This window comes from Phyllobates terribilis, unplaced genomic scaffold (assembly GCF_046119375.1).
Source record: "Phyllobates terribilis strain yellow unplaced genomic scaffold, ASM4611937v1 Scaffold_5__5_contigs__length_657084704, whole genome shotgun sequence".
Lineage (NCBI taxonomy): Eukaryota > Metazoa > Chordata > Amphibia > Anura > Dendrobatidae > Phyllobates > Phyllobates terribilis.
The window spans coordinates 189,572,168-189,705,363 of NW_027362765.1; the positions used below are offsets into that span (position 1 = coordinate 189,572,168).

General features: G+C 43.8%; 1 protein-coding gene across 2 annotated transcripts; it reads left to right on the forward strand.

Moving 5' to 3' along the window:
• The first annotated feature begins 58,278 nt into the window (after window positions 1-58,278).
• On the forward strand, window positions 58,279-121,535 carry VAT1 (vesicle amine transport 1). Of its 2 annotated transcripts, none has more exons than XM_073683621.1 (6): window positions 58,279-58,641; window positions 100,953-101,160; window positions 103,817-103,987; window positions 109,859-109,948; window positions 111,011-111,252; window positions 120,916-121,535. In XM_073683621.1, the coding sequence occupies exons 1-6, from the start codon at window positions 58,405-58,407 to the stop codon at window positions 121,015-121,017; spliced, it is 1,050 nt and encodes a 349-aa protein (XP_073539722.1). In that variant the 5' UTR covers window positions 58,279-58,404; the 3' UTR covers window positions 121,018-121,535. The 2 variants fall into 2 exon arrangements, with proteins under 2 accessions (XP_073539722.1, XP_073539721.1); XM_073683620.1 differs by having other exon boundaries at window positions 58,280-58,842.
• The last annotated feature ends 11,661 nt before the right edge of the window (window positions 121,536-133,196 follow it).

Here is a 133,196-nt window from a genome sequence, read left to right on the forward strand (position 1 = left end):
TCTTGAGTCTGTGACTCTTTGGAGCAGACCTATGATGACCATGGAATAGAATGTTTGAACAACTCTGCAGATTCGCCCATCTGTGGTTCAGTTGGGCGGTTGGAGAGTTGTGATGCGGGGGGAAACAAGGGTAATTAGGCTGCCATCTCTGAGGACTGTACTGTGTGTGATGTTAAGGTGGAGGAAGAGGAGGAGAGGCACTTGATGCAGCGCTTGCCATCCACTGGAGCACATGCTCTTTTAGGCCCTCATCTACAAGGCATACCTATGTGCGGCTGCCAAAAAAAGGGAGTGGAGTAGCCCGTTCAGTAACAGAAGTTGTCAGTTGTCTTTGGATAGGACGAGCCGGTGTTTGTTCAGTAGAGCTCCCAGTAACATTACTCCCTACGGCTTGTACACTTCAAACACCAAGCCTATTCCCCCTTCCACCACGACCTCGCTTTTTCCCACTCATGTTGGATGTACCATTCCCTTCTTTTAACCAGCTGTTTCGCAACCCTAATCCTAGACCTATCAGTCATCTGTTACTAAATTAACAATCGGTATTTATTTGCTGAGATAGTGTAGCTGGACCACAGAATTAGCAAAAAAGATTTATATGCTGAATGTGGACTGGTGTCTGGACCACAGAATTAGCACAAAGAATTTAGATGCTGAAATGTGGACTGGTGTCTGGACCACACAATTAGCACAAAAGATTTAGATGCTGAAATGTGGACTAGTGTCTGTGTTACGGGTCCGGGTGGTGGAACCTCTGTGCCGAGGTGCAAGGAGGGACCCAGAGGGGCGTAACTAAGTATCAACCCGAACCGACCCTGGTCGGACGGCGGCTAACGACTCCGTGACCAAGGAGGATCCGGGCAGAGGGACCAGGTGCTACTCTGGGGACGACCTTGTAAGAGAGCAGGTGGTTCCCACGGGTCAGATGGCTGGGACTGACCAGTATGACGGATGGACACAGAATGCAGGCAGAAGTCTCTGGTTAACTGACAGGTGGTCACGGTACGTGACAGCAGAGCAAGTAGTAGTCTCTAGGTTTACTAGGCAGGTGATCAAAGAAGTGACGGCAGAGCCTCCAGGTAGGCTAGCAGAAAACAGACGGGTGCTCCCAGGTGAGTGGGCTGACAGACACAGCAGGTAACAGGCGGGTGCTCCCAGGTGAGCGGGCTGACAGACACTGCAGGTAACAGGCAGCTGCTCCGAGGTGAGCGGACTGACAGCCAAGGCAGGTAACAGGCCGGTAACAGGTGAGCGCTCCAGGTGAGCAGGCTGGCAGGCTCGGCAGGTAACGGGCAGATAACAGGCTGGCAGGCAGGACGAGGAGTCAAGCTAGCAGTGGGACCTGAGGGCTGAAGCAGAGATAAGTAACAACTTTTGTTCGGGCACCTCCATTTTGGAGGAGGTGCCTTAAATATGGGAGGTCCTCCGGCTATTGGCCGGGGACTCCTTAGGACGGCGCGCGCAGCCCCTTTAAGAGAGAGCGCGCGCGCGCCCTAAGCACAGTGCCCGGGAAAGAACGCACGCCGGCCGCTGCAGGAAGAGGAGCGCAGGAGAACACCGCGCGGGGAGCGGAGAGGTGAGAGGGACGGCGTCTCTGCCTGGCAGGAGGCAGAGACGCCGATGCTACACTCTGGACCACACAATTAGCAAAAAAATGTAGATGTTTAAATGTGGACTGCTGGCTGGACCACACAATTAGCACAAAGGATTTAGATGCTGAAATGTGGACTGGTGTCTGGACTACACAATTAGCACAATGGATTTAGATACTAAAATGTGGACTGGTGTCTGGACCGCACAATTAGCATAAAGGATTTAGATGCTGAAATGTGTTCTGGTGTCTGGACCACACAATTCGTAAAAAAAATGTAGATGTTGAAATGTGGACTGGTGTCTGGACCACAGAATTAGCAGAAAGGATTTAGATGCTGAAATGTGGACTGGTGTCTGGACCACACAATTAGCACAAAGTATTTAGATGCTGAAATGTGGACTGGTGTCTGGAGCACACTATTAGCACAAAGGATTTAGATGCTGAAATGCGTTCTGGTGTCTGGACCACACAATTAGCAAAACAAATTTAGATTTTGAAATGTGGACTGCTGGCTGGACCACACAATTATCATAAAGGATTTAGGTGCTGAAATGTGTTCTGGTATCTGGACCACACAGTTAGCACAAAGGATTTAGATGTTGAAATGTGGACTTATGTCTTGACCACACAATTATCAAAAAAAATGTAGATGTTGAAATGTGGACTGCCGGCTGGACCACACAATTAGCACAAAAGATTTAGATGCTGAAATGTGGACTGCTGGCTGGACCACACAATTAGAACAAAGGATTTAGATGCTGAAAGGTGGACTGATGGCGGGACCACACAATTAGCACAAAATATTGATATGCTAGAAGTTCGATTTGACACAGGATCTTATCTATCTGAACTAGCTGACAATAAACCTCCTAACTAACTACCTGACTACTCGTAGCCGCAGCCTCACTACGCTGTTACACTGACAAAATGGTGCCGAAGCCACATGTCCGCTTTTTATATGGACAGGGACATGTGACTTCGGCAGCTAATGACACAAGCCCTTGCGTCAGGATGTTGTGGATGGTTTTTATGCCCTGATTGGTTGCTGGAATCTCCACAAATTAAGTTAATTAAAAAAAAAATGAATAACAGTCCTCCGCTGCTCTGACTTCTCCCCACCACCACCCCTTATCAAACACGTCCCCCCCGCTCATCATACAGCACTAGTGTTGAGCGAGTATGTTCTATTAACCCTTTCGCCGAGTATGCTCGGGCCGAGCTCTGAGTATTTACAGCTGCTCGGTGATAAGGTTAAATCGCTCCCTTGTGCATGATTTGCAACTGTTTGACAGCTTTATTACATGGGAGGAATGTCTATTTCTTACACATTCCTCACATGTAATAAAGCTGTCAAACAGTTGAAAATCATGCACACAGGAGTGATTTAACCTTATCACCGAGCAGCTGTAAATACTCGGAGCTCGGCCCGAGCATACTCGGACAGAACATACTCGCTCAACCCTATACAGCACCAATATCCTAGCCAATTTTGAGGAAAATGCTCAGGTATCCGAAAACGAATCCGAATGTGCAAAGTTCATGTGAATGTTTTCTGAACAAGTTCGCTCATCTCTACTTGTAGAGTAACCTTGAGATTGTTGATATTTCTCAACAATTTTTGTTCTCAAGTCCTCAGACAGTTTTCTTCTCCTCTTTCTGTTCTTTATGCTTAGTGTGAAACATGCAGACACACAATACAAAGATTGAGTCAACTTCTCCCCTTTTTATGTGGTTTCAGGTCTGATTTTCATATTGCCCACACCTGTTACTTGCCACAGATGAGTTTGAACGAGCATCACATGCTTGAAACAAAGTTGTTTACCCACAATTTTGGAAAGGTGCCAACAATTATGTCCAGCATATTTTTAGGGTTTTGTGTGAAATTATGTCTAATTTTCCGCTTTTCCCTGTGTTTTTTGTGTTGTTCCAATATACACAAAGGAAATAAACACATGTATAACGAAACGTGTAATTGCGATAATTTTCTGGGAGAAATACTTCATTTTCTGAATCAATTTCAAGGGTGCCAACACTTTCGGCTATGACTGTATTTATATTGCCTGAAGCAAATTAACTTTATTTCTATTGTTTATATGTTTGGAAAAGAGAAAACAATCAGGTGGGAAGATGCACTTAAATATTTGGCCACACCATGATGCACCGAGCGCCTCTACTTGGATTAGACAGTCGTCCTGTGCTGACATACTCCCTTTAGGTGAAATTAATCCTTAGAGGTATTCTGAACAAACATCTGACTTTGTTAGCCTGTGTACAGAACAAAGATTAACTACTATGTATGTTGTGAACATAACCTAAAAAATAAGTAATATATTACACACGAAAAATGACTGACTAACCTAAACTGAGAAACTTCTCTCTGCTTGATAGCTTTAATGACTGTAGTTTCCCTAAAGTAAAAGAAAGAACTTAGTGAAAGGTATTACAAAAGTCATGGTGGGGAAGTTAAAGGGACTTTATCATGTCTCTTTTACTTATAGCTGTGCTGCCATTATTTGTACCAAATTAATTAAAGTGTTACACACTGTTTGGTAAATTTTGCATAGCTTATGATATACACTTCTGTCTACAAATGTTACTCCACTTTCTACTCCACCCCCTTACTGAGGTGAATTTGCGAGTTAAAAGAAAAGTCGCAATTCTTAAATCTGGCTAAAACTTAATTCACCTAGCTAACGTCTCACACTTCTGAAAAGTGGTGAGTCTGGTGTGATAACGCCCCAAAAAAATCTGACATCAAAAAGCTTCTAACTTTGCGATATACCAATTTTGTACAAAATTTTTAAACTGTTTGATATCTGAAAATTGGCGCATAAACCTTGATACATGACCTTCATGCATTCGATTTGTTGAAGTAGTTGGATTTTGGACATGGCAGTGTTTCTCACCCCTGGTCCTCAAGTACCCCTCAAAGAGTCATTTGAGAATAACCCGTAAAGAAAACATCTGTGGTAATGCCTTATGCACTGACTATAATTATATAACCCATAAAATAAGATGGAAATCCTGAAAACCTGACGTTCATGAATCTGGAGTTGAGAAATACTGACTTAGGGAGGTTTCACAAGTCCTGATATTTCCAGTACAGGAAAAACCAGTACCGGAGATATCCTTGTCCGTGTGAACTTGTGTGGCACACGTGTGGCCTACGTGTGGCAACAGTTTGCAGCCCGTGTGCTGCATCAGGATCACACCCACCGGCGCTTGGAAATTAGCGCTACAGTTAGCACTGTTCCCAAGCGCCGGGTGCTAAACGCTGCCCTCATCAATGTCCCCTGCTTGCGCTGCGATCAGCACGAGCAAGGGACAATGATGAGAGTAGTAGTCTGCTCCCGCTGTGCCCTGGTGTAAAAATAAGAATAAAAAAAAATTCTTAATACTCACCTGTCCAAAGATGTCCCCCACTGTAATTCATCTGACTTCTCACGCCGAGGAGCTGGGGAGAATGACTTGCTACAGCGAGTGAGCCCCTGCTGTCACGGGTGTGTCAGAGGTGACAGACAGTTGCCCTGCAGTGGTTTGCAGGAGATCTCCACGTTTGGCAATGCAAACAGATGCCTAGATAGGAGGCTGTGTTTAGGACCCAGCGACTACCTCCCTTTAGGTGTACATATACCTGGTGTGTCTAGGTGGGCGTCGCCGGTTATACTCATTTCTCCATGGAACTTGGCTGAAGCAGCATCACTTCCTCTCTGGAGTCTTGAGGCCGTGTGCCCTGTTGGAGTTCTTCTAAAGCTGAGTTGTTGTTCCCTTGTGTTGTCTTCCCCTTTTGCCTTTAGAGTGCTAGCAGAGGTTGACTAATGCTCATCTCCTTCCAACCCCAGCTATAGCCTTACGCCAGGGATAGTAGGGCAAGGCACGTGATCCGCGACAGCTGTGGAGGCTGTACAGCGACTTTAGGGGAGACAGGGTGATGCTAGTCCAGATTAGGAGGTCACCTCTTCCCCCTTTCCCTAGTGTCTGGGCTCCCTTTTCCCTTTCCCCTCTGTGTTGCACTCACACCTGGCGTGACACCTGCTTTGTGCTGAGCTCAGTGAGTGACAGGACACCACTCACTGCAGCAAGTCATTCTTCCTGGCTCCTCGGCGTGAGTGGTCAGATGGGTTACAGCGGAGGACATCTTCAGACAGGTGAGTATAAGGATTTTTTATTTCATTCTTATTTTTACACCAGGACCCAGCGGGAGCAGACTACTTCTCTCATCCTTGTCCCTTGCTCGCGCTGATCACAGCGCAAGCAGGGGATAATGATGAGGGCAGCGTTCAGCACACGGTGCTTGGGAACAGCGCTAAATGTACCGCTCATTCCCAGGCACCGGTACGTGTCACGCTGATGACACACAGATGTCATCAGTGTGCATGTGTGTGGGACATTTTGCGGCCCGTGCAGCGCGAAAAAAAAACGGAAATGTGAACATGTTTTGCCACTGACACACGGTCTGTTGAAACACATTGACATGTGCGCAGACCCATTCTGGGTCTGTGTGTGTCAGTGTCTCCGGTAAGTGTGAAAACTGTCACCACACACACACTACTGGAAACACAGACGTGTGAAAGAGCTCTTAGGCCACGTTCACAAGTTTAGTATTTGGTCAGTATTTTACATCAGTATTTGTGAGCCAAAACCAGGAGTGGGTGATAAATACAGAAGTGGTGACGTGTTTCTATTATACTTTTCCTCTGATTGTTCCACTCCTGATTTTGGCTTATAAATACTGAGGTAAAATACTGACCAAATACTGAATGTGTGAACAAAGCCTTAGAGAACATCATGCTCAATACTTGTCCATTATGCCCATGGGGTTCAGGATTTATATCTAAATCCATACTTGGGGTTTCCTGAAAAACATTAGGCTAGACTGATGTGATCTCACACCCTACTGTGGGATTTTCTGAGATAACCATATTATATGACGACAAAGAACCATAGGAGAAATAAGGACATTTTGGCCCCAATTCATCAAAGTGTTTTGCTATGAATCATAAATACAAGGTTGCAGAAAACTTTTATCACTTTTGGCATTTTCAAGCCAGTTTTGCTCAACTCGGCTTAAATAGGCAGAGCAGTGGCGTACCTTATGACAGAAATTTTTCTCCAGTCCCTGACTAGAGTAAGATTTGTGACAAGGCGCACAGAGGTGCACGCCACTTTTCAGACGTTCCTGAGACATAAGGAGGCGTGCACCTCTTCATGAATCAGGGGCCTCTGACTCCAACATGCTCCCTCATCAAGACTGGTGTGAACAACGGCAGTCTTGATGAATTAGGGCCTTCAACTTTAGGGTCCATTCACATTACAAACTTTTGTCTGCAAAAATTTCAGTATCGATTTTTGGTGCAAATCTAAATGTGTGATAAAATCTCCATATAACACTTGAGACAGTGTGGTGTACTGTCTCCATACACTGCCTACTGCAGAACCTGTGAACATCTGAATAGGTCAATCTGATATTGAGTACCTGGACCATACCTTTAAAGAGATTGCTTGTTTTAGACCTTTCATTGATCAGCTGTAATCAGTAATCAACACTGAAAGTTAGTGTTAAAATTACCTGCAGCTCCATCACAGGAGAAATTAAATGGACATTTAAAGTGTAAGCGTCGTTTTAATTTTTATTTCATAAGTCAATAGTACACGTCAAAATAAGAAATAAGAAACTTTGTAATATATCTTATCAGAGAAATCTGCTTCTTTCTCTGCCAGAATTGATCAGTTATTATCAAAATTCTCAATTCTGATGTAAAATCTGTATTCATTGAAGACTGACTCTCCCATTACTGAGATAGGAGATGGCAGCTGCTACTGATGAGATTCTATGTAGATAGAAGGGAAAGGAGGAGAGAGGAGCTAGAGGCAGAGCTCCTCCCTCTTCCCATCTACATAAAATTGTGATATTATTTTACTCTGGGAACTTCATCATTTAAGGAGTTTTAGTAGGCAACCCCTTTAAACTAGTATTGGCAAAGCATTCAGCAGTTTTTCTCGGACTTGAAGAGGACCTGTCACGAGGTTAAAATTCTGCAGTTCACGTGATTATTCTATTATTTTATTTATTTTTAAAAATGAGCCATTCAGTCCCAGAGATGTGGGTATTTTATTTAGTGCAAAGTTTTATGATCTTTACCAACAAGGCGTGACTTACAGGGTAATAATGCAGAGCAGCCTATAGACACGCCCCCAGGAAATCTTGAGAGCCACGCCCCTTGTGAAGCCCAGAAAGTTTAACACTAAATAAAAAGGTTCATATCTCTGAACAATATAGTGGATTTAAAGAGAAAAACAATACTCAGTAGAGCAGCGAGCATAAAAAAAGAGCAAAACTGGCCCCTTTGGACTTGGTGACAGGTCTTCTTTAAGCAGTGATAAACACTATTGAACAATCTGAATCAGTTTTTCTGTAGAGTAGTTGACTACTGATCTTAATATTATCTACCAAATACATCATCATCCTGTTTTAAACATATCCAATAGCTTATACAATATGCTGATTGCCTTAGAACACATTGCAGGGAATTCTTGGATCGGGACAGATGCCATGATCTAACACAGGTTTGCAGTCGATGGCACTCTGGGCTTAGGTGAAATACAGTTTGTTATTTGGAAATAAACCAAAGATTCATCAGCATGGCATTACTTGCCTGCACAATAATTTATACCCCTGACAACTTTGTTTTTCTGTAAAGCAAGGTCATGGTAGAAAAGGAGTTTTCCACAGGCAGAAGCCAATCAATGACCATGTCCTGTACAAGTAACAGTCACCAAGGATGGAAAGAAGGACAAGGACAAAGGTCACTACTATTCATTTTATATGGATATATTCTGATATTCATACTCTGGGGTGACACAAGGTGAATCATCATGAATAAAATGGACCCTCTGAGAAGAGATTTTCTCTAGCTGAGTCTACAGGACAATTTTCAAGATCATGGTAAGAATAAAGCAGATGTGTATCTAGGTTTTCTGGCACATGGGGCAAGACTTCACTTTGGCACCCTCTAACCCTACCCAAAGCACACATGCGATTTGCACACTTAGTCACGTGCAGACGAGCTGTCCTCCCTAATTCTCTCAATTTTCAGTGAAAAACTGAGAGAAGCAGGAAGAGAAGCTCGTTGTTACATGAGACTAAGTATATTACACGCTGTTAGGATTGGCTACAAGACTTCATTTTAGAATTAAAGGGCTTGTCTAAGTTTGAGATGAAAGTCTGCAGTCACTGTATGTGTCTTCAGGCTTCTGAATTGTCACAGCGCATGCACTGCACACTTTTAGAATTCTCCCTTGCCGGTGGCAAAAGTGGACGGTCATGTCAGCATAAGTATGCGATTTGTATACTTCTGGCCACATTCTGACTAGATGTGTCCAACCTTGCTCAGTTCATTTTCATTGAGTGAGGCCACGCATGTCTAGTCAGCACATGACTGCATGTATGCAAATTGCCGACACCAGAGAATCCTGACAGCATGCAGTGCGCACTGTGAGAATTCACACAGAATGACTGCAGACACATCACAAACTTGGACAATCCATTTAATGCTCCTAACATAAATAAAAATCTGAGAATTAGTATCACAAAAAAAACATTTACATCCAGGTACCTTTTTAGATGAATGACTCCAGAGACAACGTCTCTTTCTTTTCATCTTCATCTTGTCCAGACTCCTTGATGACTTTTCTCATCCACAGCTCGTCTCTGCAGACTTCCATCTTCTCCGGTCTTCTGCAGCTCATCCCCACACGATGCCCTTAAAAATAGCAGTGTCATTATAATGCTCGTGAATGAAAATATCTGCTCTATACTGAGCCCCTGAATAAATAATTGCCCCTCACTATATTCCCTGCACAAATATGACCCACACATGCTCTCCACACTGCCCTCTCCTTTCCATACTGGGCCCCCTCTTCACTCTGTCCTCTCACACTTTCCCTCCTATAGCGCCCAGTTTCTATATTGTGTCCCTTCATTAAAATCTCCCTCCTTGGCTCACTGTCCCCTCCTGGCTGTGCCCTTACACTATCCCACCATGCTATTCCCTCTCACTACTCAGTCTTTATTCTGTGCCCATTCATACTTTTTTTCCCCCATACTGTCTCCTCACACTATTCCCTTCAATAGTCTCCTCACACGTTTCCCCATCTACTCCTCATGCTTGAAAAATGAGTCAAAAATATGTGTATTTTACACTGCATTTTTTTGACAACACTCTGGTTTCTGGTGCAGAAAAGTGTGCTGCAAATACTCAATGTGTGCACATACACTTAGTACACTCAGCCCATACTGTAGTGTGTTTTATTATGAACAAGGCTGAGTAACGCGAATTATGTAGAAGTCTACACTAATTCTACCATGCACAAATGTGAGAGCACTGCCCAGGAAAGAGAAAGGGAAATTAATACTGAGCCGACTCATCCAGAAATAAGACAGCATACTCACGGTGAAAGTACCTCCTGAATTTTGATAAGGGACTAAAGGTATTTCTTTTTCTCTTTAATTACACAGTAGTTTTAATTGAAGTAAATTTCAAAGTAGTTTTATTTGTAAACAGGGATTTTATTAAGGCCTTATACCACCCAATAGCTATATGGATTAGTTTGTTCTTTCTGTACTAATTGGTCAAGCGGAGGAGTATGCGGTTTGCGTGCTCATTCCATTAATGTAATCATTGCCAGCTCCGCATTTCTGCAATTAGACTGCACAAAACATCACTAATGAAATCATTCAGCCATACACAGAGCAATGGCACTTGACATAAAACACAGAGGACTCTTATGTGACAGATTTGTTCAATGGACAGCATACAGCAGAGCCAAGAAACCCTTGTATCCAGTCCCTCAGCATCGCCTTGCATAGACATCAGATGGTATGGGTCTGGCATACTCTGATTCCGGAACAAGACCTTTTTTTCTCCAAAATATTTGATGCAAAATGATGTTTGTATTGAGGTAACAGCAAATTAATCTGATCTAACGTTATTACAATGTTGTTATTGATGGGTTCACCTTAACAGGAAAGTTTAGACTCTTTTATGAAAAGCGCAAACTTCATGCCATGCAGGTACATATGATCCCTGGGAACTGTGCAACCAGAAAAGCACGGACTTCAAAAGTCAATGATCACTATTACTGCTCCTTTTATGGCACATACTTTATATCCAAACACCAATAATGGAGATATATTTTAAGGTATTCTTTCTTCCTGGGTTTTTGTGGAAGTTGCTTGTTAAAAATGACAGAAAATAACAACCCTTCAAGATTACAATGATAAAGGTCCAGACATTTTTTACAAAATAGCTTGACGCTCTTGCGCATGTTCCATTTTTCACGAAAATCAACAAATTATTGTAGCGCAGTAACATTATGACCACGGTAGAATTACTGTATACTCTACCCTACTCTACTAACCTTCCTATCACCCACTCTCTAACCCTACAAATAGGTTCTCCATGTACATTTGGGTTGAAGCATATATCTGCAGCACAATAAGCCCCTACAAGTCTACAAGTCTGTATGATATTTCTGTCTACCAGAGATCTTTATACTATTGTGTGGTGCCTCCATGTGAGGAAACATTATTGTATGACGTCTCATCCAACATGGCCCTGGGTAAAGTCAGTCCTGGATGCCATGGTAGAAGGAGTGTCCCTTTTTTCCTTCAGTCAGCGTGTTGACATGGTATTGGCAAAACCATGTGTCACCTACAAGGTGAGTGTAGATAAATAACCCTGTGCAAATAAATGAGAGGTCACATTCACAGTATAGAGTCCAGAAGTCTTAGGCGGGGGTAAGGCAAGCCTATGAATAATCATTGACATTTCATCCAGAAAACTTGAACAGAATGGCAATATATCTGTAAAAAGTGCATGCTACACAGATGATCTGTTTGAGATCCAATTTTTTTGCACATCCATAGACTTGTATAGGCAGTTCTCATCCAATACTTAAAAAATAATAGTGCATGCCACAATTTTTTTCACGCAGACACTCGGATAGTGTAAAAAAGTCATCTAAACAGCCCTATCGAATTACATCGATCAATGTGATGTCCGATTTTTATTCGGATAGCACACATCCAAACAATATGTTACGGATCCGGATGGTGGAACCTCTTTGCTGAGATGCAAGGAGGGACCAGAGGGGCGTAACTAAGTGCCAACCCGGACCGACCCTGGCCACACGGCGGCTTAGTCGACTCCGTGAACCAAGGAGGGACCGGGAAGGTGAACCAGGTGCCACTCTAGGACCGACCTTGTGTGAGAGCAGGCGACTCCCACTGGTCAGACAGCTGAAACTGACAGGTACAGCGGATGAGCACGGCAGGTGGTCTGACAGGTAATCTGGGTAGGCAAGCAGGCGGGCATGGCAGCTAGCCTGACAGGTGATCCGGGTAGGCAAGCAGGCGGGCACGGCAGGTAGCCTGACAGGTGATCCGGGGTAGGCAAGCCGGCAGGCACGGCAGGTAAACTGACAGGTGATGCAGGTAGGCAAGCTGGCGGGCACGGAAGGTAGACAGGCTGGCGGGCACAGCTGATAGACAGGTAGGCGGGCATGGCTGATAGACAGCCTGGCGGACACTGCTGATAGACAGGCAGGCGGGCACGGCTGATAGACAGGCTGGCGGGCACTGGAACCTGAGGGCTGAGGAGAGTGTTAGCACACAAACACCAACCTTGCACAGGCACCTCCATTTTGGAGGAGGTGCTTTAAATAGGAATGGTCCTCCGGCTATTGGCCGGGGACTCTTTGGGATGGTGCGTGTGGCCCCTTTAAGAGGGAGGGAGCGCGCGCGCGCCCTAAGCACAGTGCCCGGGAAGCTGCGCGCGGTGCGCATGTGGCGCCCCTGCGGGTTCAGTCGCCACAGAGTTACTGCATCTCACCCAGAGGTATGGTACCCCACTCTCAGGTAAGGAGGGAGTACTGCCCGGGACTCACCCACCTGCATCCAACACTACACCATTCCAGACCAGCAGGCGGGGCAAGATGTACTGGCTTATGCTGAGCCCTGTCCCTGGTTGGAAGTGGGTGGAAACGAGAAAGGGGGAACCATGTAGTGGGTGTGGGTGGAGGAAGCAGACAGGGGAGCACTATGAGTAGGAGTATAAAAAGGGGGAACCATCTTGGGAGATCTCAGTCAGAGAGTTCAGTCAGACAGAGGAGTTCAGTCTGAGAGGAGCAGGAGCTCTGTAGGAGCTCTGCTCAGAGGAGAGGGCCTGGACTGAGAGGCCCAGGAGGACAGACTGAGAGAGGACTGGAGCAGAGGGAAGGCTCTAGAGAGACAGAGGGGATCCCAGGGGCACGGGAAGTGCAGGAAGCCACCCGTGCGCCCGAATCTACACGGACGTGGAGGGATCAGGCCGCAAAGGGGACCGGCCCCTAACTAGTGGAGAACAACAAGACTCAGCTAGAAAACCGAAGGCTACTGTACTTTCAGAGTGCAGCTGCCCACTACCACAATTGTATCGCCGAAAAGGTGGCCGCATAGGATTCAGGGGACTGCACGTCGCCTGACAAGATCCGAGGCTGCTGGCTTGGGACACTGATTGTGAGGCGCAGGGCAGGAGGGTGAGAGCCAGCGCAGGAAGACGACCGAGGAAGGAACATAGAACGGGGTCCCGTTTAAGTACTCCTGAGATAATTGAAAGATTGCTGAACCCCTTCCTTGGTGAACGCAGAACGACGTGGGAGGTTACCCTGGCGCTGGTAACCTGGAGTCTGAACAACTGTGAGTAAACCTTGAAGACTGCACCCCACTGTGTCCTAGAATTATTGCTGCGCCATCACCAGCCCTGAACTACACAGCACCAACAACATCTACCTCATAACATCACTATTTCCTGCCCTGGAGCTAAGCTTTGCCTGTGGAGAGCTGAACCAACTCTGCTGCGTCACCATCAGCTCCAGAGAATCAGCACCGCAGCGTCGGTTCCATATAGCCGCATACCACAGGTGACGTCACGAACATCTACTATATAATCGCCTTATCCCGTCTGTCTGTCTGTCATCTCCCGGCTGCTCGCAGCAGAAGTACCCCGTCGGCGGCGCCGCTCCCCGATCCTCCCTTCACACTTGCCGTCGGGAGATCAGTGGCCCTAGCCGCTGATCTCCCGACGGTAGCCGCATGGAGGTCAGCGGCGATGCAGCCGGGACCAATCAGCGATATTGGTGCCAAATTTAAACACCGCTCTGCTGATTGGTCGTGGCGCCAAATTTAAACACGCTCTCCGGTCCTCACTAACACAGTTCGCCGACCAATCAGCGATATTGGTGCCAAATTTAAACACCGCTCTGCTGATTGCGCCCGGTCGGCCGCATACATATTCTAGAATACCCGATGCGTTAGAATCGGGTCACCATTTAGTTATATATAAAAACTTTATTCCTTTTATTTTATTCCCCTTTTATTGACTGCCCTGGCTCACGGACTGGGTCACTGCCACCGTGACATCCCCCAGCACCGACCGGCCCGGCTACCGAGTACCCCGCGGCCCAGGGGGCGTGTCACGCGCTCCCCGGGCAGCAGCAGGGGAGCTGGAGGACGCCGGACCAGGACCGCGGCGGTGAGGGGAACGGCAGGAGGCAGAGACTCCGACGCTACACAATATGCTCATCTGACCTGTGGCACTTAATCATCGATTGGATATATGTTTGGCGATCAGCGGTAGTTTACTGATGTGCTTAGAAGGGCCGACCTCACTTCCCCTGTGAATAGAATGATAGGTACAGATTATTCTCTGCGTATAGACTGTGATTTTTCTCGGCAGCAAGTGTGCTGTATACATAGGAAGATGAGGGTAACTTACAGATAAGGGTAGTATACGCAGTATAAACACATAAATATTAATGTTATCCATTTTTACTACTACCTACCTAGGACTAAACAAGATCATAATTTCACAGACAAGAAAGGGGAAGGCCTAAGGCCAAAAAATGATGATTCAAAACATGCAAAATTATAACCATACATTTGTATGTATTTTAAAAAATAAAGTTGCTTCATGGACATAGTTTTGCATGTTTTGAATCATCATTTTTTGGCTTTAGGCCTTCCCCTAAGATGTGTTTCCTAGAAGAATGATTTTTAAGCCAGTTTAAAAGCAATTTCACCTGAAGAACGAGCATTCGTTTGTACGTCAGGTGTTGGCAGCCAGTTTAGGTTATTGGACAGTAAGCGCAATAACAATATCGGCCAGTGTACATGCACCCTTAGGTGTGACTTGCTGAGGAACCACATTAGAAGCTGTCATCCATGTCCAGGTTGAGGGGCTGTGTCTGAAAAGGAACTGAAGCTAAACAAAGTGCTTCCTAGGGGTAAACCTGTTATTACCCTGTGCTGGGAGGGCATGGGCCATGTCATCTGACAACCATGAAATTGCCTTCACCAAGATGCTACCATCTGTTACTGAACTGCCAAGAATCAGTGCCCGTGAGAAATACAATAAGCATTGTACTTCTCTGATGAGGATCTGTTATACCCAATAAAGTAGGCTGCTGCATGCACGGTCTGGTGTCGTGGGACTTTCTGCCGCCTAGAAGCAGCACAGCGAATAGCTGTGAGTTACCCCGAGGGCCTCAGATGAACCATACATTCTGAATAAAGCCATCCTTGTACATAATATAATGGCTATGTAATGTTTGTAACCTGGGAGAACATGAAGGTAACTGACCACAAAATAAAACAAAATTCTACCTAATTGAAGAGCGTGTGTCACAGACGTACTTACAAGAAGCCAAGAAAGGGTTAACTTAGTATGTACAAAGATCACCCAATAATCATACACCCCCTGCAGAATTGCTGATGGACACGATTTTCCTCTGCTCGGCTGAATTAAATAGGATATAGTAGGCCCATAAATTATGGATCATGACTAAATACCTAGTGCCCAGGCCAATATCTGACATTTGTATAAAGTCACACGTGCGCATACAATTATATGGAATCTCAAATAGGAGTCAATTTACACAATATTACTCTGCCATTTAACAGCAATCTCCCAAATATAAAAGCAAACACCAAATGATTTATTTTCCGCTTCCACATTACACCTTACCCATTATCTGACTGATAAACTGCAGATAGACGGCACGGACATGGCAGAGGCTGCACAGCGGAGAGTTAAAATGCAAATTCAATTATATTTCATATTCTTAGGTGAGAAATGACATGATGCATGACTTTATCCGAAAACATGATCTACTCAGGTCACAGTGTACGGAGTGCAGGATAATAAAGGGGTTAAATAAGCTGGCCACTCATTATTTGCCATGACAGTAACATTGGGATGCGCCAGCTGTCTCCATGGAAACGTAGCATCGCAAGCAGGGACAACGCCTGCGGCCTTGATAGAGGAGGCTTCCAGAGGGGCACCGGCTCTGCTTGAAGCCGGCAGGAGACATTTGTCTGGGGCTAAACAGCAGGGAATCTGTCATCTCCCTCATGCCGCTGACACAAGGACAATGTACAAGAATATATAAGAAATGGGTGCATTGTAGAAAAAACGTCCCAGGCCTCTTTGAATAGCAACCAGCTGGCCCACTTAACCCTTTCAGTACCAGCTAATATATGATAGATAGATAGATAGATAGATAGATAGATAGATAGATAGATAGATAGATAGATAGATAGATAGATAGATAGATAGGAGGAAGAGAGACACAGACAGATTATAGCTGGAGCTTATAATGTGCAAGCAAAAAAGAGATGCTGTGTAAGGCCTATATAAAATGTCCGATTCACAGTCTGAGTACGAACCTCAATGTCAGACCAGCTGCGGGTCTCTTAACCTGAACTCAATAGCCTTATAGGTCAGTCTGACATCTAGGTTCGTTCCCAGACTGATTGTCAGACATGTGAAACCAGCCTAGGAGTGATACAGCATGCCCTATCTCGAGAGTGTCAAACTCAAACACCAAGAGGGCCAAAATTAAAAACTTGGACAACGTCACAGACCAACCATATACAGTATAATGGGCCCGGCATAGTCCTCCATACAGAATAATGGGCCCCACATAATCCTCCACACAGAATAATGGGCCCCACATAGGGGTGGTGTTTTTTTTTATCAAGGGCCAAATATAATCACCTTGCAGGCCACATTTGGCCCACAGGCCTGAGTTTGACATATACAGTACAGACCAAAAGTTTGGACACACCTTCTCATTTAAAGATTTTTCTGTATTTTTATGACTATGAAAATTGTACTTTCACACTGAAGGCATCAAAACTATTAATTAACATATGTGGAATAATATACTTAACAAAAAAGTGTGAAACAACTGAAAATATGTCTTATATTCTAGGTTCTTCAAAGTAGCCACCTTTTGCTTTGATGGCTGCTTTGCACACTCTTGGCATTCTCTTGATGAGCTTCAAGAGGCAGTCACTGGAAATGGTCTTCTAACAATCTTGAAGGAGTTCCCAGAGATGCTTAGCACTTGTTGGCCCTTTTGCCTTCACTCTGCGGTCCAGCTCACCCCAAACCATCTCGATTGGGTTCAGGTCTGGTGACTGTGGAGGCCAGGTCATCTGGCGTAGAACCCCATCTCTCTCCTTCTTGGTCAGATAGCCCTTACACAGCCTGGAGGTGTGTTTGGGGTCACTGTCCTGTTGAAAAATAAATGATGGTCCAACTAAACGCAAACCGGATGGAATAACATGCCGCTGCAAGATGCTGTGGTAGCCATGCTGGTTCAGTATGCCTTCAATTTTGAATAAATCCCCAACAGTGTCACCAGCAAAGCCCCCCCCCCCCCCACACCATCACACCTCCTCCTCCGTGCTTCACGGTGGGAACCAGGCATGTAGAATCCATCCGTTCACCTTTTCTGCGTCGCACAAAGACACGGTGGTTGGAACCAAAGATCTCAAATTTGGACTCATCAGACCAAAGCACAGATTTCCACTGGTCTAATGTCCATTCCTTGTGTTCTTTAGCCCAAACAAGTCTCTTCTGCTTGTTGCCTGTCCTTAGCAGTGGTTTCCTAGCAGCTATTTTACCATGAAGGCCTGCTGCACAAAGTCTCCTCTTAACAGTTGTTGTAGAGATGTGTCTGCTGCTAGAACTCTGTGTGGCATTGACCTGGTCTCTAATCTGAGCTGCTGTTAACCTGCGATTTCTGAGGCTGGTGACTCGGATAAACTTATCCTCAGAAGCAAAGGTGACTCTTGGTCTTCCTTTCCTGGGGCGGTCCTCATGTGAGCCAGTTTCTTTGTAGCACTTGATGGATTTTGCAACTGCACTTGGGGACACTTTCAAAGTTTGCCCAATTTTTCGGACTGACTGACCTTCATTTCTTAAAGTAATGATTGCCACTCGTTTTTCTTTACTTAGCTGCTTTTTTTCTTGCCATAATACAAATTCTAACAGTCTATTCAGTAGGAGTATCAGCTGTGTATCCACCAGACCTCTGCACAACACAACTGATGGTCCCAACCCCATTTATAAGGCAAGAAATCCCACTTATTAAACCTGACAGGGCACACCTGTGAAGTGAAAACCCTTTCCGGTGACTACCTCTTGAAGCTCATCAAGAGAATGCCAAGAGTGTGCAAAGCAGTCATCAAAGCAAAAGGTGGCTACTTTGAAGAACCTAGAATATAAGACATATTTTCAGTTGTTTCACACTTTTTTGTTAAGTATATAATTCCACATGTGTTAATTCATAGTTTTGATGCCTTCAGTGTGAATGTACAATTTTCAAAGTCATGAAAATACAGAAAAATCTTTAAATGAGAAGGTGTGTCCAAACTTTTGGCCTGTACTGTATGTCCTACCTAGTATCTAATAATACCGCCTGACATAGGCTTTTGATGTATATGCAGTAAGTGGCACACATCATTCATAGGCGAGGCATATGTTTTTCCTGATTGATGTATAGTTGAATACTCTTCCATTCCATGCAGCTGAAGAGGATATACCAACATATACCAGCCTGACAAATGCCAAGAGGGCATTTTTTGCTGCATCCATGGATGCGTTTGGCATATGCGATAGTTAATACATGCTTACTATAGAAAATAAAAACTTCAGAGCAGTCTTAAGAAATAGCCCCTCTGAGCTCTCGTTGCCATATTGCAGGGTAGCAGTGGCAAATTTTTACCTATTAAATCTACGTACTGATACAAATGTTCGCAAGTACAGAATAACATTGTTTGGTGTCGTGGAAACAGAAGTCAGTGGCATCAATATGAGATTAGACTACATATAAATCAAGTCTAGCTCTATATAATGGGCATAATAGATTATTTGAGGGGTTTATTCATTGACATTTATCATTTCCTAATGAAATTTTCCTTTATTACATTCTACAAACTAATTTCCATACTTTCCATAAATGTATAATAGTGGTGTCAGCAGCAAACACAATGCGGTTTTTGTCCTTGTATCAGAGACGAGGGTAAAGTTAAGGCTTCAGTCACACTATCAGTATTTGGTCAGTATTTTACATCAGTATTTGTAAGCCAAAACCAGGAGTGAGTGAAAAATGTAGAAGTGGTGACTTGTTTCTATTATATTGTTACACTCCTGGTTTTGGTTTACAAATACTGATGTAAAATACTGACCAAATACTGATAGTGTGACCGTAGCCTAAGGCTAATCTTCCTCTAGAACACAAAATATTAGTAATTTCCAATGAATTTAACAAGTGATTCTTATTACAGAATCTAAAGCTAATAAAGGCTCTCAAGACCCTGTTAAGTGTTGAGCATTGGGAAATAGTACAGTATTAAAAATCTAATCTAAACTTTCTTTCTCATTACATTTGATCTCCTATACATTTTTTAGGAATGGATTTTGACACAAAGAAGAAGAGAAACATCCCTTAAAGGGGTTGTCCACTTCTAGGACAACCCCTTCTTAAACTTAATGTTTGGCCCCGATAAAATAAAAAAAACTATACTCACCTCCTGTGCTGGCTCCGTTCCAATGGTGTCGGCACTCGCGGTCCTGGGGCTCTCGTGCGGTGGAATGACACATGGTGCCCGGCGCCTAATCAGCGCTGGTGTCACTGTCCCTGCCTTTGGATAAACTGAACATGAAGAGGAAGTCAGGGCTCCAGCTGATCCCAGACTTCTTCTTCATGTTCAGTTTGTCTGAAGGTGGGGACAGTGAGAGCGCTGTGATGTCAGCGCTGATTAGGCTCCGGGCATCACGTGTCATTCTACCGCATCACATTATTAAGGTGTCCCTGTTGTTTCAGGAGTCTTTTCAGAATAAGCTGCTATATGGGTGTACATTAGGAATATTTCTGGCAATTATTTGACTTGAATCCTGCATTTTTACAAGTCGAAGACTCTGCAGCCTTTATCTCAAATTTTCAGTTGTCTGTGAGCTAGTGGGTGGACACTAGCTGCTATGATACACAGTGCACAGAAAAATGAGTGATTCCTACTCCCCTATCACTCTGTACCACAACACCAAAAAGCAGCAGCAGCATGGAGAACATTATACTGCAGTACTTAGCACTGTAGCTGTGAATCCATCACTCTGATGAGATAAGCATTTACTAGAAAAAAGAAAAGCAGCACCATCTGTCTGCCTGTCATCAGTCTGCATCTCCCTCCTACTTTCCCCTCTGCTCTCCATAGACATGAATACGCTAAGCAGTTGTAATCTGATTCCTTAGTGAACTGGCAGTTTGTTTTATTTTGAATAGGATGGATTTTAGCAGTTTTTCAGAGTGATGATAACAGAACAGAAAAATGGAATTCAAGCGAGTCCCAGATCAGTCATAAGATGGACACAAACAGAAACTGACAAACACCATTGACTAGAGTGGGGTCTGTCAGGTTTCTGCCATGGAGTCCGTTTATTTGCCAAAAAGACTGCACAGCCTGTTGAGCTATTTTTCTGGGATGGAGGCTTCAACCGAGGTGGGAGTGAAGCCTGATTTGTATGCAGCAATCTCCCCCTAGTGGTGGCTGCAGCAGTCAGAATTTGCTACAATACAAACTAAGCTATAATCCCTACAAAATGTCATAGATCTCACATAATGTTGTGATTTTTATGATATATCAGATTGACTTTCAAAATCCTTATTTCAAGGTTTTATTTCCACATTATGTACTATTCCACTGCACAACAAAGACAGTATCTTTAAGGTATATCACACAAACAGGAAGGTCCAGTCTACATGTTCATATTCTCTTCAACATTAGCTACCATAGTGTGATAGTCGTCCTCATACACAACACTTCAATGACACAATCAAGTACACAATCTTTTTAACTTGGATGCCGATTCTTGCTGCAACATGTTTATGTGATACCGAAAAAAGGCTTAATTTTATAAAATATCATGAATATATAGCTGTCATATTTACAAATACCTTCTAAATATCTTGTAACTGCCTTATTAGAAATACTTGGATATCTGATTTATGAATGTAACATATAAAAAAATAAATAAATAATTGACTGGGATGGAAACATCTTCCAGAGAACTGATGCCAAGAATAAAGGAGGGACTGGTGTCAAGGGACCATTACATGAGCTTTGGGTGGATCAGGATTATATTGAGCTGAGTAAAAAGAAAGAGAGGAAGCAAGAAAAAGGCTGTGAAGTAGAATATGAAAAGGAGGAGGACGAAAGAGACAGTAAAATGTGTATATGTATAGGTTTTAAAAAGGGAAGGGCTAGTACTAGATTAATATGCTATTAACATGGCACATACAAATTATAAGGATGGGCAACTGTTAGTATAGGGAGAACGCAAAAGGGGTCAAAAACATAATTTTATCATTTATATTTTGATAACAATATTTTATAGAATGGCCTCCCAACTGTCAACTCTGTTGATGACACTCACAGTAAAGTCACAATACATGGATAATGTACACAGTCATGTCATAGCACACATTGTAGGGTTATAGGGATAATGTTTAAAGTGATATTGTAGTACAGAGTTAATTCACATAGTGATGTTGTAAAATTTGTATCATGCATGCAATTATATACAGTACAGACCAAAGGTTTGGACACACCTCATTTAAAGATTTTTCTGTATTTTCATGATTATGAAAATTGTACATTCACACTGAAGGCATCAAAACTATGAATTAACACATGTGGAATTATATACTTAACAAAAACGTGTGAAACAACTGAAAATATGTCTTATATTCTAGGTTCTTCAAAGTAGCCACCTTTTGCTTTGATGACTGCTTTGCACATTCTTGGCATTCTCTTGATGAGCTTCAAGAGGTAGTCACCGGAAATGGTCTTCCAACAATCTTGAAGGAGTTCCCAGAGATGCTTAGCACTTGTTGGCCCTTTTGCCTTCACTCTGCGGTCCAGCTCACCCCAAACCATCTCGATTGGGTTCAGGTCTGGTGACTGTGGAGGCCAGGTCATCTGGCGTAGCACCGCATCACTCTCCTTCTTGGTCAGATAGCCCTTACACAGCCTGGAGGTGTGTTTGGGGTCATTGTCCTGTTGAAAAATAAATGATGGTCCAACTAAACGCACACCGGATGGAATAGCATGCCGCTGCAAGATGCTGTGGTAGCCATGCTGGTTCAGTATGCCTTCAATTTTGAATAAATCCCCAACAGTGTCACCAGCAAAGCACCCCCACACCATCACACCTCCTCCTCCATGCTTCAAGGTGGGAACCAGGCATGTAGAGTCCATCCGTTCACCTTTTCTGCATCGCACAAAGACACGGTGGTTGGAACCAAAGATCTCAAATTTGGACTCATCAGACCAAAGCACAGATTTCCACTGGTCTAATGTCCATTCCTTGTGTTCTTTAGCCCAAACAAGTCTCTCTACTTGTTGCCTGTCCTTAGCAGTGGTTTCCTAGCAGCTATTTTATCATGAAGACCTGCTGCACAAAGTCTCCTCTTAACAGTTGTTGAAGAGATGTGTCTGCTGCTAGAACTCTGTGTGGCATTGACCTGGTCTCTAATCTGAGCTGCTGTTAACCTGCGATTTCTGAGGCTGGTGACTCGGATAAACTTATCCTCAGAAGCAGAGGTGACTCTTGGTCTTCCTTTCCTGGAGCGGTCCTCATGTGAGCCAGTTTCTTTGTAGCGCTTGATGGTTTTTGCAGCTGCACTTGTGGACACTTTCAAAGTTTGCCCAATTTTTTGGACTGACTGACCTTCATTTCTTAAAGTAATGATGGCCACTTGTTTTTCTTTACTTAGCTGCTTTTTTCTTGCCATAATACATATTCTAACAGTCTATTCAGTAGGACTATCAGCTGTGTATCCACCTGACTTCTGCACAACACAACTGATGGTCCCAACCCCATTTATAAGGCAAGAAATCCCACTTATTAAACCTGACAGGGCACACCTGTGAAGTGAAAACCATTTCCGGTGACTACCTCTTGAAGCTTATCAAGAGAATGCCAAGAGTGTGCAAAGCAGTCATCAAAGCAAAAGGTGGCTACTTTGAAGAACCTAGTATATAAGACATATTTTCAGTTGTTTCACACTTTTTTGTAAAGTATATAATTCCACATGTGTTACTTCATAGTTTTGATGCCTTCAGTGTGAATGTACAATTTTCATAGTCATGAAAATACAGAAAAATCTTTAAATGAGAAGGTGTGTCCAAACTTTTGGTCTGTACCATATGTATAGATTAGTTACTCGTTACTCCTGTTTTTTTTATTGTACAATCCAAAACAAAGGTTATAGTTCTGTAGCGTTTCAGTCCTACAACAATGGGCCTTCGTCAGACAAAAACAGATTGCAAAAGATACCTAGGCTGGTTAGGTCCAAAAAAAGGACCTATAGCGCCTGTGATATGCAACTCAGTCACTAGTGGGTCGCATATCACAGGCGCCATAGGTCTTTGTTCTACACCTATCCGGTCTAGGTATAGTTTGCAATTCGCTGTTGTCTGGCTAACATCCTTGTTGTAGGGCCAAAACATCACAGAATTATAACCTTTGTTTTGGATAGCGCAATAAAAATATGGATTTATCTAAAAAAACAGGAGTGCCGAGTTACTAATCTATAGTTATATGGAGTGGAATCGTACTCTGGCACCTGACCTCCGGAGTGCCGTATACTCTTCCATAAATGCATGCAGTCATGTCACAGTGAGGAATAAGAAACTCAGCAATGTAACAGAGGCATTATAATGCAGGGATAATGCACACAGTGATGTAAATATATAGAGTAGTGAGCAAAAGTTTTAGACAGGTGTGGAAAAATGCTGTAAAGTAAGAAAGAAAAGTGTTAATGATTTATTTTTATCAATTAACAAAATGTATGAGGAATGAACAAAAGAGAAATCTAAATTAAATCAATATTTGAGGTGACCACCCTTAGCCTTTAAAACAGCATCCAAACATAAATTCTTCTCAGTACACACAGTTTTCGAAGGAATTCAGCACGCAGTTTGTGCCAAACATATTGGAGAACTAACCACAGATCTTCCGTGGATGTATGCCTGCGCAAATCCTTCTGTCTCTTCAAGTAAACCCAGGCTATTATTTATTTTACTCACTTATACAGTGCCATTAGTTCCACATCGCTTTACAGACATTATCATCGCTGTCCCCATTGGGGCTCACAATCTAAATTCTCTATCACTGTCTTTGGAAAGTGGGTACCCAGAGTAAAACGCACGCAAACACAGGGAGAACATACAAACTCCTATCAGATAAAATTCAAGAGAAAAACAAAACAAGCAAATACCCAGCAGTAAATAAATAAATAGCAACAGTGCATGAAAATAATATATGGTACTTGGTTAACATATTTTTGATCAACAACACGTAAAAGCCATCCCACCACATCACGGTGACCCTATTTGGGATGGTACTAACCTCTAGTACCATATGTCTAATGACGTACGTGTGAATAAGCATTGAGAAGGACCGAGGCCCCGACTAATGGACACCCAGCTTTTTAAACGTAATGTCCAGCTCAAAGAAAAGGGAGGCCGTGCCTCTATCTGTACAGGGTGCAGAGACCAAAAGAGAAAGCAAAAGCGATGAACTAGAATGTAAGTTGGTGTACATGCAGCATGTAAGTGCATGTTCACACTGGCCATCAAACAGACAAAACCAAGAGAAAAACAAAATGAGCAAATACCCTGCAGTAAATAAATAAATAAATAGCAACAGTGCATGAAAATAATATAGGGTACTTGGTTAACATATGTTTGATCAAACACACATAAAAGCCATCCCACCACGTCCTCAACCTCCTTTAGATGTTGTCATTGGTGGAATTTGAACCTAGGACCCCAGCGCGGCAAAGCAACAGTGCTAACCACTGAGCCACCGTGCTGCCCAGACAATAATGTTAAAAGCATGGCTCTTCATCATCACTTCCAGGATTCCTTAATTTTGTAGATTTAATGACATTGGCTATATGTTTGAGGTTGTTGTCCTGCTTTAGAATAAATTTTGAGCCAACCAGACTCCTCACTGATGGTGTAGCATGATGGATAAGTATCTGCCTGTATTTCTCAACATTGAGGACACCATTAATCTTGACCTAATTCCCTACTCCACTTGCTGAGATGCAGCCCCAAACTTGCAAGGACCCTTCACCATGTTTCACTGTTGCCTGCAGACACTCATTACTGTACAGCTCTGCAGCCCTTTAGCTACAAACTGTCTTCTGAAACAGAAAAATATTTCAAATTTTGTCTCATAAGTGCAGAGATCCTGCTGACATTTTTTCTGCACCCTAGTTCCCATGGTTTCATGCATCGTTGAGTCAAATGGCTGTCTTTCAAGGTTGAAGGTATATAACAATATAGAAGAAAATTTGTTCTGATGGCGATGCCAATCCAGTGTCTTACCAATAAAGAAACCTTATCTACATTGTCTATTTTTTGGATGGTCATCTTCAAAGGTGCTGTGTCCTACAATTTCTTCTGTATTGTTGTACATTCTTATGTGTTGTTTGTTCATCATTACTCAGGAAAGAAGCAACAGTTGACAGACCATAACTCAACAAGCCTTGACCAGGGTTGTGCCTGCACTTGCACAACCCCAGAAGGTGTGCATATTGCCCACTAATCTTCCTATATCTCAACCTCATATTAGTTTATTGCACATTTTAGCTGCAATTCTTCCATGAAGAGCACTGACCAGATCAAACAGCGGATGAGTATAACTAGGTCCAACAAGTTGCTGCCAATTTAGAAGGGGAGGAAACATGATGTGTCTTTCATCTGCTGCATTATGTTTCCTTGACCGACCACTGCTTGTACAATTCTCAACTTTTCCCATTTCTTGTTGTTCTCAATGCTGATGTGTCACCCAGGTGGATATAGGGGGTCTCAGTACCCGGGCCTTTTACCTTGCTTAGGATGTCACGGCAGTCGGCTCCCGGGCCCGTACTCTGGGGTCTCTCTTGAAAAAGGGATTTTTAGTGTATGGTTTGTTTCGTGATGCCACCTGTGGCTTCTGGTAATAGATACCAGCGCTGCTTCAGACCTCTGGGGCGATTGGTAGGGAAGCTGAGTTGGAACGGCTCCCCACAGGTGGAGCAGGCCCCAGGGCAGTGTAGTATAGCTGATGGTGATGCTGGGGCTTGTGGTGCAGGAGAGATGGCGCAGTGGAAATAACTGACGGAGGCAGTGGAGTACAGTCATCCGAGTTTACTTGCAGTTCTGTTCAAGTTCCTCAGGTACACTGTACGGGTGTCAGCCTCCCACGTCGCACTGCGTCTACCAGATAAGGGGTCCAGCACTTTCTCAAGTGTATCAGGAGCGCTTGACGGAACCCCGCTTTCTTTATGTTCCTTACTAGACCGACTTCCCGCGCTGGGTCTTCTCCCTCCTGCCCTGCGCTTCCCCACACACAGTCCCGATCGGGTGCTCTGAAGTCCCTCTGGGCAACCTGGAGTTCCCGGACCTACTTGATGTCCTTCACAGTGACTAGGGTGAGGCTGTGGCAATTGCACCATGGAAGTGCAGAAGCCTCCGGTTTTCCAGCCGAAACCTGGAGTAACACGGCTGGTCCAGGGGCCGGTTCCCTTCTTGCAGCCTGATCCCTCTGACACTTGGCAGACTCGGGCGTACGGGTGCCGTCCTGGACTCACCGCACCCCCTGGGATCCCTTCTGTTCCCGGAGCATTCCTCCCTTGCTCCCCTCCTCTCTTGGGCCTCTACCACTAGGCCCACAATGGAGCAGAGCTCCTGAAGAGACTCTGCTCCCCTCCTCTCCTTGCTACTCACTCTCTGTCCTCTCACTACTCCTGCCACCCTTAGATGGCTTCCCTTTATATACACCTATAAAAGTGCTTCCCTAAACTGCTTCCTCCACCCACTCCCACTACTGGTTCCCCCTTTCTTTGGTTCCCCCCACTCCAGCCAGGGACAGGGCTCAGCAGAAACACAGTGCATCTTGCCCTTCCAGCCGGCCTGGAGCAATGTAGTGTTGAATGCGGGTGTTGGGGTTCCGGGCAGCACTCCCTCCTTACCTGAGAGAAGGGAGACACCACACGTCTGGGTGAGGTGCAGTACCTCTGTGGCGACTGAACCCTCAGGGGCGTCACACTGAGAAATGTAGGCAGATACTTAAGCATTATGCCTTACCATCAGAGAAGCATCTGAATGCTTCCAAATTTATTCTAAGTGCTAAGTGCTTTATTTTGCTAAGTAATCTGAGTCCAGCATTTTTTCCACATCTGCCTAACATTTTTGCACACTACTATAGGTGTAATGTTCAAATGGATATTACAGTACAGGAATAATGTACGCAATATAATTGTAATATTGAGATAATGTATACAGTAATATCACACAGGATCAACCATCCTAAGCTGTCTATATGAGCAAGTAGGTTATAGAGAGTTCAATAAAATGATACTTTGATGTTTGTGATCTGAAGTTTTGTCCCATAGTAATCCATATTTTTCTTAATATTTAAATGAGTTGTTAGGACATATGGGCCGGGCATAGATCTTCTTAAGAATCTACCTCCAGAGGTTATTTTAAATGAAAGGTCTCATTACCAGTGTGAGACATGTAGATCAAGAGAGCAGACTGTCAATCATTTCATGTCTCACACTAGTAACGCCCCCTTTCATTTAAAATAAGCTCTGGAGGCAGATTCTCAGGGCAATCTATGTATGGCCCATAGGTCTTAACAACGCATTTACATATTAAGAATAACACAGATTTCTTGGGATTAAGACATCAGATGGCAAATATCAAGATGTCATTTTATTAAATTTTCTATGACAGGCATGTCCATATAGACGGCTTAGGAGGGTTGATCCTACTGACAGATGCCCTTTAGTGTACTTGGTGATGACATAATATTAGCATTATGCACACTGTGATAGCAAAGTACAGGAATAAACTATAATGCTACACAATGCTGTCACAGCACAGAGATAATAAACACAGTGATATTACACTACAGGGCTAATTTACTTAGTGATGTTGCAGCACAGTTATTACATATATAGTTATGTCACATAACCAGGATAATGAACACAATGATTTCATAGCATGAAGAATAACACACACAAATGTTCATCATATTCCTTACAGAATAAAAAGAAAACATCATCATGTCACATGCAGGTATAATGCACACATGATGTCACAGATGATGTCACAGTACAGAAAAAATGTAGTGGTGTCACAGTACTTGAGAAATGCAAGGGAGAGCAGCAGAATAGGGATGATACATAAAGCAGAGATTACCATGTTGCTCTATAGCAAAATTTGTGTGCACAATTATTAAGCAATTTGTATTTTTGATGATTAATTTTATTATTCAACAACTTCAGTGCTGTCAGTCAACCCAAAAGGTTAATAAACCTGAATATTTAAAACAGTAAAAGTGAAGTTTTTGTCTATTTTAGGGCGCAGTCAGACGGCCGTATAAATCGGACAGAGATCGGACAGCAATGCATGGACTGGCCGACAGCTATCCCAACCCGAGCGTGACCGCTTCATATACAGTATTTATATGCAACTGTCACGCTCAGGTCAGGAGAGCCTTGGCCAATCCGAGCATTGTAGTCCGATCTCTGTCTGATTTATACAGCCATCTGACTGCACCCTTAGGAGAATATCTATGTGTGCAGAATTATTATGCAACTAAATGAAAAATGTTAATCTTCCCATCACAATTATTTATTTTCATCTGTTAACGTGAGAATAATAACCAAACAACTCAACTGTGCAAACATACATTTCAAAAAAAATATCAGTGACCAAGATAGCCACCCTTCGTTTCAATGACAGTCATAAGCCTTTATTCGACGGAGTCTATCAGTTTCTTAATCTGTTGATGATGAACTTTTTGGTCAGCACCAACCACAGCCTCCCAGACATTGTTCAGGGAGGTGACTTCCTTGACTGTAAATCTCCCATTTCAGAAGTGACCCCAAGTTCTCAGTTGGGTTTAGGTCAGATGAGGAAGGGGCCATGTCATTATGCTTTCATCTTTAAGGCCTTTACTGGCAGACAAGCAGTGGAGATTTCTATGCATGCAATGGAGCACTGTCTTGCATAAAAATCATGGTTTTCTTGAAAAAGGCAGACTTTTTCGGTAGCAGTGCTTGAAAAAAAGCATCTTCTAAAAACTGACAGTAGGTTTGTGTAACGGGTCTGGGAGGCGGAACCTCAGAGCTACTATACAAGGAGGCGGTCCTTGTAAGGGAGCGGGTGGCGACCAGGGAAGACGGGCTGGAAGTCTCAGCAGGTGAACGGGACAGTCTCTGAGTGAACGGGACAGTCTCTGAGTGAACGGGACAGTCTCTGAGTGAACAGGCTGGAGATCACGGCAAGTGACCGGGGCAGTCTCTAGGTATAGGGTTGGTACGACCTGTGGCGGCTGAAGATAGACGTGAGCTCCCAGGTGAGCAGGCGAGAGTCTCTGGATGAACGGGTGGTCACAGCATGTGACGGCGGAGCCTCCAGGAAGACCAGCGGACAGGCGACAGATGAGCGCTCCCAGGTGAGCGGGCAGAAGTCTCTGGACAGGCGGGTGGTCACAGCATGTGACGGCAGAGCCTCCGGGTAGGCAAACAGACAGGTAGCAGAAGAGCGCTCCCAGGTGAGCGGGCAGGAGTCACAGGACAGGCAGGTGGTCACAGCACGTGACGGCGGAGCCTCCAGGTAGGCTAGCAGGCAGATAGCAGATGTGCGCTCCCAGGTGAGCAGGCAAGCTGGTCCATAGACAGACTGACAGGAGTTGGAAGGCAGACCGTCGGACCTCAGGCAGGCAGGCAGGTAGCTGATGTGCGCTCCCAGGTGAGCGGGCAGGCTGGTCCTTAGACAGACTGACAGGATTAGTAAGGCAGACCGTCGGACCTCAGACAAGCTGGCAGGTATCAGATGTGCGCTCCCAGGTGAGCGGGCAGGCTGGTCCTTAGACAGACTGACAGGATTAGTAAGGCAGACCGTCGGACCTCAGACTAGCAGGCAGGTAGCAAGTAATCAGGCAGGAATCTGGCAGGTAACTGGCAACGGGACCTGAGGGCTGAAGCACAGGTGAGACACAGGTGCAAACAACATTGCTCGGGCACCTCCATTTTGGAGGAGGTGCCTTATATACGGTAAAGTCCTCCGGCCATTGGCCGGGGACTCCTTAGGACGGCGCGCGCGGCCCCTTTAAGAGGGAGGGAGGGCGCGCGCGCGCGCCCTAAGCACAGTGGCCGGGAAGGAGCGCGCGCTGCCAGCAGAGCGGGAGAGGGACGCCGGGCTCGGAGCAGAGCGGTGAGGGGAACAGCGTCCCTGCCTAGCAGAGGGCAGGGACGCCGGCACTACAGTACCCCCCCCTTTAGGCCCCCCCTTTTTTAGGCCAGATAGAAATTTAGCTAGGATGAGAGGGGCATGGATGTTCTCCCGGGGCTCCCACGTTCTCTCCTCAGGACCAAACCCCTTCCAATCTACCAGAAAAAAGGTCTTTCCTCTTACCCTTTTGGTGGCAAGAATGTTCTCTACCTCAAACTCGTCCTCAGCAGAAACCGGAGCAGGAGGCGTACCTGTAGACTTGGAAAAAGAGTTAAGCACCACGGGTTTGAGGAGAGATACATGGAAGGAGTTGGGGATCCGTAAGTTGGCCGGGAGTTTCAATTTATAGGCCACCGGGTTGATCTGACTGATGACCTCCAGAGGGCCGATGAACCGAGGCCCTAACTTGTAAGAAGGTATCTTGAGTCGAACATATTTAGATGAGAGCCAGACTTTATCTCCTGGACGAAATTGTGGAGGATCCAGGCGTTTTTTGTCAGCGTGTCTTTTCATACGCTCGGATGACAGAAGGAGTGCGGACCGGGTACTCTCCCATATGGAGGAAAATTTGCTAACGAGAGATTCCGCAGCCGGGTTGTCCACAGAGGTGGAGACAGGAAAAGGAATCCGAGGATGCTGACCAAAGACTACAAAAAACGGGGCTTTGGAGGAGGATTCGCTCTCGTGATTATTATAAGAGAACTCGGCCCATGGTAGGAGATCCACCCAGTCAGAATGGTGGGCATTAACGAAGTGCCGGAGGTAACTGGTCAGGTTCTGATTGATCCGCTCCACTTGACCATTGGACTGTGGGTGGTAAGCGGAAGAGAAGTCCAGGGTGACGTCTAGTAGTTTACAAGTGGCTCTCCAGAAACGTGAGGTGAACTGTACCCCACGATCTGACACGATGTGGAGGGCAGGCCATGAAGACGGAAGATGTGGCGGATAAAGTCTTTAGCCAGCTCGGGTGCAGACGGAAGGCCTGGCAGGGGAATAAAGTGAGCCATCTTGGAAAAGCGGTCAGCGACCACCCAAATGACCGTACAACCGGCAGAGACGGGGAGATCAGTTATAAAGTCCATTGCTATATGCTGCCAGGGGGCAGCAGGTACAGGAAGCGGAAGGAGGCGTCCGGCTGGCAGATGTCTCGGGACTTTGTTGCGAGCGCAGGACACACAGGCAGAAACAAAGTCTATTATGTCCTTGTGCAGGGTAGGCCACCAATAGTGCCGGGCAATAAGCTGGAGGGACTTTTTCTGACCGGCGTGGCCAGCTAGTTTAGACGAATGGCCCCAGTGTAGGATCTTCTCCCGATCAGGTACTGAAACAAACGTCTTACCGGGAGGGAGACGATTTAGACTCACGGGAGCCACCTGCATTACTCTGGCGGGATCGATGATATGTTTAGGTTCTTCCTCGAGATCGGACACCAGAAAGGATCGGGACAAGGCGTCTGCTTTGACGTTTTTGTCAGCCGGGCGAAAATGAAGAACAAAATCAAAACGAGCAAAAAACAAGGACCACCGGGCTTGGCGCGGGTTAAGTCTCTGGGCATGCTGGAGGTAAGCCAAGTTCTTGTGGTCAGTGTAAATTATTACCGGATGAAGAGCCCCATCGAGTAGGTAACGCCACTCCTCCAACGCCAGTTTGATGGCCAATAACTCTCGGTCTCCTATGGAATAGTTGCGCTCAGAAGAGGAGAAGAGTTTGGAGAAGAAGCCACAAGTTACCATTCTCCCGGAAGATGATTTTTGAGTAAGTACCGCTCCGGCTCCAGAGGAGGAGGCGTCAACTTCCAGGAAGAACTGCTTGTTGCCGTCCGGGCGATGCAGTACCGGGGCGGAAGAGAAGGCCTGTTTTAGGGAAAGAAAGGCCTCCTCTGCTTCGGGCGGCCACTCTTTGGGATTAGTACCCTTACGGGTGAGTGCGGAAATTGGGGCAGTCCGGGAAGAGAAGTGCGGGATGAAGAGGCGGTAATAGTTGGCGAAGCCCAGGAACCGTTGAATAGCCTTCAACCCCTCTGGTCGGGGCCATTTCTCGATGGCAGACAGTTTCTCAGGATCCATTTGTAGGCCGGTCTGAGAGATAATGTAGCCCAGAAACGGAAGCGAGGTCTGCTCAAAGAGGCACTTCTCATATTTAGCGTAGAGATGGTTCTGCCTGAGCCTGAGCAGGACCTGACGAACGTCCCTCCGGTGAGTCTGGAGATCCGGAGAGAAGACCAAGATGTCGTCCAGGTACACCACTACGCAGGAGTAGAGAAGGTCCCGGAAGATGTCATTGACCAACTCTTGAAAGACGGCAGGAGCGTTACAGAGACCAAAGGGCATTACTAGATATTCATAGTGGCCGTCCCGTGTGTTGAATGCCGTCTTCCATTCATCCCCCTGACGGATACGAACCAGGTTGTACGCCCCACGGAGGTCCAGTTTGGTGAAGATTCTAGCCCCCCTCAGACGATCAAATAACTCCGGAATGAGCGGAAGGGGGTACTTATTCTTCACCGTGATCTGGTTAAGGCCTCTATAGTCTATACAGGGACGGAGAGAGCCGTCCTTCTTTTTGACGAAAAAGAAGCCTGCTCCCGCCGGGGAGGTAGATTTCCAAATGAATCCCCTGGCCAGATTTTCCTCAATATATTCGGACATCGACCGGGTCTCAGCAGCGGATAATGGATAAATACGCCCACGGGGAGGAGAAGTACCAGGTAACAGGTCGATAGGACAGTCGTATGGTCTATGAGGGGGTAGTGTCTCTGCCTCCTTTTTATTAAAGACATCAGCATAAGACCAATAAGGAATCGGAAGTCCAGGTAGATTAGCTGGGGTAGGAGAAGGACGGACGGGATGAACGGGAACCAGACAGGTCTTATGGCAGCCCTGTCCCCAGCGAAGGACTTCTCCGGTCTGCCAGTCAAGAACGGGTGCATGTCTCTGGAGCCAAGGTAGGCCTAGCAAGAGGGCGTGAGAGAGTCCAGGCAGAACATGGAAGGAGATACTTTCAGAATGCAGCATTCCCACCTGCAGAGTAATGGATTCGGTGATGAGTTGGATGGGGCGTGGTAAGAGCCCCCCATCCACGGCAGCAACAGACAAGGGTACAGCCAGAGGTTTGGTGGGGATGCGGTATTTCTCTACCAGGGACTGTGAAATAAGATTCCCGGCTGCTCCAGAGTCCAGTTGGGCTAGTTCGAAATAACGGTTCTCCCCGTAGACGATTGAAACTGACAACAGCAGGGATGGAGAGGATTTATTCTTGTCTAGGTGGACCTCTCTGAGCGAACCTAGACACAGGCGTTTCCCGATCTCTCCGGGCAGGCACGGATCCGGTGCTCCTTACTGCCACAGTAGAAGCAGGTCCCCTCGGCACGACGTAAGTCCTGACGGGTCTTGACCATCTTGGTCTGGTCGACCTGCATAGGCTCAGGAGGGTGTACCTGGTTAGAGACAGAAGGAGTGACGGGTTTCTGAAAAGTAGGAGCTAGACGTGGTAACCTCCTCTCACGGGTGACCTCTCTGGCACGCTCCTGGAACCGTAGGTCAATCCGGGTGGCAAGAGTTATTAAGTCATCGAGAGTGGTAGGAATGTCCCGACCGGCAAGTTCATCTTTAATACGGCCGGACAGACCCTCCCAGAAGACGGAAACCAGAGCGTCGTTATCCCAGGCCAGCTCCGAGGCAAGGGTACGGAACCGTATGGCGTATTGGCCCACGGTGAGACTCTCCTGACGGAGGCGTAGCAACGATGATGCGGATGAGGTCTTCCGTCCGGGTTCGTCGAAGACTTTCCGGAAAGCCGTGAGAAAAGCAGGCAAGTTGGACACCAGGGGGTCTCTTCTCTCCCATAGAGGATTTAGCCAGGCCAGGGCCTCCCCGGTGAGATGGGACATGATGAATGCAATTTTGGCTCGGTCGGAGTTAAACTGGTGGGACAAAAGTTCAAAGTGCAGGGTGCACTGATTTATGAAGCCCCGAGCCTGGGCGGAGTCGCCTCCGAAGCGAGGAGGTGCAGAAAGCCGGGGTCCAGGGTAGGATACCATGGTATTAGTGGGCAGCGGAGCTGCCGGATTGCGAGACATGGCACTGGTGGAGGTTGCTGGTGGAGCAGTCAGAGTGTCCAGGCGAGTATTGACATTCCGCAGGTGACCCAGGATGGACTCCTGTTGGGACCTTTGACGGGACAGTTCATGACACAGGTCCGAGAGCGAGGGAGCTTGGGTGCCACCGGGTTCCATGGCCCGAGCAAACTGTAACGGGTCTGGGAGGCGGAACCTCAGAGCTACTATACAAGGCGGCGGTCCTTGTAAGGGAGCGGGTGGCGACCAGGGAAGACGGGCTGGAAGTCTCAGCAGGTGAACGGGACAGTCTCTGAGTGAACGGGACAGTCTCTGAGTGAACGGGACAGTCTCTGAGTGAACGGGCTGGAGATCACGGCAAGTGACCGGGGCAGTCTCTAGGTATAGGGTTGGTACGACCTGTGGCGGCTGAAGATAGACGTGAGCTCCCAGGTGAGCAGGCGAGAGTCTCTGGATGAACGGGTGGTCACAGCATGTGACGGCGGAGCCTCCAGGAAGACCAGCGGACAGGCGACAGAGGAGCGCTCCCAGGTGAGCGGGCAGAAGTCTCTGGACAGGCGGGTGGTCACAGCATGTGACGGCAGAGCCTCCGGGTAGGCAAACAGACAGGTAGCAGAAGAGCGCTCCCAGGTGAGCGGGCAGGAGTCACAGGACAGGCAGGTGGTCACAGCACGTGACGGCGGAGCCTCCAGGTAGGCTAGCAGGCAGATAGCAGATGTGCGCTCCCAGGTGAGCGGGCAAGCTGGTCCATAGACAGACTGACAGGAGTTGGAAGGCAGACCGTCGGACCTCAGGCAGGCAGGCAGGTAGCTGATGTGCGCTCCCAGGTGAGCGGGCAGGCTGGTCCTTAGACAGACTGACAGGATTAGTAAGGCAGACCGTCGGACCTCAGACAAGCTGGCAGGTATCAGATGTGCGCTCCCAGGTGAGCGGGCAGGCTGGTCCTTAGACAGACTGACAGGATTAGTAAGGCAGACCGTCGGACCTCAGACTAGCAGGCAGGTAGCAAGTAATCAGGCAGGAATCTGGCAGGTAACTGGCAGGTAACTGGCAACGGGACCTGAGGGCTGAAGCACAGGTGAGACACAGGTGCAAACAACATTGCTCGGGCACCTCCATTTTGGAGGAGGTGCCTTATATACGGTAAAGTCCTCCGGCCATTGGCCGGGGACTCCTTAGGACGGCGCGCGCGGCCCCTTTAAGAGGGAGGGAGGGCGCGCGCGCGTGCCCTAAGCACAGTGGCCGGGAAGGAGCGCGCGCTGCCAGCAGAGCGGGAGAGGGACGCCGGGCTCGGAGCAGAGCGGTGAGGGGAACAGCGTCCCTGCCTAGCAAAGGGCAGGGACGCCGGCACTACAGTTTGGAAGTTTGTTTTGAGTCCATCTCCAACCCGAAAAGGCTCAACTAGCTCATCTTTAATAATACCAGTCCATAGCAGTACTCAGGGGTGGATTAAGAGTAGCAAGGGCCCCGGGCAGTTTAGAAGGCGCGGGCCCCCCACCCCACACACACATACCTGATGTATCACGTGACATGTCACATGATCCCCTCTGATAGATCATGTGATAGTTCATGTGAAATTAATTTGGCACAATATTAATTATAATATTTTTTTTTAGGCTGTGTGCCCACTATGCGTTTTTTAAGCGTTTCCGCAGCGGCAATTCCGCTGCGGAAACGCTTAAAAAAACGCTTGGTAGAAGGTCTGCCATGTTCCCCAATGATAATCCGCATGTGCTGTGTACATGCTGCGGAAATTTCCGCTGCGGATTATAATTGCGGAAAAATCCGCTGCACTAACAATTATTTTGCGGAAGTGCGGCGCTTTCGCCGCCATTGACTTGCATTGGAACGCATGTAATCCGCATCACTGCATCTGTACATGCAGAATCCATGCGTTTCAATGTGCGGATGGTACCCGGGTTTGGAGAAGAGGAGACTCTCCTCCGGACCCGGGTACCACAGAACCTGTAAAAAAAAGAATAAAATAAAAAATAAATATTAGACTTACCTTCTGATGGCCCCCAGTGTCTTTATCCGATGCGTCCTGGCTTGCCGGCAGCTCGCGATGGTCTGAAAAGGACCTGCCGTGACGTCATTTAGTCATGTGACGGGTCATGCGACCGCTGACGTCGGCAGGCCATCAGAAGGTAAGTATATATTTATTTTTTACCATTCTTTAACGGTCACACTATATAAATCCATGTCGGTTGCATGGATTTATATAGTGTAACCAAGTTGTCAAGCACTTTCCAAGTGATGCTAAAATCGCTTGGAAAGCGCTTGTCAACCCGCATGCGGAAATGCATGTGAAGAACGCTTCACATCCGCATGTCCCTGGCAGGAAAAACGCATGTACAATCCGCATGTACAATCCGCATGCGTTTTTTCTGCCAGGGAGATGCAGAAACGCTCAAAAACATTCCGGAGCATTTCTGCATCGTGGGCACATAGCCTTACATTAACTGTATGACTCAATATTGAGCACACGTAGCCATCTATACACAACAGGAGGCCGCACGGAGCCATCTATACACGGCAGGAGGCCGCACGGAGCCATCTATACACGGCAGGAGGCCGCACGGTGCCATCTATACACAGCGGGAGGCCGCACGGAGCCATCTATACACAGCGGGAGGCCGCACGGAGCCATCTATACACAGCGGGAGGCCGCACGGAGCCATCTAGACACAGCGGGAGGCCGCACGGAGCCATCTATACACAGCAGGGAGCCCGCACGGAGCCATCTAGACACAGCGGGAGGCCACACTGTGCCATCTATACACAGCAGGGAGCCACACGGTGCCATCTATACACAGCGGGAGGCCGCACGGTGCCATCTATACACAGCGGGAGGCCGCACGGCCCTCCCTCCAGAGACAGCAGGAGGCCGCACGGCGCCATCTATACTCAGCAGGAGGCCGCACGCAGTCACGCACACAAACATATACAGACATATACATGCACGCATAAACACATTTAAAACACAAAAATACATATAAACAGACATCACACAATGATATCTGCCTGCACACACATACATACATACACATACACACACACACTCACTCTCACACATACACACTCTCTCTCTATCCCCCGGCTCGGCTCCAGTCCTCCTGGCTCCTGTTCCTCTCCGGTGGGAAGTAGCAGTGCAGGCCGGGCTCGCACTGCGTGACGTCACAGCTAGGAGACACGGCCGCGCACAGGGCCATGTCTCCTAGCAGTGACGCGGCCGGGCCAGCACACAAGGAAGTTAACTGCTGCAGTGTTGGCCCGGCCGAAGAAGCAGCGGCCGTGCACCGCTGCTGGGGGTGGTCCGCCCCCCCCGCCACTGTCTGCCGGTATGTGCCGCGGGGCCACACATATAATGAGGGCAATCCGGCCTTAGCCCCCCTGGAGACCCGAGGCCCCGGGCGGTAGCCCGGATTGCCCTCATTATAATCCGCCTATGGCAGTACTCCACTATTAAACGCACGCCACTAGGTTCAGATAGACGGGTTTCATGAATTCGTTGGAATCCTGGGGGGAACCGTTACCCAGGTCGACCATAGGCTGCAGCTTCTCTCAGGCACACAATAGATTCAATGGCTGACCAGAGAACATCTGAGAAGAGTCTTCATAAACAGTTGAACAGTGGAGTTTAATCAAGTACAGCCAATACCATTTAACTCTTTGAAGCAACAGGCTTCACCACAGTACAGTCTATTAACCCTCCGTCAGGGGCAACTGATCTGACAGGCGCAGCTCACTTAGTTTCATTTCTCTATTTTCAGTGGTTTGTCTGGTTAGTGTTACTTTTCTGGTTAGTAAACATTTTTTTTTCCACCTGATTATGTGTATTCTCATTTATTACATTCCTATTAAGGTAACTGATCACTTTTAGAGCATTGAAATTTAAAAAAAAGGAAAATATAGCCAATTTTCTAGCCTGTGCCCCTGACAGAGGGTTAAAGCAGGCACAGTAACGTCAGTCTCTTCAGTAGCATAATTCGGCACAGATTAGATCTCTTAGCAGCACATGTCTATGCATACACAACCACAGGTTTTTCCTTCACAAGGACACAATAGTGTACAGCATTCTTTATCCTGCATGGAGATGAAGGGGGGGAAGGTTTGATGCCCGATAATACTCTGCATTGCTAATTCAGGAAGTCTATCTGACCTGTGTTTAGCTTCCCTCCTGACCTGAATTCTGTTCACTTGCCTTCTGTGAGATACAGATCATACACCACCTTTCTCTTCGGCTTCAGCCAAACTAATAAACAAGTTTCCCACAATCCCCCTGGGGCTCTGCTAAACACTCCCTGTCTCCTGTGACTGTTTTAACCCCTCTAGTTGCTGGATGCTTCTGAAGCACAACACTCCCCGTCTCTTGTGACTGTGTTAATTCTTATAGTTGCTGGATGCTTTTGAAGCATCAGCACTACTTCTGCATGTCACACCACCTCCAGCTTGCTAGCGTCTGAGTCGAAGTTGAGGTCTGTAATCTGGTCTGTCAAGAGACACACTTATCTCATCAATCCATAAAACCTTTGAAAATTCTGTCCTCATATATTTCTTTGCTCAGTCTTAACGTTTCCAATTATGTGTCTTTTTCAGAGGTGGTCGGGTTTCAGCCTTCCTTACCTCAGCACTGAATACCTTGTACTTCTGAGCACTCCAAAGAGGTTGCAGATCTGAAATATGACAGCGCTGGAGGATAATGGCTTCTGGTCTCTTCACATTTGATTCTTTTCAAAGCTTTGGCAATTCATGTGCGTCTTTTTTTTTTTTCTCAACCCTGTTGACTATTCGTAACAAAACTTTTGATGGTTCTGTAATCACGTCCCAATATCTTAGTAATTTCAATAGTGCTGCATTCCTCTGTAAGACTTTTAATAATTTTTGACTTTTCTGAGTCAATAAATTTCTTTTTTTGGCCCATTTTACCTGAGGGAAACAAGCTGCCTAACAATTCTGCACACCTTGATAAAGGGTGTTGATATCTTTAAGCTGCACCCTCCCTGATTACACAAATACTCATCACCTGATCGGCTTCATCAAATAAGCATTCAAGTTTATACAGCCTGGAGTTGGAAAATCTGCTTAAAAATGATGATGCTGTAGAGTTCTCAGTTGCCTAATAATTCTGCACAGTGTTAGGAACGCGCTCACTTTTCCAAGGCACCTAACATTTCATCACTAACTTCACCTTAAATCTCAGTGAAAATACCCTAGAGCAGCAGCTTTTTGTTACTTATACCCACATTGTAAAGAGTTAAAAGTGAAATTCTGTTTTAACTCTGTATACACATTCCAATATATTAAACACAGAGCAGACACAAAAGAATAACAGTAGAAGTATCCAATCCAAGGTCAGGACAGGTGTCAATGTGCAAAATCCAGGGTCAATCCCAAAAGAAAAACAGAGTTCTACAAATGAAAAACACATGAAAAATCAGTGTCTTAATGAAACATAATGTTCAGTGTGTGGAATGATGGTTCTTGTTATCAAGAACAGGATGGTAACAGTTCATAGACACAAAACGATTCTCCATATCACATCCAGCAGATCTTATCAATAGGCTGCATCATTGAAGCTGAGTCCAGATATGGAAGAAGTCTTATACTGAACATGAAAATGACTAATTGTATAATGGATCAATGAAACTTTCACCATTGTGATGACCTTTGTTTACTATTAGTGAATAGAAATATTTATTGGAGATATGTTGAGCTCCTGTATATACCATATATACCAGTACACACATCACTCTCCAGTCCCAGTAGGTTACTACAATGTATAGAGTCCATGCAGTTTAGCTTACACAGGATTGCCAGCTGGATACTAGCCTTTTGTTAAGCACATTGAGCTCGATTTATCAAGACCAGCATTGTTCACGCCAGTCTTGATGAAGAGATGTTCTGTAGTCGGACAGTTCTGATTCATGAAGAGGGGCACATCTTGTCTCATTTTGTCTGACCGCTGTTCCATCCATACAGCTGCCGACTTGCTTCCTGGGGATCTTCCCTGCACTTCTAACACCAACTGTGGTAGATCGGCTCACTTGGCTGCACATAGAGGTAGACACAGGAACACTGTCTCTTTAAATCTTCCATTGTTTATTAAGAGTGCTGCATGAACCACGGTAATGTTAGCAAAATAAACATGACCTTCCCGGCCTAACAGGAAAACAAAATATGACGTATGGCGCAGTCCTTGTTGCTACAGGTAACCGCCCGCTTCAGGAACAAACAACCCAATGTTTAGCTTTCCCTCACATGACCATACAGCTCCATAGCTTGTGCCTCCAGACCCACCCCACATCAAATGCTCTAAAAGGATGGGAATTTATCCTCTGAACTCCTCCCTCGCTACAGGTGTTTAATCACCCTAGCACTAAACATGGCTGGTTAACCCCTCTCTACACTTTGTGTGCTGGAACATTTTTTCTATGTTTACATTACTGGAGCTAACAATCTCAGTGCTACATATCTCCCCTCCAGTACTTTGCCAGTGACTTTGCCACAGTATGTTCACACTGAGTTTTTATTATGAAGATTTAGAAATATATTCTGCTCCTAAACCCACATAAAAAATGTGTCAAATACTCTTTGAATAAGTTTCTGACTGATTTTTATGGGAAAAGCTCCTTTAGTGCACATAGTACTGTTTTTTCATGTTATTGTAAACATGTCCCACTAAAATTAATAGGAAGCTTATTCAAAGAGTATCTGAAGCATCTTTTATGTGGATTTGCAGTAATATCTGCTTCTAAAGCGGATACAAAAAACTTTGTGAATAGGCCCTAAATAGGAAGAAGTTATGCGTGTACATGCCACTCTGCAATAGGTTATTTTTTTTGCTTACAGCCTAATAATCCAGAACTCCCATAAACCACAGTGAGCCACAGACACGGAAGGCACCTTTCTGGAGTGCCAAAGAGGTAAAGAAACCTCATTCTCTTAATGTATGAAGCCTCCTGAGATGTCTACACAGTACATCCTTAGTACTTGCCAGACCCTGCTCCTCAGCTGTTGCCACTACTCTTTTGTGTGTGGCTGCTCACATATAGTTAACCTGTCAGACAAGCATTTTAATGTCCATATGGTTGGTACCGCACAGAACGGCATCGTAGGTTGGGCACCACTGGTCTAGAGCAGGGTTCCCCAACTATAGTCCTCAAGGCCCAAAAACAGGCCATGTTTTCAGGATTTCCTTAGTATTACTCAGGTGATAATTGCATCACCTGCACAGGCAATAATTCCATCACCTGTGTAATAGTAAGGAAATCCTGAAAACATGATCTGTTGGTGGGCCTTGAGGACTGGAGTTGGAAACACTGGTCTAGAGGATGGTTGATTGACACTATCGCATCATTCAACACCATCCATGTCATACTTTAGTTCTAGACTACTCTTTATGATATTATATACAGTATGTTGAAGTTCTGACCCATTATGATTGGAAAATAAATGTTTCTATGAATAACTGTTTATTATGTCATCCTGTTCAAAACCAAGGAAGCCTAATATTTACCAAGAGAGGAGGTTGTACACCATGACGTAACATTAATGAACACAAGCCAATAACTGTATCTGCTTTACATTTCATAGAAAGTAGAATTAAATAATTTGAAACCTTTGACTCTAATGTAGAAGATTTTAGTAAAGTCAGGCATGCATCCAGCTTTTTGCTTTGTATGGCTAGTGAACAAGTTCAAAGTTTCATTGTGGGTGCAATAGACTGAATGAGCTCTTACAACTAGTAGCATTCCTGATCAGCGTGCTCCAGGCATTACGCATCAGACTCCAACTACCTCCTTGGATACAATACTGTTAGAATGTACTGTATATTACAATGCTTTTACTTGTGTATAGCAGTGGTCCCCAACCTTTTTTGCACCAGGGACCGGCTTGAAGCAAGATCATTTTTCCATGGCCCAGCAAGGAGGGGGTGGGGTGGGCGGGGCTTTGGTCATATGGGGGCGGGGTAATGGATGGATTTGGAGTTTAGTGCATACTTATCATATAGTGTAGACCAGGTCCCCGCCAGGAGCTATGCCAGGAGCCCCACATAATGTGCTGTGCCAGGAGCCGCATCACTGAGGCCCCATCACGCCCTGCAGCAGGACAGGGCAGCTGTCCTGACAGCTGCTGTTCAGCTGCATTTACTTCATCCCAGGGGCGGACACAGACTGTAGTGGGCCCCTGTGCAAGAAATTTTTGGGGGCCCCCCCCGCCCTTCATAAGGCAACAAAGTTATGTAAACATAACCCCCCCATGTGCATCTCTCACCCCCCCATGTGCAGCTCACCCCCGTGCATCTCTCATCCCCCTCCGTGCATCTCTCATCCACCCCCCGTGCATCTCTCATCCCCTCCGTGCATCTCTCATCCCCCCCGTGCATCTCTCATCCCCCCCGTGCATCTCTCATCCCCCCTGTGCATCTCTCATCCACCCCCCGTGCATCTCTCATCCCCCCCGTGCATCTCTCACCCCCCCGTGCATCTCTCATCCACCCCCCGTGCATCTCTCACCCTCCCGTGCATCTCTCACCCCCCGTGCATCTCTCATCTCTCCCCTCCCTCCCATGTGCATCTCTCATCTCTCCCCTCCCCCCATGTGCATCTCTCATCTCTCCCCTCCCCCCATGTGCATCTCTCATCTCTCCCCTCCCCCCATGTGGATCTCTCATCTCTCCCCTCCCCCATGTGCATCTCTCATCTCTCCCCTCCCCCCCATGTGGATCTCTCATCTCTCCCCTCCCCCATGTGCATCTCTCATCTCTCCCCTCCCCCCCATGTGGATCTCTCATCTCTCCCCTCCCCCATGTGCATCTCTCATCTCTCCCCTCCCCCCATGTGCATCTCCCATTCCCCCCACTCCTAGTTAATTGTATTTAAAAAAAAATAAAACTTGTTATACTTACCCCCATGCGATCCCTGCAGAATCCTGGTGCTCGTCCAAATCGCTGACACCAGGTTCTCCTGACTTCCGGCCATGTGACGGCGCCGTCACATGACCGGAAGTCAGGGGAATCATGAAGGTGCTGCCGCAGCAGCGCAGCGCTAAGATGTCCCGGACCCGGCGCTTAGCATGCGGCCGGGGGCCCCATGAGGAGAGAGACGCACAAGAGGGGGGCTCCGAGGGGGCTCCTACCGGCCGGGCCCCATACTGGAGTCAGGGCAGTCATGCCCTGATGGCGGCCCTGCTGGAGGCTGGAGGGGCCCCCTCTCCCCGCGGACCGGCTGAAAAACCCCAACGGCCCGGTCCTGGTCCGCGGACCGGCGGTTGGGGACCTCTGGTGTATAGGATGCAACATTTGTACAGAGGCCATGATTACCTCTCTAGGAGTAGAGCATAAATTGATTCTCTTATACATAGGAGGACAGCTTAAAGGGAACATGTCACATTGTAAATATAGTCAAATCTGTGGAAAGTATGGTATAGAGAAGGATAAGCTAAGCAGAACTGGGTCTCAGTTAACAGTGGGGTACCACAGGAGTCAGTATTGGGCCCCCTTCTTTTTAACATATTTATTAATGACCTTGTAGGGGGCATACAGAGTAATAATTTCAATATTTGCAGATGACACTAAACTCTGCAGGGTAATCAATACAGAGGAGGACAATTTTATATTACAGGAGGATCTATGTAAACTAGAAGCTTGGGCAGATAAATGGCAAATGAGCTTTAATGGGGATAAATGTAAGGTAATGCACTTGGGCAGAGAAAATAAAATGTATAATTATATGCTTAATTGTAAAACACTGGGCAAAACTGTAACTGAAAAAGACCTGGGTGTATTGGTGGACGACAAGCTCACATTTAGTGGCCAGTGTCAGGCAGCTGCTGCAAAGGCAAATAAAATAATGGGATGCATTAAAAGAGGCATAGATGCTCATGAGGAAAACATAATTTTACCTCTATACAAGTCATTAGTGCGACCACACTTAGAATACTGTGTACAGTTCTGGTCTCCGGTGTATAAGAAAGACGTAGCTGAACTAGAGCGGGTGCAGAGAAGAGCGACCAAGGTTATTAGAGGACTGGGGGGGTCTGCAATACCAAGACAGGTTATTACACTTGGGGTTATTTAGTGTGGAAAAAAGAAGTCTTAGGGGTGATCTTATTACTATGTACAAGTATATGAGGGGACAGTACAAAGACCTTTCTACTGATCTTTTTACTCTGAGGCCAGAGACAGGGACAAGGGGGCATCTTCTACGTCTGGAGGAAAGAAGGTTTAATCATAATCACAGACGGGGATTCTTTACTGTAAGAGCAGTGAGAATATGGAACTCTCTGCCGCATGATGTTGTAATGCGTGATTCACTACTAAAATTTAAGAAGGGCATGGATGCCTTTCTTGAAAAGTATAATATTACAGGTTATATATACTAGATTCCTTGATAGGGCATTGATCCAGGGAACTCGTCTGATTGTCGTATGGAGTCGGGAAGGAATTTTTTTCCCCAATGTGAAGCTGTGTTTGCCACATGGGGTCTTTTGCCTTCCTCTGGATCAACATGTTAGGCTATGGGTTGAACTAGATGGACTTAGTCTTCCTTCAACCTTAAAAACGATGTTACTATGTAGGTTTGTTGGAAAAGATTCAGTATAACTTTTTCCTCTATTCATTGAAATCCCTGGTGTTTGGATGCATATGAGTCCAGTGAGGGGGGGGGGGGGTCCTACTCAGTGATCAAAGCTATCTCTGCATGCACAGTCATACATGAAAGACTGTCAACCACTGAGTTGGACCACCTAATGCTGGACTCATATGTATACAATCACCAGGGATTTCAATGAATAAAGTGCTAGTTTACTGGAACTTTTCCCACAAAATATAGATATCAATCAGATCCTCTTCTACTGCTCTAAAACATCCATCCTGCAGATCAGGTACCATTATCAACATGACAGTTTACCGTACTTAGGAGTGCTAATCGGTACAGATATATCAACGCTTAAAACTTTGAATATTGATACTTTTGTGTCACGCTGACTCAGCGTACAGGAGGTCAGGGGCCTGAGCTGACCCTAAACGGGGGCCCTGACTAATACCTCAACCTGGAGGTACTGTTAATGGTACAGAGGTCCAGGCCGTCAGCGTAACCCTAAACTCCTAAATATCCCTGAACCTCAGTAATCTAGTCCTGAGAAGGACCCCGATCACAACAATGGAGAACAGGATAGAAAATGCCCCAAACACAGTACAAGACAAACGAGACAGTACAAGGGGAAAACCAAAAACCACCTTGCATACAAAAACTCACATCACAATTACAGAGGGAACAACAACAGGTTAGGAGATAACTGATAAAGGGAGGAAGGGAAGAAACCGCACCGCATACTCTTCGCTCCGAACTCCACCAAACAACGATCCGCTCTGAAGGTCTGCAAGAAATGCTTTCACCGACAACTTCCCTATCAGACCAGCAGGTATTTGAAGGAATCCCAATACTGCAGCATTAACTCCCTCACTACCAAAAAACACAAAGCACCAAAAACTCAGCTGCGAGAAGTCAGGCTGTGTAGTCGCGACGATCTTCGTGGCGACACACCCATGACATTTTGAGGCTGATACAAAGCAGTGAATTAAATCAAGACAGCATTTGCCTTTGTCACTTAGTTTTTCAAAATAATCTATCTCCCCAAATTCACTCTTCTCTATTCACCATCCCTAAAATAATGTTATGCTTTCTGGAGAGCCCGATTCACTCCTTCTCTTGGTAGGAACAAGTGTCTAGATTTAGTTTAGTTACACTGCAAATGGCCAAGCGAATGGGCCCACTGGCAGCCCTTAATCTATATTATTATATATTATGCTCACTGTTGGATTGATATAGTTATGACTAATGTAGCAACATCATTATCAGCGTCGTTGAAAGGATCTTATTAAAACCTAACTAACTTACTGTATAGTCACGACTCAACCAGCTCAGCATTGCTTCCTCTAAAGACAGTATCTAGTGGTTTAAAAAATGGTGGGCAGTTCTGGTGGCAACGTGATTTCCTCTAAGACACCGCTATGGTCTAATCCTCATTTGCCACATCTGCTTTTCTTATCTAAGTGTCAAATTCATGATACATATTATAACTGAATCCTTATCTTTGCTCTCCTTTGGAGAGCTTGGTAGTAGGTATGGAGTGCCTGATAATGCTAGATTTTTACATTTCCAATTTTGGCATGCTATGGATGCCCAGTTTGGTACCCTAGCCATAACAGTCAACTTCTCCAAGCTGGAGACACTCTTGGTAACAGAGACCTGCAGAAGCACCTGACTAATACTTATGCTCTGCTGCAGTCTTCTGATAATAAACCATTTGATAAAGCCTACATTTAGTGGGCAGCAGACAGACCTGAAATATCTGATGAAGATTGGAAGGAGTTGGACAGCTCATATCATTCTACAGTTGTAAATGGTAGCAACCTTTCTAATTCAAACTAAGAGTCTTTAACCCCTTTACCCCCGAGGGTGGTTTGCACGTTAATGACCAGGCCAATTTTTACAATTCTGACCACTGTCACTTTATGAGGTAATTACTCTGGAACGCTTCAACGGATCCCCCTGATTCTGAGATTGTTTTTTCGTGACATATTGTACTTCATGATTGTGGTAAACCCCCCACAAGTGACCCCATTTTGGAAACTAGACCCCCCAAGGCACCTATCTAGATGCATAGTGAGAACTTGGATCCCCCAGGTGCTTCACAAATTGATTCGTAAAAATGAAAAAGTGGAAAAAAAAACACTTTTTAATTTTTACGAATCAATTTGTGAAGCACTTGGGGGTTCCAAGTGCTCACTATACATCTAGATAGGTGCCTTGGGTGGTCTAGTTTCCAAATGGGGTCACTTGTGGGGAAGCTCCAATGTTTAGGCACACAGGGGCTCTCCAAACGCAACATGGTGTCCGCTAACAATTTGAGCCAATTTTCCATTCAATTTGTTAGCGGACACCATGTCACGTTTGGAGAGCCCCTGATGTGCCTAAACAGTGGAGCTCCCCCACAAGTGACCCCATTTTGGAAACTATACCCCTCAAGGATTTTATTAAGGGGTATAGTGAACATTTTGAACCCAGAGGTACGACACAGAATTTGATAACATTAGGTCATCATATTGAATAAGTTGTCATTACTCTTGAGCGCAAGTGCTCGCTACTTGAGTTTGCATCGGGTACTCAGGTATGCACCATGTATCAAGGGTGCTCAAGTGAAATGCTCGAGTCCCCACCCGCGTGTTTCACAGTTATTAGACACCCCAAAAAAACATGCGGGGATCGCTCGTGCATAGCAGGCAATCCCCGCGAGGTTTTTTTGGCCGCGAAGCATATTGGGCGGAGACTCGAGCACCCGCGATACTCAGTGCATACCCGAGCACCCGATGCAGACTCAAGTAGCGAGCACTTGCGCTCAACACTAGTCGCCATATCGTCATCTTTTTTTTTTTTTTTTTTACTTTTGAAAAAAAAAACAACCCTAACCCTAACATTAGCACAACCCCAACCCCAGCCCTAGCATTTATTTTTTACGCCGTTCCTCGTGCGGTATAAGTGATGAGATTACTTTATTCTTCGGGTCGGTGCGATTACAGCAATACCAGAATCATATCGGGTTTTTATGATTGACAGCTGTCACACACTAAAAGACACATATTTTGTAAAATCTAGTTTTTGCATCGCCATGTTTTGAGAGCTATAATTTTTCCATATTTTGGCCGACAGAGTCATGTGACGGCTCGTTTTTTGCGGGATGAGATGACGTTGTTATTGGTGCCATTTTCAGGCACGTGACATTTTTTGATCGCTTTCTATTCCTATTTTTGGGAGGCAGAATAAACAAAAACCAACAATTCAGGAATTGTGTTTTTTTACATTTTTTATGCTGTTCCGCGTGTGGTAAAATTGATAAGGCAGCTTTATTCTTCGGGTCAGTACGTTTACAGCGGTACCACATTTATATCGTTTTTTATGTTTTGGCGCTTTTACACAGTAAAAGCTATTTTATAGAAAAAATTATTCTTTTGCATCGCTTTATTCTGAGAGCTGTAACTTTTTTATTTTTCGGATGATGGAGCTGTATGGTGGCTTGTTTTTTGCGGGACGAGATGACGTTTTCAGCGGTAACATTTTTATTTATATTCGTCTTTTTGATCGCGTGTTATTCCATTTTTTGTTTGGCGGTATGATGATAAAGCATTGTTTTTTGCTTTGTTTTTTTTTTTTTTTTTACCGTATTCACTGAAGGGGTTAACTAGTGGAAAAGTTTTATAGGCCAAGTCGTTACGGACGCAGCGATACCAAATATGTGTACTTTTATTGTTTGTTTTTTGTTTTTTTCATAATAATATTTATTGATGGGTACATTATATTTTTATTTTTAGTGGATTATTTTTTTAAAAATTTTTTTTTTATATTTTTACAATTTTTTTTTTATTTTTTTTTTCTCTTTTTGGGAGTTTTTTTTACTTTTTTACTTTGTCCCACTATGGGACTTTCACTTTTTTTATTCTGATCGCCTGCACAGCATAGGGATGGAACACCATCCCTGTGCCCTGCAGGCAGTCAGCGCTGGACAGGGAGAAGATAGTTTGGAGATGCACTGCACATGTCCAAACAATCTTCCTACTGTCTGGTGACCCGGATGTTGTCATGACGACATCGGGTTTTCATGGCAACACCCGGGAAGCTGCGGCAGACAGCGCTGGAGGCCGGAAGAGGAGGTGAGTATTGCGATCACCTCCCCTTGCCTCCGCAATGCTGCGATCGACTTCGATCGCAGCATTGCGGGGGTTAATGTGCTGGGAGCGGTGAGGGACCGCTCCCTGCACATAGTACCGGGTGTCAGCTGTGACAATCAGCTGACACCCGGCGGCGATCGCGCCCGCACAGCCTGTGTGTGCGCGCGATCGCGATGACGTACTAATACGGGTCAGGCTCTTAAAGCCCAGGGCACTGACGCGTATTAGTACGTCATGGGCTTTAAAGGGGTTAAAGTGTATTCGCCAGAATCCTGGTGTAAAACACCTTCAAATGTTGCAACATTTTGTGACTTTTGGTCTTTAGATGCCAGCTTTTGCCTGCTTTTGTTAAGACGGGTGGAGCCCACCCAGCAAATTCTTCAAAATTTACACCACTTTGGTTGTGTAAATTTTGAAGAAACTTACACCAGTCCCTAACTCTAGTAGAATTTCTGGCGGAGGCTCACAGCTGTTGTAAGATGCGCCTAACGCATTAAAAACATATGCCTCTTAAAGGGAATCTGTCAGTAGGATCAACCCTCTTAAGCCGTCTATATGGACATGCAGGTCATACGAAGCTGAAAAAAATGATACCTTGATCTAAAATTGGATGTCTTATTCCAGAGCAATCCATGTTTTACTTATATATTAATGAGCTGTTCCAGGCTATGGGGAGGACTCTGATCTGCATGAGAATCTTCCTCCAGAGCTTATTATATATGAAGGAGGTGTTACCAGTGTGATGTGTCCTGGCCACTTTCTGGTCTCCAGATCTCACTGTAGAGCTGTGTGTGATTATAAGGGTTCGCTCACACTAGTCTATAATATAATCAGACAAGTGCAATGATATAAAAAATCGGATTGCACTCGCACCAATGTTATTCAATGAGGCACTGCCGATCTGCATATTTTTTCTTTGCTGTATTCGGCATGAGGAAAAAATCAATTTCACGCCGAAATTAGTACAGTGCGAGAAAATAAACGCATGCCGTACAGACTATTAGTAATCAGTACAGCATCTGATTTTAACGGTTACATTACAATTCTGTAGCATAGGAAACTGTAAATGGCCCTGTAAAAGATTAATAGCTGCTGAGTAAAAAAACGGATTGTATACGGACAGCCCACAGATAACAATGAGTAAAAAACGAAGCAAAAAACTATGCTTTATCATCATACCGCCAAACAAAAAATAGAATAAAACACAATCAAAAAGACGAAAGACGAATATAAATAAAAATGGTACCACTGAAAACGTCATCTTGTACCGCCAAAAACAAGCTGCCATGCAGCTCCATCAGTCAAAAAATATAAAAGCTATAGCTATCAGAATAAAGTGATACAGAAAAAAACAACAAGCGGAACGGCATAAAAAAAAAAAATTCTGAATTGCTGTTTTTTGTTTATTCTGCCTCACAAAAATCAGAATAGAAAGCGATCAAAAAATGTCACATGCCTGAAAATGGCACCAATAAAAACGTCAACTCGTCCCGCAAAAAAACAAGCTGTCACATGACTCTGTCAGCCGAAATATGGAAAAATTATAGCTCACAAAATATGGCGATGCAAAAACTAGTCTTTCCAAAAAAAAGCGTCTTTCAGTGTGTGACAGCTGTCAGTCATAAAAACCCGATATGAATCTGGCATCGCTGTAATCGCACCGACACAAAGAATAAAGTCATATAATCACTTATACGGCACGAGGAAAGGCGTAAAAAATAAACGCTAGGGTTAACCGAACCGAGTATCGCAGGTGCTCGAGTGACATGCTCGAGTCTCTGCCCCATATGCTTTGCGGCCAAAAAACCTCGCAGGGATTGCCTGCCATGCACGAGCGATCCCCGCATGTTTTTTTTTTTGGGTGTCTAACAGCCGTGAAACCTGCGGGGTGTGGACTTGAGCATGTCACTCGAGCACCCGCAATACATAGTGCATACCCGAGTACCCAATGCAAACTCAAGTAGCGATCACTATTATTGATCACTACTATTAACTACTAGACCACTAAACTAATGACAACTTATTGAATATGATGACCTAATGTTATCAAATTCTGTGTCGTACCTCTGTGTTCAAAATTTCACTATACTCCTTGATAAAATCCTTGAGGGGTCTAGTTTCCAAAATGGGGTCACTTGTGGGGGGTTTCCACTATTTAGGCATATAAGGGGCTCTCCAATCACGACATGGCGTCCGCTCTCGATTCCAGCCAATTTTGCGTTCAAAAAGTCACACAGTGCTCCTTCCCTTCTGAACTCTGCCGTGCGCCCAAACAGTGTATTTTCCCCACATAAGGGGTATCGGCATACTCAAGAGAAATTGCACAACAGTTTTTGGGGTCCATTTCCTCCTCTTACCCTTGTGAAAATAAAAAAAATTGGGGCTAAAAGATCATTTATGTGGAAAAAGTTTGATTTTTTTATTTTTATGGCTCAATGTTATAAACTTCTGTGAAGCACCTGGGGGTTCAAGGTGCTCACTACACATCTAGATAAGTTCCCTGAGGGGTCTAGTTTCCAAAATGGTGTCACTTGTGGAGGGTTTCCACTGTTTAGGCACATCAGGGGCGGCCCAAACGCAACATGGCGTCCGCTAATTATTCAAGCAAATTTTACATTCAAAATGTCAAATGGTGCTCCTTCCCTTCCAAAACCAGCCGTGCGCCCAAACAGTGGTTTTCCCCCACATATGGGGTATTGGCGTGCTCAGAAGGAATTGCACAACAAGTTTTGTGGTCCATTTTTTCCTGTTACTGTTGCAAAAATAAACAAATTGGGTCTAAAGTAACATTTTTGTGAAAAAAGTTAAATGTTAATTTTTTTCTTCCACATTCCAAAAGTTCCTGTGAAGCACCTGAAGGGTTAATAAACTTCTTGAATGTAGTTTAGAGCACCTTGAGGGGTGCAGTTTTTAGAATGGTGTCACTTTTGGGTATTTTCTGTCATAAAGGCCCCTCAAAGTCTCTTCAAATGTGATGTGGTACCTAAAAAAATGGTTTTGTAAATTTTGTTGGAAAAATGAGAAATCGCTGGTCAACTTTTAACCCTTATAACTTCAGAACTAAAAAAAAATTTGGTTCCAAAATTGTTCTGATGTAAAGTAGACATGTGGGAAATGTCATTTATTAACTATTTTGTGTGACATATCTCTCTGCTTTAAGGGCATAAAAATTCAAAGTTTGAAAATTGCAAAATGTTCTAAATTTTCACCAAATTTCAGATTTTTTTCACAAATAAATGCAAGTCATACCAAAGAAATGTTACCACTATCATGAAGTACAATATGTCACGAAGAAAAAACGATCTAAGAATCAGTGGGATCTGTTGAAGCGTTTCAGAATTATTACCTCATAAAGTGACACTGGTCAGAATTGTAAAAATTGGCCTGGTCATTAACGTGCAAACCACCCTTGTGGGTAAAGGAGTTAATATGGAGCTGGGACCAACTCTGCGGCTATAATAACTTCCACTCTTCTGGGAAGGCTTTCTACAAGGGTATCTGCATTTCCCATTCATCCAAGAATCCTGTGAGGTCAGACTGATGTTGGATGAGAGGATCGGACTCACAATCTCTGTTCTAGTACATCCCAAAGGTGTTCAAAGGGGTTATAGTCAGAAGAACTCTGTCCTGTTCGTTCTCACCAAACTCACCAACCTCACCTGCTGTATATGGACCTTGCTTTCTGCACTGGGGCCCAGTCATGCTGGATAGAAAAGAGCCTTCCTCAAATTGCTTTCACAAAGTTAAAAGCATATAATTGTCCAAAATTTGGGCCTCCTCCCTGACACGGCTGGTGCCGGCACACAATCTATTGGATATGATTGCAATATTGAATACTACTTATCTGATTCACAATTGTTATTTAGAACATTCTTTTGTAAACTGTCTCCTTTTGACTTATTGCTACAGCCCCACTTTTTTGCATATATTACTATTGTGTTCTGTGTAGAATTGGAAGTCTTTAACAATGTGGGTTGTATACTATTAATAATGTTACATCATTTCACCATGTGAGACCTGTGATATCTTGTCCTTTTCCAAAACAACCAAATATTGTGAAATGCGTCACCATTACAGCGTAAACCCATGGATTGTGATGGCTTACAGTCGCACCATCTGTGTCTTATCTCCCCTATTTTGCCTCATCAGTCCTATGTAACTCTGTATTATTATGGTCTGGATCATGTGTTGTTCTTTATATGACTAATTATTAAACATTTTGTAATTTGCATATTAACACATGGTCTTTTTCTATATTTACCTTGGGTTGGGTACGTAAAACACTTTGTGGTCTTCTGAGTTTATTGAGTTAATTGAGTGGTGTACCCCTCATTACATATGAGATCCACAAATTCCCCTACTAATTTTGTTCTAGTCCTTGTAATTGTCCAAAATGTATCGAATAACTGAAGCATTAGGATTTCTCTTCACTGGGACTAAGGGACCTAGACCAACACATGGCATACCACCCCACAGCATTATATCTTCTCCACCATTGCAGTCTGGCAGGTAACGTTCTCCTGGCATTCGCCAAACCCAGACTGACATATAGAGAAGTGTGATTCATCACTCCATTTAACATGTTTCCACAGCTCAGAGTCCAGTAGTGGTGTGCCTTACACTACTCCATCTGATGCTTAGCATGTGCTTGGTGATGTAAGGCTTGCAGGCAGCTTTCCACCCATGGCATTCCATACCGCTTCTGTTGCATAGTTTTTGTGCTGATCTTAATGCCAGAGGAGGTTTGGAGCTTTGCAGTTATTGAGTCAGCAGAGCGTTGGCAACTTGATGCACTATTCGCCTCTGCACTGGGTGACTCAGCTCTGTAACTCGGCCCAGCCTGCCACTTCATGAGCTGCTATGGTTCTTAAACACTTCTAATTTTTAGTAATACCACTCATGAAATAATTAGGAGGGAAGAAATTTTGAGAACTGACTTGGCATCCTATTACAGTACCAAGCTGGCATTCGGTGAGCTCGTTCAAATGGGCCATTCTTTCACAGAAGTTGGTACAGGCGGACTGCATGGCTAGGTGCTGGGTTTTATCCGATTGAGGCTGAACGAAGGACCTGAATTCAATAGTAAAAGGTGTGCCCCAATACGTTGTCCTTGTCCTGTATATTCTATTCACCAGGGTTGCAGCCTAAAATCTATTTTGTTTCCTGATTACTCAAATCAAAATGATAGAAAAACGGACCTAAAACAAATCATGAACACATCAACTTTCTTAATGGTCAGTCTATTTATTACGGACTTTCCAGGAATTTATGGACAACACCAAGGGACTGATTCATCACTGCTTTTTGTGCATTTTTTTCTAGTTTTTTTGTGTTTTGATTGTATGTTTTTTTATTTGTACCGTATTTATCTTTTGATCTGCAACTTTATTAAAGTCGCTTTTTTTGTTAGTCTTATTTTTCATTTGTCAATATGGGCGGAGTTAAGTCTTTTCAGATGTTTTCGGCTGATTCATCACTTGTGACTTTTCGAAAAGTTGCACAATTTTTGTACAACTTTACTCCACTTACCCCCTGGAATAATTTTATGTAGGCAGCAAATTTTGTGATTAAAAGTCGTAAAACAAGTGAAAGAAAAAAATAAAGATGATTTTTTACTTTGTGCAAAATTTATGATCTTTGTGCGCCAATTTCAAAGATTTTGCAAAAAAAAAAAAAGGCAACAAATACCACAAGACAAAAAGAAAAGTGCCTAAATGTAATCCATGGGAAGGAGGCATGGCAATAATACAGTTGTTTTTTATTTAACAATATTTAATGAACTGTACTTTAATGCTATGGCACAGGCAGAAGTCCCCATAGACCCTCTAACATGGTGCTCTGATCACATGGGCATTGTCACTGTGCCTGTGCACTTAAAGGGGGTATTCCATTCTCTAAGTTACTATCCCAATATGTACTGGGTGTAATAATTATAATATTAGCAAATACCTCCAATTAGATATAGTATAGTTCTTCTGATTAGTTTTGTCACTTTCCCTATATATGGCATTGCAGTAGCTTCGCTATCCATGGTTACAGCAATGCCCTGCACATGGGGTAAGTGACATAGCAAATCAGAAGAACTATGCATTTCCAATTGGAGGTATTTGCTAATATTATTATTATTACACCAAGTACATATTGGGATAGGATCTTGGAGATGGGAATACTCCTTTAACATAATGATCTTGGCAGTTTAACCTCTGAGATGCTATTGTCAATAGGAATCTTGGCATCTAAAGCCATTTGGCTGAGCACTCCTGTGTTCTCTATGAGAAAAGCGGCCAATTAACACATCAGCCAGTGGTTTATCTCAGAGAACAATGAGATCAGCAGTCCAAAATCGGACATGTCCAATCAAAATCAATAAGTCGGTGCCACCATACACCTGAGACAGTCAGCCAAACCTGTCAATATTGGCGGGTTCAGCCAACATTAGTCTAATAATGTATGTATGGAAGTCTTTAGGTGTCTGACAGAGAGAGGGACACAATTGTGAAGTGCCAATGAGGTTTTTTTTTTCAATCAGAAACTTAACAATAATATTTTGGATTGCTATCTATACAAGCAATCAACAGATTGCTTCTTCAAGTTCCCTAATGGAACAAAAAAGTAAAATTATTAGTAATTTTTTTCTCTTAAAATTTTCTAAAATACGTCAGTCACTTTCAAAATAAATTTAAAACATGTCACTGCAATTGTAATATCCCCATAGAAATCATATCACAGAGTACATGCCGTAATAGAAACACAAAAAAATGGTAGACTTGCATTCCTCCACCAAAAATTAAAAAAAGCTAATCAGTAAATTATATGGAGTTATATATCGAGGCTTTTTCAAGTGAATTTTGGAGCAGAATCTGCTACAAAATCCAAAGGGAAACCCGCTTCAAATACTATGTGAATAATCTTCCTATTCATTTTAAAGGGAATCTGTCACCCCCTTGGACGCACCTGCGCAGAAGAAATATGCCTATAGAAGGGTGGAATATCGCAATTGCAGGGCACAGGCGCGAGACAACCACTAGATGGCACAGGGCCCTGTGACGCTGATGGGAGGCGACATGCTCACAAATGAAGAGCGGAGGCAGGAGTTTCCTTCCAGGCACCGCACGCCCCAGAGCCTGGAAGAATGCATTACCATAAAGGATGAAAAGATGATTCCTGAAGAACAAGACTACAGATATGAGGCATACAGGTAAGACTATTTTAAGTATTCTAGAACCTGTATGCCCATATTAATAGCTTAGGTACGTCCAAGGGGGTGACAGATTCCCTTTAATGGGAGAACATGCCTGTATTCCACGCACGTGTTTTTTTCCACATTTTTTTCCTTGTGCAGAAGGGACTTATCAGTTGTTGAGGCGTTACCATTTGAACAAACTCTACAAATTTGATTCCTGAATCAATGAAGCAGGAAAAAATGCCACATATGCAAAAAGCATGTAAAAAACACACTAAAAAAAAAACTTACTATTTTAAGCATTTTTTTACATGGATTTTTCAGCCAGAAAAATTCACATCACTAAACTCTTATGAACAGACCCTTAAGAACCAAACTGGTGGGTTCTCCAGAGGTTAATCGAAGTTTTGTGACATTTGCACCCGTGGCAATTCTCCTTGGTTATCCTTTGGCACTTGCGCATGGCATTTGTGGTAGCAATAGCTGACACTTATGGAGCCCTTGGGCAATTGCTGAAACCTTAAGGCCCCTTTGACCACTACTTAAGGAAACTCAGGGGCGGACATATCATTGGTGCTACCTGTGCGGCCACACAGGGGCCCAAGAGCTAAGGGGGCCCATTTATACATCCAAAGCAGGTATAATTTTGCAGGTTTAGGAGCTCTTGGGCTCTTGTCCACCAGTGCGGAAACTCCTTGGCTGGCACTTATTGGGGCTGGTATCTGTAGGGACCACAGAGGATATGGAATCCCTCCTCTTTTGGTGGCACAATGGAACAGCCTTAGACTTTGTTCACACTGAGTGTTTTGGAGGCGGTCAAAAACTATGAGATTTCTAGCAGGAAACTCTCCTATTTGGGGAGCGGATTTTTAGGACCTTTTATCTTCAACACGTGCTTTTTGAGGAGGATCTGAAGATTTTTTTTTTACATTTTTTTCTGCAGGGTTTTGACTTGGGATGTCAAGTTAGGAGCAGATTCTAGGAAGAACCCGCCTCAAAGAAATAACACGCCCTTATTTTTGTACACCATGTGCTTTTCAAAACCACTTTAGGAAAAAAAATGCTCGTCATAGGCACAGTATTAGACTTCGTTCCCATGATGAGCTTTTGGTGAATTTTTGATGTTGCACATTTTCTGCATCATTTTGATTACTTGCATTTTTTTCGACGATACACAGAGTAAAAAACTCACCACAGACACATAGTGGGAACACAGCCTTAGGCCACGTGCACACAGTCAGTATTTGGTGAGTTTTTTACCTCAGTATTTGTAAGTCAAAACCAGGAGTGGGTGATAAATACAGTGGTGACGTGTTTCTATTATACCTTTTCTCTGATTGTTCCTCTCCTGATATTGGTTTACAAATACTGAGGTAAAAAACTGACCAAATACTGAACGTGTGAACATGGTCTTAAGTCCCAGCCCAACTATCAGTATTTGGTCAGTATTTTTTCTCAGGAGTGGGTGATAAATGTAGTGGTGACTTGTTTCTATTATACCTTTTCTCTGATTGTTCCTCACCTGGTTTTGTCTCCCACTCCTGAGAAAAAATACTGACCAAATACTGATCAAATACTGATAATGGGGCCATGGCCTACGTGGATTTCCCATAGAAGTGAATAGGGAAAGTCTATCAAGATTTTGGAGCCATTTTTTGGGCATTTATTTGAAAGGATGCTGCTAAAAAAAATCCCTGAAATCCCTTCTGTGTGAACATTGCCTCATGTGCACCCTGTGTCTATATTTACTATGGAGGCCAGTTATGGGCACTCAAGAAAGGTAAAGGGCCTCATGCCAGTCTGCTGGGCACGGATTGGTGACCTCAGCACAAGCCATAATAGCAAATTACAAAAAAATATTTTATCATAGTGCAGGGCGAAAAACATAGCAACCAATCACATCACGGCTTTCATTTGTCATCTTACCTTAGACAGATGCGAGCTGCAATCTGATTGGTTGCTATGGGAAACTGCTGCACTCTTGTATCCTGTCTCTTTAACCGGGCGGTATAAAGCGCGGTGAGCCGGCAACCCCTCCTCTCCTCCCCGTCTACTTAGCTGAGAGCCGGACACTCCCCGCCGCTGTAGCATTGTGCTGTGCCTGTCTCCGGGATAACACTGCGAGCCACCGACCATGTCTGCGGGAGAAGAAGCTGCCCCTGCCCAGCCCCAGAAGCCTGAGGAGCAGCAGAAGCCTGAGGAGAAGCAGGCAGCGGAGGAGCAGATCCAGGAGGCTCCGGCAGCCGAGGCTCCGGAGGAGGAGAAGCAGCAGCAGCAGCCGGCGGAGGAGGCAGCAGCTCCGGCAGAGCCCGCGCAGCCTGAAGTCACCTACAAGTCCCTGGTCCTGTCCGCACACGGCGGCTATGACAAGGTGAAGCTGCAGACCAAGAAGGGGCAGCCCAAGCCCAAGGCCGGCGAGCTGCTCATCCGCGTCAGAGCCTGCGGCTTGAACTTTTCCGACCTCCTGGCCAGACAGGGGGTGTGCGACCGCCTGCCGTCTATGCCAGTCTCCCTGGGCATGGAGTGCGCCGGCATCGTGGAGGAGCTGGGAGAAGGGGTGACTGACCGGCAGGTGAGTGCCCTCCTTACACCTGAGCTGGCATTAGCATCTCATTTCCATATGCTAATGAGCCGTGATTCATAGAGCGCAGGCTGTAATTAGCTCTGGTATCAGGTGTAATAGAAGCTGGCACAGCACCCAGCAGACATGTGGCGCTAAGGTGAAGCCTTCCCTGGCAGCTGGGTGTGCCCCTGTCACAGCTGCTACTGGGAGGCTACATGATCACTCCTGTCCATCACAACCCTCATTGTGATCACCCAGGACCAGTGTGCCCCCATTATTGTTTGGGTTGGACTGAGTCTGGGGTGAGCATCTGGCTTTATTAACCCTTCGCTTGCTGCCTGGAGATGGGTGTGCCCATGTCACAGCTGTGTGGGAGTGCAGTTGCCAGGCTGGCAATGTTGCTGGCCCTGTCTGCGCTCAGTGCAGCTGTTCTACATTTACTGATTTGCTGGCAATTAAATTCAAATTATTGTTCTGCTCCCTGGTTATCATTTAAATCCGTTAACTCTCAACTTGCTGATTCTTCATGGGCGTGACCCTTTAAAAGTGGCTGTAGGATGTTACTATAATGTGGTGGTTTATTATGCCTCCTTGGTAAACTGCTCAAATTCTTCACATTAGCTAACGAATTTCTCCAAAGCCTTGAGTTAACCCTTCACTTTCTGATGTGATCCACACTCTATGGGGTGTGACTTGTTGACAGCTGTTATGGGCTATTAAAATATTGGGTTAGATTAATTCTGTCTTCTTGGAAGGATGTGTGATGGAATCCTATTAGACTGTAAAGGTTAGTTATTATCTGGTCTAATACACAGCTATTGACTTTAATATTTGCCTGTATGGACCTTTGTCTTCCAGCAGAGGGTGCTCTTCTAAGTTGTCTATGTATAATTGGCCATAAATGCATTGTCCAATTGCATGTTGGTGAATGTGAAGTGGTTCAGTGATTGGGAATAGAGAAGAGCTTGTACATAAGGCTGACGAGGCTCAGTTTATTGCTTTTCTCCCCTCCGAGCTGTGCTTTGTCTGAGGACCACACCCAGGGCTCTGCATTGTCTTGGCTTTGTAGGATGAGTATAGTCGGGATGAGCTTGGTCTGGTTTAAATCGCCTTTATACCTGAGATCAGACAACACTTGGACATCCTGTGGTGGTGCCAGTCACCCTATACTTGAGATGCCTTATCAGTTGTACTTGGGAGTCCTGTGAAACTCTTTAGTCTGTGCTGGTTTCAGTAACTTGAGGGGTTGGTATCTCTGGCACTAGGGTGGGCAAATTACTGTAGTCGCAGAATGTGTTCACTTGGTTTTCATTTAGTAGCATCAAGCCCAGCAATCGCTATTTTTCCAGGCAATTAGCTTGTTCACAATGAGGACTTGAGTGGGAGAACCACAGTCTGAGCACCTGGGTAGTATTAATGTTACAATATCCACCTGGTTAACATCACTTGTGACAGTCGCCTACGGGCTACATCAGTTGTCATGTCTTTAGGCTATTAGTTGCCTTTCTAACTAAGGTGCGTCAGCTAATATGGCATGTCCTGCTGTTTTACACATTCAGCAATGAACTGTCATCTGTAGGAGTACCCTGCAGGAGCATCCCATAGGAAACTGGGTGATCCTACAAAGCAGTAGATGCTTTGATCCAGCAAATACATGGGGAGTTCTCAATTTGGGACCCATTTATTAACCTAGGTTTGACTGGTATTTTTGGTAGCAATCACTTGTTGCCTGCATTTAGACAATTATCAATTTTGTGAATCAGTCTATTTAGTGCTGAATGCATGTACTTCATCTTGTCCCAAACTTCCTTGACTTGCTGTAGGTGCAGACCATATAGTTCAGTTTCTGGGAGCTTTTTATGGCAAAGTGGAGTAGGTACCAATTATAATTAAAGGGGTCACTAACCTGGGTTTGATTAGTTTTCATGGTTATCTACACAAGGTCATATTTATAGGTCTTCTGCTCTAGGATGCATGGGTCATAGTTGGTCTTTTTATCTTAGAAGCATAAAGGTCCTAATTAAGGTAGACCCTATAATATTCACTCAGCTGATGGATTTTTTTAGGGGGAAGGGACAGCTTTATTTTGTGGCTCTCAAGATTGTGACCCTACAATGTTGTAGTTAAACACCCAGGAGCCACAGGTTGCTGATTGTTCTAGTAATTGACATCTGCCAATGGTATATGGTACTTGGGTGCGAGGGAGTGGGACGGCTATCCCCATGTAAGCATCTGATTTTTTCAAAGATGCAGTGGTCTCTGAATTGTCCATTTTTGCTCTATAGAAGTCTAATACTTTGTTACAATTCCAAAGAGTGATGTGAAGTGCATGGAGGCTGCAAGATATCTGGTCCTTGTTGCCACACCCAGCTGGGCTGTGTAATATGGCCTCTAGTGGAAAAGCCTGACACGAAACCACAGGAGGTATAAGAATGGGTTACGCCAGTCTCCCAGAACACGAAATAAGCAGCTTTGCTGCCAATAATTGATGCAATGTCTGTGATACAAAATGTTAGTAACCTCATTCTCTGCATTGTGCTTCTCTGGGGTTTAATTCATCAATTCTAGTCACTAACACTTTAACTGTTTAATCAAAAATTAAATGGCTGAATTAAATTGTCTTGTGGTCTTTTTAGAATATAATATTAATGGGTGTCTGAAGAGGGCGATAATCACCAAAATTGAGAGCCTTTGCCCATACTATAACTCCTTGTGCCTTGGAAGTTCCCCTCCATATAAACTGGTCACCTATAGCCTTGCATGTCAAAAAATGGCTGTTCAGTGGGACTGTCAATTACCATTTACCAAAGCAGATGTTATATGCACATTTTTACCAGTCTCTCAATTGAAGTTAGATGGGTTTTCACATAAGCTCTTGAGTATAGACTGTCAACCCAGTGATGTGCCTCCTGTAAATGGTGATGGCAGAAGCCATGCTGCATGAGTTCTGGATCCAGCCAGTTGGTGTCCCTGCACTCCCCTGAATGCTGTAGAGGTAAAGCTGCCATTGCTTGTGCCATGGGAGAGTGCACAGTTCAGGCCAGGGGTCCTGCATATCAGGCATGCATGGCATACTATGTAACTGACCTAAATGTTATAGGTATTCCAATCCCAAATGCAGATATGATGCTGAGCTCCTAATTTGTTCTTTTTGTGAGAAGAGCTGCACGTATATTGTACAGATTTCTGCACTGATGGAGATTTCTGTTCAGCTCTTAAGAACATGTCTTTAATGTTCCTCCCATGTGCTACAAAGACTCCCTTTAAAGCTTTGGCTGCTGTCATGTTTGTTCTAGAAGAGCAGGGCAATTATATTGAGCACTGGCACTCTACGCTGTCTCCCTGCAGGTGTACTAACCCAGATTCCGGTTTCATGTTTTTCTGCTTTTAGATTGTGCTCATTAGATCTGCTGGCCTGTTCACGGCTCGGTTTTTTGATGCTTAAAGTTCAACAAATTAAAATACTCAGTCCTCCCATCTGAAAAGCCCAATCCTGTAAGAAGCACCTTGTCCTGTCAACATACAAATCTACCTCCCACTCGCTATACAGCATAATGGGCTCCAGTTGAGAGAATGAGTGGGAAGACTTCTGTTTCGACTAATTTCCCTCTTTAGAACCATGTGATCTGGTGGTTGTGGATCAGTCCTACAGACTGGATTATACCCAGCATCTAGTCATATTGAAATTTCAGATGCTTATCTGCCAACCAACTATACAACCTACATCTTGTTAATGATGGATCTGCTTTGTGGCAATGCAGTTAATGGTGCTGCAAGATCCTCAACAGCTGTGCTGATGCTTGGGATGTGTAGGAGAAAACTATGAAATCTTTTTTTAGATGGTGCTTGGACTATCCTTAGACAGGTTTGTGACTGCCCCATACACATTAAATAAAGCAGCAGATCCTACCAACTTAATCAGGGTTGGCCAAGCATCTGTGTATGGGAGCCTCTTAGCTGTCCTGACGATTGTCTGGAGATAAAGATTAAGTGGTTAGAATTCAATCCCCCAGATCCTTCTGTTCAGCAGCCAGACATGGGAACAGTCTCTTCCACTACATTAATGACTGCCATGTACTTTCAGTCACTGCTATGGGATAAATTGGTGGCTTGTCAGGAGTGGGTCCCATTCCTATCAGATGTTGTCTGAGATCAATTTTAACCAGTCCAAGTAGAGTTCTACTTTGAGGAGCTGCTAGTTTTGTTCAGATGTCCAAAGATGGTAAAAAGACTGCAGTGTGGCTCAGTGACCTAAAAATCTTAATTCAATCATCCTAGAACACCTGTTCCCTGCTGTATTTCAATATTAACCACTGAGACCTAATACAGGTATTAATCAGAGGCTGGAGCAGCAGGAGGATGATTCTGCTGTCGCCCTTGAAAACTTTAATATGGATTTGTTCTGACTGGTTGCTGATAGTCAGCATGGAGTAATACCTGAAAAAGAACTATATTTTCTTGATTGCTTTAGACTTGATACTTCATCCATTCAGCTCTCTCCACCACTTAGCCCTAATCAATGCAATGTCAGGGCTATCGGCCACATTGTTAAGTGCAGCTACTTCTAGAAGAGCCCTGAGCAAGGGATTTTCTGCACAGCTTTCTAGATACTAGACAGAGCACTTAAAGGAAATAAGCAGTTTTTTTACAATGTAATCTGACAGCTGCATGTAGGGACAGAGACCCTGATTCCAGCAATGTATCACTTAGTTTACCACAGCAGCTGTGATGGAATCGGTTTTCTTTACTGCAGATGTAGCAGTGCACTTGTGAGCCCTGTGTAACCCTGCCCACATCTTTAGCTTTGCCAATCAGTGGTGGGGCCAGGGCTAAACACAAGCTGAGCAGGAGGCACAAGACGCCTAGTCCTGTGGTGGTCTCCTGCTGGTAAAACACAGCCTGGAAAGTCACATCACTGCAACTGTGGTCTTTGCTCCTATGTTGTGCTGCTTTCAAATTGCATAGCAAAAACCTGTTGACAGATTCCCTTTAACACATCTTAGAGGTTCAGACCCTGAAATCCAAAATTTTTAAGCTAATCTGTGTTGTATTATAATATACAAAACCCCCTATAATTTTGTTTGTCTACCTTTCATTCCTCCTGAATCTCTCTTCACTCCCTGCACCCAGTTTGCTCCTCTTGCAGACCAGGCAGCTTCCTGGGCTTTATTTTCTGAGCTCACAGAGCTAGCTCTGCCCTCTGCCTGCCCACTGCACACTCATTGGCTGTTAGGATCTGCCCCAGCATTGGAAGTGATGGTGATACTGGTTCACTCATCCATAGTGCAGCTCTAATCATACACCACACATCACCTCCATAGTGGTGACAGCTGTCACATGTCCACCCACATCACCCCTGACATGGGAATACTGGGAACTGAAGAGTCCATAGTCTTGTGTGGGTATATATACATCATATTGCCTCATATGATCATACACTTCAGCTTCTACCCAATATCATAATTCATGCCTCAGCTGCTGCAGAACATCATAACACAGCTGGTATCATTGAATTAAACTGATAGGCTTTTATTTCCAGATCACCATGTAATTGTTCAATGGCAGTATATAAGGTATGATGCAGAGGCTTCAATGTTTTACTACACAATGAAGCAGACAGCTGATTCCTACTACACCAGCCCCTGGGCCTAATGACTCAGACATTGATTCCATTATTACAGCGGTGTATGTTTTACTCAGAACTAGTGCCACATTTCAGATAAAACCATACATTTAATATCTATTTGACTATGACTAGCTCAGGAGTCTGGTCCCCAGCAGCTTCTGTTTTGCTCTGTTTGCTAATTCGAGAGGTCGTCACGTGATCGCTCGCGTGCAACTTGCAGACGTGGAGACTAGAGACATAAATTTCTCAGCTTGTGTAATAAGGAAGAATATGGTGGAACGTTTCTAGACTTGCTAGGACCCTACAGTCACAGGAGCCTATACAATAAATAAAATGACTTTGCTATCTACTAAACTAATATCTGTTTGGGTCATACTGTAGGTGACTTGCCTTGAAATCTATTTTTCTATGCTCAGTCTTTTTATTCAAGGATCCTTTGGGCAAATCACCCAATCTTGTGACTTCCATGATTTTATCACATGCCAGTCATGCAGTCTCCTCACACAAAGGGTATTGTCAGTATGAAGAACCCCTGGGGTTTGGTAGCAAATGTCTCCTCTGCTCCAGCTGGGCTCTTGCTCTGCACCTGCAGGTCAGCTTGTTTGTTGAGCAGTAACCTGCTGCGTCTTACTTGGGCCATACATTGTGATGTGCAAATCATATAACCTTTTACAGTAAGATGTGGCTTTATTCAGTAGTCAAAGTAGCAACAGTGATCATTCTAGAAGACTTTAAAGGATAGTCCAATCTTGTAAAGTCCTGGCATACTGACAAGATATGCTGTCACTATGATTGTGTGATTGTGAGGGTCTAACCTTTGAAAACTCCACCAATCCTGAAAGTAAAGGGGCCCGAGTCATACTTTAGACTATCCTTAACTTGCCAAGGTTCCCCAGCTATCCTTGTACTGCAGCATGGCCCCATGTGAAGGTTATTCTCCACTTGTAAAGTTACCAGGGGCCCCTGTCAGTGTTGCCCCAACTGCCTATACACGTGCACATTTGCATATATTCAACTTTATTTTATTGGTTAAATGGAGAAATGAAAATTACACAATTTACCAATAACCATAATAAGATGGTAAAATTATAAAAATATTAAACATCTATTGGTTTGATTAAAATTTTAATTCACATTTTGATAGAAATATCTTCATTATGAGACAAATCACTCTATAAACTCCCCATAATGTAATGATTTAGATCTACACTGCTCAAAACAATAGGAACACTCAAATAACACATCCTAGATCTGAATGAAATATTCTCATTGAATACTTTGTTCTGTACAAAGTCAAATGTGCTAACAACAAAATCACACATCACACCAGCATATGGTCTCACAAGGGGTCTGAGGATCTCATCTCTGTACCCAATGGCAGTCAGGCTACCTCTGGCGAGCACATGGAGGGCTGTGCGGCCCTCCAAAGAAATGCCACCCCACACCATTACTGACCCACTGCCAAACTGGTCATGCTGAACAAAGTTGCAGGCAGTAGATCGCTCTCCATGCGGTCTCCAGACTCTGTCACATGTGCTCAGTGTGAACCTGCTTTCATCTGTGAAGAGCACAGGGCGCCAGTGACTACTTTGCCAATCCTGGTGTTATGTGGCATTTCTCTGGAGGGCTGCACATCCCTCCATGAGCTCGCCAGAGGTAACCTGACTGTCATTAGGTACCGAGATGAGATCCTCAGACCCCTTGTGAGACCATATGCTGGTGCGGTTGGCACTGGGTTCCTCCTAATGCAGGACAATGCCAGACCTCATGTGGCTGGAGTGTCAGCAGTTCCTGCAAGATGAAGGAATTGAAGCTATGGACTGTCCCGTCCGTTCCTCAGACCTGAATCTGATTGAGCACATCTGGGACATGTCTCTCTCCATTCACCAATGTCTCGTTGCACCACAGACTGTCCAGGTCTGGGAGGAGATCCCATCTGCAACCTCATCAGGAGCATGCTCAGGCGTTGTAGGGAGGTCATACAGGCACGTGGAGGCCACACACAATACTGAGCCTCATTTTGACTTGTTTTAAGGACATTACATCAAAGTTGGATCAGCCTGTAGTTTTTCCACTTTAATTTTGGGGGTGACTCCAAATCCAGGCCTCCATTGGTTAATAAATTTGATTTCCATTGATTTTTGTGTGATTTTTGTCAGCGTATTCAATGAGTATATTTCAGTCAGATCTAGGATGTTATTTGAGTGTTCCCTTTATTTTTTGGAGTAGTCTATATACCAGTACAATGTGTATAGAATTTTCCCCTTTACAAACACTGCAGCCTTTATCTCAATGTAATGTTTCTGCTTATGTACTAGAAAAGTAGTAATTGGACTAAGAGGACACTCCATCCTCTACCCCAACATACGATTGGAGGTCTACATCTGGGAGTGCAAAAAACACAAAGCAGTATCCTGAGTAAGGAACACAGGGCCTGTGCAATACAGATCACCTTCCTCACTGTAATCCCCTCCCCTGCAGGACCCTGTACAGCTGCCATCTAGTTATTACTATTCGTAGAATGGGTGATAATGCAGAGGTCAGTAGCCATAAGACCCACACAGAAAACGTAGCCCTCTCCTATAGCACACTACAGAACTCTATAAATATTCACGGTTATACAGAATGTCTAGATTGATTAGTGTTCTTTTATCCAAGAGTACAATTTAAAGTGTGACTAGCAAATGGTGAAGTTTCACCCATTAAAGGTTTGCATACAATACTTCCTAACAAAGCCATGGAATGACTGGAGCTCACATCAAGGGGTCTCGAGTGCTTCCCCTGCACTTCTACCAACAGGTCTACAGGTATCTATTCTCTCTCATCATACATTATACTTGGTCAAACAGATTAGTGGTATTTACATGGGTGTCTATGGCTTATCCTTTATGAAATTCTTGCATATGCTTTACGAGCCCCTTTTATTGCCACTATCCTATTTATAATTGACCTAACTTGAGAATATACAGGTGCTTCTCACAAAATTAGAATAGCAAAGTTAATTTCAGTTCTTCAATACAAAAAGTGAAACTCGTATATTAGTCATTACAAACAGTGATCTATTTCAAGTGTTTTTCTGTTAATTTTGATTATGGCTTACAGCCAGCAAAAACACATCTCAGTAAATTAGAATATTTAACACCTTGAAAAATTATTTTAAAATCCAAAATGTTGGCCTACTGAAATGTATGCTCAGTAAATGCACTCAATACTTGGTCGGGGCTCCTTTTGCATCAATTACTGCATCAATGCGGCGTGGCATGGAGGCGATCAGCCTGTGGCACTGCTGAGGTGTTATGGAAGCCCAGGTTGCTTTGATAGCAGCCTTCAGCTCGTCTACATTGTTGGGTCTGGTGTCTCATCTTCCTCTTGACAATACCCCATAGATTCTCTATGGGGTTAAGGTCAGGCGAGTTTGCTGGCCAATCAAGCACAGTCATACTGTTTGTAAACCAGGTATTGGTACTTTTGGCAGTGTGGACAGGTGCCAAGTCCTGCTGGAGAATGAAATTTCCATCTGCAAAAAGCTTGTCGGCAGAGGGAAGCATGAAGTGCTCTAAAATTTCCTGGTAGATGGCTGCGCTGACTTTGGTCTTGATAACACAGTGGACCTACACCAGCAGATGACATGGCTCCCCAAACCATCACTGATTGTGGAAACTTCACACTAGACCTCAAGCAGCGTGGATTGTGGCCTCTCCACTCTTCCTCCAGACTCTGGGACCTTGATTTCCAAATGAAATGCAAAATCTACTTTTCATCTGAAAACACCTTGGGCCACTGAGCAACAGTCCAGGTCTTTTTCTCCTTGACCCAGGTAAGACGCTTCTGTCTATTGGTCATGATTGGCTTGACACAAGGAATGCAACACTTGTAGCCCATGTCCTGGATAAATCTTTGTGGTGGCTCTTGAAGCAATGACTCCAGCAGCAGTCCACTCCTTGTAAGTCACCCCCAAATGTTTGAATGGCCTTTTCTTAACAAGCCTTCCAAGGCTGCGGTTATCCCACTTGCTTGTGCACCTTTTCCTAACACATTTTTCCTTCCACTCAATTTTCCATTAATATGCTTGGATACAGCACTCTGAACAGCCAGCTTCTTTAGCAGTGACCTTGTGTGGCTTACCCTCCTTGTCCAGAAGCCAGTCATGGAGTCAATCTGTCAAGTCAGCAGTCTTCCCTAAGATTGTGGAGCCTACTGAAACAGACTAAGGGACTTTTTAAATGCTTAAGAAGCCTTTGCAGGTTTTTTTTAATTTAATGAGATAATGACTTGTTCATTATGGCTTACAGCCAATGAAAACACATTAACAGAAATAAACACTTGAAATGGATCACTGTTTGTAATGACTCTATATAATGAGTTTAACTTTTTGATATTCTAATTTCATGAGTAAGCACCTGTATGTCCAAAAGCAGGTGAGGGTGCTGTGTGAACTTCTAGTGGATGCAACTCTTCTAGCAAGTAATGTTCTATTTAGATTGGTGTTATATATACATAACTTCTGGATGACTGCCAATAGTTGAGAAAGTATTCTATAACGTGCTATACGAGAGGGCTACACTTACTGTGTACATGTTAGGGCTGTTGGATCATGTGCCTGCCTTTCTCATCTTTTGTATATTATCATAAAATTAGCTTGTTGTGTTTAAATGGTTCATACAAAACTGATACTGTTGTGCATTTGGCAAGGCCTTAGAGGGTTGTATGAAGTGGTCCTTGTGCCATCCCTGACTCCAAGGACCTTCAGTTGGCAGATGTGGATTACTTTTACTGGGATTTGAGGACTTTTTCCTTTTTTTGGATGGCTCAACATGACCGGTTCCCTTTAGTGTGCATCCATGTAGCACTTGGTCACCAGTTTTGTAATATAGAAACTAAAGCATTACCTTCTTTGGTTGTGTATTTCATAAATGCTTATATACACCCCCAAAAAAACATTTTAAGTTTTTCTGGGCTGTATGGTAGCCTGGTCTGATGGGCATGGTTTCGGGTGCCTTCATCCCACCACCCCCTTCCTGACTGCTGCTCACCATCCTCCTTCAATTGATGTGGATGACTCCGCATGTCAGCCACATTGCCTAGTGAAAACTTGCGCCTGTGCACAAATCGCAGCTTGCACTATGCTTTGCCCTACTGCAGGCGCATGCACGCTTATGTCTGACTCTACTCGTAGATGGGGCAAAGTATAGTGTGCAGATGCAAGATTTCACCCGGCAATGTAAATGACACGAGGAGTCATCCATGTCAAAGGATGGTGAGCAGCAGCTGGGGGAGGGGATGGAGAGGCCTGAAACCATGCCCATCGGACCAACTCTATTTCCATACAGCACGGTAGTACTTAAAGGTTTTTGGGGGTTATACAAGCATTTATGGAAAGCAGCACAGGCTATGAATAAGGTGATTTTAGTTGCTATGACAAAACTGGTGAAAAGTTCCCTTTAATTTCTGTATGTCATTGATGCAAGCTGACTGGACTTTCTAGTACTCTGTATTAACTCATTTTTTTACCTGGTTTGCCAATCTTTGTAAGGCATGACAATTATGCACAGGTCACAAACTGATGTACTTAAAGGAATATTTGAGTGTTTACAGTATGGGCTAAGTGTCAAACTGGAGGATGTGAGTAAGGATATTGCTGTCAATCTGCAGTACACCCCCCCCCCCCCCCAAGGAAAAGGAATATTCAATTTGACAAAGGTCCTGTAAATAGTGTAATGTCAAAGGTGCACTAGTACTGCATCAGACTAGATACCTTTTTTTACATGAGAGGGCTGGAAGAATGTGTTATTTATTGATTACCTTTTAGTTAATAACATTGTACTAAGTTTGTCTGAAATATTCCTTCATTTTCACATCTCTATGTAGTTTATAGCCTGATCAGTGTCTCTCCCTGTAATATAGGTTTGTGTGTCACTGGCAGACAAAGCACCCCTGTACAAAAATAGTTATATGAAAAAGTTTGGGCACCCCTATTAATCTTAAGCTTAATGTTTTATAAAAATTGGTGTTTTTGCAACAGCTATTTCGGTTTGATATATGTAATAACTTGGACACAGTAATGTTTCTGCCTTGAAATGAGGTTTATTGTACTAACAGAAAATGTGCAATCTGCATTCAAACAAAATTTGACAGGTGCATAAGTATGGGCACCCTTATTTTCTTGTTTTAAAAACTCCTACCTACTTTTTACTGACTTACTAAAGCACTTTTTTTGGTTTTGTAACCTCATTGAGCTTTGAACTTCATAGCCAGGTGTATGCAATCATGAGAAGCTACTTAGGGTATGTGCACACGATGCAGAAATGCTCAGGATTTTTTCCTGAGCGTTTCTGCATCTCTCTGGCAGGAAAAAACGCATGCGGATTGTACATGCGGTTTCCTGCCAGGGACATGCGGAAATGAAGCGGTCTTCACTTTCATTTCCGCATGCGGGTTGACAGGCGCTTCCCAAGCGATTTTAGCATCACTTGGAAAGTGCTTGTCAACTTCACACTATATAAATCCATGCAGCCGGCATGGATTTATATAGTGTGTGATGTCAAAAAATAAAAAATCTATACGTTACCATCTGATGGCCCCCGGTGTCCTGCTTCATCGGTCCCGGCTGCCGGCAGTGAAGACTGTAGGACCTTCCGACGTCAGCGTCACGTGACCCGTCACATGACTCTGACGTCAGCGAAGGTCCTTCATTCAACCGCGAAGTGCCCGGGAAGCCAGCAGGACGCAGCGCGGGCCGTCAGAAGGTGAGAATATATATATTTTTTATTTTATTCTTTTTTTTTTAATGGTACCTGGGTCTGGATGAGAGTCCTCTCATCCACACCCGGGTACCATCCGCACATTAGACCGCGTGAAAAGCGCATCAACATATACAGTGATGCGGATTCCATGCGGTCTAATGCAAGTCAATGGCGGCAAAAGAGCAGCGTTTCCGCAAAATTAATTGACATGCTGCGGATTTTTGACCGCAGCGTTTACGCTGCGGAAAAATCCGCATCATGGGCACAGCACATGTGGATTTCCATTGGGGAACATTGCTGCCCTTCTACCATGCGTTTTTCATGCGTTTCCGCGGCGTTTACGCAACTGCAAAAACGCCGCGGAAACGCATGAAAAACGCATCATGTGAACTCAGCCTTAAAGTGGCCACTTGCAAGTTGTTCTCCTGTTTGAATCTCCTCTGAACAGTGGCATCATGGACTCCTCAAAACAACTGTCAAATGATCTGAAAACAAAGATTATTCAACATAGTTGTTCAGGGGGAAGGATACAAAAAGCTGTCTCAGAGATTTAACCTGTCAGTTTCCACTGTGAGGAACATAGTAAGGAAATGGAAGAACACAGGGACAGTTCTTGTTAAGGCCAGAAGTGGCAGGCCAAGAAAAACATCAGAAGGGCAGAGAAGAATGGTGAGATCAGTCAAGGACAATCCTCAGACCGCCTCCAGAGAGCTGCAGCATCAACTTGCTGCAGATGGTGTCACTGTGCATTGGTCAACTATACAACGCACTTTGCACAAGGAGAAGCTGTATGGGAGAGTGATGCGAAAGAAGCAGTTTCTGGAAGCACGCCACAGTCGGCTGAGGTATGCAAAAGCACATTTGGAGAAGCCAATTTCTTTTTGGAAGAAGGTCCTGTGGACTGATGAAACCAAGATTGAGTTGTTTGGTCATACAAAAAGGCGTTATGCATGGCAGCAAAAAAAAACAGCATTCCAAGAAAAACACTTGCTACCCACAGTAAAATTTGGAGGTTCCATCATGCTTTGGGGCTGTGTGGCCAATGCCAGCACCGGGAATCTTGTTAAAGTTGAGGGACGCATGGATTCCACTCAGTATCAGCAGATTCTTGACAATGTTCAAGAATCAGTGACAAAGTTGAAGTTACGTAGGGGATGGATCTTTCAGCAAGACAATGATCCAAAACACCGCTCCAAATCTACTCAGGCATTCATGCAGAGGAACAATTACAATGTTCTGGAATGGCCATCCCAGTCCCCAGACCTGAATATCATTGAACATCTGTGGGATCATTTGAAGAGGGCTATCCATGCTCGGCGACCATCAAACTTAACTGAACTGGAATTGTTTTGTAAAGAGGAATGGTCAAAAATACCTTCATCCAGGAAATCATTAAAAGCTACAGGAAGCGACTAGAGGCTGTTATTTTTGCAAAAGGAGGATCTACTAAATATTGATGTCACTTTTCTGGTGAGGTGCCCATACTTATGCACCTGTCAAATTTTGTTTGCAGATTACACATTTTCTGTTAGTACAATAAACCTCATTTCAAGGCAGAAACATTACGGTGTCCAAGTTATTACATATATCAAACCGAAATAGCTGTTGCAAAAACACCAATTTTTATAAAACATTAAGCTTAAGATTAATAGGGGTGCCCAAACTTTTTCATATAACTGTATATGGGCCCTCTGCAGTCTAATGGCTTATGATTAACAATTCTGCCTGTTTTGGAGGTGAAAATGGGGCCCCTGTGCAGATGCACCAACATGTCTGCCCCTGATGTGTCATGGGTGCTTTGGTCTTCACTTCCATGTATCATCCCAGCCCAATATTGTATTTGCTGTGTGCTTTTATCCTTGTCTATATAGCCTGTCCACTCCAGATGTGAACCCCATTCCTCCTGCTATCTCTAACTCTGAGGGGAACAGATGTCAGGTGCTCCACTGATATATAACACTTTGAAAAAGCACTCGGCTAAAGTACTTTACAGGCACTCTGCAGCATTAAAATGGTAGAAATTTTAATGATTTAGAAAGTCTAATGTTGCTCAAAAGTTTAGTAATTTGTCTACAAAGAGGTCTTGTCCAATGGCCGACTCTTGTATTTAGGAAGCGGCGTAGGAGGTTGTGGCATCTGATCTTCTTGCATCTTGATTACATGTTCATGTACATCTCATGCTGAAGGCTTCTGGTATGATCTCTATTTTAATTTCCTCCCTTTATCTCCAGGCTGCTCTCCTGCAGTTTGGAGGAAACCAGCGACGACATTACATTTGCACGCATATCAAAGCCTGTCAGCGCTCCCATACTGGCAGAGCCATCCGCACACGCCCTTGAGTATGCTTGAGGTCTGCTGTTTACAAAGGCACTTTTCTTAACTACTTCCTTCAATACTAAAATATAGATGTTGCTAAAGAACATGTCCAGGTATCTTTGCATAGGCTCTAAATGAATCTATAAAGACTTTGTCCTGACTCTGACCAGTTTGACTCTTTAGAATAAGTTGTTTTTTTTCTTGATTTTAAGGTGGTGGTAGCTGGAGCATGGCATGAGTTTTTGGTCCTGTTGTACATTGGTGCCTAAGAGCATGCATTGAGCAGAAGTGTGATTTCCTGGAGTAATGCTTTACATGGCATAATCTTTGGACAAGGCTGGAAAGTTAGTTTAGCTCCTGTACATGAGGCATACTTGGGATCTGACCCCTTTCAGACTTCAAAAGCAATTGTCTTTACTAGCATACCCATGATCTTTCCTCTGGTCTGCCCGTAACTGTCACACTACCCCTATTATCCAATGCACTGCTTATATTGGCAGGGCACTCTGGAAAAATAACCTTGTTTCCATGGCAACTAAAACCAATTACCTTGGCAAGCTGTCATCTTGGCTGCAAACATAAAGGTAATTTTAGACTGGGTGATGAAATGAGATTTATTCAGCAAGAAGTCTGCACCGTGTGGATCAGATCGGTGATCTTTGGGTGGCTTTGCAATAGGAAAATCTCAATGAACTGAAGTCTGTAATACAAGAGTGTGCCTCTATATAAAATAGGCTTGTATAAAAGTCTGGCTGTAAAAACTCCACCATTCTACAGCCAGTCTTAAGTCACTGATGTGGCGATTTAGATATTGGAATAGACTTTGTTGTAAAGCTCACTCCTCCAGGAGAACTGATGCTGGGCCACCTGGTGAGGGACAGGAGCTCTGTATTTGGGCTTGCACAAGGCTTAACTTGGGTATCCTGAAATATCTAAGGGGAGACTCCATTTTGTTGCAGTAATCACACATTTTCCTGGCTCAGTAGGACTTGTCTGCAAAAAACTGAGTCTGCTCACTGTTTAAATGTGTGCAGGAAATGCTACTGGATTCTGAGGATTTGTTTGTCTTTTAACAAGCTGGATGTATGAAACTGGTTTAGCTGGAAAACATTCTGTAACTTGCGTTTGCAGTAGCTCCTTGGTTTTCTGCTGTAACAAACTCTGCTCCTTCACCCCACTTTAGGCCATGGATTCTGTAGCTCATCCTGTAATCGCTCCTGAATAGGTCAATCTCCCACAGGACAGATATAATGTACCATTGTCTCCAAGTTTAGAACTGGCCGCAGCTGTAGTCCTACAGAGCACTGCCCAGATTCCAGAAGTCTACCACATGACCACAGCTTTATCCTGCCCAGCCCCACTCCGAATATCCCAGTTACTGTAAATGCATGGTGCATAGCCTGCACTACTTGGCTACAATGCACATTATTACTTTTCATGTAGTCTTCACTCAAACGTTATACATAGCATGGCTCAGTTTTAAACTTCTAGAACTTTCACCTAAAGCATACAATTAACACTTATTATTTAGTGTGTATATATAAATTAAGGTCTATTGATGTGGCACTATAGAGTTCAAGTCCTTTTTGCAGTACGTCCCCATGACAGCACCATAGGAGGAGTAATCCCATATCCTGTGTAGGGACCGGAAGCACGAGGTTAAAAGCCCACCCACCCCCAACCTCCTCCAGTGTTTTTCCTGTCCATACACAGGACAGGGAGTACAGGAGGAGCACTGGTGCGAAGTTAGATGTACCTCAAGGGACCCCAGGGGATCAGGGGGGGGGGGGCCACGGCGCTCTCCTTCCCGCCGCCAAGCTGGTCCTGGGCTGACACTCCCTGTCAGGAGGCCCTCAGTATGCTGGAGCCTCCGGGTGCTGCTTCCCAATCGCCGGGGCATTCGGCATCCTGCTCTGGGCGGGTCCAGCTTCTCCTGGCTTCAGGACCACCCGGAGTCTAAACCAGAAGTTCGGAGATGACTACTTCCCGTGGCAGTCGCGTGGGAAATTCAAATCTCAGTTCGACCAGATGCCAGGGAGCAGGAGAAAATAACGAGTTCTTGGGTATACTCCTATGGTGCTGTCATGGGGACATACTTTAAAACCGGAATTAGTCTTACCGGTAACAATGTTTCCAGGAGTCCACATGATGGCACCCTTATTTCCCTCCCTATATTGCTACTGTATGACTCTAACATGTCTAAAATAAAATTTTGCTGTACCCAGCCAATGTGGTTCTTGGAAAATCACTGAGGAGCTTGGGGGTGGGAGGGCTTTTAACCTCTTGTGCTTCCTGTCCCTACCCGGTTAGCTTTTTTTTTTTTGTGGTATTTTTTTGTCTTTTTGGGTGCAGATGTCTACAGTACACTTTTAATGACATTAGTTTGTCACCAAAACCACAAAGTATTGACATGCTGCAGATTTCAAAAACACATCAGTTTTCCAATTCAGTCAGGAAAAACAAGCATGTATGAGGACCTGAAGTCTCATAGCTTTTGCTGTTACTGTATAAACCAGCTTTTAACTTGCATTGGGAAAACACAGCAAAAAAAATGCAACAGTGATCATAGCCTTTTTGGATTCACTGGGAAGTTCAGTGCTCTGCAGCATAACTTTCAAGACCTGCTGGGTGTTGTAGCTCCAGTCACTTGTTAGAATGGAGCTGCTAGTTGTAGACCATAATGCATCTAACTGAATCTTTAAGCCTGGCAGGAAACCTTAGTGAGGGTATAATTTGCTAGCAAGGACCTGTGCAACTTCTGCTTTTAGTGGGGCCACTTTCTTACCAGGGGTATGCAATGCAAGGTCCATTCAGTGGGTTTCCTGTCAGGATTCTGTTTCATTTTTATGATTTCTTCAGACTGTTTTTCAGCCATTTTACAGTGGGCTTCTGCAAAACAGCTGTTTAAGTACATCAAAATGCCCAACACTCTTGGTAGCAATGTTGGTGAGGCACCAGTCTTCAGCACCCTGGCACTTTACATGAAAGTGTGGGGGGAAATAAGCACATACACGGGGATTGCTTGGTGTCCCCCGGACTCAAAGCCTGTACAACACAGAATTGATTAAAGCTCTTTTCTCTGCAATTAAACCTGTACTATGGGCCATACAGGTATGTATAGATTTACTTTTCTATACCCTGTATGGCCATAGAGGTCTGAACTCCAAAGTTGTGAGATTCCCTTTAAAGGCATTGTCAACACTGAAACATCCTTGAGCTAAAACTGTTGTCATCTTGAACCTTGGCCCTGGAGAATGAGTAAAGTGTGATTCAAAATTGCTGGTTTGAGGCTGAGTGCCCACGATGCAGAAATGCTGCTTATTTTTTTTTCTGCATCTCCCTGGCAGGAAAAACGCATGCAAATTTTCCTGCCAGGAAGAAGTTTTTGTCAAGCGTTTTCACACATTTCACATGCAGATTGTCAAGTGCTCTTCCAAGCTTTTTTTTTTTTTTTTTTTTTTTAGCATCACTTGGAAAAGTGACAACTTGGTCACACTATATAAATCCATGCAACCGGCATGTATTTATATAGTGTGACCAAGTTCATAGTTAGTTTTTTTTTTTTTTTTTCACGTTCTGATGGGCCCCAGTCTCCTGTACAGTGCATCCTGGCTCCCCCAGCATCTTGCGATGGTGTAAAAGGACCTTCCATGACATCATTTAGTCATGTGACCGCCGACTTCAGCAGTCGCATGACCTGTCACATGACTAAATGATGTCATGGAAGGTCATTTTACACAATCATGAGCTGTTCAGGGAGCCAGGGCACACTGTACAGGAGACTGGTGCCATCAGAAGGGGAGTATAATGTGTATATGTATATATATTTATATTATTTTAAACAGGTACTATGGTACCTGGGTCTGGATGAGTCTCCTCTTCTCCAGACCCAGGTACCATATGCACATTAAATCGCTTAGTATCCGCATGTGTACATGTAGTCATGTGGTTAAGCGATTTCAATGCAAGTCAATGGTGGCAATTACGCCTCATTTCTGCAAAAATAAACATGCTGTGGATTTTTCTGCAATGATCTGCAGCAGAAATTTCCAGAGCATGTGCACAGCACATATGGATTATCATTGGGGACCATGGGGCACATATTACCAAGCGTTTTTGCTGTGGAAATTCCGTGGCAAAAACGCATAGTGGGCACGTAGTCCCTTTTGACTTGGTTTATTTTTATATATTTTGTGCCAAATTGGTCAAAATGGTGCATGCAATTCCTAAATTGTGTAAAGCCCCAAACTTTTTTTTTTCTTCTCAACCCTCCCCATCCTCCCACCACTTAACTCCTTTTACTAAATGTTGCAAAAACACCAAAAAATTATGCTGACATAATAAATTCACTCTGGAGGGCCTGGAGTCAACTTGTGACAAATTCTGCAACTTTTTTTTTGTAAACTTTGAAAAGCCAGTGACTAGTGTTGAGTATTCCGATACCGCGAATATCGGCCGATACCCGATATTTCAGTTTCGGAATTCCGATACTTAATTCCGATACTTTTACAATATCGAATACCGGAATCGGAAGTTCCCATAATGCCTGCGCTCTGCAGTGTCTCTGAAGGATGACAAGCTGGGTGGCAGCGCTCAGCTGAGATCCAGCCTGTCATCAGAATGCCATCCCAGCGTGGGAGAATTCTCCTGATCGTTTAAAAGCCAGCGGGCGGTAAATAGCCGCCGGCTTTTAAACAATCACACAGCCCCATACTGCTTCCCCGCAGCCTACCACCTCGATCCTCCACTCCCCTCACCACCTCCCATCCCGATCGTAAGTTAGGACCGGGCGGGGAGCAAAGGACCCGGGCGGGGAAGCCGGCAGTGAAAAGACTTCACCGCCGGCTTTCCAGTTCTGTGCTGCGCTTTCCTGCCGGTTATTTCAAATGAACAGCTGAGGTATCAGCTGATGCCGATCAGCTGTTCATTTGAAGTCGCTGCGGTGCCCTCAGAGGGTTCATGTGAGTTCATGCTTGACTGCATTGCATGAACTCACATGAACTTTCCCACGGTCGCACAGGTCAGCCTCACCTCCCAGACCCGTCATGATTGGTGTGTGTGGGTGTCTGTGCGATGTGTGTGCGTGCAGGCAGACATAGGCCGATGTGACACTACTACTCCCATCGGCCTATGTCTGTCCCCCGTCCACTCGTGCCAGCAGGATCAGCTTGATGGGAGCAGTAGTTCCCATCAGCCTGATCCTGCTATTTAAATTGCCCTACTGTGTCCCCAATAAATGTTAAATACATGTCATTGGTGGCCAGTGGTTGCCTACAATAAATTAGTTCCTACATTACCTGTCCCCGCCGATCGCCACCTAAAATAAAGTAAAAAATAAAAAACACCTATACTCACCTAGACACCTAATTCCCTGAAGCCATCGATCTCCTGTAATAAAATATAAAATAATAAACCACAACCTTATCCTTACCCCTCCGTAGTAGTGTACGAGTGTCCCACGAAGATCTCCAGTTCAGAGCAGCCACATAGAATGTGACCGCTCTGAACCGCTGCCGCCGCTATAATGACGGGGCCGTAAAGCAGCCCCGTCATTGCATAAGCGGGTTCGCCGGAGTTCAGGCAGCGCTGCTCCGGTTAGCTGCTTTACAGCCCTGCTGTATCGTGAGCAATTCCCACGGTACAGCACTGCCGTAAAGGTCTCCGGAGCTGCGCTGCCTGAATGCACTCCGGTGACCTCAGTCAGTGGCTCCCGCTGCCGGGAGCGGACGTGTTCCCGGCAGTGTGAGCTTACAGCAGCCATGACAGCTGTCACCATCTCCAGATGTGACAGCTGTGCATGGGAGATCAGCGCAGGAACGTGGACAGGTAACATTTTTTTTTTTTTTAGTAAACTAAGAATTAAATAAAATGGTGTGTTTTATTTCAAATTATTTTTTTCTGGGTGTAGTGTTTTCTTTTTAACACTTTGTAGGTTAGTAATGGGGGTGTCTTATAGACGCCCATCATTACTAACCTGGGCTTCATGGCAGCTGGCGCTGACATGAACCCCAGCCCTATTACCCCACTGCCACCGCTACAGGGCAGTGGGAAGAGCGAGGCTAAGTGCCAGAATTGGCGCATCCTATGGATGCGCCATTTCTGGGGCGGCTGACGGCTGGTGTTTCTAGCCTGGGAGGGGGCCAATATTCATGGCTCCCTTTCTGGGCTATTAATATCAGCCCCCAGCTGTCTGCCTAGCCTTTGCTAGCTATTAAATTAGGGGGGGGACCCCACGTCATTTTTTTGGGGGGGTCCCCCATTTTAATAGCTAGTAAAGGCTAGGTATTCAGCTGGGGGCTGATATTAGTAGTCTGGGAAGCTCCGTGGGTATTACCCCCTTCCCAGACTTCAAACATCTGCCCCAGCCGTCTGCTTAACCTCCGCTAGAGACTAAAATTATGGGGGATCCCACGCCAATTTTTTTTTTTTAAATAAATCTTTTATTTTAACACTAAATGACATTTGAGGAGTTAATAAAGATGCAGTCCCTAAATTATTATTTATTTTTTAATTCATTTTTCCCAAAAATTTTGACGTGGGCTTTGCCATATTTTTGTATGCCAGCCAGGTACAGCATCCAGCTTCTATGAACGCGCCATTTTCCGGGGCGGCTGCGGACTGCAATTTGCAGCGGGTGGGGCCCAGAAAGCTTGGGCCTCCCTGCGCTGTGGATTCCAGCCCCCAGCTGCCTAGTTGTACCTGGCTGGACACAAAAATAGGGCGAAGCCCCACGTCAATTTTTTTTTTAATTATTTCAGGAAATTCATGAAATTAAAAAAAAAAAAAATTGTGGGGCTTCGCACTATATTTGTGTCCAGCCAGGTACAACTAGGCCGCTGGGGGCTGGAATCCGCAGCGCAGGGAGGCCCAAGCTTTCTGGGCCCCACCTGCTGCAAATTGCAGTCCGCAGCCGCCCTGGAAAATGGCGCGTTCATAGAAGCACCATCTTCTGGCGCTGTACCCAACTCATCCAGGGCCCTGGTGCGGTGGCTCACTGGGTAATAAAGGGGTTAGGGCCAGCTTGGCATGATCAGCTGGCCCTAAGCCCGAAATTCATGGGGTCACGCCAATATTAGACATGACCACCATGAATTTCTAGTAAAGTATTTATTCTGGGTGTTGTGTTTTTTTTAAAGTCCTTTAATTGAAATAAAGACACAATTCTTTATTGTTCTAAATTAAACTATACTTACCATCACGCCCATTCCAGCTGAAGCCAACGATCTCCTGCAATAAAAGAAAAATAATAAACCAACCTCATCCTTACCTTCCCATGGATCCCACGACAGCTTCAGCTCTGCTACATCGAGATGACAGGCTGGACCGCAGCAGAACACTGCCATCCAGCCTGTCATCTCGCAGACACTGAGAAGCGCAGGCATGCTTGCGCTCCTTAGTGTCTCTCTGTGACGGCATAAAGATGAGCCGAGGTCATGTCCAATGAACTCGGCTCACCTCATGCACGTCACTGACAGCGTGGGAAAATTCTCCTGCACTCAGCGCTTCAGCGTGAGAATTCTCCCACGCTGTCAGTGACTTGCATGAGGTGAGCAGAGTTCATTGTCGGCTCATCTGGATGCCGTCACAGAGACACTGAGGAGCGCAAGCATGCCTGCGCTTCTCAGTGTCTGCGGGATGACAGGCTGGATGGCAGCGTTCTGCTGCGGTCCAGCCTGTCATCTCAATGTAGCAGAGCTGGAGCCGTCGTGGGAACCATGGAAAGGTAACGATGTTGGTTTATTTTACTTTTATTGCAGGAGATCGTTGGCTTCAGCTGGAATGGGCGTGACGGTAAGTATGGTTTAATTTAGAACAATAAAGAATTGTGTGTTTATTTCAATTAAAGGACTTTATTCTGGGTGTTTGTGTTTTTTTTTTTTTTTTAACTTTCACTATGGGGTTAGTAATGGGGGTGTCTTAGACGCCTCTCCATTACTAACCTGGGCTTGATGTCAGCTGGCATTATAAGCTGACATCAACCCCAGCCCTATTACCCCACTGCCACCGCTACAGGGCAGTGGGAAGAGCGAGGCTAAGTGCCAGAATTGGCGCATCCTATGGATGCGCCATTTCTGGGGCGGCTGACGGCTGGTGTTTCTAGCCTGGGAGGGGGCCAATATTCATGGCTCCCTTCCTGGGCTATTAATATCAGCCCCCAGCTGTCTGCCTAGCCTTTGCTAGCTATTAAAATAGGGGGGACCCCCACATCATTTTTTTGGGGGGTCCCCCATTTTAATAGCTAGTAAGGGCTAGGTATTCAGCTAGGGGCTGATATTAGTAGCCTGGGAAGCTCCGTGGGTATTACCCCCTTCCCAGGCTTCGAACATCTGCCCCAGCCGTCTGCTTAACCTCCGCTAGAGACTAAAATTAAGGGGAACCCCACGCCAACTTTTTTTAAATAAATCCTTTATTTTAACACTAAATGACAAGTACAGTAATCAACAGTCACTGTACTTCATATATATGTGACTGACATGTTTCTATCTAATCTATGTATGATTCTCTATTCCTTCTATTCTAAATTGTCGGGTACCGCTGCTGAATTGCCGGCCGGCTTTCTTAAAGAGACGGTGCATGAAAACACTTATTTTTTTAAATAAATCCTTTACACTAAATGACAAGTACAGTAAGCAACACTGTCACTGTACTTCATATATATGTGACTGACATGTTTCTATCTAATCTATGTGTGAAGCTCTATTCTTTCTGTTGTAAATTGTCGGGTACCGGTGTATGCGCTGATGAATTGCCGGCTTTTCGCATAATACATTCTACATTATTGTTAGTTGTTTTCCTTCATGTAGAATTAACCTACAAGGAAAGAAAGGGTTTATTTTCATTCCGATATTAGTGTCCCATTGACTTACATTGGTTTCCGGTATCGGAATCGGCAATATCCGATACTTTTTGGGTATCGGTCCGATCCAATCCGATACGATATTTCCTGATATCGGAAGGTATCGCTCAACACTACCAGTGACCTAAAAATCAGAAAAGTAAAACTACATGAAGGTGCAAATTTGTTGCAAATTAAAGTTAAACTAAAGAATTCACACAAACTCAAAGCACAACAGCTTCTTGTGATGAGCCAACATACAAGTAATGTTTTTCTCTACACATCAGTGGGTTTTGTGATGGTAATCTGAGTGAATACAGAATGAGGCATCATGCACAGATGCATGGTCCATTGGGCCCTATATATCGCTGGGTAAGTGTTGGCTAATTAAATATTAAAGAAGTAACGAGTTGCGCTAGTGGAACACATTCATGCATAGAAACAGGCAGTCTGCCACTTCAATCAGAAGCTCTAGGATGTTGCCTGGGCTGATCAGATGCTGCTGTTCCCTTCTCCAGGTAAGGGCACACCAGCCATATAAATGGCATATAATGGTTTGGAAAGGGCCTTGTTTTACAGCCCAGGATCTACAAGTGGGTACATGTGAATGGTAAAAAAAAAAAAAAACTCTTCAGGATGTCTTCTGCTGGAATTCATAGAACCCTACAGTCCTTGATTTTGTGACTGGAAAAACCATGAAAAAATTAGCTATATGGATAACTCAATGAGTGACTTCATAACAGGCATGTTCTTTCACTGACTTCAATCTCCTGTCACTGGGCAGCAATGTTCTGGTGACAATCATACAAGTAGTATATGGTCAAGTACTCCACATTAGTGTTGTAGTTCAACAGTTTCACTAACACCTATGGGCCCCTGCTTTCAGTTCTTCAATACTTTCCCATCCTAGGTGCCATCCAGTTCTGTTGCAGATGAGCTATATAATCGGGCTAGTATTCCCAGATGCTTATGGAGTGACAAGTGTGGTGCAGACCAGAGAAGATGGCATTTGGCATGCATCAGATTAGTTACTAGACCTTGTTTCTATTGCTGATAAACCCCACATTTTATTCTTGTATAGTGAGAGGTGGCTGTGATGTTTGGCTCGACAATAGGGGGCCTGTGTCTGGTTCCTGTGGTCTCTGGATGGCTGAAAGAATGTGAAGAATTGAGCAGTAAAGGAAGAGGTGAGGGGGCGGTGAGGAGCGTTCAGGTCAGTCTTGAGGCTGGCCAAGAGCATTTCAACACATTTATAGGCTTATAATTAGGAAGGTTTACGTATATTTGCACATGGGCTGTTCTCTACCCAGAGACCACATGTCATAGTTGCTTATTGGATTTGGGTCCACAAATACATCTGTTTTTAGTTCTGCTCATTGTGTATGTGCTGGATTTCAGGGCAAACTAATATACAGCCATATTTGCTATTCTGCTATCCAGGAAATTGAGATGTACACTTAATATATTTTCCCACTCTGTGGACTGTATTCTACTAAGCAACTTGCCCAAGACCTATAAAGCCACTGTCCTTCTGTTGTAAGGTCTCCAAGTTCAGCAGTAACTGAATTTGGCACTGGATGTCATGAAGTCTGATACTCATTGTACTGGTACAAACTATAAAAAATGTTGCAGTGGAGGCCATTCATCCTTGTCACTCTACAAGATTAACCCCTTCCCAACCCGTGTCACACAGTTTGTGACATGGAGGGAAAGAGCGCCTGCGAGCGGGGTCACTCAGGTGTCACAGTTGCTGATGCAACTAGACAACCTGAAGTTGACCCCAGGGGGGGTGGATTAACCCCCCCCCTGTGCCTGGGACCCCTCCGATTGGCAGTTTCACTAAAAGTGAAAATGAAACTACCAATTAATGAATGAAACATTTCACCAATGAAAATTGGTGAAATATTTCAATCTGGGCATAGCCTGATGCTTACAGCATCAGCCATTGGCTGGGGGGAGTGTCACCTCTGTCCCCCCCCCCCCCCCCGATCTGATTGGGGCTAGTGTCCATGTGACGCTAGCCCTCCAATCAGATGTGGAGGAGGAAATTTAAATGGCTAACCAAATCCCTCAGCTTTTATCCTGTCCGTGGATGCTGAGGAGATTGGTTAGCCGACGTCGACCCCAGACCTGCCAGAGACCCGCCAGCGACCCTCTCCGCCAGCGACCCCCGCTTCCTGCGATCCGCTGCCGCCCCACATTGCTGCCGCCGGTAATCGTTTCTCCCCTTGTCTCACTCCAGCCCCCACTTAGCCCCCCCCCCCCTCCATCCCCTCCACCCCAGCCCAATATCCTACCGCTCTCTCCCACGTCTTCATCCACCGGCTGCTGCTCTCCTTCTGACAGCCGGTGGCAGCAGCAGGCTCCGTGTAAATCTCCTGCGCCTGTGATCACAACACCATCCGTCCCACCCGTCCCACCCTAGGGCGTACTCGGCTGAGGAGGCATATTCATTTATTGCCTCCAAAGCTGATAGTGAGGGAGAGGACCCCACGTTCCTCTATTCCTCTCATTCTTCCTCCTCCAGTGACACTGAGCCGGCACCAAGACGACGTCAGAGGTCAAGGCATCGTCCGGAGGCCGTGGAAGAAGACCCACAGCCATCTGTAAGTAACCCTCAACCTGGTGCTAGTCATGCCCAACCTAGCACCAGTGCCCCGGTGTGGACCCCCGTCCCTGAAAATTACGCTCCCCGGATTCCTGATTTCCTTCCCCAATCAGGAATCCAGTTTGAGACCGCAAACCTCAGGGAAATAGACTTTTTCAAAGTCTATTTCTCTGAGGCCATTGTCAGTCTCATGGTGGAGCAGACTAACATTTGCGCCCAACAATTTTTGTCTGCAAACCCAAATTCAATGTTTTCTACTTGGAGTCCCGTTGACTCAGTAGAAATGTTAAAATATTGGGGACTGGTACTTCACATGGGGATTGTGAAGAAACCAGAACTCCGTCAATACTGGAGTACCGATATTTTATATCAAACTCCAGTGTTCAGAATGGTGATGACCTGCAAAAGACTTGAGGTCATTCACAAATTTTTACATTTCAGGGATAACACGGACAGCCTTCCCCGCAATGACCCGAATTTTGACAGACTGTTCAAAATTCGTCCGGTCATAGAACACTTCAGCAACAAGTTTGCTGAAGTGTATGTTCCCCAAAGGGAAATTTCTGTGGATGAATCCCTCATCCACTTCAAAGGGAGGCTTCAATTCCAACAATACCTGCCCAGTAAGAGGGCCAGGTACGGAATAAAGCTCTACAAGCTGTGCGAGAGTGCCTCAGGGTACACTCACAGCTTTAGAGTTTACGAAGGAAAGGATTCGAGGTTTCAGCCCCCAGAATGTCCACCTGCTCTGAAGGTAAGTGGGAAAATAGTGTGGGATTTGATCCGCCCACTGCTTGATAAAGGTTACCATCTATACGTTAACTTTTATATAAGCATTCCCCTATTTCAGTCCCTCTCTGCCAGAGCTACCGCCGCTTGCGGTACTGTGCGCAGAACCCAGAGGGGTCTCCCTTTGACGCTAATTGAGCAGGTTTTCCCAAAGGGTGAGAGCCGAGCTCAATGTAGCGGCAACATGGTTGTGGTGAAGTACAAAGACAAAAGGGACGTCTTTTTCTTGACCACAATCCATGGTCCCGGCACCACGGCCACCAACGTTAGAGGTACCCCAGCACCGGTCCGCAAACCGGACTGTGCCCTGGGGTACAACAAGCACATGGGGGGAGTTGATCTTTCTGATCAAGTCCTCCAGCCCTACAGTGCGATGAGGAAGGCGAAAGTCTGGTATAAAAAACTGGCCGTGCACATCGTTCAAATGGCACTGTATAACGCATACGTGCTGTCACGATGTGCAGGCCAGACCACCAACACCTTCCTCAACTTCCAGGAGGCGGTGATAAAGGCCCTGATTTTTAGAAGCGAAGAAGAAGCGGGCCCCAGCACCCCTGGAACTCGAGTCTCCCGTGTGGTACCAGGGCAACATTTTCCTGGTGAGGTCACGGTAAGAAAAAGGTGCCGGGTCTGCCATAAAAGGGGGATAAGAAAGGTCACCCGTTTCCAATGTGAAACGTGTCCTGATAAACCGGGACTGTTTGAATGAATGCTTCAAAATTCATCACATGTCCCCAGACTAAACACATCCTGACCTTCCCTACAGAACTCACCCACACTAGCATGACATACAAAACATCACGCGCACACACACCAACCTATGTCAGGTTATGGTGTGTTGTAGTGTATGTGAGGTGTGTGTGGTGTATACACCACACCACACACCAAACTCACATATACTACATCTAGATAAGTTCCCTGGGGGGTCTAGTTTCCAAAATAGGGTCACTTGTGGGGGAGCTTCAATGTTTACACACAGGGGCTCTCCAAACGCAACATGGTTCCAATTTGTTAGCGGACACCATGTCGTGTTTGGACAGCCCCTGTGTGCTGAAACATTGGAGCTCCCCCACAAGTGACCCCATTTTGGAAACTAGACCCCCCCAAGGCACCTATCTAGATGCATAGTGAGCACTTGGAACCCCCAGGTGCTTCACAAATTAATCCGTAAACTTTTTTTTTTTTTTTTTACAAAAAATTTCTTTTGGCCTATTTTTTTTAATTTTCACATAAGTAACAGGATAAAATGCATCCTAAAATTTGTTGGGCAATTTCTCCTGAGTACACCGATACCTCATATGTGGTCATAATCCACTGTTTGGGCGCATGGCAGGGCTCAGAAGGGAAGGAGCGCAATTTGACTTTTGGAGCCAATTTTCCAATCAAAGTGAAATGGCGCTCCTTCCCTTCTGAGCCCTGTCGTGTGCCCAAACAGTGGTTTATGACCACATATGAGGTATTGGTTTACTCAGGAGAAAATGCCCAACAAATTTTAGGATGCATTTTACCCAGTTACCCATGTGAAAATTAAAAAATTTAGGCTAGAAAAAAAATTTTGTTAGAAAAATTAAAATGTTCATTTTTTTCTTCCATGTTGCTTTAGTTCCTGTGATGCACCTGAAGGGTTAATAATCTTCATGAATGTAGTTTTGAGTAGCTTGAGGGGTGCAGTTTTTGGAATGGTGTCACTTTTGGGTGTTTTCTGTCATGTACACCCCTCAAAGGGACTTCAAATGTGATGTGGTCACTAAAAAAAAATGGCTTTGCAAATTTTGCTGGAAAAAAGAATTTGCTGATTAACTTTGAACCCTTCTAACTTCCTGCCAAAATTTTTTTTTTTCCAAAATTGTGCTGATGTAAAGTAGACATGTGGGAAATGTTATTTATTAACTATTTTGTGTCACATCACTCTCTAGTTTAGCAGAATAAAAATTCAAAATTTGAAAATTGCAAAATTTTCAATTTTTTTCCCATATATTTTTGATTTTTTCCACAAATAAATGCAAATATTATCGACCTAAATTTAATACTAACATGAAGCCCAATATGTCACGAAAAAACAATCTCAGAATCGCTAGGATCCGTTGAAGCGTTCCAGAGTTTTTACTTAGTAAAGGGACACTGGTCAGAATTGACAAAAATGCCAAGGTCTTTAGGGTCAAAATAGGCTGGGTCCTGAAGGGGTTAAAAACCAACAATAAGGAAAAAATGGATCAGTCTTGTATATTGTAATAACACCATGACTTGGGTGGACCAACAGTGTCCTGTTCATGGGCAATGCCAAAGGGGCTTTTTTTTTTTTCTTGGTTAGTAATCAGATTTGCAGTGGGTCATTGGATAATCATGAGATGCCTCTGTAACTATGAACACGCACAACACTTAAGGCATTGAGACAATTTCTGTCATATTAGATTATATGGCTTTGAATAAAACTAAAACTATTTTATACCAATTTTCTTTTGGATTGAGCTTGATAAGTTTACGTTTTTCCCCTCCATAGTCTAGAGTTCCTACCAGAATACAGAATTGGCGCTGTATCACATTGCATTAATTAGGCAGCGTCTGTTTGTGATTGCTTCCTATTGCAGTCTCTGTTCTGTAATCCATTTCCAGAAGCCAGACTCGCCCACCTCCTATTTGCTTCATTAAGGCAGATTCCATCTGTTGAACTGCGCTCTGCACATCAATGTCTGTGCTGAATGGAGGCTGCTCAATAATTCCAGCTTCAACTAAAATGGTGTAATCCAAATTTTAAAGGGGTTTTCTGACAAACAAAAGTTCATTGTAATCAATCAGGAGGTGGCCAGGCCTATGGACAAGGACAACCAAGTTCAGTCAACGATTGCGTTTCAAGAAGGTGCCAACCAGAAAGTAGGAACATGAATGGTTGTTATTTATAATCTAGAATTTAGATTTTTAACCCCTTCATGACCAGAGCATTTTGTGTTCATCGTTTGCTATCCTTCCCAGAGCCATAACTTTTTTTTTTTTTGGTAAATATGACCATGTGAGGGCTTTTTTGCGGGAAAAGTTGTACTTTTGAACGACATCATTTGGTTTTGCCATATTGTGTACTGGAAAACCAGAAAAATCCAAGTGCAGTAAAATTGCAAAAAGTGAAATTTCACCTTTGTTTACCACATTCACTAAATGCTAAAGCTGACCTGCCATTCTCCAGGTCATTATGCGTTCAGAGATGCCAAACATGTATAGGTTCTTTTTTTAAGCGGAGAGGAAAAAATCCAAAGTTTGCTTAAAAACAAAAGGCACCATTTTCTGGGACTTGTAGCGTCTCCATTTTTTTTTTGTGATCTGGGGTGGGGTGAGGGCTTATTTTTTGTGCGCATAGCTGATTTCTTTTGATACTATTTGTGTTAGATACAATGTTTTGATCACCAGTTATTGCAATGTTGTGGCAACCAAAAAAATTTAACTCTGGTGCTTAGAATTTTTCTCGTTACACAGTTTACCGATCAGATTAATGGGTGGAGTCTCAAGGGGCAACAAAATTTTAACAGTATGGGGCCCTGAAATTCCTAGTGGCAGCCCTGCAGTAGGGGCACATTTATAAGATTCTCAGCAAAGGAACATTTTATTTAAACACATCCAGTTTTGGAAGTTATTCCACAATCTATTGATAAAAATGAACTTGTGTTTGTGGGAAAACCCCTTAAAGCCCACTTTAAGCAGTAGAATGTCTTTCTGCACCCTTAGATCAAAAATATTTGTAGGCTTCTAAATTCACTTTTTATAGAAGTGATCTGTATATAGCCAGATGGTTTTTGGGTGCTAATGTGGTGAATGTGAACTGTAAGGCTGTGTGCCCACTTTTTTTATTTTTTTTTTTGTGGTTTCGCAGCAGCAGAAACGCTTGGTAGGTCTGCAGTGTTGCCCAATGATCCGCATGTGCTGTGCACATGCTGTGGAAATTTCCACTGCAGATTATCAATGCGGAAAAATCTGCAGCACTACCAATTTTGCATAAGCGCAGCTTTTTGCTGCCATTGAATCGCTTAATATCCACATGACTATATGTGCACATGCAGATATTAAGCAATTCACTGTGTGGAAGGTACCAGAGTCTGGAGAAGGAGACTCTCATCCCGACCCAGGTACCATAGTACCTGTGTAAAAAAAAAAAAACAAAAAAAAAAAAAAAAAAAAAACATTTTTTTTTATTTTAAAATTCCTTGCCTTCTGATGGCCCTCGGTCTCCTTAGCAGTGCATCCTGGCTCCCTGGCAGCTTGTGATGGTCTAAAAGGACCTTCCATGATGTAATTTAGTCATGTGACGGGTCACGTAACCGCTGACGTCAGCTGTCGTGTGACCTGTCACATGACAAAATGATGTAATGGAAGGTCCTTTTAGGCCACCGGACAGACTGGAGGAGACCAGGGGCCATTGGAAGGGGAGTGGTTTTTTTTTTTTTTTTTTTTTTTTACTATTAACTTGGTCACACTGCAGAATTATTAGGCAAGTTGTATTTTAGAGGATTATTTTTATTATTGATCAACAACTATTCTCAATCAACCCAAAAGACTCCTAAATATCCAAGCTTAATATTTTTGGAAGTTGGAGTGGGTTTTTTTTTAGATTTGGCTACCTTAGGAAGATATCTGTTTGTGCAGGTAACTATTACTGTGCAGAATTAGGCAATGTAATAAAAAACAAATATAATCCCATCTCACTTGTTTATTTTCACCAGGTAAACCAATATCCGTGCACAAAATTTAGAAATTAACAATTCTGACATGCAAAAGCAAAAACCAAAAAAATTAGTGATGAATATAGCCACCTTTCTTTATGATGACACTCAACAACCATCCATAGATTCTGTCAGTTGCTTGATCTGTTTTCAATCAGCATTGCGTGCAGCAGCCACCACAGCCTCCCAGACACTGTTCCGAGAGGTGTACTCCCTGTAGATCTCACATTTTATGATGGACCACAGGTTTTCTATGGGGTTCAGATCAGGTGAACAAGGGGGCCATGTCATTATTTTTTTTTTTTCTTTTAGACCTTTACTGGCCAGCCGCACTGTGGAGTAGTTGGATGCATGTGATGGAGCACTGTCCTGCATGAAAATCATGTTTTTCTTGAACGATACCAACTTCTTCCTGTACCACTGCTTGAAGTGGTCTTCCAGAAACTGGCAGTAGGTCTGGGAGTTGAGCTTCACTCCATCCTCAACCCAAAAAGGTCCCACAAGTTCATCTTTGATGATACCAGCCCATACCAGTACCCCACCTCCACCTTGCTGGTGTTTGAGTCGGAATGGAGCTCTCTGCCCTTTACTGATCCATCCTCTGGCCCATCAAGAGTCACTCATTTCATCAGTCCATAAAACCTTTGAAAAATCAGTCTTAAGATATTTCTTGGCCCATTCTTGACGTTTTATCTTATGTTTCTTGTTCAAAGGTGGTCCTTTTTCAGCCTTCCTTACCTTGGCCATGTCCCTGAGTATCGCACACCTTGTGCTTTTTGATACTCCAGTAACATTGCGGCTCTGAAATATGGCAAAACTGGTGGCAAATGGCATCTTGGCAGTTTCACACTTGATTTTCCTCAATTCATGGACAGTTATTTTGCACCTTTTTTGGCCAACACGCTTCTTGCGACCCTGTTGGCTATTTGCCATGAAACTCTTGATTGTTTGATCACGCTTCAAAAGTTTGGAAATTTCAAGACTGCTGCATCCCTCTGCAAGACATCTCACAACTTTGGACTTTTCAGAGCCTGTCAAATCTCTTCTCACCCATTTTGCCAAAGGAAAGTAAGTTGCCTAATAATTAAGCACACCTTATATAGGGTGTTGATGTCATTAGTCAACACCCCTCCTCATTACAGAGATGCACATCACCAGATTTACTTAATTGGTAGTTGGCTCTCAAGCCTATGCAGCTTGGCGTAGGACAACATGTATAAGTATCATGTGATCAAAATACTCATTTGCCTAATTCTGCAGTGTACATGAATCCATGCAGTTTGCATGGATTTATATTGTGTGACCAAGTTGTCAAGCACTTTCCAAGTGATGCTAAACTTGCTTGGAAAAGCACTTGACAACCTGCATGTGAAATCGCATGTGAAAAACTCTTCATTTCTGCTTTTCCCTGGCAGGAAAACGCATGTACAGTCATGGCCAAAAGTTTTGAGAATGACACCAAAATTATATTTTCACATGATCTGCTGGCCTCTGGTTTTTATTAGTGTTTGTCTGATGTTTAGATCACATACAGAAATATAATTGCAATCATATTATGAGTACCAATAGGTTATATTGACAGAATGAGTTAATGCAGCAAGTCAATATTTGCAGTGTTGCCCCTTCAAGACCTCTGTAATTCTCCCTGGCATGCTCTCAATCAACTTTTGGACCAAATCCTGACTGATAGCAGTCCATTCTTGCATAATCAATGCTTGCATTTTGCCAGAATTTGTTGGTTTTTGTTTGTCCACCCGTCTCTTGATGATTGACCACAAGTTCTCAATGGGATTAAGATCTGGGGAGTTTCCAGGCCATGGACCCAAAATCTGTTTTGTTCCATGAGCCATTTAGTTATCACCTTTGCTCTATGGCAAGGTGCTCCATCATGCTGGAAAAGGCATTGTTGGGCGCCAAACTGCTCTTGGACGGTTGGGAGAAGTTGCTCTTGGACATTCTGGTACCATTCTTTATTCATGGCTGTGTTTTTAGGCAAGACTGAGCCGATTCCCTTGGCTGAGAAGCAACCCCACACGAATATTTTCAGGATGCTTTACAGTTGGCATGAGACAAGACTGGTGGTAGTGCTCACCTTCTCCGAATAAGCTGTTTTCCAGATGTCCCAAACAATCGAAAAGGGGATTCATCAGAGAAAATGACTTTGCCCCAGTCCTCAGCAGTCCACTCCCTGTACCTTTTGCAGAATATCAGTCGGTCCCTGATGTTTTTTCTGGAGAGAAGAGGCTTCTTTGCTGCCCTCCTTGAAACCAGCCCTTGCTCAAAGAGTCTCCGCCTCAGTGCGTGCAGAAGCACTCACACCAGCCTGCTGCCATTCCTGAGCAAGCTCGGCACTGCTGGTAGTCCGATCCCGCAGCTGAAACAGTTTGAAGATACGGTCCTGGCGCTTGCTGGTCTTTCTTGGGCGCCCTGGAGCCTTTTTGACAACAATGGAAGCTCTCTCCTTGAAGTTCTTGATGATGCAATAGATTGTTGACTGAGGTGCAATCTTTGTAGCTGCGATACTCTTCCCTGTTAGGCCATTTTTGTGCAGTGCAATGATGGCTGCACGTGTTTCTTTAGAGATAACCATGGTTAACTGAAGAGAAACAATGATACCAAGAACCAGCCTCCTTTTAAAGTGTCCAGTGATGTCATTCTTACTTAATCATGACTGATCGCCAGCCCTGTCCTCATCAACACCCACACCTGTGTTAATGGATCAATCACTAAAACGATGTTGGCTGCTCCTTTTAACGCAGGACTGCAATGATGTTGAAATGTGTTTTGGGGGTTAAAGTTCATTTTCTGGGCAAATATTGACTTTGCAAGTACAGTAATTGCTGTTAAGCTGATCACTCTTTGACATTCAGGAGTATATGCAAATTGCCATTACAAAAAATGAAGCAGTAAACTTTGGAAAAATTACTATTTGTCTCATTCTCAATACTTTTGGCCATGACTGTACAATCCGCATGTTTTTTTTCTGCCAGGGAGATGCAGAAATGCTCAGGAAAAATCCAGAGCATTTCTGCATCGTGGGCACATAGCCTTTGAGAACCTCTAAATCTCCCCTGCCACTTCATAACTGGACAAGTTGAAATCCTGAGTTGGCTTCATTTTTTCACTGCACACAGCTCTACTCAATGAACTTTTGTCAGTGGTATAAAATCTCTGGAAAGTAACCAGTGACTTAGACTTCAGCCTAGAATGATCTATTGAACTGCCAAATTCATACAGGAAGTGTAAGAAGTTGGCACAAGTTTTATTTCTGAACCCATGCAGTGATAGTGCTTGAAGCACAAAACTTAACACTTTCTCAACTTAATTGTTGTAAAGTTTAGAAGGGCTCACCATAAAATTGTCTTTAAAACATATATAGATGTACTACTCCAACCTTGTGTTGCATCCCTTTCTCTTCCCAACTTGTCTTTCTCCTAAAGTACAGTGCTCTTCCAAGATGTCTGGTATTGTAGCTCATTCTAATGACTGGACACCACTATGACGCTTGGTGTGCCAGTCCATCCATTTAGACATTTACATGTGTATGTAATGGGCTACAAAGGTTCAGTGGAAGACTACCTGAACTATGGCAAACTCTTCTAAATTGATTCATACACCAAGGGAAGACTAGTTTACAGTGGAAGGAAAGCAGGCCTGCGGTTCACTGTAGATGGCTACTGTGCTAGCTTACACCTCATGACCTGTAACCAACCCTGACATGATGCCTGTAGCCACAAGTATTTTGTGACAAAATTGAATCTTTTGTGCCCTGGAAATCTTCCTGTGTCTGCCTTCTGTGGACAGATTTACAGGTTGTGTTAATCTCAAGGTTGCTGATATATCTTGTAAACTCTATTATGGAACAAATCCAAGCGCAGAGCTCTTTTGAAGTCTTGTTCATTTACAGATTAGACTGATTTGATATTGCCCTGTTGCCAAATATTAATTAAAAGCCATGGTTCTTGGCGTTCTCAGGCTAGCTTGTATTGGAAAGTGTGCCTGATAAACTGACTACATTTGCCTAGTAACTGCAGTCTTCAAGAAGACTGCACATCTAAAATCTTTCAAGAGAAAGCATATTTAATCACCTCTGTTCTAAAATACTGATCTTCAGCCAAAAATAGGTCCTGATCTGTCAAGATTTAGTAGTAAAACTATTTTGGTGAATGGCACAAATTTCGAGACATTGTAATTGTATAATGGATACACAGTGGCGGTATAATGAAGCTTATTTTGATCTGCTTTGGTGTGGAGAGGTGTCACCTTGGGAAAGCCACTTATCTCTTTCATTACAGAAAATGTCAGGGTAACTTGTAGAAAGGCTTCTGAAGGGCTTGCCCACAAATGGAAGACAGATGTGATGAAGTGTTGTAGCCTAGGAAATTTCCTCAATCACTTGTGTTTATTTGAACCAGTGGATAAACCCAACATAAGACCTGATCACCTGTCATTGGTATTAATCAATTAACAGACCAGATTTAAGAATAGGCCTTGTATTGTATTTCATCTAATATATGGAGTCATTACTTTAGTGCAGGGATGCCAAACTCAAATGCAGAGGGCCAAAATTAAAAACTTGGACAAAGTCAAGGGCCAACCTTGCTTTTTAAGTCTACAATTGAGTTTTTACTTGTCAAATATAATGAAACTTTCATATGGAAACAAACTTAAAGTGCTTGTCCCACAAACAAAGTACATTTTAACAGATCTTCAAATAAAATTAGCACTTATTCCAGTATGCCCCATTTGTGATTAATATATGTAAGAGCTGTAAAAAGCATATGGCCTAATTTAAATATGTAATAACATGGAACAGAGAATTGATAAATACAGAAAGTATGACACCAAGTGCCCCCTAAACAATATAATACCCCCAGTGAATTCCTCCACATGCACAGTATTATGACCCTACAGTACTCCCAGTAAAGTATGATGCCCAACTGAATCCCCCTCCCCCACATAGTCCCTGGCATCATGGGCCAGATTTGACCCACAGGCCAGAGTTTTACATGTGTGCTTTACTGAAACATGTGTTAATGTGGATAGTTTCATTGTGTAGAGAAATGGCCATTTGACCATGAGAATTAACTGGTTGCTGCCAGTTTTGTTTCTAAGAGGGGTAACTGAATTAGCTAATTCTTTACATGACTATCAGCATGATTTTTACTGCAATGGTAGGAACACAAATCATAACTTTTTTCATAAAATTATTTTTAAGGGAAGGGTTACAATACACATGGAAATATACCTAGAAATAGAATATGTAACAACTTTTTGAGTGCTGGAATATGCATGGTTTATGATGTCTTCCTAGCATGAACGCTAGTAACCCAAACGGCTTTATCCTAACCTCAGTTGTAAATTCCAGTTTCCGTGCTCTGTTTACATGGGAGGTGGAATGTTTCATCAGGATTTGGCTTAATGGCTATTCTGCAGATGGGAAATGCTCACCCTGAGTTTATTGCTGTTGGAAATGTGGCCTTACAATGTCCTTTCCTTTTTAACTTCGATGTGGCTACAATAACTAAGGGCTTCATAAGTGATCCTTCATTAAACACTTCAGTAGAACTGGAATATACTGTTCTAGCTACTCTGCCAAGAGTGAAATGGTCCATGCTGTGTGGCTCTGATCTGTCAGATTTGGTGGAAAGGTGTGGTGAAATGTAAAGTCATGTACTTAATGTAGGATTCCATTCCATGCATATGGTAAGTTTTCTAGCTGCAAAATTCCTTCCATAGGCTTTTACTGTGCCAAGGCTTTAAAGGGAATCTGTCACCACTTTGGAGTTATCAGACCTCTATTATGGCCATACAGGTTATAGAAAAGTACATCTATGCATACCTGTATGGCCCATAGTAGAGGCTTGATTGCAGAGAAATCTGGTTTTATAAAGTTTTTTTTTCTCAGGCTTTGTGTCCAACAACGCCAAGCAATCCCCACCTATATGCTTAATTATCATAACCCCCCCCCCTCCACATCACAGGGTCCTGTGACATGCGCTGTGCTCCCGGACATGCACAAAGCGCTGCTTAGAGCGTGTTTTGCTTCATTGCGGCCCCGTCTACCTGTGCTCTGCAGGTTTCTATCGCGCAGATGCCGGCAAGTGACAGACTCCTTGGCACCTGCGCAATAGATTCCTGCGGCACGGTGCACCGACAGGGCCAGGATAAAGCAAAGCACGCACTGTGAGCAGCGCTTTACGCATGCCTGGGAAGTCTGAGCACAGCGCACGTCACAGGGCCCAGTGATGTGCAGGGGGAGGGGTTATGATTAAGCATAGGCGGGGATTGCTTGGCGTCCGGGGGTACGCCAAGCCTGTGAAAAACTGAGTTTATAAAACCAGATTTCTCTGCAATCTGACTTCTACTATGGGCCATACAGGTATGTATAGACTTACTTTTCTATAACCTGTATGCCCATATTATAGAGGTCTGATATTGCCCAGAGGGTGACAGATTCCCTTTAAGACTACTTTCATTTGACTCGCTGCCTCACAGCTCTTGCCCTCACTGCAGGTGGGCATCTAGATCTTTCTGGTCATCTTTGACACAGGCCCTCTCACTCAACTCTATTTATCTAGCATTGAAAGAATGAGGACTACATGCAGTTCTGACTTTCATCTCCAGTTAAGACTGGAATCCTAAAATTCCATTGTGCCGAACAGAATCTTTGGGGGGGGGGGGGGGGGGTGACAGGAGTAAGGATCAAGATGATGGAGAGCTTAATCTGTAGTTTATTGGAAATTATGTAAAAAGAACCAAGTGGGCACAACCCTTAGCATGGTAAAGTGAAGGAAAATGCCCATACCAGGGACCTATAGTTTATCAAACAATTTAACCAAGCCAAAAGTTAAACAAAGCCCCAAGGCTATGACATAATCAACCCACAATAGCGCTGTGGTCTGCTGAAAGCAGGAGTTAATACAATAAATGAGTATAATATTATATAGCATTTTTTTTCTTTATGAACCTGCCCAGATCTTTAAAAGATGAAACAATTGGACAGTGAAGAATGGCTCCAGCTATAGGATAAAAGCAATTTGATAAAAGGCAAACTTGTAAATAGTTACTGAAAATGGTATACTGCCAGCAGAACCCAAAGGCTAATATACACTGCTCAAAAAAATAAAGGGAACACTCGAACACATCCTAGATCTGAATGAAATATTCTCATTGAATACTTTGTTCTGTACAAAGTTGAATGCGCTGACAAAAATCACACAATCAATGGAAATCAAATTTATTGACCAATGGAGGCCTGGATTTGGAGTCACCCCCAAAATTAAAGTGGAAAAACACACTACAGGCTGATCCACCTTTGATGTAATGTCCTTAAAACAAGTCAAAATGAGGCTCAGTATTGTGTGTGGCCTCCACGTGCCTGTATGACCTCCCTACAACGCCTGGGCATGCTCCTGATGAGGTTGCGGATGGTCTCCTGTGGGATCTCCTCCCAGACCTGGACTAAAGCATCCGCCAACTCCTGGACAGTCTGTGGTGCAATGTGACATTGGTGGATTGAGCATATCTGGGACATGTCTCGCTCCATCGGATTCAGGTCTGGGTAATGGGCGGGTCAGTCCATAGCTTCAATGCTTTTATCTTGCAGGAACTGCTGACACACTCCAGCCACATGACGTCTGGCATTGTCCTGCATTAGGAGGAACCCAGGGCCAACCGCACCAGCATATGGTCTCACAAGGGGTCTGAGGATCTCATCTCGGTACCTAATGGCAGTCAGGCTACCTCTGGTGAGCTCATGGAGGGCTGTGTGGCCCTCCAGAGAAATGCCACCCCCACACCATTACTGGGTTGTTGCCCTCCTTCGGCCCCCTCCACATCTCCTGGTATCTACTCCACTACTCCATGCTGTGGACACTGTGCTGACAGACACAGCTACCCTTGCCACAGCTCGCACTGATGTGCCATCCTGGATGAACTGAACTACCTGAGCAACTTCTGTGGGTTGTACTGTAGACACTGCCTCATGCTACTGTACCTCTAGGGGTGAGAACAATGGCAAAATGAAAGTGACCAAAACAGCCAAAAAATAAACACAAATGGTCTGTGGTCACCACCTGCAGAACCACTACTTTATAAGGGGTATCTTGCTAATTGCCGATCATTTCTACCAGTTGTCTGTTCCATTTGCACAACAGCAGGAGAAATTGATTCACAATCAGTGTTGCTTCATAACTGGACAGGTAGATTTCACAGAAGTGTTACTGACTTGGAGTTACATTGTTTAAGTGTTCCCTTTATTTGTTTGAGCAGTGTAGATGTATGAGTAACACAGGCCAAGGCACAGTCCTGACTGTCGTAATGAGGATAGGGGGAAATCGCCCCATGCATATTGCCACCCTAACTGTGGCTTCCTCATGGGCAGAATATATACTTTCATGTTTCTTTTAACTATTATGCTTTAATTGGATGGGGTAGACTATAGTTCTATTTGGGTCAGTATGTAATGGCCTTGGGACTTTTAAATTTACTTTTGGCTTGCTTACATTTTTCAATTAACATACAGTAAGTGATTCCTGTCTTGGCATACTTTTTTCTTAACTTCCAATAATTATCACATGAGACCAGCTTCAGATGCCAATTTTATCAATACATGAAAGATTTTTCAGCCCTCTGGTCAGTATCCATTTTTACAATTGGCAATTTGTGTATATGTATCCTCATAGACTATAATGGGTAGGTCTGCTTTGTGAAAAACATGGATAAAGCGCATGTGTGAAACAGATGTCTGAATGAGGCCTAATGTAGTACTTGAGTCAAGAGATGAAGATTCCAAAAAATGCAATGAAAGCCAGTTAGACTTGTTTTAAATCAGAATATAAGAGAAATCACTTAAAACCTAAAAATATATATATTTATATTTTTTCTTATGGGATGTATTAAAAGTAAAAAATATATAACAGTCAAAAGTGAAAAATGTTAAAAATGACTGATTAGAAAAGTGCACTCTTCCTAATATCTCCAGACTGATGTAGCCCCATTCAACTTGGTTGGGCTGAGATGTAGGTAAATGGATATGTTCTATTCAGGCTTCAGTTCTTGCCATATGATTTTTCACACTTCAGATGAGGCCATTCAGTCATTCTGCCTGCACATGATCTGTTAGTTTCCAGGCCAAACCTCCTGACTTTGCCACAGCATTCCACGTTAACCCTTGTGACATATCCAAGTGTATAGAAGACTGCCTTTCTTCACCACTGGCTGCACCTCGTGATCTATTATAACTCTTCCAGGCCAGTTACATCATTTTGTGGGTTCAAAATCCTTATTTTTGGCAACAATCTAAAATGAAACTTACACAGTATAGTGGCTGGGGAAATGCTGAGCCAGGACTTCTGCATTTTGCAATATTAAGCCTTCTGGTGCCACTTAAAAATAGAACTTGTAATGGTAAGTGATTGCCACACATCTGATTGTACAGTTATTTGTTAGAGGAAATCTCTTAACAGTGTCAATGTTGGGTATAAAACAAACCAAAAACCCACCCAAATCACAGCTCTTCTTTTTGTGATAAAGACTTGGGTACTGTTTTACCAACAAATATAGGCGAAGGAACATCTTGTCCATGGGGGGCCACAACTTCACAGGCTGATTTTTCAATATTTTGTAAAACAACCTGGGGGAAAATCACAAGGTGAGAACATGTGAACTCGAGGCGCTATATACCTGATTACCATTCATGGACCTCATCATGGTTGGACCACATCTGTTAGTAAAGGAGGTGTAGTAAAGGCATGTGTTTGAAAACTCTCCTGCTCCCTTTGGATCTATCCCTATAGACATGTAGAGGAAGACCTGTCACTCAATTGCAGTGTGCTGGGGAGAAGCTACCAGACTAGCCTGGAGGACTAGCCACCCAAGCTGCATGGTTCATAGCTAGCTCTTAAATGAATCTTTTCCCTGAAAGGCTGAAGCCACAGATCTGGGCTAATTGATGCTGCCAGTAGTATAGGCAGCATGAATCAGCTGTCAGGTTCCCTTTCAGTTAGCCTAAACTAACAATTCTGAAGTTAATCTGTGATACTAGTTTGACCAAGAAGGTTACATATTCATTGTAAATTGTATAGTAATCAGGACTGGCCAGAGTCTGGAAAGTCTGTGTGAAGCTAGATGACCCACATCTTGCCTTCATTTTTGGCCTATAGTGGTGGTTCCAAGGTGATTAAATCTGCACACAAACCCTTCCTCTCAGCCCTCCAGGACTATAGTTTCCAGAAAAACTGACCTTTGTCATTTAACAGTTAAGAGGGGAAAAACCTATTCAATTGTTTGTCCCCAAACTGTTTATCCTCGTTTCAGTATCATAAGCAAAGCTCACATCAACACAATAGTTTTAGGGTCATCAGTGTATTAGTCCAAATATGGTTACAGTATATAGTAGTGCAGGCTACAGTGAGGGAATGTGTGGTGCTGGGTGTGCACTGCACCAGCTTTACTCAGACACTAAACTTTTTTTTTTTTTTTTCACCCCTAGGTTGGAGATAAGGTGATGGTCCTCACTCGATATGGCTTGTGGCAAGAACTGGTCACTGTGCCAGCCAATCATACATTCATTATGCCTGAAGGAATGAGCTTTGAAGAAGGTGCTGCCTTTCTGATAAACTACATCACTGCTTATATGATTATTTTCCACTGTGGGAACCTAAGACCAAAACAGAGCATCCTCATTCATATGGCAGCAGGTATGTCTTCAGTATCTGGACTGGAAAATGGGTTATGACAAGTCACCTACATTAGACTGGCTAAGGGCTACAGTTAGAAATGCACTGTTTTCAGGATACTTGCACATTTCTACTATCTTTGATAAAGGTTGTTGGTTTAAAAATAGAATACTACCATTTCCTGCTGACACACGCCAACCAGGGACATGTGTGATTCTCGTTAAAGTAAGCCAAAGTGTTAAGTGAAATGGTACCCAACATACTTTTAATAGTAGCAAATGATTACAAAAATTAGATCATATCCTGCCTTTGCTTGCAAGAAAAAAGTCAACTTCCTTTCTTTCCTGCTTGTAATGATCGCTCTTCCTGTCGAATTATGGTATTTCCTGTTTTAAGTTCAATTATTGTACAGGAAAATAAAATAAATCTGACTACAAAGAAATCTAGACAAGTGAAGGGACAATCGCCTTGTTTTTTAATCAGCGAAAACTTGGCAAAAAATTGCAATGTAACAATATACCCTTTTTTCTGCAGTTGGGTTATGCTATTTGTCTCAACGTAACTATCTTCCATTTTTGAATACATGTTAAAATAAAACTTTGATATAGATGTATTTTTTTTCTTTTGAATTGATCACTTCCCAATTTTTAGATACAATCTCTAGTGAATACATATTTTCCTATTACTGAGTCGTGGGTGCTTATAATGTTCTATGGAGAACTGTAACTGTCATTTCAGGAGAGCCTGCTGCAGAATGTCTGTCTAGCTCCTCTCCTTTCCATAGGACTTTAAAGTCACCAAATGATGTGTTGTTTTTTGTTTTTTTTTCACATAATACAGACTTATGAATGGAGTTAAAGATCAATCCAGGATGAGAAGGCAAATGTTTGAGATGCATTAAGTTACGGCTTTTCATGTGTACTATTGATTTGATTTAAGAAATTTAAAAGTAGTTTATACTTTGAATCTGTAAATTAGGCTTTATGCCAACAAGTCATTGTCAGGTGTGAGCTACACTTGCCTTCTGGTTTAATTGTGGTGTTTAGTGTAAACCTGGAGATTAACCTCCTGAACAGCTGTCTCATGAAGTACACTTAGCCATCCTATGGTTGGGTGATCTAAGCAGGGCTGTGAAGTCGGTGTCCTTTTTGGTGGAGTTATAAAATTGACCAACTCCTAAAATTGGGTACAGTATGTGCTGTAAACATTTTCAGAATTTGGTAAAGTTATGAAATGTCCTATAAATGTCTGTTCTATTCCTGATTTAAGGATCTCTGCTTTTAGTTGAGATGAATCTGTGCTGCACTTTATGCACATGCTCAGTAGTGGAGTTGGAAACTAAGGAGTCTTAGTTGGTGTTTTGGCTTGCTGACTCCACAGCCCTGGATCTAAGTATTACCTCTTTCCCCTGAAGATGGGAGATATTAGGTTCCCTGTGTGAATGGACTGATGGTGAGCATGAATGATCACTTGCTATATAGGAATGGTGGTTGCAAATACTCAGTCTCAATTCACTTTAGTGAATGAATATTGTCCGGTGGTTCACCCTCTTAACAGGATTTTTCCTAAATGGCACGTTATCCCCTATTCGTGGGGTGTAGAAACTTGCTGATTGCTGGAGGTCCGACTGCTGAAACCATCAATCCTTGATACAGGACTCGGTGTAGCCCTGTCCTTATTGGACCAGAAGTGCGCATGCATAACCTCCATGTCAGTCTGGCTGTCAATGAATTAAGTGGAAAAGAGTACTCCAGTCTATTGCCCATGGAACTGCTGAACATGGAGGCTCATTTCCTCAAGATAGAGCATAACTTGCAATTTGGGAAAACACTCTTTAAGAACTCTCTCCTGATGAGCTGAATGTTGGACTTTATGTAAAGTAGTCACCACATTGGTTACAATTTCTGCCAGTTCCTCCAGACATTCATGTGACTGATCAGCTGAGGTGACTATCTACTCCTGCACTGCTTGCCTCTCAGGAAACCAGCAGATTAATGTAACACTGTCTAACCAAGAATAAAATCTTAAGTATCAACTTGCAAAGTAATATTGAAGATGGTGAACCTGCTGTGCTAGTTGGGGTTCTGTTAATCTCTAACTCCCAGTGTATGTGCCTTTTAATTACAAGCCCCACTCACTCTGCAGACATGACATGGGTTCCCCACTTCTTGACCACTTCACATCTGCACCACCTTTTCCATAGTACAGCACTTCTGAGGAGCCTGTGCTAAAGTGTTGGCCAAACATGGTTCTCTGCTGGCACTCGTACACAATGTATGTATTTTCCACCCACCCCTACAAGTGAATGTGAATTCCAGGAATTTATAGAACAGATGACATGAATCCAATTCTTGTGCAGAAAGTACAACAACTGCTTTTGAGCACTGACCTCTGTGACCGCAGCGCTATGGAAAATGGGTTTAATGTGAAATAATGCTTCACTGTCTCATAACCGGATTATAAGATAATCCTGGGGTTGTGGTGACCATGTCCCACTTCAAGTTAGTTTTATTGGCTTTTTTATAGAGCTGAATATTCAACAACTTTCTACACAACCACATCTGGCTTAAAGGGGCCTTTTTTTTGTCATCCTGGTCAAGCCCTCTAGGTGCCATTAATGGGTTTGGACAGAGTACTATATAAATATGTAGATATATATTTTTATTTCTTTCAACAGGTGGAGTTGGTACTGCAGCCATTCAGCTCTGTAAAACCGTGAAAGATGTCACAATATTTGGGACTGCATCTGCTTCAAAGCATGAAGCACTTAAAGAGAATGGAGTTAGTCACCCAATTGACTATAGGACAAGCGACTATGTTGATGAAGTTCGGAAAATCTCCCCTAAAGGTAAACTCCTTAGCACACTTGTCAGCTGGTTATATACTGTAGAGTTGTCAAAGGTGTGACTGATTGTGATACAGTGCAAAAACCTGTGGCACACGTGGCCAGTTTGGTTGGGTCAACCTTCGTAAGTCAGTGGCTTTTAGATTTGCAACAATGATTACATGCAAAAAATGCACTACACTACTAAATCTTCCTGCAAACCTAGTAGGGTCCTAAGTGCCTTGTGAAGGAAAGGATCGTTGGAAGCTAGACTTCATTTATTTGGTCGTCCATGACAGCACCACGTGAGACAGAGGATCCGCCCATCAAGGACAGGAAACCTACAGGTTAAAAAGGGCGGCCCTCTCTTTCCGCCTCAGTTTAGGTTTCCTGTCCATGATGGGGGACCTTGCAGGCTTACCTGGAGAAGATGGACTCCTGTCCCAGAGAGGGCCACAGCAGGTGGTTGGAGCCGGTCCATCCCGGTCCTCTGGAGACGCCACAGCAGGGCTCATGGGGGCGCCTCCGTGAGTGTTGCGGCAGGCGCGACATCGCCTCACGGGAGGTAGATGTCCGCCAGGTGTGGGGCCGCTAGCGGGCCTCCCCCCCCACCACCACCCCCTGCTACCGCTTGCAGGAGATCCAGGTCGCACCGGCGGCGCACGTGACGGGCGCGACTTTCTGACGCGACTTCCAGTGCGCCGGGCAGGAAGCCCTGTGACGTCACCGGAAGGGGCGGGGCTTGTTTGAACTTTTTGGCGCGAGCAGCTGAATGCCGGGGGATTGAGGACCTGGCGGCGAGTAGCCCACCTGGATCCCACCTGGACCTGGGGAGGAAGACCAAGGAGCAGGTAACGCCCTCCTGGGTAAAAAAAAAAAAAAAAAAACACACACACACACACACCCACACATGGTACTGGTATGGCCAGTATATAAAGGGTCTGGTAACATACAGAGGTGCTTCCCAGACCATTCTTACATTGTAAGCTATGGAAGATTCACAGGAGCTGTCACCTAGGCAACATCTGCTGCAGGAGCAGCCCTCTGGGGAGCCCTCACAACTAGTGGGGCAGCGTCATTCCCGGCTAGGGTCTGGTCGTACAACTAGAAGAGCTACCACTAAGAGCAGGAAGGACGGTCCGGTGCGGCGTGATTCCTCGCCATGCATGCTGTATTCTTCTGCTTCTACGGTACCAAAGGTTCTGTGGGGTGAGTGGAATCTTCGTGAAAGTTCTACTAATGTTTCCTCCTTCTTTCTATCTATGCCTTTCTTTTAGAGCAAAAAATGTTCCTCAAAGTCCAAGCACAGAGTGTGCCTTATGCAGCTGTCCACTCCCTGATTCATATAGCAAAAGGTTGTCAGCTTTGTATCAGCAAAATGATATCGGAGGAGACCCCAGATTTTTCCCTAGGCCTAAGAACTTTAATAAGGGAAGAAATAGGCAAAGCATTGCAAGGTTCAGAGTCTGGGCATATTCCTCAAGAAACCCAGCCAGGTTCAGACTCTGAGCTATCGGTCGCTTCCTCCTCTGCCTTCTCTTCCTCTGATAGTGAGCCAGACAGACAGTGCTTCCCCCTGAAGGAGGTCGATGCCCTAGTAAAAGCCGTCCGATCTACAATAGGGATAGTGGACTCGAGGGTAGAGAAGTCAGCTGAGGATGTTATGTTTGGTGGTCTGGGGCTAAAGAGAAGGGTCTTTCCAGTAAATTCAAGGGTGAAAGACCTCATTGATAAGGAGTGGAGAAAGCCTGACAAGAAGGGTAGTGTTCCTCCATCCTTTAAAAGGAAATATCCATTTGAGGATGCTATGTGTTCCTCCTGGTTAAAAGCACCCAAGCTGGATGTTGCTGTTACTAAAGCAGCGAAAAGAACTTCCCTCCCGTTCGATGATATGGGTGCATTGAGACCCCCTAGACAGACGGGCTGATACTTTCCTGAAATGGGCATGCGAGACAGCTGCGGGAGCACTAAGACCAACAGTAGCAGCTACCTGTACGTCCAGAGCCCTGATGGTGTGGCTTGAACAGCTAGACAGTCAGTTGAAGGATGGGACTTCTAGGAAAGACGACATTTCTTCCCTTCCACTGGTTCAGGGGGCGGCAGCTTTTCTTGCTGATGCATCTGTGGACTCGGTGAGGTTGGCAGCAAAGTCAGCAGCACTGTCAAATGCAGTTCGGCGAGCCTTGTGGATTAAAAGCTGGCCAGGGGATTTACAGACTAAGTCCAGACTGTGTACAATCCCGTGTGAAGGGGAATACCTCTTTGGTCAGACCATGGACGACTTATTGGAGAAAGTGGGGGACCCTAAGAAGGGGTTTCCATCAGTACCTCTACCCTCCTTTAAGAGATCGTTCCGGAAGAGGAAATTTTTCCGGAAGAGATTTCAGGGAGCAAGACAAGTCTGATGAAAGAGGTCGAAAAGGTAGAGGTCTACTCTTTGGTCCGTCTCCAAAAATTGAGCAGAAGACAGGGGATACACAATCAGCCCAGGTGGGAGGGAGATTGTCATTTTTTTTTTTTTTTTTTTGTCCCAGCTTGGGAACAGATTTCTCATAGTAATTGGATTTTGAGCCTGATTAAGTATGGTCTTAAGTTTCAATTTAAAGCATTGCCTCACAAAAGGTTCATGGTTGTTCCCTCCAGGTCTTCCCCAGAACGCCAGGCTGCCCTCGTTTCGGAAGTACAAACCCTAATAAAGCACATCCTGATTGAGGTTCCAGAAGCTGAAAAGGGTCTTGGTTTCTACTCCCCGCTCTTCTTGATTCCGAAACCGGATGGAAGTTTCAGGACAATTATAAATCTGAAATCCCTGAATAATTTCCTTAAAATACACACCTTTAAAATGGAGTCTTTAAAATCCATAATAAAGTTACTTTTTCCCCACTGCTATATGGTAGTGCTCAATCTCAAAGATGTGTATTGCCATATCCCAATTCATGGTAATTACCAGAAATACTTGAGGCTGGCCATTGAAATAGACGGGGTGGTTAAACACTTCCAATACACTGCACTCCCCTTCGGTTTAGCTATAGCCCCACGGGTTTTTACTAAAGTAATGGCGGAAGTTATGGCCCATATAAGAGAGAGGGACATTTTAATTATCCCTTACCTGGATGATCTCCTGATAGTGGGGAATTCATTGGTTCAATGCGAGACCCACCTGCAGGAGACCATGTCAGTCTTAAAGAGTTTGGGGTGGTTTCTAAATTTAGAAAAATCTAGACTCTCTCCACTCAAGGTACAACAATATCTGGGGGTCATATTAGATTCCAGGAAACAGCTATGTTGTCTTCCAGAAGAGAAAATTGATAGGTTTACGTATACATTGTTCTACCAACTCCCGGATTCTATGTCACTCCTTAAGGCCATGTCACTATTGGTAACCTTCACCTCCACTTTTCCTGCAGTTCGTTGGTCACAATTGCATTCAAGAGCCTTTCAGTGGGATGTGTTGTACAATAACGCAGCTTTAGAGGGGCATCTAGACCGTAGGTTTACGCTAGGTCCTCGTGCCATATGGTCCCTTCGTTGGTGGTTACGACAAGACAATCTTGCTAAAGGGGTTCCCTGGGAATGTAGTCCAACTGCAGTCTTGTCCACTGATGCAAGTGCTACAGGTTGGGGAGCTCACTTTGAAGGGAAATTGGTGCAGGGAACCTGGTCAAGCAGTGAGCAACAGTTGTCATCAAATGTTAAGGAGCTTCTGGCGGTGCAGCATGCGTTCAACGAGTTCCTTATATATTTTCAGGACCAGCATGTCCGTGTACTCTCGGACAATCAAGTCACGGTAGCTTACATAAACCACCAAGGGGGAACCCGCTCAAGAAACTTGATGAGGGTAGCGAACGCACTTCTGCTGAAAGCCGAAGATCTCTTTCAGCTACTCATCTAAAAGGCAAGGAAAACATCACAGCGGATTTCCTCAGCCGTACGTCTGTAAAAGGAGAGTGGTCCCTAAATACACAAATATTCTCCAGAATCGTAGAAATGTGGGGCCTTCCGACTGTGGACTTATTCGCAACAAGAGCCAATCTGAAAGTGGAAAATTTTTGTTCCTTAGACCCCAGAGAAGGACCCCTGGCAGTAGACGCCTTTATGGTTCCCTGGAGGTTTCCTCTGGCATATGCCTTCCCTCCCATGATCCTGCTCCCAGCGGTGATGAAAAAGATCAGGGCAGACCAGGCCAGAGTGATACTCATATGTCCCTTTTGGCCCAAAAGACCGTGGTTCCCTTGTCTCCGGAAGATGTCCATATCAGATCCCTGGGTTCTTCCGGAGATTACGGACCTCCTCCCTCAAGGGCCACTTTCCCATCCTCCAACCCCGAGTCTACATTTGAGGGTGTTATTGACAAACAAAGGATTCCCCGCAAATGTAGTGAATACTCTCCTGGCTAGCAGAAAACCTGTTACCACCCATTTTTATGCCAGGACCTGGAGGAAGTTTCTGTCCTTTGCAGAAGTTAAGGTGGAGGAGGGGTCCCCTATTGGGAAAATTCTGGAATTTCTGCAGCGAGGCTTAGAATTTAGGTCTCACTACCAGTACCTTGAAAGTACAGGTGTCGGCTTTGGGAGCTTTATTTTCTTCCAATATTGCAGATAACTATTGGATAGGCCGTTTTATAAAAGCTTCCTTTAGGTGTAGACCCATTACCAAAGCAAAGATGTCTCCCTGGGATTTGAATTTTGTCTTAGATGCCTTGACCAGTCTTCCTTTTGAGCCACTAGATTTAGTCTCCCCCAAAATTATTTTCCTAAAGACAGTCCTGTTAGTAGCCCTAACTTCAGCCAGGAGAGTCAGTGACCTACAGGCCCTTTCAATATGCCCTCCATTCACGCAAATTCTGGACGATAGGCTGGATCAGGTTTTAATATAATCCTTTCTTCCTAAAGTGGCCACTTGATTCCATAGAACCCAGGAAATGGTTCTCCCAACTTTTTGCTTTCCACCCAAAAATCAAAGAGGAGAGACTTCACACTTTAGACATTAGGAGGTGCGTACTAAGGTACTTAGAAGTATCACATGGCTTTAGAAAGCAAATAAATAGGGACTTATCCTATCAGGGGGCTAGGAAGGGTTGTAAGGCCTCAAAGGCTACAATTGCTAGATGGATCAAGGAGGCCATTTCCCTCGCATACTCCTCAGGGGATAAAGAGATACCGGAGGGATTGAGGGCGCATTCTACAAGAGCGGTGTCAACCTCCTGGGCGGAGAAGACAGGGCTTTCCATTGAGGAGATTTGTAAGGCTGCCACTTGGTCTTCTCCCTCTATTTTCTATAGGCACTATAGATTGGATCTGGGTGGCTCTGCAGATCTCACTTTCGGGAGAAGGGTGCTTCAAGCTGTGGTCCCTCCCGAATTTCCTTAGTCTCTGTAATTCTCTCACGTGGTGCTGTCATGGACGACCGAATAAAGCCTTAGTTACTTACCGGTATCGGGATTTTTCGGAGCCCATGACAGCACCCGTATATTCCCTCCCTTCACTGGTGTGCACTCCTGTAGATTTGATTTCTCTTTGTGCACCCTTGTGAGAAATTGTTGAAAAGTAATGTACTTAATGTGATTGTTTTGTTATAACTAACCTTGGCGGTACTCTCATGCTCTGTTAGCTAAACTGAGGTGGAAAGAGGGCCGCCCTTTTTAACCTGTAGGTTTCCTGTCCTTGATGGGCAGATCCGCTCACGTGGTGCTGTCATGGGCTCCGAAAAATCCCATTATCGGTAAGTAACTAAGGCTTTCCGATCTCCCCAACGTTGCAGTAGTTGATTGCAGAATGGGGTGCAGACTTCATTTTCTAGGCTGAAAATGCTACCATATGTAGTAGTTGTGTGCATGTTTTAACTAATCTGACATAAATGTGGTCTTCCCACCCATGTTGTTTTTTTCCTCTTTAGGTGTAGACATTGTCTTAGACCCTTTGGGAGGATCTGACACCTGTAAAGGATACAACTTATTGAAGCCCATGGGAAAACTGGTCATCTATGGTGAGTTTGTGCTTCCCTGAATGTACAAAATAAACTTCAAAATTTCAATGTTTGGATCAGATGGATCGCCAGAATAAACAAAGTCTTTCCATATTGTATAGTTATCCCAACTTTTTCTTAAAAACATGGCTTGTATGTACAGGGCAGGCTAGTATAACTTTCTGTAAAGTCCCCAGCTTCATTTCAAGTTCAGCTCTTGAATTTCACCCGGGTAGTACAGGACCTAAGCTGACAACAGTGGCCTGGCTGAAGGCTGATTTCCATTGAAAAAAGGTCACATGTTAAACTGTGAGGCAGAGCTACAGCCATGGCAAACCTTCCTCCCCCATTACTGCTAACCAGTAGAACATGTTACACAATATCTGTTGTGGAATCCTGCCCTGGTATTTCTCCTTCAATAGAAGGTTTTGTTCACACTTGTGGTTGGATGCTTGAGGGATGGGATACAGGCTTCACACTTATTCTATTTCTGCACAAGTTGTGCCTCAGAAGGCCTTGGTGGCATGTTAACCCCTTTAAAACTTTCATAAGGTTTGCAGAAACAAATTCTATGTACTGTATAAATCTTATAAACACAATGCCACACCATGTAGTAATTAAAAATTGCTAGTCTATTGGGCCAAGTCATTAAAACTAGCATTGGGCACACCAGTCTTAATGAGTTCATCACATCGCACTACGGCGAGCCCTTAAGAGTCACACACGGCTTAATGAATTTGGCATGTTCCTTGTGAGAAATGCTGCTCCAATCAAAAACTAGAAGCGTATCTGGCAGAAGATGCCTGCACTTGTTTAATTTGATGGGTGGGTATAGCCATGCCCTGTCCACCACAGCTCCACCCACAAAGTCACTTTTTTTTTACATAATGCAATGTTGCACAAAAAACATTAAGACTTGGTGGTCCTGTTTTCTGGCAAACACTTGTAATCACCCCTAATGTCTGGATGTGTCCTTGTTTTCATCTGGTCAGGTCCATGGCAATGGCTTATTCCTCTAAACATGCATGTGTTGTACAGTTACTGAATCTCACTGCATTTACTAACAGGCTTTTATTTATGTAGGGGCTGCCAACTTATTGACTGGACAAAAGAAGAACGTTATGGCGCTTGCCAAGTCTTGGTGGAACCAGTTCAGCATAAACGCCATGCAACTCCTTTCATCAAACAAGTCTGTGAGTGGTTATCTTCTGGGCCGTCTGGATGAGGAAACCGAGCTGCTCACAGATGTTGTAGCTACACTGCTTGATCTTTATAAGCAGGGCCAGATCAAGCCTAAAATTGACAGTGTATATCCCTTTGAACAGGTAAGCTGGACATCATCCTAATAAAGTATTTGACTGGCTATCTACCATGGTCATGTTCTAAATATCCAGGAATAATGTTTTTTCCTTAGGAACCTCCAGTTGAACCCCTCTGCTCTCTAGATGTGTGGAAACAGATTGTGTGTGTGTTGCCATATTTCACTTTTCTGGCATTGAGGAACAAAGTAAAAGTTTACCTAACGCCATGCCAAACTTCCTGCTATTGAAACTCCTCTGCTTCTTAAAGTGGCTATTTCCATATGCACTACAATTGAGGCCTTTAAACAATGATGATAATATTCTAGCTTGTACTTCTGGGATCTTAGTGGTAGGGAATCTGTCAACTGTTCAAATCAAGTACAGAGGCTCAGTACACCTTTTATAATGGTCAAATATTTTAAGTGCACCTAACCACATGTTTTCTCTGGCTCTAAAGCCAGAGCTGTCTATCAGATGTAGGTGGTGGGGTTGTAAATGATAAAAAAAGAAGGTACCTTCAAGTTTGGCCATACCAAGGGTGCATTGAGCCCCTGGACTTGTTTTGAACTGTCATTTTGTGCTGACAGACTCCCTTTAATCACAAGACAAACAAGATGTGTGAACTATGGACCTGAGGAGGCTTATTTCCCTAAATTTGAGTGGAACTTAATGACTGGACTGAACTCGTGATTTCTGCCATACATGGCAGTACTGATGCACTGTGTATAGCACAAGCGATTGGACGATTGCAGCCTCTAGTCCCCTAAGGGGACTATCAAATACAGTAACAAGTGGAAAATCTCTAAAATGAAGTTCATATTACCCCTTTTTGCCCCATTAAAAATAAAACTATTCAAAAATACACATTTGGTATTGGCATGTTCAGAAAAGGCTGATCAATGAAAATGTAAAATTGATCCGATTGGTAAATTGCATAACAAATTAAACGCTAGAATTGAATGAAACTTTTTTTTGGGCCCCACATTTCAATAAGGTGATCAAAACATATCTGCACCAAATGATATCTGTAAAGACCATGGTTCAGGGCGTAAAAAATAAGCCCCTACATGGGCCCCAGAAGAGGTCTCAGATTGGCAACAAAAACTAAACCCTTTTTTTCTCATCCCCCTCCACGACATCACCAACAGGAGGTTGCCTCCCTATCCTAATTGGGGACAGGAAACAAGAGGTTTAAATAGGCCTCCCCTTCCCTCTAACCTCAGGTTTTTTCCTGTCCCTAAGGGATGAAGAGGTTTCCTTCTGGTGGGGCTGTGGCCGGCAATCAGCTTACCCAAAAATCAATACCTTTTCAGCCGGGCAGCCATGGATCAATCGCCCAGTGCCTTCTTTCCATGTCCACTGCTCCTGCCTCCCGGCAGGACCGCACCATCCTCCAGCGCTCTTGCAATGCTGGATGGTGAGAAGATATTGGCTTCCTCTGGTGTATAACCGGCTGCATGGAGAGCACATAGGAAGTGACGCGCGTGTCGTTACTTCCGGTTGCATTCTAGGGTGGAACGCACCGCCAATTTGGCAGGAAGTTTGAAATTTAAAAAAAAGCACAATAGTCAGGATTGGAGGACCTGACATTAGGAGAGGGGGGGAGGGGCCTCATCCTATTGGATGGAGACAGTGCTGGATTTCAGTTCCTGTATAAAAGTACCCTGATAGACACCATAAGGTAGGACTGAGGTTCTAAAGATGGATGTCTGCCCCTAAAGCTGCATCTGCAGAGCCCAGTGCAAACCCAGGCCCAGTGAGTATGCCTTTCAAGGGTAAGTCCTCAGTGCAGGATCCGTGCTTATGCCTTATTTTAGGGTGACAAGGATCCTGCACTGAAATCAAAAGAAACCCGCAAGTTGCAGATGTGCCATTTGCAATAAAACAACCCACAAAAAGGCCCTATGTCAGCTGTGTACGGAGAAGATTGTCCATGAGGAACAACCATCTCTAATGGATAAAGCCAGGAGATCCAGTCGTCCTTAGCCACCTTCTCACAATCTTTTTCAGGGAGTCCCTCTGTATCAAAGAGTAAGTACGCCCCAGAAATTTCCTCAGACTGAGGCAGAAAATTCAGCCCAGGAGGAATGGTTAGAAGAAGGCAAGGTCACTCCAGACATCAGTACTGATCAGGAGAATAGGAAATTCCTCTCCGGTGACATGGAGGAACTTTTACTTGCTGTCAAACACAATGGGTGTGGAAGAAAAAAACGCCACGTGCGGTCCAAGACTAGATGTTTGGGGGATTGAGATCAAGGAAGAGAATGGTGTTCCCCATTCGTGACAACGTCCAGAATTTAAATTTTGGATTAATGGTAATTTCCAGAAAGACTGAGCATCCAATCTGACCTAAAGGATTGCTTTCCCTTAGTTGAAGACATCTCTAAATGCTGGACAGAGGTTCTTAAAGTCGACATTTGGGTGGCCAGGGTAGCTAAAAAGACTACCCTAACCTTTGAAGACTCCTCCTCTCAGATTAAGGATCCACTTGATCGTAAAATGGACAGTTTACGGAGTCTTGGGAGACATCTGCTGCTGCCCTAAGAACAAACATCGCCTCCACCTGTGTCACAAGAACCCTGTTCTGCTGGTTACATCAGTTGGAAGATCATATCCAGAGTGGTACTTCCAGAGAAGATCTTCTGGCCTCTCTACCCCTCCTACAGAAGGCAGCAGGCTTCTGCTGAATTTGTCCAGATTGCAGCAAGAACTTCATTTCTCTAATACCGCAAGAAGGGCTCTATGGTTAAAGATGTGGAGTGGTGACATCCTTTCTAAATCCAAGTTATGTTCCATACCTTTCAAAGGGGAGTATGTTTGGTACAGTACTGGACAATTTATTGGAAAGTGTCCAATAAAATGAAATCTCTTCCAGAAGCAAAAAGAGGCCATTTCTTCCCCCTCAAACACATCCCTCATAGAGGAAAGGGTAAATCGGGTTGCTGGAGCTACCCCAAAGGGGGTAGAGGTAAAAACATTTTTCAGTCCCAACCTTCTGATGGGCAATGATGCTAGACAAGTAGGGGGCAGAATCTCAGGATTCTTCAGGCAGTGGGGGGAAGATAACATCAAAGATCCTAGACTGGGTCAGGAATAAAAATAGAATTTTCCTCCTCAGACTGGAAATAACATCTCTCCTGTCCGCAAAACTCCAGAAAGTTCTAACATCAGAGCCTCAACAAATGCTATCTTCAGCAGTTATTACTCCTGTGCCAGAAGCAGAGCAGGGCAAAGGACATTACTCAAGATTGTGTGTTTGTTCCTGGTGTGTTTGTTCCTGGTAAAACAAAAAAAAAAAAAAAACAGAACCCACCGGGTTATCGACCTAAAGCAGCTGAATCAATATATTCTTTATCAAAGATTCAAAATGGAGACTGTAAAATCCACTGTTCCTCTGATTGGAAGAAACTTTCATGGTTACCATAGACCTAAAACTCTTATTATCATGTGCCCATCCACCCAGATCACCACCAGCGTTATCTGAAATTTGCGGTCTCTGAATCAGACCATATGCCATTTTCAGTTCAGGGTCCTTCCCTTCAGCATCTCCTCACACCCTGGACCTTTACAAAAATCATGGTGGAAGTAGTTGCAGAGATTTTCTTCCCTGATAAATTCATCGTCCCTTATCTGGACAACTTTCTCATCACTGCTCCTTCTTCCGTTCTCAGACCAACTTCAATCAGTCCTACAGATCTGGGATCCTTGGACTGGATTGTAAATCGAGAAGTCAGACCTTATCCCATCAACTCCAAAAGGTCTTGAATTCTTTTGGATTCTCAACTAGAGGTCCCTACTGCCAGCATCCAGATAGTTAAATGTGACCTCAAGGATCCATATACTAAAGAGCCAAGACTATCCATAAGGTTTGCCGTGTTGGTCCTAGGGTTGATGAGTGTGCATTCAGATGGGCCCCTGGACCCAGCTCAGGCTCATACAAGAATCCTTCAGAACTTTATCCTTTCTCGCTGGAACCAGTCTCCAGAGATGCTCAACTCAAAAATCTCTTCTGCACCATGTGAAGGTATCCCTCAACTGGTGGCTCAACCCAGGAAATTTGACCAAAGGGATTGCTTGGATTCAGCACCCAATCTCTTCTCTAACAATGGATGCCAGCAAAAGAGGTTGGGGAGCAGTCATATCCCAGAAGACCTTCCAGGGCATCTGGCACAAAGATGGATGGCAAATCCTCGAATTTCAAAGAACTAAAAACAGAGGAGGCCCTGAAGGCAGCAGGTCCTATTCTCCAGGGAACACATGTCATGATTTATTCAGACAACATGACAACAGTGGCCCATCTTCGTCATCGGGGCAGTACAAGGTTCAAAAGCCTTCGAGAAATCTCAGCAAGAATTTTTCTCTGGGCAGAGCATCTCCTGTCTCTATCAGCCCTTCATCTAAAAGGCACCGATTTAATATTCAGTCAGACTTCCTAAGTAGGACAGAAATGAATCTGGGAGAATGGAGCCTCCGTTCAAGGATGTTTCAGCTGATAACCAGGAAATGGGTACTCCCAGACCTAGACCTGTTTGCAAATCGACAGAATACAAAGGTGAATCGATATTTCTCCACAGACCCCAGGGAGAATCATACAAAGGTAGATGCTTTTTCTCACCCATGGAGCTTCAGGTTGGCCTACGCATTCCCTCCAAATCCATTACTGCCAAGGACCTTGCAAAAAAATCAGAGTGGACAAGGTCAAAAGCATTCTGATCGCCCCTCTATGGCCAAAGTTGGTTTGGGGCTCTGAACCTTCTAAACCCAGAAAGCCCTCTTATCCTGCCTCTGGACCACAATCTACTCCATCAAGGTCTGATATTTCATCAGGCTCCCCACACCTTATGCCGGACAGCCTGGCTTCTGAGGCCTTAATCCTGAAGGCAAAAGGGCTCTTGGATGTTGTAATAGACACCCTGCAGGAAACCGGTCACTAATGCCATCTATTTAAAAATATGGAAGACCTTCTCTACATGGTATGGTTCTACTCCTCCTATTGATCCCTTTCATCCTGATATTGCCAGAATACTGGATTTTTTACAGGACCATATCTAAAGGGCTAAAACCCAGCACCTTGAAAGTCCAGATTTCTGCTCTAAGGTCATTATTTGACCAAAACCTGGCTGACCACTGGTGGATAAAGAGGTTCATAACAGGCGGCCTTGGGCATATTCTAGAGGCTGCTATCATGGTTCCTACCTGAGACCTAAATATAGTTCTAAAGGGTCTAACTATCCCTCCCTTTTGAACCTATGACCCAAACTTGGGGACAAATTATCTTGGAAGGTAGCTCTGTTAGTAGTAGCAATACCAGCAAGAAGAGTTGGTGAGATCCAGGCCCTTTCCATCAGGGAACCTTATCTGAGAATCATGGATGATGGAATCTTCTGCCTAGACACTTCTTTCCTTCCAAAGGTATCATCCCATTTTCACATGTCCCAGGAGAATTCTCCCATCGTTTTGTCAAAATCCCAGAGACTGACATCTAGAGAATAGAATTCTGATTGTAGTCATCCTTTACGATCTACAACAGATGGAGCCTTGAATGGATCAGAATCTTTGTCCAATACTGGGGACCAAGCAAAGGGAAGAGCCTCCAAGAGTTCTCTAGCTAACTGGATTAAAAAAAGGCGTATAAAAGTCAAGATCTGCCTCCTCCAGTGTTACTAAAAGCTCATTCCACCAGAGCCATGTCTGCCTCATGGGCTGAAAGGGCCAGCACGTCCATCGAGCAGATCTGCAAGGCTGCTACTTGGTTCTTTACCAAGCATTACAGATTAGATTTGATGTCTGTAAAAGATTTAGCCTTTGGCAGAAAAAGTTCTGCAGGGTATAGTCCCTCCTTAACTATCTTCTTTGGTATTACTCCTGCTGGTGCTGTCGTGGAGGGGATTAGAGCAAATAGAATTAGACTTTCCTGTCATTTTGGTTTAAGACCCTCCACGACAGCACAGGTAATCCCCCCCCCCCCCCCCCCCTTATAAACTGTTCACTTAAATTCCTTGGTGTTAATAAATATTTAAAGCATCCATACTGTGTGGTCCTTGGAAAAACACTGAAGTTAGAGGGAAGGGGAAGGCTATTTAAACCTCGTTTCCTGTCCCTAATTAGGATGGGGAGGCAACCTCCTGTAGGTGCTGTCGTGGAGGGTCTTAGAATTAAACTTACCAGTAATTCAGTTTCTATTTTCTTACAGAAATTCCCCCAAAATAAACTTCACCAGTTTAAAAACTATAAATGTTCGGTATCTGCATACTCGTACTGACCTGGAGAATATTGCTAAGTGAAGGAAAGAAATTGGAATTGCAACTTCACTGCACTTAATTTTTCACTTTCCAGTACATCACATGATCAAATGAATGTCATTCAAAAGTACAATTTGTCCCACAAAAAAGGCCTCCTAATGCTATATTGACAAAACAATGTGCAGTTTTTGTTTTTGTTTAGCAAAGCAACTTTTTTTGAGGGGTGTAGAGGGAGTTTAGCAATTCCAGATGTGTTAACATGATTTGTCAACTGTGGATTTTTCAAAACCTCTCCTAATGTATTTTCAAGTACACCATAGTCTTGACACAATTTTTGCAACACTTGGTGGCAAAATTCAAGTTGTTTTTTTTTTTTTTTTTTTTTACTATGCCAAATTCATGCACCATTTTGCTGAAAAAATAACTAAGACAAAGGCAGATTTTTTTAATATTTTTTTTTTTAAAAAGCTAATTAATTGTGGGGCCTATATTTAGTCTCTGTGACCCAGCAGAAGTAAGGCTCATGTACTGGGAGTCATCATGGGGCTACCTCTAAATTCTCATCTTGGTATTTGCTTTCTGAAAAATCCCATGTTGGTCACGTGAAGATCTTCCTGTAGACCAAAATAGCTTGGTAATATGGTACTGTATAGGAAAAACTGACAACACATGGTGAAAGAGGCCTCTTAACGTGATGGAAGCTATTGACAGGTTTTTGTAATGCGTATTCCTGTAAACTTTCCACAATGTCCACCTATAGTGTTCAGACCTAAAAATTGTTGTACGGTCTGTCCAGCAATCATTAAGCAACATGGTCAGACACTTGGTCTATGCATCGTAGACTCTACAGTGTGGTACTGTTGGGTAACTTAGTGATTTCCTTGTGCTCTTCTCACTGTTGCAATTCTTTTGTAAAACATCAAAGTAGAAGTGGATCATGTGCTCTTCTGCACTCCCATTTTTAAGCAGTTTATCTCTATCGCTTCCCTCCCTGCTGACATCTGGCAGCTGTTCCAGGAAACTAAAAGCCAATATCCAGATGTCTTTACTATGGGGACACTTCCCTCATATTATGAGAACTTGGCTGGTCCCACCCAGTCTTCCACAAGCAGTTCGTTTTAAACTTTATTTTTTTTGGGGGGAGGGGTAGCCTGATGTCAAATAACTGATTTCCATCTCCACTACAAGTTTCCTTAATCCTTCCCGAATTTACACTATGGAGCTAGTTTTATATTAGGTTTATTTTACAATGCTGCAATCTTGACATGGCAGATGCAGAAGGTTCATCTGCATATGAAGATCAGTGACTAAGCACTGTTGGCAACCTGCACTGGAAAATAGGTTTTCTGGTGAGGATAACATCTGCATGGTGGACATCTGAGCCATAAAGTGGCTCGTACTCTACTACAAACAATATAAAACATGGCCTTCCATATATTGGATCCTCTCCTTGGTATAACCCATGGATATTTTTAGTTTTGACTCTGCACATAATTTTATTTACCCCCCCCCCCCCCCACTATAGAGAACTTTTATAATCCAACAATTTATATACACAATTGGCTGATCTATGTACCATCAACATGTATAGACTCCTTTACACCATTCCAGTGGGACCCAAACGCTGTAGCATTTGTACAGGAGGTCCTCCTGTGCTGTGACATTGTGACTGACCCCATTACATGGTAATGCCAGACTACAAAAAGCTAGTGGAAAGGTTAATGGAAATTTCATGTGCAGAGGAATCAGCCAATGCATAGCATGGCCATTCTTGGCTTTAAACCAAATTAGATGGTCAGATCTTTGCCGTTCTCCGTGAACAAATTATAAAGCAAGCAAATGATGGACTCTTAGAATAAGACACTGCATGCATTAAAGCAAGTTCTCAACTTTTAAGGCGGCTTGCAGTGTAGCGCCACTGACCTTTTAAAAGCATTTTGTCCTATAGGTAGACTACTTATCCATGCATAAAGCCCTGATTTCTAGGAACATAAAACCTTGTTGGCCTTTGACCAATATAGGAACCTTTTAACACTATTAGGCAGTACTATATATGCATTGTAGCGGGAGCACATCTTAAGTCAACACCTCTCAATCACATGAGGAATGTATATAGTTAAGGTTTATACAGGATTATCAGGCTAGATTTTGCTAGATGATTCTAGCATTCCATATACACCTACTTATCAATTGGACCTTAAACATGGAAGGTTGCAATATTGTCTACAGTATGTAAGAATAGATGCTCAATTAGGTCTCATGCTACCAGATTTCCATTTATAAGAAAATAGTTCTGCAAAGTTATAGGGCCTTTAATTAGTAAATTGCATATTTGTCTGGGAAGGTAATTGCCATAGTTCATCAAAATAACCAACATAAAGAACCAAGGCACCCTCCCTTCATGTGTAGGAAGAACTGCTCCCATTGGCTATTCTGATGTAATGCTTCCAATACCAGGGGAGCTGAGGTAAGCTCAGACATGGTTGGCACAATGCCAACCATGGTGGGAGCAGCCTTTTCTAGTGCCAAGGTAAGATCAGGTACAGGGTGCACAGCAGTGCGAGCAGCCTCTTCTTACTTCAGCACCCATCAGAATATCTGCTGCACACATCTTCCTACACGTGGAGGGAGTAGAGCTTCCTACTGCACATGCTCAGGCACCTGACTTGCCAAACATTCCAGGATCTGTTTTAGTGTAAGAAGCAAGTGGCCATTTTAGAATAACCATAGTTTTTCAGTTTAACTTTAAGATCTATCACAGATTTGATAGGTCATCACAGAAGCACCTGCATTTTATGGTAGAAGCCCTCATTTCATAGATAAAATCTGTCTTTGGGGAGTACAGATTTCTCATGAGATGACAGCTGGTGGTTTTTTTTTTTTCTTAATTCTCTAGCTTTCTCCTTCTCCCTCCCCATACCTGCTGCTGCATGTTCTCCTGAAATGCAGGAGTTCTCTATAGAACTTTGAGCACCAACCATCTTTTCAGTAATAGAAACATCTGTATTTACTGAAGACAGATTTTAGCACTGTACTAGATCTTCACAAAATCAGCTTCTCCATTCAAAGTTGCTTATGTTCAGGTGCTCTATTGATTAGTTTAATTTTATTTTTTTTCTCAAGTTGTTTTAAGGACTTAATTTGTGCAGTGTATTTTGTATGTAAATCCAAAAGTTGTTAGCCTAAAAATGTCAGCTATAAAGTTTCCATTCTCCTGTCACTTCTACAAGTGGATTGCATTTGCATCTTGGCTTCTAGTACATGCTACAGTTTGGCAGCAGAGCAAAAGCCTGATTTATAGCAGGATGGTGGTTATGAAAGAATGTGCCTCCTACAAAGTACTATGGAGCAGTAAAATCTGGGAGCATCTCCAGTCTATGCTTGATTCTTCATAGGATCACCTGATTCCTAGATGTTAACACTTACTTTTTCCCTTCCCCTACAGGTGGGTGATGCTATGAGACAAATGCAAGAAAAGAAAAATGTTGGTAAAGTCATTTTGGTCCCAGAAGTGCCAAAGGAGGAAGCAAAGAAAGAGGAGAATTAAAGGGCTGAACTGCAGAAAAAGCATCAAACCCTGCAGATTGTGAAAACTGTCCTACTAATGTATGTGTGTTTGGGGGTTGAATGTCTAACTGAGCCCTATTGTAAGATGACCTATAACCACTTGCTTGCCATGAGATGCGGTTGCTGCATTGGCAGTGAGCAGGTTACAACTTAATGCCTGTAGAATATGCTGGGGTCTGCATTCTGAGAAATCTCACTGATAAAATCTGTAAACTGCACAAGATTTAGCAAAGGGAATCCTGAGCCAAGCTGCAGGGACTTTCTGCTTTGATTTAATCTGCTGCAGTTTATATTGAGTTTTTCACTGACTCTTCCAATCTTTACAATAAAACATTCCAGATATTGGGTTGCAGTCTTGCTGAGGGGTGGTTAGGTTTTCTATTTTGGTTCTACTGTCCATTATTTTTTTTGTTGCTCCATATTGTAACCTGCTTAACTCTTCAACCTGTGGTCGCTATGTTTTCATTTGATAAATAAATGTAATGCTCTTGTTCTGCAGTTACCACTATTTTTTTTTCTCCTACAAGAAAAGTCAAAATCTATTTCTGAACAGATCATGATTTACTCACCGTTTAATCAGTCACATGATGCCACTGAAGGCTTGAAAACGAGAACCTGACTTTTCCTTTTCAATGGGATACCTAAGTTAACAGATGTGTAAAATGTACGTACTTTGACTATAGGCTGGCATGGCCTGTGGAGCACAACCTGGATCCAGTCTTAAGACTAGATTCTAGCACAAACCGTAGCAGCCTCCTTGTATTTTGTTTTGGCAGCTTATGACCCCTTTGCCAACAAAATCTAACTAAAGATTCTTGGTTGTTGCTGAGCTTTAATGCCTGTGCAGCGGTCTACTCAAACATGAGTAGGTTGAGCTTCTGTAGGCATTATTTTCTAGTACAGGTTGGTAAGTTATGGGAGTTTAACACTTTCATGGCATGGAGTGATTGGTCTTGGGTTTCCTTCATGGTGCCAATATACCATGCAGAGCAGGAAGGGTAAGGAAGTATGAATGTCCAGTGCCAATGTCTATAATCTTAATCCATGTTTAGATATATGTGCAAGAAATTGCTGGAGAGGACTCAAACTGGAAATGGGTGACTACTTGTACAGAAGATCCAATCTTCAAGTACTGAACCACTACTTGGTAATGTAGGGTGGTTTGACTGGAGTTAAGACGAGATTTTATTTTTGAGCCTGAGCTCAAACAAGCAGCTTTATAAGGAAAAAATGTTTGCAGAAATCTGCTACCTCAGGTGTCAAAAGCTCCTCAAATCCCTTCAGCACATACCTGTTTCAGCACCATTTTTTTCCTACTGGGTTTTGCAAAATATGAAAATTTTTTTTTTTTTTTTTTTGCATTCCTACATAATTTTTCAGCCAATCATGGATACCCAAAAATTACAAGGCTCTGGAATCTGGGAGGCTTCCAAGTAGGTCAGTTTGAAACCTAGCTATTATAAAGTTACCCTAGACCTCAGATTTATCACTTCTGTGCCAAACCCAGAAAGCCTTTGCAAGCAATCTGTACTTCCTGCTGCTGGTATTTAAGGAACTCTTCCCAAATACTCACTGGTTGCCTTATTTCTGAGTGCGTTCATGAACACCATGGTTTACAAGGATTGATCTTTAGCTGGAGCACTGCCAGTTTACCAACATACCAATGTGCCAACCTACCACTATGGTGCCAATAAAAGTAACTTGAGTACTATCTTGTGAACTTGTGAAAAAAATGAATCATGTTCTGTTTGTAAACTCTATAATGTGGGTTAATACTAAAGTGCACACACTCCACTGTATCCTTGACTTTCTGCATGATTAAAGCACTTGTGCTACACTTATATTTTGTATGGCAATACTTTTGGGGTCTCTGGTCATTCAAGTACACAGCCAGAGTTCCCAAAGTGCTAAGTTTATATTAAAGAAGTGACTTTGTTGACCGGTCTACAACAACAATCTAGCGTTTAGGTGTAGAATCACTCTACAAAGTGGCTGCACTACCACACATCCCAGCCCTTCAATTTGCTTTCCTTTTAGATGCAAATAAACCTGAATGTCTCCTACCTATCCTTACAATAGGATCTAATCAAAAGCACAACAGTTAAAATCAGTTTTGCTGTATACTTGTAAAACTATCTAAAACAGACTTCAATTTTCAGATTGCTTAGACTTTGCTAAGGAACTTGCAACTAGACATGTAGCAAATCCTAACATTTTGCCGTAAAGCCATGAATGTAATCTTGGCTAAAGTGGAGGTGTATAGTAGTCTGCTTCACATGGAGGAACATTTTGGTTACACTGCATATGCCTTGCAGTCTAGGCTAGACCATGAAGGCTTTTGTACATTAGGTAGTCTTTAACAGTTGCCTGTGAATTGTGAAACCCTAAAATGAGCAGTCTCTGTGCACTTTGGCAAAAAAGTAAACTATAACCCTTTCCTAGATCTGTAGTTGCAAATTGAGGTGACTAGCATTACATTCCACAAACAGTTCCTATAGAACCACACTAAAATGTATTCTACCATCTAGATTATGGATTTGGTGGCAAGTTCTAAATTGTAGTTGGATCAAGACTTTTCCATGACTTTCTGTCAAGCCATGGAACTGGTAATGTCTGTGATGGGTTAGCTTTGATATATATTGGGCAACCATTACCACAGCTAAGGCTTGAAGAAAGGAAAATATTTTCCAAGGAAGTATACCACCAAGCATAGCCAAAGTAACAACCTAGGGTTGCTAATGCACAGAATTTAGTAATGCCTTTTCTCAAACATTATTTCTCAGTTTTCTGTACAATTCCCAAGACAATGTTGTTGGCTTTTGCCTATACTGGTTATGGAATTTAGTGGCAATAGACTAACAGACAATTAAATTAATGAAGACTTAACCTCAGCCATGTAAATAAGACATTTTCTTTCCAAATTTTGGCCAAAACTAAATACATTCTGGATCAATTTTCCCTTTTGGATTGAACTTGGAAGGAAACAAAACACATTCCCTTCAGCTATCTGTGTAAATGATCCATTTAATGTATACTGGCATACACAAGTTGTGTAGCTTTGCATTCATCTCATTTACTAAATTAACTTCGGTCAGTTATAAGAAAAGGTTCTGTGACCCTATACACATGAGCTGCCTCACTTTTGTTGCTTGGCCTTTGATCCTTCCAATTTATGGCCCAAAAATCTCTGTACTCTACGGGAATAAAATGGGAGAACTTGATGTGAATTATATTCCTTGGTTTTGGCCGTTGTCCTAGCCAATAAATCAGACTTTTTCAGATCTATTACAATGGTTTAATCCTTCTCAGAGCCTACAGTGTAATTCATTATTTGGCTTTGCAGTATGGAAGAGGTTGCATGATGAACCCTGGATCTAAAGAACATTTAATACCAATAAACTACAGTCCAGTATGCCCAGTTTTGTAGTAGAATGCATGAACAAGCATGCTATAGTCTAGATCACTCTTCTCTAAAGCTAATTTACAAGGGACCTGTTGTGAATTTGATTGGGTTTGTCGCATCCATATAAAGCATTGCATGGCCTGGGCTGTCTCTACTGCAACTTTAATATTCAACTTGTGGAATCCTGCAGCAAGGAGCTGCATTAAAGGACACCCATATTCATTGAGGGGGTCCTTTAGTGTCAACTGCCTCATACATGGGAATGTTGGCCTCGGCTGAGCCATCTTGTGTTCTGAGAGACACAACCAGACTCTTGGCAGTGACTCTTCTCCGCTGACCAGAAGGACCTGCCTTCCAATGGCTGGATCAATCTTCCCCTGCCCCCCCCCCCCCACCCTTGGTATCTTCAGTCTATGTATAGGACCTCCTCAAACTAAAGTTTATTCAAAATCACTCCCACATCAGCAGACCAATGTTTATGGAGGCCTATGTTCTGGATTGTTACGATTTTCTCTCTAGCCTTGGTGAGCTTTCTACCACACCGCAATGTAAAATGACAGCCTAAAAAAAAAAAAAAAAAAAATTGGCTAGAGACCTCATGGCACAGGCCTGTGATGCACTTGTAACTCTCTTCCACTATTTTTAAGGCACATTCAGGTGTACATGGTATTTCACTGACAGAACACGTACCCTTCATGGTCTATGGGGCTCTTCACATGATTTTTTTCTTTTTCTTCCACTCTTCCTCACCATACTGAGTTTAATCGGTGATTTTTCAGTGCTTTGGATCAGATGTCGGAATGAGGCCTAAAGCTGAGGTTATATTACAACACATTGCGTGCACTGATTTTCTTACATGACATGTCGCCTTGTAGCAGTCAAAAACATATCTATTTGGTTTTTCCACTTGCAACAGATTGCCTTGACTGGTTAGCGTGCTTGCGTTTAGCAAGAAGGAAGTGATGTGACAACTGGGCTACATTTCACATGTGCTGGATAGAAAGGTGCCAAAAGTTCTCCAAAGTAATGTTTTGTTTCCTCTCCCCCTCCCTGAATTAATGAGACTCTAAATCTCCCTTAATTCACCTTTTGACGAGGTGTCCTGTTTTCTGGTGTCTTTTTACAGAACCTCTGCTTAAGTGTAAAAGTTGAACAAAAATGAGTTTTGTGCCAATGCTGTTTACATGAAGTGTAATGCTTTTCTGCCTAATTTTGCCGTATGCCTTACATGTTTCAAATGTTAATTAAAAGCATAACAAAAATCTTACAGGTTTCCCAGGGTGTGGTTATTGTATCTTCATCTAGAAGCTGCATGGCCAGGAATAAGCATTTAACTTGCCTTGAAACATCTATCTATGTACAAGTGCAAAATGACAAATGGAAATGTGCATGTTACTGTAGGGGGCATTTGCAAAGTCCAACATTTCGCAGTCTGATGACCTAATGGACGCAGCATGCAAGTGTAGTCTTGTCACTGACACAAGTCAGTGGACTGTGCAGTCTACTAGAAGTCGTGCCCCTTGGCTCAACACAGACCGAAAGAAAATGTGATTGTGGATGAGTCATTAAATGCTTAAAGCACCACTCCAGCGGTTTTGTTCTCTTTTTATTGCACCGCTGGAGTGGTGCTTTAAATCCCACCTGCTGCCACCTTTATCTGTTTCCAGCGTGTCTCCGGTGGTAAGTGACCTGTTCCAGTGTTTCATGGAGCTGCGCAGAGGTCACTTAGCCATAATGAGGCTTACTACAATATATGTCTTTCAGACTTGTATTGAGAGCGTGTGACGTAGCTTGTGCTCACAAAATGGTGCAGAAGGACCAGAGCGGCACCGAAAAAACTGAAGACGCCAGAACGTGTGTGTGAGTCTAGGCTTAGAGTTAAAGCGCCACTCCAGCACTGGAAAAAAAAACAACTTACTTAACGGATGTTTAAAGCACCACTCCAGTAATTATTTTCTTTAACTCCCCTTTTGCATATGTTTATCATTGAAGAGAATTTTTCAGTTTATAAACCAATACAGACCCCAATTCATAGAAGCAATTGAAAATCTTTTGGCATCTTCATGCCAGTTTTCCCCCACCTCCGTGGCAGGGTCATGACTGCACAGCTTGTCTAATATATCAGCTGTGTCGTTTAACAAATCGTAGGGACAAGTGTAAGCTTTCTGGTCTGAGGAGCATGCCACTTTGTGAGATGCTCCTGATCCAATAAGAGGCCAACACGCCCCCTAATTAAGCAGAGCATGAAAATCATCCGTCTTGAATCGGGACCATGGTTCATTGATCTTGCACGAATTCAAAGCCAAAATCACAATTCTGGTATTTGCTTTTAGAAATGAATCAGCCTCAAAGTTTGACTATTTTGCACAGTGTTACTACTCTAATACAGTGGGATTTTTTTTTTTTGTTACAACAGACTGCATATCCCAAAACAGCAAGAAAGGTATGTTTGGCGATATGAGCAGTGAAGCCTGCAGAATTCAGTGCAGCTCTGGACTATCACAGGCTGTAACTCAAGAGTATGAGCTAGTAACGTATGGGAAAAGGCTCATTGTTTGACAGTTAAAATAATGTACAGAAGAGATACGACTTCCTACTAAGGGTATGCCATCAGTGTCTAATTACATTGTGCTGAAGACAGTGTGTAACACAAAGTTTTTAACTTTTGTTCACCAGACAATCCCTTTGTCACCTCTCCCACGGTGATCACAAAGGACCCACACCAATTAGCTAAACAGAAAACTTTTGCATCTGTTAAAATGGAGCAATAGTGCACATGCTTGACCGCAGATCTATTCATTCCCCATGGGGCTGCGCTTGTTTTTTCCCTGCAGCTCCATAGGGAATAAATGGAATGGTGTTTGGGCATCTGATCTGCTCCATTTGGGTAGAACGGGGACTTCTTTGTCCCAGTTACAATAGGGTTCCAGTGGATAGACACCCATCGATCATCGTGTTGCCCCCCCTAACGGATAGATAACTTGTTTTAACCGGACTACCCCTTTTATGAGGAGTTGCATTTTCAACTTTAAAAATGCACTCCAATCTGCACCTATCATGTTCTAGAGCAGAGGAGCTGAGCAAATTGACATGGATTTGTAGGAAAAGATTCAGTATAGCCTGTTTTATTTAACCCCTTAACGACCACTGTAACGCATTTTCACGGCAGTCATTAAGGGTACTTATTCCTCAGCGCTGTGAAAATGCGACGCTGAGGAATAAGTAAATAGCGGTGGCGATTCCTGCGGGTGTCAGCTGTGTGTGACAGCTGACACCCTGAAGTATCGGCCCCGGCTTGTCTTGATGAGATTGACCCCTTAAATACCGCTGTCAGTTGTGACAGCGGTATTTAAGTTGTTACAAGGGGGTCTTGCGACCCCCTTAGTAACCATTGGACCCCCGCGATGAGAATCGAGGGTCCCGATGGTTACCATGGTACCCTGAGATCATGTGATGATCCCAGGGTACAGTGGCCTGTGAGAGCCAGCAATGAGCCGACTCTCAAAGGCAGAGTCAGGGAGTCAGATATGACTCACTGACAGGTCTCACACACTGCAGTACAGAGGTACTGCAGTGTATGAGATCAGCAATAACAGTGACAATCACACATGTTCCACAGTGGGACTTGGTGAAGAAGTAAAAAAACACAAAAAGATCACACATCACTAAAATCTGTTTAGCTGCTCAAAACGCAGAGTTTGTAATGAAACAAAAATAAAAGAAGGTACACATAATTGGTATAGCCACAAAAGTGAATAAATAGCAATCAAAAAGTCGCACGTAAAAAAAATGATATAAATAAAAACTCCAAACTGTACCGCAAAAAATGAACCCTAATATGGCTCATTTGGCAAAAAAATAAAGTTATAGCTCTCAGAATGTGACGATGCAAAATAAAGTTGCTATTTTTACAGACTAAAAACAGTATTTTACAAAAAAAAAAACAAAGCATAAAAAAATATATATAAATTTGGTATCGCTGTAACCGTACCGACCCGACGAACAAATCTGTTTTATCACTTTTGGCGAACAGCGCAAAAAAATTAAAAACTAACTGAATTGCTGGTTTTTGTTCATTCTGTGTCTGAAAGATCTGAATAAACAGCGATCAAAAATTACTATGTGCCCCAAAATAGTACCAAAAAAATCTGCAACTAGTACCACAAAAAATAAGCCCTCTTACAATTCTGTTCACCAAAAAATAAAAAAGTTACAGCTCTCAGAATATGTAGATGAAAATAACTACTTTTTATAAAAAAAAGCATTTACTGTGCGATAGCAGCAAAACTTTAAAAACCCCATATAAATCTAGTACCACTGTAATCGCACCGATCCAAAGAATAAATCCGCTTTTTCACTTATACCCCACGGTGAACTGCGAAAAAATAAAAATAAGAACTATTCTTGTACTGCTGTCTATTTCTTCATTCTGCCTCCAAAAAATCGGAATAAGGCTCGGCTCACGTTTATCCTGCGCTCTCCGCTGAGTGCTAACACCAGGGTTTCCGTGTAAATTCACCAAATCCGCAATTCAGACAAAAAACGCAGATGGAGCCATTCACTTATGAGGCCGATGGAGTCTCTTTGGACTGGCCTTTGTTTTGGCGGCGTACCATCATTTTAGGCTTTTTTTTAGCGCACAAAAGTGGACGACCACAGATCTGTGTGCGCCTAAAAAGATGGAGACCACTGGAGCAGATGTCAAACAGGCTTCAAAGTGTTTCCATCTGCCTCTTTGTGGCGGGTGGTTCCGTTGCGGGTTTGTCTAAATTGCATTTTTGTGGGATTTACACAGAAAGCCCGAAGTAAGTACTCAGAGTAGAACACAAGAATGTGATCCAGCCTTATTCTGGAAGCAATCAAAAATTATGTACCCAAAATGTTACCAATAAAACCCCTAATTTATCCCACACAAAACCAGCCCCCTCTCAGGTCCGTCAACTGTCACTGGGACTATAGGGGGTCCCACATTACTGGTAGAACAAAGACTCTGGAAAAGCGACATGGCTCTCCCCCTCAAATAAAATCCAGTGAATTCTGCGCACCCAAATCCAAATGCCCCCTCCTTCTGAGCCCCACTGTGCCTAAACCGCAGTAAGCAGCCACATGTTTGGCATTATTGTAGCGGGGAGAGCACTTAATTTACAGGGGATGTGTCACCAGGAGAAATGTATGGGGGCACAATGTATGGGCACTAAACTGACATAAGAATAAAGCCTTGATGTTACATAATAGTTACTGCAGCAGTAGATGAATTCATTGAGATGTGCAATTTCTACAATGGGGTCACTTTTGTTTTCTTTCTGCTGTTCTGGCACCTTAGGGCCTCCGCAAATGTCGCCCACAAACTATTTTACCAAAATCTATGCTCCAAAAGCCAAATAGTGCTCCTTCCTTCTCAGCCCTGTCGTGTGGCCTAACAGTAATTTCTGATGATATATGGGGCGGCATCGCGTTCGGGAGAAATAGCATAACAAATTATGGGGTCTGTTTTCTTCTATTATCCATTGCAAAAATTACAAATTTAGGGCTAAAACTACATTTTCGTGAAAAAAATGTCATTTTTCAGTATGACCACTTAATGTTATCAAATTCTGTGTAGTACCTGTGGATTCAAAATGCTCAGTATACCCCTGGATAAAATACTTGAGGGGTGTAGTTTCCAAAATGGGGCAACTTGTTGGGGTTTACCACTGTTTAGGCACATCAGGGGCTCTCCAAACGCAACATGACGCCTGAAGACCATTCCATCAAAGTCTGCATTCCAAACGTCACTCCTTCCTTTCCAAGCCCTGCCGTGCTCCCCAAACAATAGTATTCCCCTACATATAGGGTATGTCCGTACTCAGGAGCAATTGCACAACATATTTTGGGGTCCATTTTTCCTGTTACCCTTGTGAAAATAAAAAAATTGGAGCTAAAAGTCAATTTTTGTGGAAAACAATTTGATTTCTTAATTTCACAGCTCTACGTTATAAACTTCTGTGAAGCACCTGGTGGTTCAAGGCGCTCAGCACACATCTAGAATAGTTCCCTGAGGGGTCTAGTTTCCAAAATGGGGTCACTTGTGGGGGGTTTTCCACTGTTTAGACACTTCAGGGGCTCCCCAAACGCGACATGGTGTCCGCTAATTATTCAAGCAAATTTTACATTCAAAAAGTCAAATGGCGCTCCTTCCCTTCCGAGCGCCCAGACAGTGGTTTTCCCCCACATATGGGGAATCTGCTTACTCAGGAGGAATTACACAATAAGTTTTGTGGTCCATTTTCTCTTGTTACTCTTGTGAAAATAAAAAAATTGGGTCTGAAGTAAACATTTTGTGAAAAAAAGTTAAATGTTCATTTTTTCCTTCCACGTTGCTTCAGTTCCTGTGAAACACGTGAAGGGTTAATAAACTTCTTGAATGTGGTTTTGAGCACCTTGAGGGGTGCAGTTTTTAGAATGGTGTCACTTTTGGATATTTTCTGTCACGAAGGCCCCTCAAAGTCACTTCAAATGTGATGTGGTCCTTAAAAAAAATGGTTTTGTAAATTTTGGTGGAAAAATGAGAAATCGTTGGTCAACTTTTAACCCTTATAACTTCCTAACGCAAAAAAATGTTGGTTCCAAAATTGTTCTGATGTCAAGTAGACATGTGGGAAATGTTATTTATTAACTATTTTGTGTGACATATCTCTCTGATTTAAGGGCATGAAAATTCAGTTTGAAAATTGTGAAATTTTAAAAATTTTCACCAAATTTCCGTTTTTTTTCCACAAGTAAACACAAGACATATCAAAGAAATGTTACCACTATCATGAAGTACAATATGTCCCGAAAAAAAACAATCTCAGAATCAGTGGGATCCGTTGAAGCGTTCCAGAGTTATTACCTCAAAGTGACAGTGGTCAGAATTGTAAACATTGGCCGGGTCATTAAGGACATAATTGGTTCCATCCTTAAGGGGCTAAATGGACTCTGACAGCACAGAATGACTGCTCAAACCAAGTCTTGGTGCTTCCCAGTCTGGCCGATCATTTAAATACACTTTCTCACCTGCTTGGTTTTCCCTAAGCTCCCTCCCCACGCACGTCCCAATCTGTCATTGATGGCTCTGGCTTCATAAGTCTAGAGAAGGGTGGAGATGGAAGGTGTATATAAATGATTGTACTTACTGTACTGTACTTGGTTTGAACATTAATTCTGTGCTGACTGTCCCTTTAAGTCTTTGTAAATTGATTAGAACCACCCATTGGACTAAAGAGCCGAGAATGAACAAATTGATAATCACTAATGCAAAGACGGCTTTCAATGCTCGGTTACAATCACCCACTTGACTGAAAAGCCCAGAATGCAAAAAAGTTGTTCTGACTTTTTTCCCCCAAAAAAACTATTAAAGCAATCTGTTCAGCTTGTCCTGTTATGAGAATGTTGAGCATACATTAAAACACTTTTCAAAATACTACCTTTTCGAGAAGATCAGCCCCTGATCTAGACCAGACTTCACCATAAATATGATCAGCATGTATAATTAAGGGGTTGTCCTACAAACAAAGTATATTTTAATCAATAGATCTTGGAATAATAATAATTTTCACAATTGGATGTGATTGAATAAAATGTCCCTGTGCTGAGATAATCTTATAAATATTCCCGTGTGTACTGTGTATTGGCTGTGTCTGACTGGACAGGGACATGGTCTGATCATATCACATCTCCAGGGCAGAAGGGGTGGAAGCGAAAGAGTATACAGACAGGACAGCGTGGGATCACTAATGATTCTTTCTGTGAGGTAAAGCATTTCCCTGCCTGTTTTTAAACAATGTTTTACCTTACAGAAAGAATCAGCAGGGATCACGTGCTGTCCTATATATATAATATATATATAATATATAATATATACCGTATATTCCGGCGTATAAGACGACTTTTGAAGACTGAAAAATCTTCTGTCTAGTCTGGGGTCGTCTTATACGCCGGTAATGCTTTTGAACTTTCAGAAATTGACATGCGGGGATACTCTGGGGGTGTTAATAAGCTGCCGTGGCCGTATCCCTGCCATGTCGGAGTTAATATAAGGTGGAGGGAGTTAAAATACGGCGGCGGTAGGTCCAGACAGTCAGCGCTTCTGTGCTGAAACTGACACATCGCTGCGTATTCCCAGCTCCGGACACAGCGCAGGGCTTCTGTGCCGACAGCTTTCACTTGTCACAGAAGCGCTGCGCTGTGTCCGGAGCAGGGAAGTTCGCATCGCTTCTGTGACAATATATGAAAAGCCGGCAATTCAGCAGCGGCATAAGCCGGCACCCGACAATTTAGAATAGAAAGAATAGAGCTTCACACATAGATTAGATAGATAGAAACATGTCAGTCACATATATAAGAAGTACAGTGACAGTGTTGGTTACTGTACTTGTCATTTAGTGTAAAGGATTTATTAAAACAAATAATAGTGTTTTCATGCACCGTCTCTTTAAAAAAGCCGGCCGGCAATTCAGCATCTGTACCCGACAATTTATAACAGACAGAATAGAGCTTCACACATAGATTAGATAGATAGAACCATGTCAGTCACATATATATGAAGTACAGGGACAGTGCTGGTTACTGTACTTGTCATCTAGTGTTAAAATAACGGATTTATTAAAAAAAAAAATGGCGTGGGGTTCCCCTTAATTTTAGTCTCTAGCGGAGGTTAAGCAGACGGCTGGGGCAGATGTTTGAAGCCTGGGAAGGGGGTAATACCCACGGAGCTTCCCAGGCTACTAATATCAGCC

Excerpts from the sequence above, each read along its gene's own strand:
- VAT1 (XM_073683620.1), top strand. The coding sequence starts at position 58,405 with ATGTCTGCGGGAGAAGAAGCTGCCCCTGCCCAGCCCCAGAAGCCTGAG. Across the intron at positions 101,161-103,816 it reads CCTCATTCATATGGCAGCAG|GTGGAGTTGGTACTGCAGCC; the intron begins GTATGTCTTCAG and ends TTCTTTCAACAG. Across the intron at positions 111,253-120,915 it reads GTGTATATCCCTTTGAACAG|GTGGGTGATGCTATGAGACA; the intron begins GTAAGCTGGACA and ends CTTCCCCTACAG.